The 120,450-nt window shown below is 37.2% G+C and overlaps 6 protein-coding genes across 10 annotated transcripts; 3 read left to right on the top strand and 3 right to left on the bottom strand.

Moving 5' to 3' along the window:
- Positions 1–3,272: 3,272 nt before the first annotated feature.
- Positions 3,273–8,176, bottom strand: si:dkey-283b1.6 (uncharacterized). Its single transcript, XM_055039538.1, has 4 exons — positions 7,994–8,176; positions 6,182–6,274; positions 5,578–5,836; positions 3,273–5,446 (listed from the first exon to the last, which is right to left on the bottom strand). The coding sequence occupies exons 2-4, from the start codon at positions 6,205–6,207 to the stop codon at positions 5,240–5,242; spliced, it is 492 nt and encodes a 163-aa protein (XP_054895513.1). The 5' UTR covers positions 6,208–6,274; positions 7,994–8,176; the 3' UTR covers positions 3,273–5,239.
- Positions 8,177–10,317: 2,141 nt separating this feature from the next.
- Positions 10,318–19,857, bottom strand: erap1b (endoplasmic reticulum aminopeptidase 1b). The gene is made up of 19 exons (XM_055039868.1): positions 19,657–19,857; positions 18,855–19,363; positions 18,591–18,729; positions 17,970–18,104; positions 17,752–17,872; positions 17,401–17,555; positions 17,201–17,314; positions 16,969–17,100; positions 16,107–16,238; positions 15,780–15,863; positions 15,214–15,371; positions 15,007–15,086; positions 14,738–14,921; positions 14,378–14,534; positions 12,632–12,816; positions 12,382–12,543; positions 12,157–12,297; positions 11,789–11,870; positions 10,318–11,634 (listed from the first exon to the last, which is right to left on the bottom strand). The coding sequence occupies exons 2-19, from the start codon at positions 19,331–19,333 to the stop codon at positions 11,464–11,466; spliced, it is 2,811 nt and encodes a 936-aa protein (XP_054895843.1). The 5' UTR covers positions 19,334–19,363; positions 19,657–19,857; the 3' UTR covers positions 10,318–11,463.
- Positions 19,858–20,648: 791 nt separating this feature from the next.
- On the top strand, positions 20,649–26,514 carry cenatac (centrosomal AT-AC splicing factor). Of its 2 annotated transcripts, XM_055040016.1 has the most exons (12): positions 20,649–20,680; positions 20,767–20,893; positions 21,884–22,050; positions 22,367–22,465; positions 22,544–22,610; positions 22,854–22,916; positions 23,818–23,885; positions 23,986–24,097; positions 24,204–24,234; positions 24,840–24,941; positions 25,136–25,268; positions 26,252–26,514. In XM_055040016.1, exons 2-12 carry the CDS (start codon positions 20,774–20,776, stop codon positions 26,367–26,369), a joined length of 1,080 nt encoding a protein of 359 aa, XP_054895991.1. In that variant the 5' UTR covers positions 20,649–20,680; positions 20,767–20,773; the 3' UTR covers positions 26,370–26,514. The 2 variants fall into 2 exon arrangements, with proteins under 2 accessions (XP_054895991.1, XP_054895990.1); XM_055040015.1 differs by having other exon boundaries at positions 20,654–20,893.
- A 2,709-nt stretch (positions 26,515–29,223) lies between these two features.
- Positions 29,224–56,624, top strand: LOC129365727 (atos homolog protein B). 4 transcript variants are annotated; one of them, XM_055039140.1, is made up of 11 exons: positions 29,224–29,389; positions 29,477–29,604; positions 49,078–49,266; positions 49,427–49,600; positions 50,357–51,693; positions 53,091–53,149; positions 53,516–53,609; positions 53,732–53,890; positions 54,449–54,517; positions 54,607–54,812; positions 54,997–56,624. In XM_055039140.1, the coding sequence occupies exons 5-11, from the start codon at positions 50,515–50,517 to the stop codon at positions 55,148–55,150; spliced, it is 1,920 nt and encodes a 639-aa protein (XP_054895115.1). In that variant the 5' UTR covers positions 29,224–29,389; positions 29,477–29,604; positions 49,078–49,266; positions 49,427–49,600; positions 50,357–50,514; the 3' UTR covers positions 55,151–56,624. The 4 variants fall into 4 exon arrangements, with proteins under 4 accessions (XP_054895115.1, XP_054895116.1, XP_054895113.1 ...); XM_055039141.1 differs by having other exon boundaries at positions 29,224–29,604; positions 49,078–49,262; XM_055039138.1 differs by having other exon boundaries at positions 29,224–29,604.
- A 931-nt stretch (positions 56,625–57,555) lies between these two features.
- naaladl1 (N-acetylated alpha-linked acidic dipeptidase like 1) lies at positions 57,556–66,130 on the bottom strand. Its single transcript, XM_055039137.1, has 19 exons — positions 65,851–66,130; positions 65,435–65,607; positions 65,197–65,318; positions 63,815–63,934; positions 62,791–62,983; positions 62,534–62,627; positions 62,340–62,444; positions 61,750–61,835; positions 61,540–61,659; positions 61,368–61,453; positions 61,045–61,108; positions 60,785–60,852; positions 60,577–60,668; positions 60,274–60,367; positions 59,653–59,734; positions 59,315–59,488; positions 59,019–59,106; positions 58,843–58,935; positions 57,556–58,581 (listed from the first exon to the last, which is right to left on the bottom strand). The coding sequence occupies exons 1-19, from the start codon at positions 66,042–66,044 to the stop codon at positions 58,404–58,406; spliced, it is 2,226 nt and encodes a 741-aa protein (XP_054895112.1). The 5' UTR covers positions 66,045–66,130; the 3' UTR covers positions 57,556–58,403.
- A 1,195-nt stretch (positions 66,131–67,325) lies between these two features.
- LOC129366023 (uncharacterized) lies at positions 67,326–80,472 on the top strand. The gene is made up of 5 exons (XM_055039614.1): positions 67,326–67,569; positions 68,387–69,181; positions 69,859–70,696; positions 73,700–73,893; positions 75,469–80,472. Exons 1-5 carry the CDS (start codon positions 67,398–67,400, stop codon positions 78,951–78,953), a joined length of 5,484 nt encoding a protein of 1,827 aa, XP_054895589.1. The 5' UTR covers positions 67,326–67,397; the 3' UTR covers positions 78,954–80,472.
- The last annotated feature ends 39,978 nt before the right edge of the window (positions 80,473–120,450 follow it).

Here is a 120,450-nt window from a genome sequence, read left to right as displayed (position 1 = left end):
AGAAAAGGAATCAGTTCAGCAGGTTTGACAGGTTACATGGCCAAAGGGTTAAATACTACAAAATCAAACAGCTAAAACAGAAGAGAAGCACAACAAAAAGCTTTAACAACGGTTAAATACAGTGCTATAGCAATAAAAGTTTAATGTACTTCTAAAACTTAACTGTTTATGATAATTTGTGATGGTAATTTACAAAATCATAATATAAACATGTCACTAGTGAGTGCTTTAGTTCAGAAATTTGCATGAATCTTGTCTTGTTCGTTAGTAGATAGATCATAAAATATATGTGCTGGCAGGGCCGATGCTGAATGATTTATCTTTTCATTTATGCATAAGTCTAGTGAAATGATATTTCAATGTATTTTATTGACATTTTACATCATGGAGTTGCATAAAGTTGTGCATACTTTAAATAATCTCCTAAATGAATATCTTTTTATTTGGGAGCAGTAACAACACAGTTTAGTCCCACTAATGAGTAGGAATATATCTCTTGATTATGCTTTTCTGTGTCATTTGTTCCTTTAATTGTAGCTTGTATTATGTTCCTCTTGGAAATATTAATTTAAAAATGATGCAAATACACTGTGTCTATGAAAAGAGCCAACTATTACTCAATATTTTATCATCTACAAGGAAGTTTAACAGCAAGATGATATGAATCAACTCCACTTCCACAGCTCATTATTTTAATGTTTATAATTTTTTTTTATTAGTGGCACAGTAGCTATCTACACATGCATGCATGTGTAAAGAGTCACAAGCCCTTTGTGATACGAGCCAGACAAATATCACAGAGCAGTGAAAGGCTTGCTGAGCACGTCATCTTCTGGAGTAAAACCAGGTATTAATATCATTAACCAAAGTTTGCTGCTCCACCAGTTGACAAAGGACAGATTAACACACTTAAACATAATACTCCCTGAATATTTTCAGAAACTCTCTTGACCTCTTCTCCTCTATAATTGCACACGCTGTATACAGACAAAAGTCAAATCCCATTCATTCCTTTTTATATTTTCCTGTCTTCTGTTTGTCAACTCGGCCTCAGGCTTATTTCTGCCTTTCAATCTGTTCCAGGATCCAACATGTGAAGGTCAGGCCATCTGAATGAGAATATGTTAGGGACTCAGCGAGACTTCTCTACCTTAAAAAAGAAATTAATTTCAAACGTTGTTTTTGATGTGTATCTTCCTAAAATGTTAATTTTACACCATTAAATAATTTTTAATGTCCTACGTGCTGAACAGTTTGATTGTTTTCAGATTTTGTGACTTAAAAGCCTAAAAACTTGGGGAAGTTTATTTATGTATAGAGTTGAGGGAAAACCATGCAAGATGTCCTGAATGTTTTACAAATAACATCTGAAGTTTGTCTTTCTTCCATGTGTTTGCAGTGCCTCCTTGAGGGTATGTGGTAAACTCCATGTAACATGGATTTCAGATTTTTTTCAACAAGTCAAAGATCTTGTCTTTGCTTGAAGACCGAATTTGGAGTAGCCCTCCCACCTGAGCTGTGGATCCCTGCAAATCCTCCAGAGTTTCCAATGGGCCTCTTTATTTTTTTTCTCTAAGGCTCTCCTGGTCTGTCAGTTTATGTAACTGAAAAATCTCTTTCTGAGGTATTTAAGGCATTGTGGTAATACTTAATAAATAACCGCTGCTTTAGACTTCTTCACAGCCTTTTCTGAACTTCCTGCTGTGTTCTTTGGTCTTCATGATTCTGTTTGTTCACTAATATTTTGTAGCGAACCTCTGAGGGGGTCAATACACACCTTAATTGTAAAACATTTTTTAACCTATGCCCCCTCTATCTATCTCATAAAATCTTATTCAAATAAAGTACTTTTACTTGAACTTTTCCGTTGTAATTTTTTTTACCATACATATAAAACCAGTCTGTTACCCAACCCACTCCAAATAGTGTTACAAGGTTTAATTGGTTAAATCAATACAGGCTGATTTACTCTAAAATTGGGTTATAAATAAAATTAACAAATTATTACAGGGTAAGGATCTTGTTTCCATGCCATGAACCTTGTAGTTATCAGGCTCCTCTCCTGTGGAGACAGTTTTGAATTTTTAAAATCAGCCTTACGGCGTTCCTTTCTAATAAAGCTCATGGTTAAAAACAGAGGAATGTTTGCCTGGTAGTTGGTGGGGGAGTAGTGGAAGGTAGAGGCCTGATCCGGTGGGAGAGGATGCAATGCTCTGCTTCTCTCATGCCTCATTGTGAGGGGTTAGATTATCCTGAGCTGTTTCTGTAGATATGCTGCAAAGCTTAGCCTGCTAGAGAAGAAAATCATTACTTTTCCTCACTCTTCTACTTTCTCCTACTACTACTCTCAAATTTGCAATATTTGTTGTTAATTCAACTGTTAAGTATATATTTTCTGTAAGTTTTTTTTTTCACTCCACAGTAGCTACATCTGCTGTGGTGTTTTGTTTGGCACTGGCTGAGATAATGCTGCCAAAAACTAAACCCTCTTCCTCTCCTGCTGTTCACTTTTTTTTGCTTTTCATTGTGGTGTTCCTACATCAATTCTTCTGCTAGATTTTTATTCATCTTTCCCAGGGATTCAAATAAATGTGGAGGGTGCTGTAGATAAAATTCTGCTCTTTAGCTCATTTGATGTACTAATGTACTATACAGATTATTGAATGTGGTTCATTTGAGTGGTTTATTTGAACTTTCAACCCCCGTTATTCAAGCAGATTACAAAATCAAAATATGTCATGCAATTTACATATTGCATGACATAGATGATCCCAGATGATCTAAGTTTAACACAATTTTCAACCAAGTTGCTGCGGCAGCCTCCATACTATCACCTTTCTGAATCACATTTTCCTCCTGATAACCTCTGGGACGTTTCAGCAATAAACGCTTAATAGTACGGAACCAAATGTCCATACAAGGCCGGGTTTAGTTTGATCACGAGTTTCTGTTAGGATCATGTTCCCTGTGCAGAGGGTGACTCACAGCAGCCATAAAAACAATTTAAATGCAAAAGCTATATTTTTGCTTATCATAGAGGTCTGTGCTTAACTATCAAGAGATAATATTGTCATATAGTGACAGATTTCAAATGAGGATTGTTGAGAAAAGCAGGTGTAAATTGTATGAAATAGAGAGCTGCCTGAAATGTGTTTTTAGAAAGCTGATGATTTTAACAAAGAGAGAATGTTAAACTTTTATTTTTGCTGTCAATGAAGTGATTCAATTAAAAAAAAGGTTTATATGTGCATGTACTGCCATCTGGTGTCCAGTTTGAACCAAACAACTTCAACCTCCACATTTTTCGTATCTAGAAATCTTGAAATGAGGAGGGAGTTCAATTACACTCACTTTTTAAACTCTTTTCTTGCCTGAACATTTTAGGCCCTGGACTACAGTTCTGGCAGCCATGTGAAGTTCCTTTTGAAGAGAACTGGCCATATTACAGTGATTTCTTTAAAATAACAAATGCATTTAAAAGTGCCTACACACAATGCTGCAGTCCAAACCACTTTAACATTTTAAAGCTTAACAAACCTCAAAAAACAAAACTACTTACCTTTTCTTGTAATTTGAATAGAAAATAAGAAGTTCCTTCAAATTTAATTCATTCAATATGTTCTGGTTTTTAGTGGAGCTCCAGGTAACATCACTCACCTTTGAAAAGATAGGGAATTTTTCTGAGTAAAACAAAAGCTACACATACAAAACATCAACATGTATTTCATTGTACAAAAGCAAAATAAAGATGTGTATGTATTTACAATACTATATTTTTAAATGCTGATGAGGAGTTTACATGGCAACATTGCAATTACAATTGATTCACACAGAAAAAAGACATCGGAAATACTGAAGGATTTGCAACTGTTATCTTATGGAAATTGTTTTTATAATAGACAAAAATCTGTCCTCTGTGCATTAGAGGATTTAAGTAGACCAGCTACAATAAATATTACTTATATTTTTATCCCATGGTGAACTTTTTGCCATACAATCCTTGAAGCAATATGTAAAGAACTTAAACACAGAAACAGCGTGTTTTACTTCAGGACTTTTTCACACTTTTTTCAGCTTAAACTAGAAAGTTTAACATTACATTGGGGTTGTACATGACAGACCAGGATAAAGTTGTTCATAAATAAGAATGATAAAGAACAACAATTCCTTTACATTTTTTTATAAGTAGCAATGGCATGCACTGCCCCCTTTGACACAAAAATGTCCTTAATTTGTAGTTAAATTTTATGTGTGGGATTTTATCACAGTAAAGAGGCAGAATGCCCTAATCTAAGTCCACAACCTGAATACAATAGAAAATATGTGGAAAAACTGATATTTGCACTCAGTCAGATTATGGGCAAAAATGTCTTCAGGTATGCCAAGCTGGAAATCAGAAAGACCAACAGCTGTAATATTAGCAAAAGATGGTTCTGCAAAGAATCATCTCAGCTTGACTGAATAGAAATACACACCAACCATTTTCAAATCTAATTTGTCACATAGTTCAAAAACCATTTCAAACCCATTTCCACGTCACTTAATCCATTCATCCAATGGACAGAAGTTGAAGATTTATCTGCAAGGCATAGTGTCTCCTTTTGAAGCTGCACTTGCATACCACCAGGATAAAATTAAATTAATGCCAAGCAATGTAGCTTAAATTATCTGTGCACATATTTGTGAATTGAACCAGATGGATGAACATTTCACTCGTGAAAAGCAAATGACATAATTTTCAGTTCATGACTTGTTACATACAAGCAAACTGAAAAAAATATTTTTGTTCAAAATCTATCATTAAAACATCACAATGCCAACAAGAAGTGTGGCAGTTTGGGAAAACAGGCTTTTGGTTGCAGGAAGAAACACTCTTTGGCCCAAACTGAAACAAAGTCTTGAAAAGATCATGAACTCCATCGATACTTATAGTTTTCCTGCAGAGCGCTGGGCTGTTACTTTATTAAATAAATTTAAAATAATAAGGTAAATGTCTCACAATGACACACACACACAAAAACAAAAACGCAAACAGCATAAGCTGTAGGAAGGCAGCACAGGATCGTCCATGATCATCGGGGTGAAGCTTCTGTCTTACTCTGTCCATGCAGAGGTGGTCTGAGCTTGTTTGACGCCCTGGGAGAAATAACCTTCCTGCACACTCCAAACCCACTTTGAGGTTGTTGACTTGGGGGCTTGGCAGCGAGTATCTATTGACATTCCGATTCTGAATGTTAATTCAAGGAGAAGAAACAAGATTACTCGGAAGTGGCGGGGCTGGTGGAGGCAGGGGATGCCCAAGCTGCTCCCCCACAAGATGCTGCCCTGGTCTGTTGCCAGTGTTATCTATGTCCACGGTTGTATGAGTTGGTGGTTGTGTGATTAAAAAGTCTGAAATATTTTGTTCTGTGTAAGGAGGTGGGAGATCATCTGGTTTAATTTCCAACTGAAACATGAAACAATAAAGAAAACCAAAGAATTACACCAAAGAATTACAAATTAAATCTTGAAACGAATCAAACAAAGTTGGCATTTGCAGTCAAAGCATGTCATTAACTAATGAATTGTTAGAATCACCTCATTATAAGATGGCGGGGGCTCATAGCGGATGGTGGTACTGTATCTTGGTGGAGTGACCTCGTCGCTCTCGTCACTGTCCCGCCGTGAGTTATTTCGAGGGAAGGGGATGAAGTATATGGAGCGCATCTGGCTCCTCTGCTCGCTGCGAAGTTGTGCTTCCCTCTCTATCTGCTCCTCTCTCATACGGGCGCACGATCTGCAGAAGCTGGTGCAGAACAGGATGGAAAGACCAAACCCCAGGAAGCCCAGGAAGACACTTAAGAAAAAGATGAAGAAACGAGCAAAAGAAACAGAAGATCATGACTGGGGAATAATTTTGATAACAGCTATTGTTCTCTTCCCTCACTCATTTGAAAACGGCTCAGATTTGTAGATATTTAGTTCACATTTACAATTGATGATGACATTCATTGCAAGGCAGTAATATAATTTTGGGGCTCTCAGTCATTCATTTGACTCTTTTTCTACAATGTTTCAACTCTTAAAAAAGAGTGGTTCAAGTCAGTCTTTATGAGCCTATGATTATTCTGACATTTATGTGCGAAATGCCTGTTTTTTGTACAAGCAACCCAAAGTAGAGATGAATGGACATGATTCTTACTCTAGATAAGGAAAGGAGTCCGTCATTCTGTGGGTGGGAGGATCTCACAGGATGGATCAGAATGGAAATGGAGCCACCGACAACAGAATGAACCTAAAGAGCAAACATGATTTCATACATTTTATTGCAAATGACACAATGAAGTGATTTCATAACACTGACAACCAGCCACAGATTTCTCTATACAGAGCAGATCTTCATCTTCCGCCGACATCAATAAAATCACACTTTGTACTCACAAACCCATAAATGTTTTGTCCTCGACACACTGATGCAAGAGGGTTTTACTGCCCATCGATACTGTAAAGATATGGCTGACGTAGAAACAGCCCGCCCTGTGGTGACCGCAAACTGGTAGCAGTTATTTAATATGGCGGCTCTGGCTGGTATTACGCAAAAATACAATGATGATAAGAGTTTGTCATCACTGTATTCCTGCAAGTTCCATGTCTGCACTGAGAAAACTGACATAATAACTTGAAAGGAGGTCAAGGTAGTGTCAAGGAGACAGAATCCAAACTATTGATGTAGTTGAAAAGTCTACGTTGTTTCTTTTTGTTTGTTTTTCAATTTTTGCATGCAGTTATTTGCACTCATTCCGTTCACACAATCAGTGAATCGAATCTATCTCAGAGTGGTTTAATCTCAGTATAAATATGGTTGTTCTGTCTCAGTTTTTCTTTTAAGAGAACAATCGAAGAAGAAAACATTATCATCATTAGTTTGGAGAACTATATCCCAAAATATCAAATATATCACAGAGAATGAAAAGGGCCATTATCTTAATCTGACAGGGGAATCAAGGAGAGCTAAAGTAACTTTGAAAGATCTGCAGAGATCCACAGCTCTGATGGGACAGTCTGCTGATAGAAACTCAAAAAATCTGGCCTTTAAGAAAGAGTGGCAAGAATAGCAATGCTTTCTTTCAGTAGAGATTCTAGCAGTTTTCATTTTCTCAATGTCTAGGTGTGCAAAGCTGGTAGAAATATACTGTAAAAGGGCTACTACAATTTTTTTTTTACTATGGGCAACTGAATACAAATTTACACCACCACAATTTTTGTTATTTTATTATTATTATTATTATTATTATTATTATTATTATTATTATTATTATTATTATTATTATTATTATTATTATTATTATTATTATTATTATTATTATTGTTCCACTTCACTAAGCACCACCTTGAATTAAAATCTCATTTATCTGTAGGAGGTGAGATGTGACAGCTGAGAAAAACCTAATGAAGAATTTTTGCTTTGCGAACTTTGCAAAGCAAAAATTCTGATTTTAGTTGTCACTCAAATGTATGATAGAGTCTTTTTTAGCCAATAAAAATACCTTGTTTTCAAATTAGATTTTATCAGCTCAGTATTGTGACAGCTTTGTGATTATGACAGATTTTGACTAAACTTTACTTTTCTTGACAACTTCAAAAAATGGCAGACAGAAAAAAACACAAAGACAAACTTTAGTTAGAGGCCAACACCAATATCACTGGTTTCTACAAGTTATTACATTTTGAGAAAAACTCAATTTTAACAAACTGAGAATGCATTGAACAAAAGTGGGCATACAAAACAGAAACAAAATCAAATAAAGGACAGGTGAGGTCAAAACTCCCAGCGCCGGATCATTGAGCACATAGAAACCGCAGCAAAGTCAGTAAATACTCACTAAACAAACAGACTTCTATGACACGGACCATTTGAAAAATTCAGATTAAATCGATCAAATTCTTCTTATGAAAGACATTTTGAGTTTTAAAAAAGCGGCAAAAAAGGTGAGGTAGAGGTACAGGATCTTACCTTTACTTGACGTGTCTTTCCCAGGTGTGGAGCTGAAAGGACAAAATTACTGGAGCAGAGTGCAGTTTTTATTGTGGGTGTGATGACCAGGGGTTAGAGAGCGTGGGTGCGGGTGTGTGCGTGCATGTGCTGCGTGTGCTCATGCATGAGAGCAAGGGCAAAGCCCACAACGTTTATCTCCCACTAAAATGCATTCAGAAATCACTCTCCTCAGCTGGTCAACCACCAAAAGCCTCACCAAAGGCCTAAATATAGATTATCATGTAAAACATGCACACATTATGTGTGACCTGTGTGAGACTGACGTTGTGTTTTATTACTCTGTGACAAATGGTTCCTCGTGAGAATTTATGGCAGTGTTACGAGATTTAAAGGAACAGCCGTGCTTTTCCGCACAAACTGATTGCTAAAGTAGTTTAGAAAGAGTTCAGGATAACAGCTTCCCTCCACACAGTTTAAGTCCTCAGCGCCAACATTTTATGTTCCCTCTGTGTTCACAAAAAGTCATTATCTGACCCACAAATACACAGTTGTTTCATTCTGTATCTCTCACAGCAAACAACTACCTTTTGAAAATGGACAAGGTTTGAGTTATTTATGGAAATCACACTGATGCTAAACTCAGTTAAAATAAACCTGAAGTACAAAGTCATAAAGAGAGTCTGAAATTTAGACTTTCTTTAAATGACAGAAACCTGAGTAAATTAAAGTTTATTAATAAAAAAACTAAATGAAATAAATTATTTTATTTATTGCAAAGAATCCAAATCCAAATTCATCTCAAGTCATTATCCTCCAACCTGAAGTGGCACTACCATTCATTAAACGGTTGCAAAGTCCTTGCAGTAGCAGACAATGAGAGTTTTATATTACTGTGGTGAAATTTTAAGGTCATGCCACAGATTTAAGTACGGACCTTCACCAATAATTCCCAAAATATTTAAGCATGTCTGAATCAACCAGAGCTGGGCTTTATAGATTTCAGAATTTTCTTCAAGTGAGAATAATTCATGGTTCCATCAGTCGGCAAGTCATGCAGTCGTTCAGGTCCTGCAACAACAAAGCAATGTGAAATTTTTTTTCCATTTCATCAGGTTATGTTTGTCTGACATTACAATTAGTTTGATTATCTGGAACAAATGGGGCAAATAATTTCTCAGAGCACCATATTACACCACTGCTAAAAGGTTGCAAAAGAAAAAAAACATCCTTGAGAGGGCATTGTTGTTAAGAATGCAAATAAAAATTCAGTCTTTTTTTTTTTTTTTACATACAAGTACAGTGTTTGCATGAGCCAAGCACACCCAGCAGTGATAGGAATCACATCTTTCCTCCCGTGTTTGTTTGTTCTTCTCTGAGCTGCAGAGGACATTAAATCATTATAATCAGAGCAGCAGTCCGAAAGAAAAGCAAATCAAAAGAGCAGTGAAGAGCGCAAATGTGCACAAGTGACCGGCATAAAAAATGTAATGACTACAGATTGATCTCACAGACCAGTAAACTGTCTCACATCTGGGAAAAGTGCAAAGATACAAAGGTTGCATCCATGTAGCTGTCTGGAAGAGAACATACAAAGTTTAAGTAATTACTAATAATAAAAGAGCTCTTTGCTCTTCGGCTGCAGGTTAATCATGGTTCATGGCTTTCAATTAGATAAAATAGTTCAGAAAAGGCTGGGCCATCTCCATAGTTACTGTGCCTTACATTCAATATACTTTTTATTGTGGTTTTATGTGGAAAACTAATTGTGGACGTCCCTGAGTGGTGGAAGGAAAAAGATGCATGGCTCTCAATTTTTTACAGAGAAATTTAAGATGAGATCAGGTTGTAAAACAATATATATACCTTACTATCTAAAGACTGTAAAGATTGTGCCACAGCTGCAAACCTCCTAAGATATGAATATCAACCAAAGTAGACAGGCCAAGTATTGAGAGGTTGGCTTGTCAAGGACATGTCGCAGATTTAAGGCTCATGGTAGCTCCGGGCTGAGAGACCCACAGTTTACATAAAAGAACATATTGGAAGAAAATCATTCTTTTTTTTCCCTAAACCTGGCTTGAAGAAATTGTTGAAAGAAGTTCAAAATAATTCCCTTTAGCAGTGAAGGATGATGGGAAGATGGATGATGCTACATTCATGGAAACATTCAGGCAAAAAGGAACTTGATGCTCAGATAGAGGCTCATCTTCCATCAGAAAGTATAGAATACAGCAATAAGACAGTTTACATCAAACCATATTTGTATTTGATTGGCATAGTCAAAGTCCAGACATAACGAATATATGTAAACTAAATTGAAATGAATGGAGGACAGCGCAAAGGACAACCAAAGATGAAACAAACTTTATTTTTTCCCCAAATTTCTTTCAATAAACATTTTTTCCACCCGACAAAACAAAATAAGAACATTATGAAGCCGAAGTGACGTGAACGTCACTGACTTTCTCATAAATGAGAGCATGTCTACAACACATTTGACAAGTACTGCCAAGAGGATCTTCACCTATTCCCACTTTCAAAACAAAAAAAGAACTCATAAACTGTCATTTATTTTCCCCATTCTGTTTACACAATAAAAAAAAAAAAAAAAAAGCATTATTTGAATCTCCCCTAAAAAATCATATACAATCTTCATCCTTTTCACTTCTCTTTTGTGTTGGGCTACTAGTGAAAAACTATCTGGTAGTAAAATACCTTACAATAAAGAATTTGTTGAACAGCATATTTCTTACAGTTCTCTGGAAAAATGCATCTTCAGTCCAGATTTATTTTACAAAATCACAACTTCACAGCAGTTAAAAACAAATTTCACCACACACCTGACATAAGCTCACACTTATACACCAAAACACACACTCAAAATCAATTCAGGCAACGCAGAGAAGAAATATTCAGGCACAGTGTTTACAGCTCTGAACAAAGTACCTTTAATTGTTAAGTTATAAACAGTTTTTTCTTAAGTATGGTGAATATTTTAAGAAACATTTTTCTTCCTCAATGTAAATAACTTTATATTTGGTGGGTCTGGAATTAAATACTACTTGTACATTTTTAGATGTACTGTAGAGAAGCTTAAAACAATAAGTAGCATGATTTGAGAAAGAAGAAAAAAACATCTTAGTAGATTTAATTACACTAATCACATTTTCAAAAATAAAGATTTTTGTCAGTGTTTTAGTGCAAAATGTTTAGAGTTTGTGACTGACATAAAGTTGATTTTATGTCAACAAACTGGTTGTGCACAACTTTCCAGTAGAAAAGCGCCTTTCGTCTGCTCCTTAATCTGGGCTGCTCTTTACAAATCCAGATAAAGAAAGAGCTCCAGTCAGGATCTGTTGGTGAAGGTTTGAAGAACCAACCGAGCTCCATAAAATCTTAATAAAAAATCTAATTTGGTTTCACCTCTGGAAAGAGAAACCAGAATCTGCTTGAACAGTGGAGTAAAAACAAAAACTACTCCCCTAGCTCTATAAGTCTTCATGAGGTGGTCTGTGTTGGTGCTTGTTCAGCCAAGCTTCTAGCAGAGGAAAGTTGGCGTCTGTCCAGCGGATGTTATCCTCAATGGTCTCGTAGGTCTGCTGGATGCACCTCATTTTTGACCCAGTTTCCTCTGTCAGCGAGTCGAAGAAGCTCCGTATCTAAGTGAAAGGAACAGGTGAAAGACTTACAGTAAAATCATGTTTCTAAAAATACAAACTTTCCTCTCATTATTTAAAAAAAAAGAAGCAAAAAACCTTGACATAAAAACTTAAATATATGTTTTTTAAAAAATAAACTGAAACAAATATTTACCTCCTGGAGCATCTCCCTGGTAGAGTATTGGTTGGTCACACCAAGCACCATGTATGATACAGAGTGAGAGCCAAGGTCAAACCTGTTTAAAAAGGTAATTACATGCAGTCATTATCAAAATTTAGAAGCTCTATTTAAATTAACCAGCAGTAAAAGCAATGTTAATAAAAATGCAGTACAATTTAATTTGTTTATACCAACATGACTGTTTAGACAAAAGGTATAAATATACAACAAGAATAAAACAAATTCAGAAAAATTTAGTCACAAATTCAATCTCATGATAAAGGCAACTACTTATTTCTGTTTTTTTTTTCATTATTATTATTATTTAAAGTCATGTGTAGTGAAGAGTAAAGTGCTCTGACTTCTTGATCATTGTGTGCCAGTTGGCTCGGAGAAAGTCCCAGGCCAGTTTGTAACCATGAGGATTCCTTCCAACAGAGACGACCACATCTGGGAGGTCCTGGGTCTTCATCACCTCTCCTATTAAACTCTGCTCCATCATCCTTCAGATGGAAAACAAGGAAAAGATTTGAAGAATAGTGGTGTAAATTCTTCTTCTGTTTTAACAAAAATTAACTGCTGCTCACCACTTGAGCTTGTCCTTCAGATAGGTGACGGTCATGGCAGACTTTATGCGGCTCTTGACGGACATCTGCAAAGAAGTGCGGTACTTCTCAAAGAGGAAGTCCCACCCCTCTGGTGTCCGTGCTCCAATCACAAACACAGCCATAGTGATGTCAACAGGGAGGCTGTGAGAAAAGGGATGGATTTTATTATTTAAAACATTGTTAATTCTTTCCCTTCAAGTGCTTAATTATTCTGAAGCTGAAACCTGACCTCATGGTGCCATCTGAATCCTTCCACTGGTTAAAGAGCTTGGTGGCTTTGGCTACACACGGAGGATGGTTCCTGACGCAAGCAAATAGCAGCAGGTAGCTCCTTAACACTCGCTCAGACACCGAACCGGAGTCACTCCATTCTTGACGATCAATCAGATCCCGGAAAAGCTCCACAATGTAACCCTGAAGCACAACAAACGAAGTGTGAAATGCCAATGTGCCATGGAGTCTGATAGGTTATGCTCACACCGGATTAAGACTATAATCTCCAGGATCACTGCAAATATGGAAAACCTAATATTTGTGTGACAGATTTGCAGAGGAAAGTTGGTGTCTGTCCAACATAATGATTTTCTGCTGCTTTTTTCATACTCCTTTCTCGCCCATCCAAAACAATGGATAGCCAAGTACATCAGTAGTTGCTTGTGTGGTTAATATATTGATACAAGTACCTTCACTGCTCTGGGATGATTTCCTCAAAATCTGCATAAATTCCAAATATAAAGCTGTGGTTTTTGCACCTCGACCATCAGTTTCAGACTTGCTTTAAGGCACAGGTGTTAAACTCCAGACCTCAAGGGCCGCTATCCTGCAGTTTTTAGATGTGCCACAGGTACAAAAAACGCTGGAATGAAATGGCTTAATTACCTCCCTCTTGAGTAGAAAAGTTCTCCAGATCCTTGCTAATGACATAATTATTCTATTCAAGTGTGGTGCAGCAGAGGCACATCTACAAGTTGCAGGGCAGTGGCCCTCCAGGCCTGGAGTTTGACACCTGTGCTTTAGGGGAACACATCATCAATATATTCACCAGTCTATCAGATGCAGTTGAAAGCATTTTCTCATTGTGCTTTTTTTAATGCTTCACACAGCTGAGCATGTCATTATGTGTAATACCTGGCCATAGCCAGGAATAACTGTGCTTATGAATCCAAAATCTGGATGTTTTTTTAAGTCTAAAGTTTATTTTTTACTATATTCAAAATATATTTATTTTAACTAGCTTGTCTACAGCAATGGCTTAATTATTTTAAGAACCCTATGTGATGTTTCTTGCGTTTTTTTCTTCGGAATACGATGCCAGAGCTTCTTTTTGATATAATGATGAATACATTTCACATTTTATAAGCAGCCAGAAACACTCAAAATCCCCCTGTCTCGCAGTGGCAGGAATGTATGCACAGTTTGGAGGTGTGTGTGCATTTCCCTTACTTGAAATTTTACTTAACAGGGTGTTATGCACATATCAATCTCCATGTATAAGGTCCCTATTGTTTAATTGTGAATTGTTTCTTCGGCTACTGGGTCGTTTTGTTGTAGATAGATTGGTGAATCATAGTACCCAAGGCATCCAAATGCCAAAGGTTACAAAAAATTAGGTTACTTAGAGTGATGTCAGTGGTGTCAAAGACCTGGCAGGAGGCCAGCGTGGCCGCTCCTTTAAATTCTCTGGTGATCAACCTGTGCATTTGCAGTGGGCCACATGTCATGGATAAGAAACCACTGCTATCACTCCTTCACATTGAGGAGCTCATTCACTGTAGGGCATGCACTGCATTCTTGGTACACCTTAGAAGACCAGATGGTTTTTGAGAGGACTAGCTGATTTTTAGTGTCATGGTGTGGTCTTAGTCTGGTGCAAAAGGGTCCTTTAATTATAACTCAACATTTTATGCAATTGTTTTTTACTCAAGGTGAACCAAAAATACGTTTGGTACCAGGCATATTATAAAAGTCGTCTTACTTTCATCTGATTTTCCAGAACTGTCATGTCTCTCTTCTCCATCAGTTTGTAAAGAGGCACAAGCTCTCCGAAGCCCTGGGTCACAGCCATGATCTGAGTCTCTTTGGAGAGATAAAGAGACAGATCCAGGGCCGTATCCAGCCTCACCTTCCCAACACTGAAACACGCACAGGAGAATGAGGTTTATACATTCCCACTGAATGGATTCACAAGTCTACAATTGTTTTGTTGTATTTCACAAATAAGTTTACGTTCTTTATCTTAATTGTATGCATGATTAAAATATAACAAATTTTTGCTTTGCATTACTAAACCCAAATATTCTAACACCACACTAAATTGTTCCAGAGTCAGACAGACCTGACCAGCTGGAAGACGTTCTGGATGAGACTGGCCCGGTCGTTCCCAGAGAGAGCCGTGTGGTTGTACTGCAGTAGTTTGATGATGGAGTTCCAACCTTCACCAGCATAGTGGACCATGTAATAGCCACTCATGTTCACATTAAACTTCACCCAGTCCACTTCCTCTGGCAGGTAGAGCACATCTATGTACATGGCATTGAGCACAACCACAATTTAACTGATATGAAGCTTTTGCACATGGATGATGTGAATAAATTTAAACCTCACCGGTCTTTGTCTTGAGAAGGAAACGATGAACTGTGTTGGAAGCACTGGTCATGTACGTTAGTGGAATCTGCCACAGGAATCTGCCACATAAAACAAGAACCATCACATAAAGAACCAGAACTCTGAGGATTTAATAAAATATAAAAGTGTCAAACCATCATTTAAAGAACTGTAATAATGTATATTTATGTGTTTTATGTGCATTACCCTTCAGTGAGCGAGGGATCATCTGTCCTCAGGAAACGCTCCTGACTGAGTCTGACCTCCCGACCTTTGACCTCTACTGTGACCAGTGGGAAGCCCTCCTGCAGTGTCCAGGTGTCCATGATAGTCTTGACATCAAGCTCATCATCAGAGTACCACTTCTAAATATGGGTGACCACAAATGAATTACTTCAATTCTTTAATACAACTCTACCAGTCACAGTATTTTTGTGAAGTGACATAAGAATGCTTAAAAAAAAAAAAAACCTTCACAACGTACTTCTTATATTTACATTAAAATCTGTACTTAAAATATTTATAATAACTGGAGTTATGAGAAATAAAGCTTGATGAGAGAGCCAAGTATTTCGATCTGATATGAATGTTATTATGAAAAACCACGTGATTTCTCAACCCGGTTCCCCAACAGAGTAAATGTTTTCCAAATTTTCTGAATGAGAATAAGCATCTGCAATTAAATATTAACCAATTTGAGGCATTCTGAACATCTTTAGCTGGAAAACCAGTAATGGTGGTTATATTCTGTAGAACCAAACAGCAAAACTCACAGAGGATCCAGACTGGAGTTTGCGTTTAGAGCAGAATTCTGTGTGTTTCAGTCGACCTTCATCCAGAGCATCTGAGCTGCAGAGCTGGTGGAAATTTAACAGAGAATAAAAACAGACATCAGAAAAGACAATGTCAAAATAACAGCAAGAAGAAAAAATTAATTAAAAAGACATTTCTCAGACTGCATGAAGAATGACAACTAATGCTAGAGTGTTCCACTCATCCACTGGTTGATGCCAAATTTTAATGTGGTATTTACATAGTAATAAAGTTCACTTAGAGATTAATTTCAGATGAGAAACAGTCAGGATCTGATGTTAACTCACATCAGTCAGACTCTCCCACAGGTGGCTGTTCACAGTGTTCTGGTAGCTGAAGCGCTTCAGGTATCGGATGATACCGATCTCAAAAGCTTCAGGACTCAGGAAGTCCCGCAGCATGTTCAGGATACATGCCCCCTGAAAACATACAAGCACAAACACAGTTAGCAAGAAAATAAACCATTCAATGTGTATAATGTCAAGTTAAGTCATTTTACATGTCCTTAAATTAGAGATGTATTGACTGAAGTTATGTGGCATATTTCTGATCTCTGGTTTTTGCAATTATTTGACCATCCAGGACATATTTAGAAGACAACATAATGGAGGATCATTGATACTTTTTAAAACAAAGACAAATAATTACAGAGATGAAATTTAAACTGGCTGTATAGCATCTTATATTTGGGTTTGACATGGTTAGCAAGCATTACAAAAACAACAGCATGTAGATTCTAGTAAATGTGAATCCTTTCCTGAATGCTGAGATTTCCGTAATACCATCAGCCTTTTCCAAGACAAACATAACAGACAAGGGTGGAAATCTCAAAAAGATAAAACAAAGTAACTCTGCAATACTACTTTCAACCTGCTTATTCTGAAAGTTTTTTTTTCTCTCACAGCCTTGTCTCAGACATGTCTTGACACATCATTGAAGATGCAGTTTCCATTTGAAAGAGTCCTCTTACCTCATTAAAGCATTCACTGATCAAGTTAAATTTGAGGCAGTTAAATCAACAAACTTAACTGTTAGGTTAAAACAATAATAATAAATAAATCTGCGGATTTGTCTAGATCTTCACTAATAAAGTTCTAGCACATTGTATAATCACAATCCACAATATTTAATGCTTAATACACCACTGACCTTGTCATAAGACACATCATCAAACATCTCCTGGATCTGTGTGGGGTTTTCCACTGGTGTAGAAACTGGATGAGACGAGCTCAGAGAATCTACCTCCATCGCCTCAAAACACTTTCCCAAGAAGAAGTCATCCTAAGATAAAGACAGCATGGAGAAAGTTCAAATTAAACTTGAAGAAACAGAAACAGAAGAAGGTAAAAGATACAATAAGTTTTCTAAGTTGGGATCTCACCACATGAAGCTCTGGGTAGGTGATGTCGAGGGAAACAAACTCCATGAACTTAGCGAAACCCTCATTTAGCCACAAGTCATTCCACCACTCCATTGTCACCAGGTTTCCAAACCACTGGATAAATCAGTGAAAAGGTTAAAATTGGATTAATTCACGAGTAACCTCTTGAGGAGCAATAAAGACTCAAAGTTAACACACACCTGATGAGCAAGCTCATGGGCAATGACCTTGGTGATGCCCAGTTTGTCAGAGGCAGAGGACCGGTCAGGATCAAAGAGAAGGCCAGTCTCTCTGTAGGTGGTCAGACCCCAGTTCTCCATTGCTCCTGACTGGAAGTCCGGGATAGCAGCAAGGTCTGCAGGGAACCACATAAAGCAGGAATCAAATGTGGAATGTTCCCCTGCTGACAAATTGATGCTTAATTCTATCTAACTTAGTTTTAACATTTATAATGCTTCCTGGCAGCATGGGCACATTCTAAAGATGGATTCATCCTAGAGTCAGCTGACATGCACCAGAGATCAAATAATGTACAATGTGTTTTCCCTAACCCTGTTTGGGAAGTGGATATGGGATATCAAAGAAATCATCATAGAAGTCTAACAACTTCACTGCAGCATCCAAAGCAAAGGCCGTCTGATCGATCTTCTCTGGTACAGCATAGACAGAGATCTGAAGGCAATCAAAGTAAAACGAATTATTAAAAAAACTGTTTATGAGTGCAATAAAATATGAAACCACTTGACCAGCACCATGAATGAAGTCTCACCTTAACTCCATGCTTAGTTGTTTTGCTCACAGACAGGAAGTCGGAGACGATGTAGGCCACCAGGTACGTGCTCATCTTTACGGTTGTGTCGAAGTGATCCTCAAGCAAACCGCCTGGCAACTCCACTGTTTTAACCTGCGAACAGAAAAAAAATCTCTGCTTTTATTTTACAGTTGGTCATGTTAGACACAAAATGTCATGGATTTTTCTTGTAACCATTCTAACTTAGCAATACATTTTTAATAAGTAAAAATCTGGAAAGTGTGACAAGCATTTGGATTTGGTCCTCCATCCCCAATGTCAAGACTCGGCGTAGACGGTTACTCAACTCCATCAATCTTCCAGTTAACTCTGAAAAACTTCACTGTTACTGCTGAAGCATGCCTACACTATGATTTTGTCACATATCTCAGTGGGGAAGGTGTGATCAGTGTGAAGTGCAGTGATAGTTTACCATTACATGTTGCACTGTGCATATAGTCAAAATTAATAAGTATATGTTGCTCTTGTCTTTGTGTCTTGCCTATGTTGCTTACGGAAAACAGAAAATTAGACTTCTTAAAGATTAAAAAAAAATAAAAAATTTTCTTGTCACTTCTTCTCTGATATGTTCATACTCACCTTGGGCATGTTGGAAATGGCAATGTGCCGTGGCTCACGGATGATTCGTATGGTGAAGTTGGCTTTGAATGCAGGCTCATCAAAACAGGGGAAGGCTCCACGAGCGAAGGTCGCCTCAAACTGCGTCGATGCTATGGCCCTGAGAGATAGACGGGTAAAATATACACAACCTTTTTATTTTAAATTTCAGAGTTTTATTCAAAGACTGTGTAGAGCCAACTGGAAGTGTCAGTAATGGTTGAAGATCATATTTTGTGACCTTACCGGACCTCCCCGCTGCTCGTACGGTAGCTGCCTTTGTAGAAACCATGAAAGCTGTCAGATAAGTTTGCAGCAAACTCCATCTGGACCTCATACTTTCTGCCCTTGGTCAGAACTGATTCAGACAGCAAAGCAAGCTGGTGGAATCGAGGGTACTCCAGCACCCGTAGAGGCCGGACGCCCTCAGGAGCCAGGAGAACCACGTTGGATATGTGCATTTGCTTGGCATGGAGGATAACGATGCTGGTGTCTTCTTTCACATCCAGACTGATGCGAACCACCCCAGTGAAGTCCAGGGAGGTGAGGTTTGGGTGTATGGTCAAGTCATAGTGCAAGGGGCTGATGGTTACAGGAAGCCTCATGCGGTCCCAAGGGAAGGGTTCACCATTGGTGGCTACAGGAAGCTCTTTGGCTTGATTTGGGATTTGAGCTCCAGATGAGGGATGACTAGAAACAAAGAGCACCAGCAGGAGGGGAAACATGGTGGCAAGGACAGCAGGAAATCCTTTCACCTGGAATATTATTAAAAAGAGCAAACATGCAGAATTTAGTTTAGATTCATAAATATTTCACAAAGTAAATTACCACAGTTGAGAAGTTTAATCAAATCATTGTAACACATTCACGGACAATAGGAGGGAAGACATGAGCCCAACAGTTTCGATTTTACAAAAACCTTCATTCATTTGTAGACGCAAAACAACTAGAAGAATACATATTTCACACAAAGCAAGAACCAGTATGATCTTACAGTTTCAATATTGATCTATATTATATTTAAAAATGTAATATTCTTCCACCTTACCGTTTGCCTTCTCCTCGCAGTTTGTCAAGAGTGAAAGTAAAACCAAAGCTGGAGGCAGGAAACGGAGGCGAGCTGTCAGCAGTTAGTTCCGTGTCACAAAATGAGAAGCATCCTCGGTTTTTAAAATGCAATGCTTTCCCACCTCTATAATTCAAACCAATAACACAGCCCACAAACTGCGGAGCATGACAACCCGCCTGGTTTTATCCCATTAAAACCTTCACAGTAAATAAATGTGGGCTAAAAGAAACACGAGCATAATTTTCACAGGGACACTCTGGGAAAGGACCAGGAAGTGCAACGTATTTATGGCTAAACTGATTCAGACCACTAGAGGGGGACATTGCTTAATTTTAAAAGGAGTCAAGAGGCGCAAATTTCTCTTGCCAGAAAAAAAAAATCTACAAAAAAGTAAAAACTAAAAAGTATCTTATAACTTAAAACAATTTAAAACCTAAACATGAGTAAAGACACTTGATATTCAGTGCAATGAGGAAACTTGAACTAATTTATAATATAATTCAGCAGGATTCCAAATCAGTCAGTCTCTTTAAATAAGAAATGCACCAAATTGAGTATATACTCCTGGTATATACAGGAGATATTTTATGAGACATGGCAGGCTGTACAATGTTCAAAAGCTTGCAGGCCACAGAGTTAATAGTTAAATAATAAAAGAAATATAATGAAACAGTATTTTATCAGAAAAATCGATACATTATAAACTAGATAAAAACAAAAAGAAACTCTTGCGAGTGGATTTGAATCAAGTATGATGTTTACAGTGTGTTACCAGAATATTAGATTTATGAGAAATGCATGGATTGTCTTATTAAAGTCCCTAAATACTCTAAAAATACCCTTTAAAAGTAAAATTTAAGATTATTGTTAGAAAATACTTCATTGCGACCTTTTCTGGGTCACCAATGAAATGTAATTTTCAAAAGTCCAGCAGGTGGCAGTAAATTTACATGTGAGGTGGTTTGCCAACCGTCAACAACGAACGAAGAAGTCAAACCGCAGGGTATTCCGAGAGTCAATATGAAATAAACAATACATTCAGGTGGTTTATGACTCTAACTTTCAATAATTGCTGGGATTATTACACAGGGACTAAATGGGTGCATATTATTGCGCTATATGTAACCAGACAACATTCTGCGGGAAGAAGAAACACATCTTTGGAAAAAATCACCAAAGCAGGCTCCGGGTCGTTCTGCTTAAGTTTACTGAAAAGGTGAGGAGCTTAAATTAGCACAGTTTGTGCAAAAATGTTGTTTTCAATGTGTTGTGTGTTTTTCTATCCTTTTGCATCACCGAATACGACAATAATAATGCTCTTGACATGCCAGACCAGTTGCTAATGATGTTACTGCTAACATCATTAGCAGCTAACCGTGGGATTGTTTATTGTCTTCCCTTTCTTCTGCACATGTTTAAGCTGTTATTTAACAGTCGTCCCCAAATGTGTCATGACATTCAACACAGTAAACTATAATTACAATGGAGCTACATCCACTCCTATCTTTAACACTGGGGTTATTTCAATAATTCATAGTCTTTTGGATGATTGTAGTTTACAGCTGTTGCAGAACCTCAGATCTCTAAACAGAAATAAATGTCCAATAGACTCTTTGTTTAAACTATAAGTTTCACTCTTTATTTGAAAAATACCATGCTTTCTTTACCAGTAGCATTTACTCTGATATTAACAGTGTAATAATGGCATGTGATTTATTTGTGTTGTCAATGGATAACATATACTCTTCATAATGAGATAATTATTTGCTATATAATGGATTGTTTCTTGGTTTTAAGTTCCTAATTGGTCTAAAGTCCTAATATTATTTTGGACTTAAGTTTAGAGCTTAAAAAATCTAAATCATTATATTTTCATAATAAATATTTTTGCTGCACTACATTTCCAATCAAATCAAATATGTTGAGTTTTGAAAAATAAAACTCTCAAAGTAATCAAAATATGATTTTTTTTTTCTTTTTCATAATTCAACCCATTACAAACGTAACTTTGACCACCTATTTACCGTTTTGTGTTCTGATTTAAGCCGTCAGTGAAAAAGGCATTTTGGCTTTAATCAGTGCTCTGTACCAATTAAACACTTTTAAAATTCCTCAGTTTTCAATAAATGAATTAGCTTGTTGTTTTTTTGACAGTAATCTTAATTTCTTTCTGTTCCATGACTGTCTCATGATGGCTGTCTGTCAGGTCAAAGAAGCTCGACGAACCCTTAAAAGACCCCAAGTGGAAAAGTTTGATTGCACTCAGCACAAGCAGAAGTTCTGGTGCTACTGCTGTGGCCTTGAAGTTGAGCGGAACGTCACAGATGACAACATGACTGTGATGTATGGAGGCTTATTGGAGCACATGGCCACGTATGTCTTTTATGGTTAACTTTTGTATTTAAATTCATTTGTTCTTTTCCTCTGTCTTTTCTACAGATTTTCTATTTTGTAAAAGATCAAATAGAATTTTAGTCTGCCCAAATATTTAAACATTTTTAGCATTTTGAAGTTTATATTGGAGAAAATTAACATTTAAAATGCATGTAGAGGACTTAATTAACTTTTTTCAAATGTAGAAATCAGGATACATGTCATTTTAAACTGTAACTTGGTCTGTTATCTGGGGATAACAAATTGTTAAGTCGAAACACTGGGTATTAAAAATCTCAAATACTTTTCATTCCAGACGAGAACACAGAAACAGTACTTATAAGTTTTGGTGGGACAACAAGGCTGACCCCAAGCTTAGAGATAGAGTCTTAATCACAGAGGAAGAAACTGAAAGGTAAGACGACAAGGTTGTGTGAAAGAAATATGGATTTAAAATCAGTTAAAATCAATTACATTGTTTGGTTCCTTCTAGGTTTAAGTCTGAAGTGGCAAAAGTTTTGGAGACCTTTGTGGAAAAGGAAGACGAGTATATTAAGCAGGTAATGAAAAAACATTTTGAGCTGTACTTTTGTTTTCTTTCTTGAGATTAAACCAAAAAACATCAGCAGTGTGCTCACATAATTTCATTTGCACAGTTTCTTTTTAAATTTGTCTTTCTTGAGTTAACTTATGCGCTAAAGTTATTTCAGTCTGGACTATGTTGATAGGCAATGAGGCGTGAGAGTGTGCAGTGAATGCTAACGAACAGTATTGTTTTCCTGCTTATCTTCCCATGAGTGCAGCAAGCTGATGTTATCCGGGCCCAGGAAAAGCACCGCCAGGAGGTTTTCCAGTGTCTTTTAGAGGTTTGTTTTCCAAAGATGCAGTGGCAGTATCCATCACTGTGGGATTGGGTGATTTTTTTTCTATGTAAAAAGGAAAATCCCCTTATTTTCCAGCTAAATGTTTAGTCATCATAAGAGATAAACAACATTCACCCAGAGATTATTTATGAGATTGGGTGACACAGATTTAACTATTTAGGATTTTAACTAATGCAAGTTGTAATAAACTAAAAGCTATTTGGAAAGTCAAGTTGAGAGGTGTAATGATGTTGCAGAGTAATTTACCAACTGATCAACATGATATGGAATGAAATGTTGAGTGGAACTTGCAGGACAGAAAAAAAAAGATTAAAAAGCAAAAACGGTTATGAAGTTGAACAGTTTCAAGAAAAAATTGAAAGAAATTCAAATAAATGGGTCAAGTATTTTATTTAATAACTTGACTATATACTTTAATTCATCTGAACAAATCATGAAATAATTGTAATAAATAATAATTAGTTTAAATATTTAAAGCAGCTTCAAAGATATTCCCTCTAAAAATTACTTATCATTTCTCATAAATCTTTGCACAAATATTTTCAATAACTATTAAACTTTCTTCACTGTACCTTCTACCACTTTCCTATCACCACGCGTGCAAAATTCTATGCTTTAATTATTTTTTCCTCTTTTTTTTAATTCAACCTTTTCACCTTGTTGCATATTTTATGTTTGGGTTGAATTTTATTTTTGTTTTAGATTTTTTCACCCTTTGACAGTTAACTATACACTGTAGATATAAAAAAGGTATTAGTCGATGGTTTATTCAAATATATGTGGCTCAAAATTGTTTAATGATCACAGAAAACTGAAGTGAAGCATTATTAGCTGTAAGATATCCCCTGTGAACCCATGTTGGCTTTTCCTGAATCAAAATCAGCCCAATGAAGAGTGGGAGTTCTCAAATGGACCCAGCAGCACCGATCCATCGGTGGAGGTTTCTGTCAGGTAAAGCTTTGTTGACATGAAACAATAAAGCATTTTATGTTATTAATTTCATAATGAGTGATGTTTCTGTTTGGGGCTCATCGTCTTGTCTGGGAACCAGTTCTCAGTTTCAGTCTCAAGTGTCGGAGCAGCAGGTTGGGAGCAAGTTTGACCCGATTATTGAGGCGCCCTGGACACTTGCAGGACAAAGCCTGACTTTTATTGGTTATCAGGTAAACTCACAGCTTTTTTATAAAACTTTGAACGCAAATATGTTTGTATTACTTTTTTCACTTATTTGGTGCAATTCAAAAGTCAGTCTTTTTTGCTCTTTTGCAGGATTCATCAAGCAGTGGAAATGTGCATACAGGTAACTACTAGTTAATTATTTTGTTACTCATATTCTTTTGCTGACTTCACAGTGACTGACTCCAGAGATCTGTCTCTACACATTGCAGTCAAGCACAATTCTGGAAGAATAGAGATATAGACCTTATATTTGACCACAATTTCCTCTATTTTCCCTTTAAATTCTATTCTAGTGTATGATGGCTGTAGCTTGGCTAAAATCGGGCCATCAACAGAATAATTATCCCAAACAAAGCAGGAGAACTTTAGCAACAAATAGTTGGTGTTGAAATGTCTCAACATGAATGAAATTCTGCAACAGAGTTGTTTATCTACAAATTTCTGTGAACCTCATTAATCTGAAGCAATGCCATAAAGAAAAGTTTACATTCCTGCACAGAGGCTGATTAACCCATACAAAAATGGCAGCTTTAAATTGGGCATACAAGCTTTTGAATCTTTAATTTTTATCTTTTTGACAGTGAGAACAATATTTCTTTTGTCTTGACTGTATGTTCTGACTTATCTATTTTTAATTTTAATTTTTTGCTCTTCTCACATGGTGTGTTGTTTCTCTAATAGGTTTTAGTTTAGCTCAACAGCTCAGCATTGCATTGTGTGTTGCAGGAGCCGTTCCACCTTGGCTCCAAGATGATCCACTAGAGGGGTCGTCTGGAGCAGCGTCACAGGCTGAGATCGGCCCGTCACTCCAGGAGTTCCTCAAGCAAAGTATTAGCCGCGTTATGTTTTAGCACCTGCATCGTTTGCTGTACAAAGACCAACTAGTCATTAATTCAGATTTATGAGTTACTTTTGTTCTCTAGAAAGTCCTGAAGTTTGAATTATCTAAACAGTTTAACTGCGTACTCCAGACACATCAAACTACTGTGTAACAACAGGTTCATTATTTGTCGTTTTCCCAGAGGAGCAAGAGAAACTAAGGAAGCTTCCTCCGAATAGAGTGGGAGCCAACTTTGATCACAGCTCTCATACAGACGCCAACTGGCTTCCATCTTTTGGTAGAGTGTGGAACAGTGGCCGGCGCTGGCAGTCCAGGTAAGAGCCGCAATGGGAAAAGAATTGCCACTTCTGAAGAACATTGGAGATATTTGGGGGAAAATAAGAAACTATTTGTCGAAGCTGCATTCTTTATAAGTAAGAAAATTTAGTTCCTTCAATTTGGAGGTCCAGACAATTGTCAGAACGGACAACTGAAAGCAATATAGTTATGTTCATAATAATAGCAGTGTGTTTAAAAAGCTGAGTGAACTTCTAAATTCTTCAAATAAATTGTATTTTAATGAACACAAATGCATTTGGGACACTGCACACTGTATTTCAAATTAAAAAAGTGGAAAAAGTAATTATATTTTACAAAAAGTCAAGAAATACAATGTCAGAAAAATAGCAGTTTTGACATCTTTCTTTACAAACTCAAAAATAAACAATGTAAACTAAGAAATACTGGAAGATTCATCTTTCCTGAGAATCATAAACTAATATTTAGTTGCACACATATTTAGTATTTAGTATTTATTTAATATTTAGTAGCCACAGTTTCTGATAATTGCTTCACATTTGTGGTACATGGAGTCAGCCATGTTTTTACAAGTGGATACTGTGTAGCTGGTGAGTCCTTTGCTGTCAGTGGTTATATGGCCCTGTAGTTGTAATGGTTCATTTGTTAGTTTTCACGTTTAAGCATTGAAGATGTCATATTTCTAATTTACAATCCACCCTTGATGTTTGATGTGTGACTTAGTACAAGCCACCTCAAAGCTCTGGGAGATGGACACATAAGCAAATAGAAATAGATAATGAGGAACCCTACAGTAAGTTTTTCTGCAACAGCTTATTGTTTTACTCAGAATCTTCTGGTCTTACCAAAATTAGCTGACAAGATACCGAAAAACTACTTTCTTCAGTTTAAGGAAGAGTTCAAATTTACATTGTCTAATCCAGTCACTCTTTATCTCAGTTTAAGGAACCTTAAACTGAGATAAAGTGTTATGAATTTATTGTTTTTTTGTCCCCAACAGACACCAATTCAGACAAGAGGAGGGGCAGAAGAATAAACAGAAGAGGAAGCGGGAACACGCCACAGGCGGATCAAAAAAAACTAAATCGGCCAAGCAGCCGCCCAGTTCTGACATTTAAAACTTGATTTTATGTGTTAGTACAGAACTAAGGTTTGGAATGATGTTGTCTTTATGTCTTAAATTGTTTTTTATGCAGAATTTTTGTGAAGCTTTCTTGTAGTGTTGAAACCAATAAATCACCCCACCTTTAATGAGGACATGTACCCTCTTGTGCTGTATAGTTATATTTTACATAATAAAAAGCCTAAGGAAGGTAGATTTTGTTAGTGATAAAATTCCATTTGAAATTGCATTTTATGTTAACAGAAGTTGTGCCTCATGCTTTGTTAGGCTCTTGCTTTGCCCGACAGTTAATAGAAAACATTGTCTTAAGGTATTTTTATTCCAGTGAACAACAGGTGGCATGAACAATCCAAATGAGACTGCATGTTAAAAAGTTAACAAGATATGAGTCCTGTTTTTTATTATGAATGCAGCTTTACCTTTTTTTAGCATATGTTTTCTATTTGGCCAGACTGCAGTCATATAAATGATGAGCTTTCTTCCCGGTTTTCAGATCATATTGCGGAAAGATTTACAAGAAAAGTGGAGCAAAGGCAAATGGGGTCACTTGTAGATGAATGACTGCTTTTGATGCAGTGTGTGGCGTTCCACTTCCCTATGCCAAAAAATATAGCATGCAGCCTTTTAAAGTCACCTTGTCAAGAAGGAAGTAGGTTTTGTGTCATATTTTCAGTAAAGTAAAAACACATTTCCAGATGTAAAAAAGACAAAAAAAAAATCATATTGGGCTTTCTTAGAATTTTTGTAAGCTTGGGGTTTATATATGTAGTCTGATTTTCTGTCTAAAAATAAAAGTAATCTTATCACAGTGACATTTCAAATGTGGTTCCACCTCAACCTTGAGTATTCAACCTTGAGTATTCTACTGGGAGCAGGCGGGCTCTGTTCAGAATTTCTTGAACTACGCTCTTCTGGTCAGAGTTCTCAGAAGGTATTCATATTTTCAGGCTATGTCTTTTTATAACTTCTCTTTGAGCTTCTCTTGACCTTCTCATGTTCCTTTGTTATGTTTGCTGCAGCGATACGTCTCTCACAACTGCCCTCTTTTCTACTTTGTCCTCAACCACAATGTCCAATGGGTGAGCCATTACCTGTCGGTGTAGATTTAAACTTCAGGGATCTGTCAGATGTACATCCTAGTTTGACTGCATTTGACATAGGTACACCTGTTCAATTCTGTTACCAAGAATAGCAACTCAATACATTTAAGCATGCAAATGTAACTTACTGAATTTACAACCAACCATCATTAAATTTTATGACCATAGAAACTTTGAATATGTCATGGTTAGTGTTTGATGGGCTGGTCTAAGTGTTTCAGAAACTGCAGATTTCCTAAGATTGCTCCATCCTACGTTGTATCATCAACTCAGACTAGCAGTGGTGTGGTAATAGCCACTGCCAGTGGAGAAATGTTTTCTTGACACACTTTGAAGCCTTTTAATATCAATCAAATATAGTCTCAACATTACAGTCGACCCAGGTTTGTTGGAAACCATACCAAAACCTTTTATAAAGACAGTGTACCTATCTTTAATTGGTACCTCCACGCAGCTAATCTGACATGTTAAAGAGATAACATCTTGAACTAATTTGTTAAGAACAGTGAGTTCACCAAAATCCAGTGGCTTACACAGTTACCAGACCGGATGTGCTCAGATGATTCTGCAGTCTTTGGGTGTTTCAGTGATGAATATAAGTACATATGTGTTCCTGAAAAACAGTCTGGACTGGAGATGCAACAGTCAAGCTGTCTGCAAGAAGGAACAGAGCAGAGTTTAATTCTTGAAGAAGCTTAGGAATTTTAGTATTTGCAGTAAAATGCAGCATATTGTCTCATGAGTATCTTCAGAAGCTGCTTTAGACTCACTGTGTTACAGACAGCTACAGGAGTTCCTTGCTGCCCACAGCTACTATTGTTTGAAGAAAGTTGTATGAGAAATTACAACATTTAAATTCCCTCTGTGCATAAAGAAGTACTTTCTTATAGAGCACCTTTAAGGTTTGGCGACTGTGCAAGTGAAAAATGTGCGATTAATATTTGGGACACCTTGTTGAATCTATGTTATTAATAGCTGATGGAGTCTAACATGATGCCAGGAAGATATACCTAATAAAGTGGTCACGTCTGTTTGAGCTGCTTGGCAGCTGTATCTAGGCATTTGACAGCAGGTTGTTTGTAAATCATGATAATAAAAAACTAGGAATTAAAAAAAAGAGCTTGTCAAGAGTTTAAAGAGACAGATGAATGAATGGATTCAGAGCAGAAAACGTAGAGGCGTCTGTGTCATTTCGTGCTCACAGGCCTTTCTCTTTTATCTTTTGGTTTACATGGCAGAAGAAAATAAAGCCCCAGTGTGCTAACATGGGCGTGGAATCACTGCAGCTGCAAGGCACTATAGGGATACATGTAGCTGATCTATTCTTAGCTCTGAAAACATGGCTCTCCCTAATTCAGTACAAATGGGAGGAAAAGAAGGGGATTACCACTCAGTTTCATACAGTAAACGGTCACTGTCAGCCTGGCTGTAAGATAGTTTTACGTTTTAGCCACGTATCGTTGCCGATGAACTGTCTCGTCCTTTCTTAAAGGCAGTAGGTAAATGTTAAATATCAAAGGATTTAGTGTGTATCGAGGGTTCAGCACAAAAGCTTTAAAGACTGGGAGGGGAGAAAAGCACGTGTAGTAGGTGGAGGTTTTACTAATCCACAGGCCAATCAAAGAGCAGTATTTTTGAATAAATCTGCATGTTTTAAAAAAATTGGTAGTGGCTGAACGTTGATTGGGTAAAAGGACCACAAGCAGCCAATCGAATAAATGTCAAAAGCCCAGCTGGCCGATAAGTCCCGCCTTCTGCGAAGTTGTCAGCGAACCCCGGAAATGTACCTTAAAGAGACAGGAGAAATTTCAGGCTAAGGTTACAACAAGAAAAACAGCTGCGAATACGCACACAAAACAAGAAGACAGAGATATAGAGGAATGGACGTAGCTTCGTGAAGCAGCAAGCGACTTGTGTGAGAGGACGAGACTGAATGTAACCGAGTATTTTGAGCCGTCACCTCCGCTGCTCAGACGGCTAACTTCTGGCTTCGATTTTTAAGTGGCAACGTTGACGCTGCAGCCAGCAGGGCAGAGATAACAAAAAGGCCAAACTCCGAGACGACAGGAATGCGTCAGTCTTGACTGTCTGGGCTGTGTTTCGTTTCCTGCGTCCACCTTAATTTGGGAGGTTTGTAACCCCAGAATCATCATTATGTTCTTTTTTTTTTTTGGTAGTCGTTTATAACTGCATTATCTGAAGCTTTTAGAGTGTCTGTTGGGAAATAAGACAAAAGCTTTTTGTTTTTAACTTGTGATATAGCTCGTTTCGGCTGAAATTCCTCCCCGGTTTATCATCCAGGTTGTGACAGACATCATTCTTCAGAATCAGGTGAAAGAATGACTGGCATCTAACCACAGACAGCTGATAACCTAAGAGTAGTTTGCAGGATTAAGAAAGGGGGCGTTCCCCTGCTTTGTCTGTTTTCTCTGCACTTTTTTATTTGTCTGCATGCACGCTGTGCTGCTATTGATGAAGAGGTGTTAGTCAAAATGTCATCATCATTCTCTTGGGTTGTGCATTTGTTTGCATATGATGCATATGCTTTATTTTAATCTTCATACATTCTTGGGTTGTGCATCTGGAGACTAAGCAAATAGGAAAATATCAAAAAGCCATGCAAAATAACTGTAAGACAGTGCCTCAAGCTAAGTAAGGGAGTTGTTGATGATGATGATGAATTTAAAGCGTGCAGGTGACTAGCACAGCAGTGGGTGTATTGTTCCCTGTGATTGCACTTGGAAGCTGTGTTGCATCATGCACTGCACAGGCTATTGATGCTGGCCTTATAGTTTCTAAAAAAAAAAAAAAACTATCATTTGCTAGGCTTTTATTGCATTATTGGAGGTCTTATCTTTCATGCACTACCTCTATTTAAACTGATAAGCATGGGTGGAGGCACTTACTTACACATTATGCACACGTGCTTGCAGACTCACACTGCCTCACCTTTATTGCACACATGCATGTGGGAATCCTGCAGCTGCCTCACATTCATGCAACGGTAGAGCTACTCATATTTCACACGCATATTAACATAGTGTACACATTCACATTGCAGCAGCAAAGTCCACGCTTTGCACTAGGAGCCCACCCCCACCTTATTCTCCCTCTCTCTGTCTGGGAGAAAGCAGTGGGCTTTGTCCTCAGCTGAGCGTGACGTCATGCAGATATTTGCTGTAACCAACCCTGAAGGCATTGTACATGTTGTTCAGCCGGCCTGGGCCTGGGCTTGTCCTGTGTGAAAACACATACCCAGGAAATAAACCATAATTGATTCTTGGACGATGTTGCAGGTGAAAATAATGGAATTTAAAAAATGCAGTCATTTTGAAGTGGTAGAAAGAACAGCAAGATCAGACACTAAAAGAGTGATTGTGGAACTCTGTTGGATGAAAAGAAAGCAAAAACTGCTGTGTTTGTGTACATTAATGTTCAGCCTTAAGGAGCTGAATTGCATGCTTTTATACAAACAAAGCAATTAAAAACACTGGGTTATGCAAGATACTGTTCACGAGGGACCTACAGTGTGCCTTTTCATCTTCATATACGGAACCACCAGTGTCCAGTTAGGCTGTTTGGAGGATTAATGTAATATGATTAGCATGGAACGTATTTGAGGCTAGTAGCAATAAAACCTGAGATTTTTGCTTGATTCTACCTAAACACAACAACAGCCTGGTGATGCATTATGTACCTTGCCTGCAGCTCAGTTACAGTTTCCAGTTTTATTCATGGGCTTAGATTATCAACTGATAATCTAAGACACTTAAGGGACACCATTCAGCCTGTCATTTATGTGTTCAGCCTGTCTTTCAGAAAACAGAGTTCATCTCATGTGTAATGGTGTTCTGTTTGCATGGTTACAGTTCATGGCTGTAGCATTCTTTTTCCTAGCTGGTGGTGCTTTGTGAAGTGGCAGATACTAAACGTTTTGAGCTGATGAGTGCTTGTCATCAGCTCTCCAATGGATGTCTACAGGATTTCATGTCAGAGATTACAGATGATTATGTAGGCTAGATCCAATATTCGGCACGGCTCTGGGGCTATATTGATCTCTAATCCTGTATGTGTGGCTGCATCTGAATGCTGCTATTATAGAATCAAAATTACTTTTGACAGATTTGACTAATTAAAAAAAATATTTTAAAGGTACAAGAAACGGAACAAGAATAAATATGATTGTTTAAGTAATAACATTACTGTTTTTCAGAACTAATTACCTTGGATAGACAAATTTAGAGGAGTAAATGGCATCCTGACCTGTTTTTTGACATCCAAGTTAACATATGAATGAGCAGGCATTTATCCATGAAAATACATAAACTACAAAAATAAAGCCAATTCTTTTCTCTCTTTGTTTTTAAAACGGTAAACTGTACTTACATTTATGATATGTACAAAGGCAGTATTAAAATAGCAACCATAAAATGGCACTATTCTTTGCTCTGGCATCTAAGAGATATAACAAGTTTAGATTGAATAGTTCTCTAAAAATGCACACTATAGTTTAGTTTCCTTAACTCAACTTATCTTTTTTAACATTTTAAATAAACTGGTACATGTGAAGCCTTAATTATTGCAAACTGTGTATGGTTAGCTTAATTTTTTCTCTGTCTTACTATTAAGACAAAGAAAAAAACTGTTGGTTTTTATGTCTGCAAAAACTGACAGTTTTCCTAAATCTGTAACTCAATTCTATGTAGTGTTTATTAATTTTATATATATATATATATATATATATATATATATATATATATATATATATATATATATTTATATATATATATATATATATATTTATATATATATTTATAAATAAAACAAGGAGCTGGAAATACAGTTTATTCTTGAAGATTTGATTTATTTGATCAAATCTTACAAATGTTGTGCCATGTTAAGTTAATAGCCTTTCCTTTTTTGCCCTTCAGCCACTTAATAAAACTGAATGATGGTATCTTGTTAAGAAATGTTAAACATCAATCTAATTGTGAGATAATCAGGTTCTTTCAGAACCTCTGTCTGGTTGTTATTCAGAGCTTTACTCAAAAGTGACCAGCAGTGTAACTGCAGTTGCTTAGAAAATATAACTAGAAAGTGTTTATTTACTTTGCTGGCTAATTATTTGTCATGAAATATTAAGATTCACAGTTTTAGCAAAATTTGAAATTGACTGCAGTTTTCAGTTTTTGGTGAATTATAATAATGTTTTCAGGTCTTCAGTTTATTATGATGGGATAGGACGATCTGTGGTTCACTGTTTAGTGCGGTTCCAAGCATTTTGTGAAGGTTTTCTCACACTATTCCTAACTGCCCATTTGCATGTTTGAGCCACCACTTAGAAGATCCTGTGGTCAGTTGTTTTGGTAATCTTTTCTCTTTTTGTTTGAGATAATTCATTACTGCACAGTCTGTGTTCACTCTTTATTACAAGATAAGTTTAGTCTTTCAACTTGTTTCCTTTTGTTTGCGTCTCTAAAGTTAAATTACTTTTGACCAATCTTTTGTCATTGTATTTTACATTATGCTCACAGTTTTAGTGGATATAAACTTATAGGTTGGATTTTTCTAGGTCCTATTGAAGAACACATGTGAATGTGGTGCGTTACTGTTATATTTTTAAATAGGTTCTCTATGTGTGCCAGAATTAATGAATTGTTTTTGGAATGTACAAATCTCTGTATTATGTAGCTCAGCTCATCATACTAAGACTTGTTCACTTTCAGCCTCTTTCCTGTCACCGTTTTGCTCTCTATACATGTTGACTTGTTTCTTTTATGTTGTCACATGCTCCATTTTTTAGTGTTGTATGTTTCTGCTTCTCACTGTGGCAAAGATTAGCTTAATAGAAAAGCTTGGCTCTTTGCATAAATAGCTTGTTACTCCATGCATTTTGAATCAAAAACACATTTGTGACCTTAAAGTAAGAGAACTGAAACTGTGTGTACAAATGTTTGCAGTATAACTGAAGCTTGACTGCAGTTTGATCTGGCAGTGTTTGCTGCCAGATCAAACACTGATATTTTCAACCAAAACACACAGTAAGAACTGGAAGAAGCACTTATGGTGGCTGACATAGTGTTCCATTTCTGTACCTCTGAGAATGATATCCGATTTTCAATTGGATTTTCACATTAACAAGGTGAGGTCAACTACTGTTACAAAAACAATCTATTATCAAAACATTTCTCAGAAGTTTTGTATTAAGAACTTTTGCAGCAACATGTTCACTAAATGAGATTGTACAGGGAACCACCCACCTATTCATGGTTCAGTAATTGAAGATTCACTTACTCAATATTTCATAGAGCACATCCAAAATATTCAAAGAAAAACGCAGATGGAAATGGAGATACCTAGGCGCAATGCCATTGACTGTCATTTGGAAAGCAGTCAAGGAACACCATTCCTTTTCCTTGCTGCTGATTGCTTTGCTCCCCAAGAGAAGAATTAAGGAAGATAGTTGATATGCTCAAAAGTCTTACTTTTATGGCCCTCTCAGTTAATTTTTCCAACTTTGAAAATTTCTTGTTAAAAATGAAATGCTTTGTTAACCCATCAAGCTGTACTGAAGGATAAGAACTTTCTTTTTTTAATTCCTCTTTCACGTTTTTAACATGTCTTCTATTATGACTACTTGGAAGTATAGGTATTTGAGCCAATACCAATTTGAGAAACTGGCTTTAAGCTTTGGCATAGGACTGATTTCCCTGATTCACTTTAACTGACTACTGACAGTTAAAGTGAATAAGACTGATTATCTGTTCTTTGTATCATTTATGCTTGTGTTGGATATATTGGCAAGTGGAAAATTTGATATTGATGGGGAAAAATGTGCAAACCAATTGTGATTGCTGGATGATTTTGCATCTACCTTTCAGAATGCATGAATGTTGTGTTTTTTTTTTTTTATGTACGAGTCTCAACAGCCTGAGATTAGTCAAGATGGCAATACTGATCAGAATGAAGTAGTCAGATCAACCTTTGATGAATTTATGTCTGTTAAGCATGCCTATGGAAGCATGGGAAGTCCTGAAAGATCTTCAGAGTATTTCTCTCTCTTCATTTGCATACTAATTACTGCAGTACATCAATTTGTTGCGTTCTAAAGGCTGTTGTGTGTATGTGACTTCTTTACTTACTGCGTGCCATCAGAGACAAGAAACTGCTCTGTTGTTCTGCTGTTGTTTAATATGTGATGTAAGGTGTAGGGGTTATGTGGACAACTATTTAGGGGTAAAAAAGGAAGGAATGTGTGGAAACTGTGTGAGGGAATTATAGGCATCACAGGTGCAGACAGGTGTGAGTCAAACAAATTTGGTTCAGTTTTGGTTTCCACAATCCTATCTTGTTGTCTCTACAGTATATATGGCTATTTAGACTCGTATGACGTTGCATTGTTTATGACCAAAGTGAACAATATCATTGAGTAATGGCTCAATACCAGCTTCACTTTTATAACTGTTGGTTTCTTGTGAGGCTTCTTCCATTAAAGTCTCTAGCTCTTTATTCACAGTAGCTCTATATCTATTTTGAGTTTGGTATTTGTCACCTTTATGATTCACTCTGATATTGATCTCACTATGGCTTTTTATGATGCCTTTCTTTGCAATATTATTCTATGAAATATACAGACATTCATATGACTGCAGCTGCTATTTGACCTATTAACTCACACCCTAAAAGATAAACATAGGAACAACTGGAACAACTGGAACTTGCACTGCTCATTAGCAAAGTAAGTCTTTTTTTCTCCAACAGGCATAAAACAAGAAAAAGGTAAACATCTGAAAGTTAAAATACCTGAAAGTATGTAATCACTAACAAGCTGTAAGTAACATAATAAGCCGCTAGTGGGTTTATTTCATGTACTGAAGACATATGGTCACAAATTAGTTTATGCAAATTAACTCTCTAGCATTGAAGACTAATAACTGATCGTTGTCTCAATTTCCAGGCTCAAATTAGGGCCAAATTAAGCAAAAAATCCTGATCTGTTTTTCTGGATGTAGTCCAAAGTAGGTGTAGGTTCAATATTGATTGGTTTTGGTGAAGATTAGAAGTTGGTGTTTGGGTTAGGCAGTTGAGAGTGAATGGACTTCTCCTTCAGTGACCTAATGGGATTGCTGAGTAACCTTCTCATTGTAAGTTAAACTGACCTCAGGATTAACCCCTCTCAGACCTTCAGTTGACCTTTATTTTTAAATACCCAGACCAAAATGGATCAGAGGCCATGCATGTTGGAGTCTGCAGACATGCATATATTATTTAACTATCATGAAATATTAGAAACAACTACAATACACAGTGGCATTGTAAAATCTTACATTTAATTCACTCTTCTGCATCTGTCAGTACAATAATCAGGACACTTTCAATGTGACTCATTTATCTGCACACTTGGGTGTAGAAAACTAATCTGGAGAAAAGGGAAACAACATAACACGTTTCTCCAACTAGTTGGAGAAACATGTTATGTTATGCAGTTTGAATCCATTAATCTATGTTATCGTCCAGCTTCACTGTAGACCTTCGCAACATTTCACTCTATAGCCCTCCCAGAAATGTAGTTCTTACAAAGGTTTAACTCTTCTTGTAATATTTTTGATCATTCACTTTAGTTGGTAATCGTCTCTACTGTTCACTTCTGTTGGTAACCATCAGTTGGTTTGCTTGGTGAAACAGTGACTATGTGTTGGCAAGACATTGGGCAAGTGCTTATGATTTAGTTATTTTTTTCCCTTTCTCTGTTCATATATGTATTTGGAACACAAGCAAAAGCAATGTGGCACAATCACACAATGGAAGAGTTCCCCTAGCATGAAATTAAAGCGCATGAGAGATAGGTGAAAAGAGAAGCAGCTGAATGTAAAGTGAAGGATTGAGGACTGAGAGGGAAAAGAGATGAGGTGGAGGGAGAGAGAGAGCGCTTTATTTCCTGTCCTCCATGAATAGGCAGGATATTTTTCTGGAACATTCCTCTGAGCTGGCCGGGCCTGTCACCAAGAATCGGGCTGCCACACTTTTCCCCCGTCTCCATATTTCCTCTAATTGCAATTTTTGTGTTACTGGATATTGTACATAAGTCACTTCTTGATTATTTTTCTTCTACACTGTTTGGTTCCTTTAATTGTTTTAAAGAGCTTTTATCAGAGAGGAGAGGGGAAAAAAGTCTTGCAATTCGTATTAAATGTAGGCTGTGAAAGTCACGTAATTCTTGTGGTAAATAGTTACGAGTCATAAATTAGATGCAAGTAAAACAAGATCAAGTGGATTGCATAAAACTTTTAAAATGCTGGTTAGGGAATTTGTTCATAGCAACACATTGCATGACACTACAGAATATACAGAAGACAAGTTTCACATAAGTGGAAGCAGTGTTATCAGGTTTATCTGTGGTGATTTTAGCTAATTTTTACACAAAAATGTCTAATTTGGGCAAACTGTTTATTTCGCATCCAGAGGAGTGCTGAAATATAACAGAGGTCAAGAGCACATTAAACAAGATATGAGACTTTGCATATTTATCACTTGTACCTTCAACCTGCTCTTACCTTTCCAGGCAGTCATCACTAGATTTCATTAAGGTTTTCTTTCTGTTCAGTTTAGGCTTATAGAACTCAATGGGTCTTACCTTAATGTGTTTACAATTTCAATCAGAATTTGGAAACAGTCATCATGGTTATATGTTTAATTGTCATTATATTATGTGTTCTTAATCATTTAATTTATTAGTTTAATTTAAAAATAGCATCTTCAATTATGCTGCTTTAATCAGCACAGTAAAGCAAATTAGCATATTAAAGCTAGCAAAGCTAAGCTTAATTAGCTCTCTGAATGGAAGGTGGTAGCAAAATGCTTCCAGTAGGGTTCTTGGTATGTGTGGAATATGCACAAACCAACATTTATGGGATACTTGTCATTCCTTGGCTGCTTTAAAACTTAATGCATGACAACAGTTGAGGGGTTAGGCATAGTCCACAAATTTTTGTTTGGATTGATATATAGACTGTGGGAAGCCAGTACAGCAACTTTTCTTTATAAAATATCATACGGATATTTTATAATTTGGTTTGAGTTACTTGTATTAAATACAATCCTGAGCTTTGATGGTTCTTGGGTTGTTTAATTTTCTGTGAAGCAGATTTTTGGCTCTTTTTCTAGAACAGGATTTGAATGGATATTCAAATACAGGCTTTATGCCCTACAACGTTTAGATGTCTCTGGTCCAATACACCAGAATCCAATGGCTGGAGTATGAAGTCAAGCCATCATATCTTCAACACAGATGCGTCTTTGTGTTGATGCCACACATCCAAAGGTTGTAGGACATCGGCCCTCAAGGGCTGGATTTGAAGACTCATGTTTGAGACCAAACTTGTCTCAAACAGACATCTGTTTTCATGCAAGTGTTTAAGGTGATCTTCAAACTTACAGTTGTTTCAAAAGACTTTCTAAACTTGTATAAATCTAAAATCGCCTCCTTAGATTTTTACTGATTACCTCAGACCTATACAAATGTTGTTAGAAGAGATTACAATGGGTGGGGAACAGCATGCAGGAACTTGCTACCCGACAACAGTAAAATTTGATTATGATATGATGATGGTTTATAGATCTTATTCTGTTCTTAACACAGCCGCCTCACAACAGTAAATTGAATATATACGACTTCAAGGCCCAGAAAAAAATTATTAGATATGAAATGGATATTCATTAATGCATAAGATCAGTGGATGTTACTAGCTTACAATCTCCTGACATATTGGAATAATCAAAGCATCCAAGCACATTTAATCAAACAATTAATTAAATTTTTTTCAAAGGTAAATCATAATTGTTTTGACATAGACCAAATATTTTGTGTCAAATTTATACTTTAGTGCAGAGCACCATGTAGAGCTCAATCCACGCAGGAGTACACACACATCTTCAAATATGCTCACATGGGCGTTCACCTCCTCCACCCTCATACACATATGAACATTATTATACTGTCATTCCACCCGTCTCGCTCATCACCTCACTCTCTTCTTTTTGTTCTTCCCTTCCTCCTGACGTGGAGCATGACCTCTTCTCCTTTCAGTAAAAAGTGTGACTAACTGATTTTCTCAGAGTTATCGCATGGGTTAAATTTCTATTTCTATTTTCCTTTTTGTTTTTAAGGATGTAACTGGAGAAGAAGATAACATTTCTTAAACACTGACGGTGTCACTTTGAAGTCTGAAATATGCAAGACATGGCAAAAAAAAAAAAAAAAATTTCTAAAACTTTTACAAAACTTTACTCTCCTTCAGCAGGATTGTTTAAGACTCAAAACACAACACCTACCAAATTCTCATGTTCCAGACAGCATTACAGGAATGTGAGTGTTTGATAGAATGTGAGTCTGTACTTTCAGCCTGTCTTTCTCTTCTGGTGGACTGGATGTGCCCTCGTACAGGGGGAGGGTCTCCACAGAGAAAACACACCCTTTTCCCCCAGATATAGAAACAGCCTCGACTCTAAAGTCAACAGAAGATTGAAGGTGTTCGTTTACATTTGTGCATACTGTAGCATGGGATTTTTCAGATCTGGTTTGGAACAAAAAAAATAAATTTTATTAAACATTTCTATGTGAAGTTTCAGTTGAGCTTATTTGAAAACAGAAACCTTGTCTCAGCTCAACCTTTGGTCGTTCGGTTTATCTTGCTGTCTCTTAAAGTTCCTCCTCCATCTTCTGTCTCCTCCCTTTCCTCTCTTTCCTATCCCCAGATCTCTATATTTGGAGGTTCAGAGTTAAACACGTGTCTTGTTTTTTTGTTTTTTTTAAACCGCTTGTCTGTGCACATATATGTTTGCACACACTTAAAAAAAGCATGCTCAGTGCATCAAGCTGCAGCAAGGGGGGCCTGCATTCTTCCTCTATGAAAGAGAGCATTTAGTCTGCGAACATTTACTGTTGCATGTTAAAGAAGTCTATTCCAGTAACTTCAGAGAATGGGTGCATGCAATCTGTTTAATAACATTTCAAATTGGATTGCCAATAGTTAGTCATGCAACTTTCCTTCCTGCCATCTTGACATATACAGTAGTTAATTTGCCTTTTTGAACTTACTGTTGGTACTTTGCAGCATTATTCTTGATCATATTTCATCGTGTCTGTTTTCTGGTGGAATTGTTGATTGTCTGTTTTGTAGATTTCTGTATGTCTGATATTTTGTCATGTTGTGTTTTCTATGTTTTCTATCCAGGATTCTATATAAAAGACAACTGTCCATTAATGATGCTTCTCTTTTTTCCCTACTGTTTTTTTATGAGATTCCTACAAGCTGATGTTAGCTGCTTAATTTGTCAGACTATTTGCCCTTTTAGTGACATATCTTTATTTCTGAAAGCTTGTTCACTATAGTTTTAAAACAGCAAAGTGTTAATAAGAATAATGGGTGAAATTCCTTTAGTTTCCACAGCATGACTTGCTGTTTTTTCACAACCATAAATATTTCCAAGCACTTTTCTCTTGGTTGTTTCTCTGTGAACAAGAAAAGTGTACCAGGCCTTTGTGAGGCAGCTTCTAGCAGTGCACAGCAACCTGTGTAAGCAGTTCAGTGCTACTGTTCTCTATGCTGCATATAGACTCAGAAAACTGGTCATTTTGACACCTTTTCAGAAGATGTTTGTGATTGGAAACTGGGACTTTTCAAAAGCTTGTTATACCTTGACTGTTAATTGTCTCTTGCTTTATTTGGCGGTTTGAAAATTTCTCAAGATGAAGTCTGAAACCTTTGCACAAAAACTACTAAGTGTTTGATAACAATTTTAATGCCGTGTGTGTATATAAACAATCAAGAAATTATGTTTCTGTGCACTAAGAGATTCTGGCAAGATGTTAGACCCCACATTTATGTAGACAGTAGTAGGAAATTGCCAAGAGAGTTCAGGTTAGTGTGATTTTTATTGTTTTAAGCCTAAAAGGTTTAATATGGAGAAGTTGCCTTTTGTCTAACATCTTTATATAATTTTTTTATTTTTATTTTTTACTTTTTCCTGCTCTCTGTGTACCAGAAATAACATGACAACTAAGCAGCACAGGCAGAAATATATTTTCCATCTGTGTAGAAGCAGATGCAGTGTGTCACAGTTGGAAGTTGACCAGGAGGCAGATGTAAATCAGCAGTCATAGCAGGATGGTGACAGTTACTAACTGAAACATGAAGAAACACAGAGCTGCCTTTAGACTTGTCTTGTGTGTCCCAACCAACAGACCTATATTAATGAGCAAACCACAGCTTCCTTCTAAAGATAAAGCAGCACACTGCAGGGAGGTGTGTTTGTGTCTGCAGCAAGCATGCAGAACTTTAGAAGTGTGCTAAATACGCAAGCCTAATATTCTTTGACGTTTAGTTTCGCCTCCCGTTTTTGAGCGAGAGGTGACAGTGGGCTCTCCAATGTGTGATGCATTTTTTTTCATGCAGTTCATACTTTAACTCCACTCCTCTCCTCTGTGACATTCATTGCATAATCAAAGTGCTGTTCCTTATTAGCTCACAGATGTTAGAATTAGTCACACACGTGCACAGCTGATTGCTTCTTCTGGTTCTCTGCTGATAAACTTTTTCTTGTGTGTGCTCCACTCCCTATCTGTCCTCTCGCTGGTGTTATTCTGCCTTTCCTGCCTGAAGCTGTCGCGCTGCACAGCCTGCAGCTTGTGTATGAGAAAGACTCCACAGAAAAGGGGGAGGGTGAATTGCGTAGATGTGTGGATCTTTAATCTCTCTTATTATTTTAAGTTGTTCTTTTGAAAGTTACATTCAGCTAAATATGTATTGCTTTGTGCGAAAAGATCAAAAGTAATCACAGAAGTAAAAATATGTTTAAAGTTTATGAACTTTGAATGCATGGTTTCAGTAAAGTGGTTTTTAATTTTGCAGAACAGGCTCAGTAGGAGCAGGTGGGCAGGCTTCTGGCTCCCTGCACTTCCTGTCCTCTGTCACTCTTTTCCTTTCAACCAATCAGAACTTTGCTCATTACAGCTGACCCCCCTCTTAGCTCACCAATCGGCTTGCAGCATCCAATCCCCCCTCCTTTATTTCCTCTGTATGCCTTCACTGCTGAGTGAGCAAAGCATGCCTCACTCTATCAGCTGAGAGGAAAGCAAGAGAAAGAAAACAGAGAGAGAGAGGACAGTGAGAAAGTGTTGAAAAGAATGGCAGAGGAATAGGAAAGAGCGTGAGAAAATACAGAAAAAAGAATGAGACAAGCAGAAACTTCTTCAGATACTTTACAGGAGTACATAAACAGGAGAAAGAAGGAAAAAAGTGGGGGTGGCTTAAAACAGAAAAGGAGAAGGAGGGCACAGGCGAGGCAAATGGGGGCTGGGAGTTGTTGATAGGTTTTTGATTTGTGCATTTGTGTGTGTGAAATGAGGGTGGAGAGAAGTAGACAGGAAGAAAACAGAGAGAAAACAGCATTATTGCAAGCTGTTGAACAAAACAAGACGAGGAAGGCAGAACTCTCTTTCACACTGCAAACTGTTCAGGACGGAGGAAACGAAGAAGAGACCAGTGAGTCAAGAGAGGGAGGGAGAAGGCAGCCTGAGCAGTAGAGGAGAACAGTGTCACCTACTCTGACCTGAAATAAAGGGAGGAAGGAGACTAACCTCATCTTTGTGACAGGGTGAGTGTGACAACTTCTCCTGCTCTCATGTCAAGTGCTTGACTGTTGCTCCTGTTGTTCTCTGTCATATTATCAGCTGAGCTGAGATGACTCAACGTCTCCTAAAATGGCCACATGAAAGGCAGACAGACTGAGGGAGGGGAGAACAGGAGGGACAGAGGGGGGACCCTGAGTCAAACAGCATTTTCAGCAAAAATGTCACTTCGCCTGCCCAGTTCAGAATATCATGACACCACAGCCGAGCTGCTGTTTACTGCAATTATGTGACTTATCTGCCCTGTTCATCTTACATCCAACCTGGTCACCTTCGTCTTTTCTTTGCTACTTCCTGTCTTATGTTTGTGTTAAACACAGATACATTTAGTTGTTTTTCAAAACATTTATGTTTACGGTTCATGTACTCTACTCAATCAGCTGATTTTTTTTAAATTTTTTTAATTTTTTTTGCAGGCAGAAACTTTTTTTATGTTTAGGAATGTTCTCAAGCAAGTGTGTGTGTGTGTGTGTGTGTGTGTATGTATATGTATTTTTATCAGCCTCCAGGCAAAGAACAGACCTGTGAGTAGTCCAGGTGCTAATCTGCAAAAGGTTGATGAGACAATTTGTTATGGAATAGACTCAAAATGCAAGCAGTGCAAAGTGTCGGTAAGAAGCCAGAGATGAAACTTTATTTTCCCTAAAGGCTCATTCAGGCTAACGACCTTGGCCACAGACTTATAAATACATCATTTCACATTTATACAGGGTAGGGAATTGTCAAAAAGTCAAACCAATGTGGCTGATATTTGTTTTCTGAAGAGGTAGTTGGAGAGAAATTGAGATACTTTTCCAGCAAAGGTCATTTCATCCCGTACTGTATTCTCTGTACTATATTTCACAGATTTTCATAGTTTGGCTAGTACTCTGACTTACAGTCGGGTAAAATTTATGTATGATTTTGTTTCCTCTTTGTGATAGTTTTTGACAGATGCATTAAATAATGATGAACTTGAATCAAGGACTGAACATTACTGTGTACTGCCATGAGGAAAGCAACTTGTGGTCTGAAAGTTAGTGAGCCAGAGCTGGCGGAACGACTACACAGTTGGGTACATAAATAATGTTTTGCCTGTATTTCAATGTTCTGTGCTACTTTGTCAGATTTTCCACCATAGTGCATCTAGATAGCACCATGCAATGAAAGATGGTTCTAGAAAGTAGAACATATATGCATGCTGTTATTTAATGTTAATACCCCTGTGACATTTTCCCCACACTTTCTAATTCTGTATTTATCGATGTTGGCCTATCACATAAATTTTTTGTAAATTACGCTCCAAGTTGTGGCTGTAAAGTAATCAAATTAGAAAAGAAATCTAATGGGTACAAATACTTTTGCAAGGCATTGAACTTTAGCAACAAATTTCTTTTCAATCATGTTGGAACCTCTTTCGGTTAAATAAGATTTCTAAGGAAATACCATAAAATGTTTTATTTTTTTTTAACTCAAATGTTTCTGGGAGCTACAATGTATGAATGGAAGTTAAGACGTTAAAAGATATGGCTCCATCATTCACGCCTTTGAAATGTAAGATAAACAAAGAGAAAAGCAACCTTCAGTCAGTGAGCTGTCCAATCTAAATACAGAATCCTGCCAGTGCAGCAGCTGTGTTTCTTTCAAATAGAGCATCTTTAAAGTGGGGCACAGTGAATGTTAAACAGAAGGTGGTATAGAAGAATCTTTATGAAGACATGTTTTTCCTATGCTGCCAAAAGACAGAAAGTGATGGTTCTTTGAATGCTTGGCTTTGTCCGTGTGTGTGCTTAGGTATGTGGCGTTTGTGTGTTGTGATTAATATATACACAGGCCAAATGTCAGGCTATTTTTTTCGACGAGCTCTGTCAGAGACAGAGCTTTTAACTCTGTCTCTGACACCTTCCTAGGTTTACTGGGAGGTGGTTTCTAGGTCAGCCCCATCAATATATGATGTGTTTCTGTGTGTTGTCAGAGTGCCTTCAAAAAAAAGTATTTATACCCCATTTAAGTTTTTCACATCTTACAAGCTTCCGTCTATTTTATTGGGATTTTGAACTCCCACAAATCAGTTTTGTTTATGCTGAGATTACATCACAAATTACCAGACTGCATCTGATTAGTTGACTTCTAAAGGCAATTGGATTGAACTTTACTTAGGGGTGTCAGAGTAATGGGGTTGTATAAGAATACATGTCATACTCAAAGGATCTTATATTTAATAATAAAAAAACAAAAACAAATATGCACTTAAAATACCATTAATATACAGTGATGTTTGTGGTGTTAATGAGACAAAATGTGAAAAAGTTCAAGATCTGTTTATATTTCAATCTTGTTCAAGTTTCCAAAGCTTATCACTGATGCATATTTCTAAGTGTGCATCTGTGAAACGAATGGTTTTACTGACTATTCAGACACTAGTTGCTGCTCAAACTACCGATGGCTTTAGGTGTTTGATTTAATGGTTAACTAGAGGCATAGCACTGATCGGATAAGATTATTCTGCAACATTTGTCAAGTAAGTCTGACACTCCCTTCCTCGTGATGATGAAGTGAAACACCTTTCAGCCCTCCTGATCTGTCAGCTGGCTCAGGACATCTGACCTTTGACCTCATGACCACTTTCTCCCTTGGCCTCAATACAGAATGGTGCAGAATGTCTCAGAGAATATGTTAAGTTATTAATGATGAACAATGACCCAGTAGTGAAAGATGTAGTGCAATATAAGACCTTATGGCTGTGGAGGTTTAAATCCAAAAAGGCCTTCAGGTGATTTCAGAAGAAACAAAACTTAACTTGCCTCCAGCATCTCATTCTATTGCTAATAAGCTAGCATTGTTATGACGATGTTACTGATTCTTCAAAATAAAAACACTTCCTGTTAAATTCAATAAAAAGAATTTAACAGGAACCTTTTCATTTTTGTGCTACATTACTCTTCCCCCATGATGATTCAATTTGGAATATGTTTACCATTTAGACTTGACAACAAAGGTTTAAATTTCTCAAAATATTACTCTCTTATTCAGGAGGAAAAATAGGCTCCGTGCTACACAAACAGCACTTTATAGGAAATGACTGATGGATGAGCAAAAAATCTAGCATGCACATCATGAGGACATTGATCACAGTCATTAAAGGCCTAACTAGTAGCCTTGTCAATGCTGGTGTTGTCTTTGATAAACAAACTTGTGAACACCTTCACATGAAAGATCCTCTCGAGGCATATTATGTTACTTACCTGCTTGTCAATGATTACACACTTTCAGGTCTTTAACTTTGCATCTCCTTTTGTTGAGTCATTTCTGTCTGTTGTAAAAACTTGCTTGCTTTTCTAATTGTCAGTGGAAGGCTCAGGACATATTTTGTAGTATGTGAGCTAACATGTCGCATAGAAGCTGTAGCCATGATCACCAAAGGTTGGCCCTGATGTTGGCGAGAGAGCCCCTCATGGTCCTGGTCTATTTATATATTTCTCAAGGTTTTTAGCCAGAGTGAAGTTTCATTGCATGTCCATCATCTTGTGTCCTCTTATTCTATTTTGAATGGCAGTTGCTTTTAGGTTCTTGTCCCATTCCTCTTTATCATCAGTTTCAAAAAGGACATTTAAGAAAATTTTCCAACTGAAGAAACAATGCTCTTAAGTGTTTTAATAATTGTATTTTTTTTTTGCCTACTTGTGTTACCTTGTTTATGTTTTAGTATTAATATTTGCTGGGGATTATGGAGCACAACTGCAGTCAAATAGGAGATATCAGCAAATACGAGACCCTCTCTAAAAATAACAGCCAATTTTAATAGGATACCAAATATCTATTAATATGCATTTATAGACTCAGTGGAAAGCATCTTGGCACTTCTGCAGAAGCTAACATTTACAAAAGAAGGGGATCCACTTTAATTTATACCCCATATTGTATGCATGAACTTAGTAGATTGTGGTCTTTAATCAAACCAAATTAAGCAAAGCTGAAAAGAAATTCTCTTTCTTATTATATGTACAGAACCACACTTACTTATATAGTAGGCAATTTGTAGGTTGAATAAAACTACTTTATGTAGTGAGTGGTCAAAGCTGGAACAAAATGTACAAGGTATGGACAAATTGATAAATGGCCAGCATAAACTATTCCATGGAGGAAAGAACAGGAACATAATGAACAAAGTGCAAAAGCATGAAACGGCAAAAGGGACCAGAGGAAAAGTACCTAGAGAAAACAATGCAATCTGCTGGCAGGTTGTCATTTTGTTCATTTTCCCCTGTCTTTGAGTGCAGAAGATAAATCATTCTCAGCTAGAGGCAAGGACACATTGATGTGCATTTTTTCCCCCCAACTTCCTTGTGTGCTTTTGATCCTGGTCTATAGAAAAAACTAATATAGGAGCTCCAATGTCTTTAATTAGACATTGGAGCAACGTGAACCATAAAGTTTTGGGGGGGGGTTTATATGACAATGAGCTGAACAGCTGATCTGACATATGCTTTGGACTTACAATTTAAGTGAAAATAAAAGTTTTGTACTATTTGTAAATTACAGTTTTCAGATGATTAATAACTTGCATTGTTTCCAACTGTTTGGAACCCCAACCCTAATACCTGTTAACTTATCAGGTAGTTTCTGAAATGAGTGACTGAAACTTGAGATTGTAGATCAAATATGTAGGACATTTAAAGAACTGAACACTCCCTCTGGCAGTTTTTAAATATGCAAACTATTACTAGTAGCAGTAATACTTCCTCTCTTTTTTAATGCACTGATTCAAGTTAACCTTTTGTTTGTCTGTTTACTCTGTAATGACATGAACCAGAGATCCCTAGCTTTGGGAACTGCTCCACCTGAGTATATCAGATGTCATTACTAATGATATTTTAAATGTGAATACTCTAATTTTACCAGAACTTCTGTTAAAGTCCTAAACATTTTGCATTCATTTTGGCCCATCATATGAAACGATGATGATATTGCTTTGCAGTAGAGTTAGAATATTTAGCTGTAAGCATAAACATGTTTTTCAGGGTTTTTTGGGAAATGTTTTAGTAGCTGTTGAGAGTCTTATACTCGTGCTTTGGAATGGTTTTTGTCACATTTGTGAAAAAGGCATTTATGTGTAGTCTAAGATCTCTCCATGGTGGTGTGCGACTGCAAAGAAACCATATGTTGGGTAGCTAATTATAGGTGATGGAGACTTCACTCCTAACTATGTGATTCTTTGTGTGCAGCAGAGAGAACACAAATACCTTATGGTAAGCCATTGTGTACACATTGATATAACTCTACCAGGGCTGAGAGTAAAACTAAATAATACTGATTATCTCTTCATCATGGCACCTGTTAGTTTATGTGTTATATTTGGCAGCAAGTAAAAATCTTGTCCTCAAAGTTGATGTTTGTCTGCAACACAGCACCTCCTAACCTGCATTTCTTGTGGGGTGTTCCTGGTCTGCGGTGATCAGATTGCTAGTCTGAGAGAAAGGTACCACAATACATACAAAGTGCAGTGTAATTTGTTGTGTTTTCGACCTATGTAGTCGTAGTCTGGGTGACCTGTCCACTGCCAAAAGCAGAAGTGGACAAAGTGTAATTAAGCAATGGGTAATAGAGCATCAGAACTAGACTATGGAGCAATGGAAGGAAGTAACTTGGTCTGACATGGGAGCATGTGACACCACGATGCACAATGGAAAGAAGGCAAGATACTGGAGGATTGTGTCACTTTTGGTAATGTCCTGCTGTGAAACAGAGTGACCTCCTAGCTATGTGGATGTTATTTTGACACAAAATTCCTACCTCAGCTCTTCTGGAGACAATGTACACCTTTTAATGGAAACCGAAGATCCTGATAGTTGTGTCTTTCAGCAGAATAGTGAGTTTGCCAAAACTCAGCCTTCCCTTAATTTTCTCAAGATCTTAGTCCATTTAAGGATCTGGGGTTGAGCTGGACTAACACGTTTTATCCAATGAAACCACACCACACAATTTACAAGACTTAAAGGATTTGTTGCTAGCTGATTGGTGCTAGATCCCATAGGGGAACAAATAGAGTATCTGGAAGTCAGTCATAATGTTCTGCATGATTGGTATAAGCAGTGTTTTGTATGAAAAAACAAAACACTGCTTATAAGAACGACTTAGACACGTGGATGAATTGTGATTCAATCTTTGAAGAATTTATGCATATCTAGAAATTGCATCTCTGAGTTTTGTCATCATTCTTCAAATTACAAAAAGCAGTTATTTTTTGTAAAGGGGAGAAAAGGGACCAACTCTAAGTGAAAGTGAGCACTTAAAAGCTTGTTGAAATTTTTCTTTTTGAGTGTACACCTCTCAGGGAGACCACCAAATTGCTATGTATATTTATTTATGTACTTATATTCTAAAGAAGCTTTTTCATCGCCTCCCCAAACATGATCCATACCACCATCAACCTCCTCAAACACTCTGTAGCTCTGCCTCTCTTTCTCCCTCTTTGTGGCCAAGTACAAAGGAGTCGTTATCCTTGGGCTACGTGTTGGCATGGTGATGGCTCATTGCGACCCTCTCCGTCTCCCTCCCTTCACCCAACATTCCCAAATTCAGGTCCAAGTAGGATGGGACACAACCCACTTCTTTTGGTTTAGCACCGTGTGGTGCCAAGTTAACTCCATGAAGTGACTCCTTCATGTGTGATTATCAGCTCAAAGAGTTTGGGGCCTTTGTGTTTAAAATGGGGGATTTTTTTTCATGAAGAGGATGGAAACAAAAAAAAAAGCTCTGCATGAGTTGTTTTTAGGATGTTTATAGCTTGTTTCAATTAATTTATTTAGGAGGGGTCTATTGCTTCTCCACACACAAGCCATCCTTTTACCTAGGGAATTGTTACATTTTCAGGGAGTTCCTTTGTCGATCTTTTTGCTATTCCTAATGGTTTTGATGTATACTTTCTTCTTCAGGGACACTGGGTGGAATGACCCAGCCATGATGCCACAGCCGTGTCCCACCTCACACCCAGGTAACCAAGGACGGTTCACCTGGCTGTCAGCCAATCACAGAGGGAGTGGCAACAGAATTACTGCCAACTTGGATTCAGAGACCTTTCCTCTGAAGAGCCCTCTGGCGTACTGACACTGCGACACTTGTTGGTAATTTTTTTAGCATCTGAATTTGATGACTCAAATTTTGTGCAGATAATTTAGACATTGTATGGTTTTTTTTATCTTTGCTTTTACCAATTTAGTTATTTTTTTCTTATGATATGTGACATTTATTGGTAGTAGTTGACATAACATCTGATTTTTGTAGGTGTGAGTGCTTGTGCCATTCACCTTTGATCCTGTTTCCTGATTATCTGCTCTGTGATGTTGGCATAAATTCATGCCAGCTTCCAGAAACATGGATGAATTCCTCAAATCGCTCATTTAGACACATCGTTCTGATGTTGTGCAAGAGACGACCCATCAAAACAGTTGCACAAAGGTGAGGTGTTGATCTTCGCATTGTTCTCAAAATCTTTTAGATAAACGTTGAAGGAAATAATACTGCTTAGAATGTTCTTTTATTGGTTGAATCTGTACTTGCCTTGTGTTGTTTCTGTTTCTTGTTGTAATTGTTCAGATCACACATTAACATTGTAAAGACAGGAGATATCAAACTAGGTCAATGGTTGGAATCTCGTATGTTTAGTTCATTTACACAGCTAAACTCACACAAGTTTACAAGACAACCAGGTCCAATTCTTATCTTATAATATGGAGTCAGAATTTATCCAAATTCAGGTCAGTCCGGTTCATTCCAATTTAATCACATAGACAGATGAAGACTCATCTTTGTCTTAATCCATTTCAATCCAAATGATCACGTAATACAAATGTTTTCTTTTACATCTCTGTACTCTGATTTAATTTTAAAGACCTTACTGATTCAATCTAGGCAACATTGAGTTCTCTTACCTTAGAAGTAGATTTCACACTGAAGAGTTTTGTTGATGATAAATAACAGCATGTAACATAATGTGCTTGTTGATTGTTTACATAAAACTGCTTTTAAAATTTTCCACTTTTTATCAAACTATAGAATTACAGCCAACAGCCAATTTGTTGGTGCATTTCTATAGAATACCTTCTTGGTTTTCATCTTTATGGGACTTGCATTTAGGTTTTGTCCCACTTTCACTGTTTGCTAGTGTTGCTTTCAATAAACTACATACTAATGCAGCATTTTGTTCCTCTACAGGTTGTGTATGGCTCATCGTCTTGTTCACACACTTTGATGTCCTCCTAGTCATACCTGTAGGCCATCGCCTTTCCTGTGGGACATCTGGGTCTGCCTCCTGGTATTTGTGAGGATCTATTTGATCTTGTTGTTGAGTCAAGACTCACAGTAGCAGTACTATGCGGCACATTCACGTAGAGTTGGCCCAGAAAAAGGCTCAACTAGAGCTTCCAGCACAGGAGGGGGACCTGCCTCCATCTGCATCCCCAATGGTGGGACTAGATCCTGGCGTAAGAGCCGAGGGACCCAGGCGCTTTGACCAAGAAGAGTTGCGACTCCAAAAGGTTTACCAGCTCTCTATTTTCTCTCAGATGGGAGGATTTTCAGCCTCCACTGGATCACATGCTGATGGTCAACAAAGACCGTGTCGAGCGGGTTATAAAAGAGTGTTAGAAGAGCCTCAGCTGACTCATAAGCGCTCCCACCTGGAGGACACATCAGACAATGAGATGATTGAGGGGGGAGTGTTATGCGGGTCCACCCCAGCTCAAGCTAATGGGAATGGATCTATAACTGGGCCTGGCGGGCCTGTTTCCCCATACTCTTGCATGCATTTGGAGCATAGAGACTCTGAAGGTGGATTGTCACCGAGGTCACCACCGCTCTCCCCAAGCCAAACTCCCTCCCGGCGACCGGCTCAGCACAATCATGATAGACCCATCCCTGATGCATTTGCGCCACTATCCCCCAAGTCGCCCCCAATGTGCGACCCACATGGGCATATCTGTGACCAGGGACACTCCAACGGAAGCTTAGCAAGGACAGAAACTGCTAATGGCATCCGCACATCAACCCATTTGTTAGGTAGCCCTGGACATGATGGTTGTAGTAATGGCTCATCTGGAGGACAGCTTAGCCCCCTCTTATATGAGCTATCCACATATGAAACTCCTAATCCTGCCAGCCCAACAAGCCCTCCTGGCCCTTTCTCCCCTCCACACCACACAGAAATGCAGGAACCAGGGGAAGCTACTGAATGGGACATTGGCCTTGAATCCTCTCCACCTGAGAGAAGTGCCACCCAACAGGCCACTTCATCAAATGGTCTGGCGACCTGGGAGAAAACTCCTAGCAGTAATGGTCACCGTCTATTCTCTGGAGGCCACTGGCCGGCCAAAAAGAGACTGCTTTCCCCAAGTGATACAGCAGACTCGTGCTCTGAAGATGAAGGGCCCTCTACATCTAAAAGAAGCAGACTGCCTTTGCTAACTTCTGGAGTAACTTCATGTCGTAGCACTGATGCTAAAGCTGCTCCATACTGGAACCACCTGCTGCCCTCTACACGAGACCATCCTAAGGTTAGCACCCACATACACACTATGTCCTCATATTATGTTTCTATTCAACGAATAGAAGAGTAAACAGAGGAAAGGACATTTCTACAATGACTCTTCCTGTTTATAACTGTGCCTATTGCTTGGCTTCTCATATAACTAGCCACACCTAAAGTCCAGTTTAACATTTTTGTTTTATTCATCTTTGAATACTTCACCATAATCCCTCCCTTAGCTGTTGAAAGCGCCAAATAGGGTATAATACAGTTTTTAGAAAACAATTTATGCAATTAAATCATAGACAAAACATGACAAATTTTATGATTTCTCATTTTATTAGCACACTTAGCTAACAAGAGAAATAATGTTCTATGGTTAGGGGCAACAGCGGTTTGTTTAGAAGAAATTACAACAACTTGGTAGTTGGAAGACATTACTCGTCTTCCATCTGTAGGCCCCATTAATTCAGAAAAAACTAATGGAGCATCAATAAAAACAAAACAGAAACTATGAGAACAACTAAAACCTTTAAAGCATAAAGTAACGCTCATTATCACTGCATGCTGGAACAGAGCAGAGCAGCTCCAGAATAAAACCCATTGAGGGAAGGGCTATTGTTCCCTAGCATCAGTGTGGGGCGTCCCTCATGCTGATGCATGAGGGAGCATACACACACACACATACACATATAGGTGCATTTTGCTTAAAATTTTTCTGGAAGTGAACTCGACATTTTTTAACTCAGGAAGGCTAGAAAGAGCTAATGCAGTCAGTTCTCATGGGGAGAGTGCTAACAGGATTCTCTGGCCAATTTTTAGCAGCTGTAGAGCATATGAGGAAGGAAGGACTAGATATCTAACTAAAACAAATTTAAAAAGGGAGGAAAATAAATGCTACATATTGTAGTTAAGCACAATCAGTTAATAACATGGATTGAAAATTTAAAAAGCTGATGTTTCCCTAAATAAAAGTTACAGACAGGATACTTAAATAATGTCTAATGTACATTTAGTTGTATGTGAAGATGAGCCAAAAAGCTGACAAAGGCTTTAAAGGTGGCTAAATTAGGAAGAACTTAACTATGAGTGAAACATTAGCTGGAAGTTGCATGAGTTTTGCTGGTGATGAGTCATCTGACCAATGGGTGGCCCTTACTGTGTACGCAGACCTGGAAATGGAAAATGTCATTTCGTCTAATAGTCGGAGCTCAGTAAGTAAAAAAAAAAATCTGAAACACACAACCGCATATATCTATAAAAGGAAAACAGGAAGTGTTTGTTTATTGGTACTGATTGGAGCATCTGATGCAATTCTGAATTTTATTTCAACTACACAGCGTACTAGTGAAGTGACAAATTAAGATATAATCATATTTAAAGCAAACAATTTTGACATTCTTATGGGTTGTTTTTTTTTTCCAGACTACCATAGGCTGCACCAGATCAGGGAGACGACTAAAGACTGAGTTGCGTTTGAAAAGGTGAGTCATCTATCATTTCTGTAGACCTCTAATTAAATTTTTCATCTAAAAAGCACACAGGGTACAGAAACAGGATGAGGCCATTAAAATTAATATTTTGCTAAGGATGGTAGATAATAGTTTCCATGTCATAGTGGAAGTAAATGTATGTTTTTGTGATGGTTCTCTGATTTTAGTCAAATCAACACAAGGGACAGGTGTGGGTGTTTCAAGTATGCTTCCTCTTTTTCAAAATTAAAGGGTTTGTTGTCTGGACTTTAGTTTGCAGACACACTCGCAGCCGTGTGACATATTGGCTAAGGAAATTTATTGTGATCTCAGCCACTAATCACTGGTGTTTTTGGGTGTGTTTGTGGCCTTATCCAGCCGGCAGCTGCGCAGCGGCAGGCAGACTGACACCGGCCGGGCCACACGTTGGTCCTCGTCTTCCATCAGTAGATCGCTGCTGGGCAACTTTGAGGTACTCAAGTTTAACACTTATTTTTATGAATTTAATATTTATTTATTTATTTTTACCAGTGAAATGACTCTTTTAAAGAGTTTAATGACCTAAACAATTTTCTCCTTTTGCTTGTGGGGCAGGAGTCCATATTGAAGGACAGGTTCTCCCCTTCTGGGCAGATTGAAGGATTCACAGCAGAGATCGGAGCCAGCGGCTCCTACTGCCCGCAGCATGTCACGCTGCCTGTGCAGGTTACGTACTACGACATCTCGGAGCACAGTGCTCCCTCACCCTTCCTGGTCAGTCTGTGTTCATCTGTGGTTGTTTACCTTTTCTAACTGTATCCTCTCTAAAGCCAGAGATTTGAACAGCTACCTAAACCACTGTAGGTTGGTATTGTGGTTGCTGAGTTGTTTTTTTTTTTTTTACTGGTTTAAATATATTCTGTTTATGCTTTCATATGCCTATTTTTAGCTAAAAATTAGCTAAATCAGATTTTATGACTAATATCTGATCCCTGGTTTTTGTAAAACCTTTTCTTGCTGGTGCCAATTGTGGTGGATTCTGATTTCTCTATAAATAAAATATTGAATATAAAATAATTATGCAACCCACATTATAACATCTTTTAAACACTTTGCATTACTTATTAGCACAGTTAGACATTTGGGGTGTATAATTTATTTAACAAAATTGCCATTAAATGAGGAAGTGAAATCTGACCTTTGAACTCTGATTATTCTGACATGATTATGGAAGTCTGAAGCCACTAAAATGAAAAAGGAGTTTTTAATCATCGCTTGTTGTTGTTGTTTTTTTCTATACTTGAGTTGTAAATATTTGCTTCTCTCCATCAGGGTGTGATATCACTCGAGCCTCTTGGAAAGAAAGGATACAACATACCTAAAGCAGGGACCATTCAAGTGGTGAGCTTATCCTCAAAGAAAAGAAAATAGGCTCATTCTGCATAGCTTTTGCATTTACCTTCTAAACATTTGTCTGTGCATCTCCTCAGACCTTATTTAATCCCAATAAAACTGTGGTGAAGATGTTCCTGGTGACATACAACTTTGGAGACATGCCAGTCAATCACATGACCTTCCTGCGTCACCGTATCTTCCTGGTGCCAGTGGAGGAAGGCACAGAGGGGAAAGATGAGGTGTCTCCAGGTGGCGGAGCGCTCGACAGGAAGAGAATTCTTTGCTACTTGATACATCTCAGGCATGATTGAACTTATTTTTGTTTTTGTTATTATTAACCTTCATATTCTGCTCACTGACCTCCAATTTATTCTAGAGATGCATTGTACAATCAAGAGTTAAAAACAAATATTGGCAGCCTTTTGCTATACTTTTTTTTTTTTTTTTAATATTTGACTTACCTGCTATTGTTCTTTCTTTTTTAGATTCCAGAGCTCCAAATCTGGAAAAATTTACTTGCACAATGATATCAGGCTGCTATTTTCCCGTAAATCCATTGAAGTGGATACAGGAATCCCGTATGAGCTGAAATCTTTCACCGAGGTGCCAAGAAACCCCAAATACTCTCCCCGTATGTGACCCCTGTCCTGACATTTTGAGGCTTCCCTGAAGCCTTCCTTAAAAATGACTGACTGCAAGAATGATGGACACAAAACTTGATGAGGTCTGGATTAAATGCACCGCAGGCACACTGGCACACAGTGTTACTCTTTTGAAAAATCACCCATTTTTTTATTTTTTATTTTTCACTGTAGATTGAGAGACAGTTTGAAAGTCTCACCCAAATCGACATGGCAGTTCTCCATGTAGTCTGGTCACTTGAAAATGTTTAAAATATTTGAGTTCAGCATAGGGACTGATGAGCAAAGCATACAAACAAAAGCAGGATTTTTTTCAATGCCTTCGTCTGTTGAACAGAAATGCACAGATTCTGAGACACACACCAAAACAGACTGATGCATATCACAGACTACACACTTTTGGTGGCAACTCTCTGAGTTAAGTGTTAACATGCATGCCTTGTGACTTAAAAACCTGAATTTTCCTTTAGTGCTGTTTCACTCTGTCCTTCACTCTGCCTGCAACGTCGGCTGCCTCATCGGACCAGCAATCGTAGCTCTGCAACTTTAGATTGGAATAAAATTTTAAATTTTAATGATTAACACGTGTGTATCTGTTTGATTTGAAGCACTTTTACACCTCTTTGATGAGGTCAGATGGTAGAGAGACGAACACTACTAAAGGCATGAGCTCTAATCGAAATGGCTCACTTTGATCAAGGCTTAAATTGATTAAAAAAACATTAGCTTAATTTGTTCAAACTCAGGATTTCTTTTGGGAAAAAAAACACATTCTGCTGTTTAACCTGTCAAGGTACAGACACTGTGTACTCACTGTCATTTAAAAAAGTGGAATCAATTTCTCATGTAGCCAGACTGAGGGACATTGTGTTGTTTTCTTTTACTTTCTAGATTGTGTTGAGAACATCTGGATGTTAGCGCAGATAATGTGGGGAAGTGGTCTTGGGATGTTTTGATAACTGGATCTTTTCATCAGAACTCGGTGAATGAAAAAACAAACAAAAAGCTGAAATTGTGACTTCTGGGCAAAGATGTTATGCCTTCATATTTCAAATGGGAAAAGGAAATCAAATCCAAATTAAAATTTGCTCTCTTCCACAAAAGAAGAAATAAGTACTAGTATTTCAATTTAAAATGCTGTATTTTTAAACTAATCAAATTCTTTCAATTTTTCATTTCTGATTTCTGAAGAAAAACATGTTACATGAACATTCTCAAACTGAAAAAAAAAACAAGCTGTAGTATTTATAATTTATGTTTTCAAATATGTCTTAACGAGCAATATGCTGCACAAAGTAGAGCGTGTTTCTCAGCCTGGCGAAGCTTTTTGTTGGAGGGGTAAAAGATGACAAAGAATTGAGAGAGCAGGAGAAGGAAGGGAGAGTGAGGATGAAGAGCGGGGTATGTAACATGGAGGGGAAAGTCTATGTATATTTAAAATAATAAACTCTGAGACTGGTGTGTAAAACCCACATTTCAGTTTTTGTGTTTTTCTTTTCTCCATGATTGAGAGTCGTCAAAATTTGACTCTGGCGATGCTACATTAACATTGTGAAGTAATTCGGAGATTTATTTTTATAAATCCATCCAGTCTTTTACATTCTACTCCCAAATATACATTTAACTTTTGCAGTCCAACTAAGGTTTTATGATTAAGCATCGAAATGTATGAAATTTGATTTCACAATTTTACAACTTGATTGTTTGGTCAGTTTGAAATGTTTTCACAAATAGTTTTTTTTTTTTACCTTGATCTCCATAAATTATTAATATGTTAATTTTTAAAACAGAAACTGATCATGTAATGGCTTGAGCTCTATTTAAATGTTATTTCAGGATTTTATTTGATATCACCATTTTGCTTAAGTAGAGTATTACTGGTGCAAACCCCAGAGTTTCAGATTCTCCATACTGTCCATATATAAGCAATCGTATGAATCAATAGACATAATGTCCAGTCAAATACAGGAGATTTCTTGGCAGCATTTGCAACTCTGAAAGGAGCTACAGTGGGCTTTCCCTCTTGTGTGGATCCCACACATTGGCTGAAAAAGATTCATGGACTATACAAATTATTTAATCAGAGTTGCTGAGGGAAAGGAACATGGTGGTTTGTGTCTATGCCCAAATAGAAATACAGCGGTATATCACCCACTAAAAATCATCCTTTACTCAAATACTCTCAACCAGGATGAAAGAACAGGCTCAGATCCTGAACCTGTGAAAAAGGGTTTCTATCTTTGGCAAATGAGATTATGATTTGTAACGTTCTAAAAATAACATGATGTTGGACATGTGGCTTTACTTCTGACACCATATCTCTATTTTTAATCTAAAAAGTTCTTATTGATGTAATGTGGCTCTTAAGAGTTTACATACCAGGTATTATTGATTATAAAATAGTCCACAGTATATGGCTTTTTTATATACAGTATAGATGTTTTCATCACTTTGCAGTGGAATAAATTTAAACTAAAAAGTTCATTTCCAAATTGTAACACAGATGTTTTCAAACCAGTGTTTCTACTGCAGCTCTGAGGATTCACTTGAGTTTTGTTCAGCAGAGTAAACTTTGACCAGGATACAAGAGGCCACAGTTTTACCTTACTTTCTGTTGTTACTCTGCTGTTACATAGTCTTAAAGCATTTTCTGCCCCCTGTTGGCATGTAGTAGTATTACAGCCTCTCGTGTTGGCCTAGTTTTTTGCAGCTGGCTGAAGCAAATCCCATTAATACAAATATTTAGTGAGATACATTCATTTCATAAATGCACTATCCACAGAACATTGGCCATTGATAAAACATTAAGAATCACAACTATCAACTCAAACTGATTAAAAAGCAGAAGAAAACTTTACCACTTTGAAAAATCAAATACAACAAATGTAGGAAGTTTAATTGGATCTTTATCAAAAACAAAGCAATTCTTGAATTTGTCTTATGAATATGTTATGTTTATGTTTCACATCGCTTTAATCATTTGAAGAATTTTAGGAAGGCTGACGGCCTTCCTTTGTCTAAAACACAACAGCACTGATTAAGGCACAACATGCTGACAGAGGATACTCTTGAAACACACACCATTGAAAAAAGAGCACTTAAAAGGGAAAAACGACATGTTCATTTGCATAATTTTGAATAGCTACATCACATGTGTCTCTATATAACCCTTCTATTTTAAAATTTCTGAATGCAGTATTATTCATAAATAGATAGCCACAGAGCATTGCAGTTAATAAAGGAGTTTTTGCCTATATAACTTCATTCAGCATGTCAGCAGCCCCTTCAATGGCTTGGGCCACTACTGACAGGTGGTAGTGCACTTTATTCCAGTCGCTGGTCAAACCCGATGAATTAGCTTGAGCAAAGGCGTCTGCTATCCCTGGGAAGGTTGGCTTGCCAGAACTGCTTGAAGCCCAGATTACATGCCTGTGGAATATTGAAATGAAATCCCAAAGAAGTGGAACGTTAATGAAACCTTGCATCTCCTGAAAACAATGTTTGATGAAAACTGAGAGATAAAAAGATATCAGAACCACCCTTCTGAACCACCCTTCTGAACCACCTTTACTACCTACCATTATGCAGCATTTATGAAACATACTTGTTAGAGAAACAGATGTTTACTTTGCATCACCCAAATGCTAGTTTGATGCAAAGCACAATGCAAATGAAACATATTTGCCTTACCTGAATCCATATTCATTTGGGAAGGCCAGAGGATTCAAGAAGGCTCGGTCCATCAACATGAGCTGATCATTGATCTTTCTGACCTTTAGCGGGCTGAAAAAAAAAGAGAGACAGAGAGTGATGCAGACTAAAATGGATTTGGCGTCATACTGACATGCATGTGAGCATGGCCCTACGTTTCATTTGCCAGGTCTGAGCTCTGAATGACTTTGTCCAGCTGTTCTGCTTGTTTGCGGAAGTTGGCCACAGCTTGACTGAGAGGTCCTGAAATGAAGCACAAATCACTTCAGAGATTTGCAGACGTGCTTTCTGGCTTTATTATGAACTGAATGTGGAATTTGGGATGTGATTTCCTACGCAGCACAAAATGAATGACGTGGTGTTGATACCATTGTGGAAATTTGACAGATGAGGAGAAAACTAATAAATAATCCTGCAGGTTATTTCACTGTTTATTGTATTACTGATTTACCCATTGAGATATTCTTAGCGTCAAGGTCGTTTTTGTATAAGGTCTCTGCTGTTTTCAGGTAATCCTCCAGACTCTCAGCATAGTCCTTGCAGTTAAAAGGCAACAACAGACTGTCAGCCAATCGGATGAGGATGTTTCCTGCAGTCCTGCCAACAGCCTGGTGAGCGACAAATCCTACAAGAGGAGCAGGTTGGGATTTGAAAAAGATAAGAAATGTAACAGCTTTTCTCATTTCTTTAACCTCACAGTAGAATTAAAGGAATGACCATCTTTACCATCATAAAGAAAGTACAAACACAATGATTTTGCATTAAAGTGAAAGACTTTGCAAGACTCACCAGGATCAATGAATCTTGATGCATAGTCGAAAGTGTCGTATGCTGTGTGGTAGGCAGGGTAAATCCGAGCGTTTGTTTTACTCTGTACAAGGAAGAACAAATGCTGAAATATGCAGGTGACAGACAAATATGAGGCTGTAATATTTTGTAAATATTACATTTTATTGGAATCAAAAACTCATCCCTGCCATTGACCATTTCAGATTTATTATTGCTGCTGTTGTGTTTTCTCTTTCTGTTCTTATGTTCCAAAGTGTTGCTTGTTCAGGGATTTTGTTTTTGGTACATGTATTTTTGTGTTTTATGTAAATGTCATGAACAGTTATTCTTGTCACTAGTACATGGTTTAGAGGCGTTTTACGTTTATCTCTAATGATCAGTTTCACAAATGTTACTTATGAACATACTTTTTTCATTACGTGTTGTTTTCACATTTTTGTTTTAAATTGGTAATTTATTTAAATTTGGATTCTTCTTGCAGTTTTGTTCTAACATTTATCCATCTATCTGCTGCCTTTCTGCATTCAGCAGAGGCATTTATCATTGAAAAACTAAAAAAAAACAACCAAACAAAAAAAAATCCTCCTTGAAATAATATATAAAGAAAATAATTGTTCTTACCCTGTCATATGTGTAGGACATATCTATCGAAGTAATTCCCAGGTAATGGACAAAGGCAGCATAATCACTCCCTGCTCCATTCAAATATCCCACCCTGTGGAAAGAAGAAGCACAAATCGGCTTTCACTTGTGACCAAATGTTATTAAAATTTTGGAAAATAATTTCTTACTTTGCCTCTTCCATTTGCAAACAGATTTTTATGAGACCAATTGTATTTTTACCCCACTGGAACTTATGGAGGGTTTAGAAGAAAAAAAAAAAGTGGGTATATTTATATATTTTAATACAATTCAAGTCTGTACCTTGGAATGATTCCATGGGTCGGGCTGGTTCTGTTTGTGTAACGAATCCAGTTGTCATACACAGACGTGGAATCAAATCCAGGAGCATTGACCTGAAAAGAAGATACACTTCAAAATCAAACATTCTTAAATCTGAGTACAAATTAGTTTAATCCAAATCTGACTACTTTTAATAAACACCTGAAAAAATATGATTTGAAAAGCTAACCTGTTTTGCAGCTCTGAAGATGACACTTTGCAGTGATGGCATTGCTGAAGCTCTTAGTGTGGCATTTGCTGCAGAAACAAATGTACATGAATGAACAAGACTGGAAAGAGTAAAATTTTAAAATCCTTCATGTGTTGATGCATTAAATGAGAATGGTGTATGTGAGGGTGTAATGATAAAAGACTGCATGCTAGCAATTATGCCACTAATTTTGTTCTAATATTTTCAAACAGTTTAATCTAAAAAGTACAACTTCTTACCGAAAACAGAAATGTCCACATTTATGTAACCAACAGTACGCTCACTGAGTTTGGTGAAGTATTCCTGCACAAAGAATAAATAAGATTTATCTTTATCTCATTGAACATATATGCAATTAGTAATGCAAAATTAACACCTGAAAAATGATAAAAGACTGCATGCTAGCAATTATGCCACTTGTGGTATACTTACTTTAAAATATACCACAAGACAAAATTACTTATTTGTCTCATTCAAGTAGTTCTTGTTACTCCGTTGAGTAAAGTCAAAACCATATCAATTTGTTTTTTCTTGCTTTAGTTATTTTTGGGACAGACTTTACCTCTGTGTACTCAGCAGACCCAATAAGACCAAACTCTTCAGCTCCCCAACTGCCAAAGATAATGGATCTTCTTGGTCTCCATTTTCCTGTCACAAAGAGGCTCAGAAATTGTAGTTATCAATCAAAACCATTAGACGGTCATTTCTCTTCTCTGCTAAATAATTCTTCTCACCCTGTTTGACCATTCTGCCCAGCACTCTGGTAATTTCCAGCATGACCGCTGTTCCGCTGCTTGGATCGATGGCGCCATGTACCCAGCTGTCCCTGTGATTCCCATAGATCACATACCTGTCTGTGGACATACGTGTAAAGTGGTTACAAAGAAAATATGCAATGAAAACATCAGACAGAAGTCTGATTTGTGTTAAATTGCTGGTCTCACCCGGCTCAACACTTCCTCTGATAACTCCCATCACATTGGAGGAGTTCACAATCTTTTCTTCATTATAGATGTCCAGTTTTACATCACTGTACAATAGATACAGATTAATGTTAAAAGTTTACCCATCTTAAAATTGCTACTTCCAACAAGATTGACTCAAAGCTCAAATCATTACCGGGTTTCTTGAGTGTAAATTAAGCTTTCACAGCACTTTACGCTTGATTGATAGATTAGGATAATTTTGTCATTAAATTTAAGTGTATGTGCTGTTCACATTCAGTCCAATCATCCAAGAGACACTTTAGTTGCAATTGGAACCAGTGATAAACTTTTCTTTCCACTCCAATCATTTCCAAATAGCTTTATTTGTTTTTTCTGATTCATACTTTGGTTGTAATCTCCTAATCTTAATGCGGCTACTTATAGGAGTGAGTAAGCATCACATTATTAAACTGCAATAATACTCATTATTATGTGTTATGCACAAGATGAATTAATTTATTATTTATTTGATCAAAAAGTAATTATAATAATATTTATTTTTGTAGTGAGTTGCTAATCATTTCAGTATCTTGTGAAATGCTGACAACCTGTTGTTGAAGGAAGATGTGGATAGAAACCCTGGACCACCTAAGTTGTAGATACAGTTGAATCCTCCCTGCCAGTTCTTTGGAGCTGGTTCTCCTGCCAAAGCACTGAAACAACCAAAATAATAATAAAAAATAGATATATCACTAGGGCTCTATTTGAGCCCTAACTATTCCACAAGCGAATTTCCGCAGACCAAATCAGTGTGCTTGCATCCTCAAATCCAATTGGCTGTGTTGGAATGGGAGGGATCCCAGTAATGTCTTCACGTGAGATTCTGTAGGTGTCCTCTGGAGATTAAAATAAAAATTTAAAATTATTATTGAGAGCGCATATGAGAATTACACATTTTTATATTGTGGCAGAGAATTTGCTTGACGCTACGGCAAAACCAAATCTTGCTTTTAACAAAGCCACTTAAAATAAATAAATAAATAATATAAATTGTTTTACCTTTGGCAGCCAAATATGGTGTGAGTAAATCTCCAAAGTCTCTGCTATAAGCACCTCTTTCCACACCAGTGGGTGGCAGATACCAGGAGTGTGGGTACGTTTCATTGGTGTCTGACTTCAGGCCATCATTCATGTCCAGAGGGTCTGTGTACACCAGCAACCCAACAACACCATAGGCTGCTGCATTGATAGCCTGCATCCAACACACCACAACATCTGGTGAGCAACTAAATTTTGTTCAAATTATTTGCATACTTAAATGCAGAGAAGTCACTGTTTGGCAAAAAGTACTTACACCCGTGGAACATTTACCAACTTTTTTCCACAAAACAACAAACTTCAGCATAATTTATTGGGTGGCCTTAATTAGAGAAACAGTGAAGAATGGTAACTTTAGAGCAGCTGAAAAGATCCACAGCATCAAATGAAAAATCCTTCCATGTGTAACATTAAGTAGTCACGCAGTCAATAAATCTGCCTTCTACTGAAGCAGCCATTTTTGAAAGAAAACAATATAAAGTCAAATTTTAACTCTGCAGTATTCAGAAGAAGGTCTGGCCAGGTGAGACTGAAACTAAACTTTGATCTGCAAGAAATGTTAGATTTGGAAAACAACTAACACTGCACATAATTCAGAACACAAAAAAAAAAAAAGTTCTGACATGTTTTATGTTACCCTACATTGTGTATTACAGATTGTCAAGTATTTTTAGATAACGCACCAGAAACAATGGAAATAAGAACATCTGGAACGCAAAACTAACATTAGCCTGAACAGTGAAACATGGCAGTGGCAGCATCACGCTGTGGGGAAACTTTTTTCACCATGCTTCGAGGAAAGTTCAGTTTATTGCATAGATAAACTGAGGATTAAGTGAGTTTCTTAAGAACCTTTCCATGTGTTTTGTTAATGGACTGATGAGGGGACATTAAGTTTCTGCTAACATTTATAGGGACATTGTTGCTCTGTAGTGTGAAAAAACCCCCACAAAAAAACCAAATTCCACAAACAAGTAAAACTGACCTTTTGCCCTCTCCCCTCTCCACCATATCTTGTGATTGCGATGGTTCCTCTTAGGTCAATGGTCTTGTTCAGGTGTTCAAAGTCACTTGGTTTTCCCTGATTGGCAAAAACCAGTTTTCCCTAAAGCCATAAAAAAATAAATCAGCCAAATGTTCCAATCAATCATACAAGTTGGACCTAAATAGTTTTGCAGAAATGTTCTAAATGCTGTGAGTCATTACAGATAATCTCTTGGCTCAATCTCCCTATCTTTATAATGAATTATAACTAGAGATTTAAAAGATCTTTATGGCCTTGAAGATGCTTATCTGCTGAAAAATGAAGGTCTGTGGTTCCAATAAAACAATAATTGTAACACAATATGAGGAGCAAACTGTAAATAATTAAGCAATGTCTGCCTTTTTCCCCCATTGCTCTCTCCTCATATTGTGCGGAGTTAGTTCATGTCCACAACAATTATGTGTTTTGATTTTGGTACATAACCAGCTATGTACATTTGCAGATTTTTGTCTGGGAATATGGAAATTATTCATTTTATAATTAAACAATCACATCAGTGAATGTGCTTTAGAGAATCTTCTGCCTAAATAGTCCAAAACACAAAGGAATAAAAAATTACATACCATCACTAATTTGAGCGGGAAAAGAACTTTTTAGGCATTAATCTTATTTAATTATTTTTATTTAAAGGAGAATCTAAATAACCAGCAGTTGTCAGCGATCTTATGATTCAGTGACAGATGCCGCTTTTATCCACAGTCGCTTTTATCTAGTTTATGATGAGGACAGTGGTAAAAGAAGTTAAAGGATGAACTTGAAACCTTATAAACTAACAAAACGAAATCAGATGTTGAGTAATTAAAAAAATATTTATATTTTACAACATTTAGCTGATAACTGCAGTATGTTGAGCATATAAAGACATGCTTTGTTCTGATAATATTCTTAAAAAGGTATACAGATATGAAGTCAGTATATCAATATCTTTCTACAATATGCTGATATACAGCATAATATACAGCATATCGTAGAAAGATATGCTGTATCTTTCTATGATAGATACAGCATATCTATCTTAGATTTTAATCTGTCAGATTTTAATCTGTTTCCAGTCAAAGTTATAAACATCATGTAAGTTTAACTATTTTGGTAAGTTACTTTTACAGTGATTGTTTTACTATAAATGTGAATATGTGGCTACTTATTAAATTTGTGTATGGTCATTTTGTCCAGAGAAGCCTTAATCAGCATTGCTTACTTGGAATTGTTTAATTTTTACTTGCAGGGATCATTCTTAATTCTATTGGTGATGAAAATAATAAATAAAGACTTTTCATTTGTAGCAAATATTACACATTGCACTAATCATCGGGTCTTTTTACCTCTGCATGTCCTGCCGGAGAGTATGCAGCAAATGGCTGAACCACCTCAGGATCATTCTGATCAGCAGTGTAGCTCACTTCCCTTTCTCTCACGGTAAATAGCACGGAATTTGATGAGTTTACTGAAATAAACACATTACAATAATCTGTATTGTGAAACACATTGCAAAGTAGCAAATAAAATCACAAGCCAGACAAGGGAAATGTTCACATACGGTGGGCACCGTGTTTCACTCACCAACAGTGACTTTGTTGGGGGTTTTGGGATTGGGAAATGAAAGGTAAATCTTATATTCCTGTCTCCAGGCTTCATCCAGACCAGTTTCTGGATCTTGCCATCTTTTTAGCACATACTTCACCGTTTCCTCATCGCCAGGTGATGTGGCCATATGAGGCACTTTTGTCAATTCCCTGCACAGAAACATGTGGATAAGGAAAGTCTGAGTTGATCAAATTTGTCTTAAAAAGCCAGGCACATGTGATAATATCTTGACAGACCCCCAAACATATCAAACTTTTTTTTTTTTTCCCAATTTGGACTGCAGTGCTTCTTTCACCTTTAATGTTTATTGTTTGCTGTTTAATGCCTTTTGTAATGGCATATAAAATAAATGGCACCAAAAAGTAATTCAAAGAATTAAAGAATCGTATTACCTAAGATTCTCCTGAAGTTGAAACGTTTCCACCTCAGACAAGAACTTCTGGATGACGGCCTCGTCCACATCCTTCGCCACATCATTCACCCAGGATGGTGCAGAGTTCTTTTGTATACCAAAGTGACCGATTAGGATACCAATAGTCAGTACGACAGCCCCACACAGAGTCCCAATCAGTGCCTCCTTTAACATCTTCCACAGTTTAAGTCCCCTTTGGATCTACTAGAAAAGTTCCCAAAGTGATGTTTCTTTGGCTCTGAGCGCAGCTGATGAATCCAGTTTTGTCACCCTTTATGGCGTGTTGCTGCTCATAAAGCGCAGTCATTGTAAAGTTTACTTATTAATGATTGCCAATTGGATGGACTTTATCCCTTCTCTTGTGAAGGGATAAAGTCAACATGGACATCCTTTTCATCTGTGTTATAATTGACCTTTTTTTGTGTAATAATTGTATTCCTATTCTATTTGGTTTGTTCCTATTACACCAGTTTTCTGCAAAAATCTTCTGAACTTCATTTATCTTTTGTTTACACAACAAGAGTTATACTTCTTGCTATTTATTCATAATAAACATTACGGGGGAAAATTAGCCCAATCCCAAAATAGCTGGCCTTAAAATGTGTGCAAAATTGTCTGCAAGATAAATGGACATCACTGTACAAGAAGAGCTCCACATCCAAAAATCGCCATCAGCACCAAAACCAAAAGGATTTTGAGAATAATAATAATAAAAAAACACATTATTTTAACCAGTACGTATAGAACAGTTTACCTTGAAGCACCAGAGAGAATGTCAAATCTTTCTGGTAAACCCATGGACTGATGTCCAGCCATCAATTCACATCTATTGAATTGATATCTATAGATAGATTTCAATAGATATCTATCTTCCACAGAAAGACTTTTCCATACATATGTTGATGAGTGCCTAAACTTCATGTTTAAGAGAGATTTTACCCTCCTGTAGTGAGCAGTAGCTTTACAGTGTACAGAGACTGCTGATGGTTTTCTGTTTTTATAATACGTATTCTTTTTTTTTTGAAGGTACTTTTTCAATTGATATGTTTCTTAATTTTGTAGTTAATAATTTATTATTTAATTGCTTACATTTTATATTATTAGCTTGTGTTAATCTTCAGGTTGGTGACCATGTTCAGTTGTTCTGAACGACTTACAGCAGTTTCCATTTGCCCTGTAAAAATCAACTTGAGTTCACCCATTCAATCATAGTTCAGTTTATACGAGCTCTTATTTTTATGACTCAACTTTTAGCATAACTTAGACTTTGGAATTACACATGAAGTCAGTCATTTCGAGTTAAATGCGGGCAGGACAAAAAAAGCAAAAATAATTCGATGTTTTTGAGGAAAAATCATGGAAACTATAGTTCATAAAGCCTGGTGAAGAGAATCCGATAAACACGTGGAACTGTTCTGCTGCCAAAGCCCGGACCGTTAAAGTGTGACACACGACGGAAGTAAACAAAAAATAGCATTCTCGTTAACGGATCACATAAAAATATGTGGCATTTTTAATTAAGCAACAATGTCTTCAGTTGAGTGTTTGAGGCAGTTCGTCAATGAGCGACTGACGGCCGCGGCTCAGGAAATCTTCAGCGTGTTTGAAAAAACTATCTCTGACTACGAAGAAGAGATCAACCGTCAGCGCAGGCTGCTCACCATCGCATGGAAACCTGAAGTTAAGTTGCACAAAACAGGTTTGTATTGAAATGAAATAGCGCGTGGTTACAACAAATGAAAGATTGTAACGTATAGATTACGATTAATTTCATTTCGGGGTTCACGTCGGTCTGCAGCACCTTATAGAACTCCTTTGCCATCTAGTCTTCATCTATAGTCCTTATGTAGAATTAGGTCTACTAACGCGTTATAAATGTGCTCAGGGAAAAACATCCTAAACGATGGTGTTTGACAAAGATTGGTGGAATCAAATTTGGTGAAAAATGAATGCGCTGAATGAAAATCAATAGAATAGAAATAAATATTGTGTATATCAGAAGATTATATATGTTCAGCAAATACATGCTAAGCTAAAGACTACTGAAATATATTAGTGTGTGACAGTATTTGGTGATTTAAATTTTTTTTACATAAGGTCAGATAAAATTTAAAAATTGATGAGCTGTCAGTTCAGTCTAATTGAGCTATTTTTCAAAAAAGAATCAGCAGAAATCTAATTTACAACCTTCTAGCTCAACAAAGTATTAATTCAGAGAGAAATAACATACCTGCCACTCTAAAACATGAAATGAAAAGGTTTTCTGTAAATAAACTTAGCTGTAGTCACAAAAGAAATGCACTAGATTTTTATTTAGGGGTGTCAACATAAAAATGTATCCTGTATAATTTAGATTTCTATTTTTCAACCTTTTGATAGCTCTTTTTCTTATTATGTAAAAAATATGGTTTTGTAATTGTTTCAAATATTAATAGATCATCAAATTAGTGTTTTTGGGATAAGCATGTTTCTATTTTTTTTTTGGATCATCTGTTTTGTATTCGTTTTCAATCCAGAGCTCCCACAAGATTTTATTAACGTGGAGGACATTCCAACGGAGCTGCAGCCTGGACAGGACAGGAAGTCTATTTTGGAAAAAAAAGACAGAGAGCAAATTCCAGAGAGCCATGAAGAAATCCTCACCCTTCCAGAGGAAGGAGAAGTTGAGCTGAAAGAGGAAGTTGAAACTCTTTTCCAAAGTATTACTTGTGATGAGGATTACAATGTTATCTTGTCAAATCCCGTGAATGAAGAGTCCACAGATACAGTTTCTGTTAAAAGTGTAACAGAATGCAATACTGATGATCAGCTTGTCTCTAGATATTCTCAAGAAGTGAGAAAAGGCCAAAATGAAGGAAATCATAGCGGTTCTGTAATAACCAGACGCATGGAAACAAGACTGCAGAGGAGGCATCACAGAATCAGTGAACATAGTTCCATCAAGTTCAACACTCCTATTTACACTCACAAGGGGAAAATATGCGAGTTTGTGTGTGAATACTGTGGCAAAGCGTTTCCATATAGATCCAGGCTGATTCGACACCAGATCATCCACACGGGCGTGAAGCCGTATTGTTGCCACACCTGTGGTAAACGATTTAACCAGACATCAATCCTGAAGGTCCACCAGCGGATTCACACGGGTGAGAGGCCGTTCTCCTGTGACATCTGCGGGAAGCGCTTCAACCAGAAGTCCATACTGAACGTTCATAAGAAAATCCACTCAATTGAGAGGCCGTTTTCCTGCGATTTCTGCGGCCGAAGGTTCAAGCAGAAATCAAAACTGGAATCTCATGTCATATGGCACTCAGGTAAGATTCCTTGTCCTAAAGTTTAAATGGAGACTGTAAAGTCACGTGGTATTCTTGTTTTAAATTTTTTATATTTTATACACTTAAAAATAGCTATGGGTCACCCTGCTATATGGATCATATCCAAGATTTTTGTCTTGGATCGACTGCTCCTTTTTTTTTTTTTTTTTTTGCAAGTCATTCATAAAATTATTGTTTCTATTAGTGCACTGTTATAGATTGACTTTTGACTATAGCTAATTGATAAATTGTGACCTGATGCAACATTTTTGGCTTAAATTTGGACCATTTTAAGAGTTAAGCTCAAGGATTCAGAAATGAACATCAATCAAAGAAACTTCATTTGAAGTGCACTTTTGTACAAATGCGTAAAAACTAAAAGCAAACATGCATTAAATCACAGCAATTATACAGCAATTATAAGAGAATTATAAGAAATAAAATCACTAAAGATATCAAACTGTTACAGAGGGTAATGAGCTGAAGAACTAAGACATAAGACAGTGAAATCCTAAAACTTTAAACAGAGTGCAAAAAAAATACATGAAAGAATGAAATATGCTTGGTACAATTAAAATAATAAAATAATACAGTATAGTCAAGTCTATAAAGTTTGTTACCATTTTTAAATCCAAATTATATTTTAATTACCTTCATTTTTTTGCGTTCTCTTTCAGACATACCGCAGCCACTTTTACTTAAGGAGGAAAGTTTTCTCTCCGAACAGCAGCTCTTTAACCATGACCATCACTCTGCGTTGGAGTTGGGGTTTACAAAAGTCAAAGAGGAACAAGAAGACAACTGCTTGGCCCAGAAGGAGCAGCTTGTGTTTAAGCAGGAGACAGACATGTTCATGATCACTGTTCCTCATGATGAAGGTCACGATCACAGTGTGGCCCAAACACTCAACAGGAACTCAGAAGAGGAAGAGACGGTTGAGATCATATCAGATGACAAAAGTGGGAAACAACTGGAGAAGACGCATCCCAGAATCTGTAACGTCTACAATCCTATCCTGTTCAAAACTTCATGCAACTCTTTTGTCGATAGAAAGTGTGAATATAAATGCAATACGTGTGGGAAAGTGTTTCAGTTTAAGTCCAGACTGATAAGACACTTCCGAATCCACACGGGCGTGAGGCCGTTCTCCTGTCACATCTGTGGCAAGAGGTTCAACCAGAAATCCATCCTGCAGGTCCATCAGCGGATCCACACTGGCGAGAGGCCTTTTTCCTGTGACATCTGCGGGAAACGCTTCAACCAGAAATCCATACTGAACGTTCACAAGAGGATCCACACGGGCGAGAGGCCATATTCCTGCCAAGTGTGCGGCAAGAGGTTCAACCAGAAGTCCATACTGGACGGCCACGTCAGGACGCACACAGGCGAGAGGCCGTACTCCTGCAAGACATGCGGCAAAAGCTTCAAAAGTCAGTCCAGCCTGCTGGTTCACATGAAGATGCATGCGGACAAGAAGACCTACTCCTGTGAAATGTGGGAGAGACTTCAGTCTTAAACACACACAGGTTAGCATGTACAGCTTTAGCAAACCTGATGGGAGCATTTTGATATAAAGTAAATAGTAAAAAAAAAACATATATATAAATGTATAAAACTTTGCATGTAGCAGAAATCTTCCATGTTGGTAGTAGAGCAGAAGTTGCATGGTCAGGGCCTTTGCTGCTTTCTCTGAATTTTATTTACGGTATATTTTTGCTTGATAATCTGTGTAATTTCTTAAATATTGCAAAAAATATTGTGTTGCCACATTAGCATTGCTTGCAATTTTCATTCTGCTGCAAAGAAAGAATTGCTACTTCTGCGAAGTAGATACATAATTGCTTCCCTGATGACATAAAATACTCATTCTTAACTAGCGTGTTGTATGCTTAAGACAGAAATAGACTGAGTTGTGGCTGCCGTGGTTATTGTTATCAGGTAAGTGCGCTTATCGTCTTGCTACTTGTGTGTGCATTTTATTGTGTATAAGCTATATTTATACAGCATATAAGCATATTATTCTTGTTTCAAGGTCAAACACAAGGTCAATATTAAGCATTTTCTTAATTTGCACCCAAACACTTGTTAGTATCGGCAAGAAGACTAATTGAAAAAGGTGGTCACAGTAACAAATAATTGGGACACAGACTATTTAGTTAAAAGATAATTATTTCTGAATGTCATTTTCTTTCCCTCTCCACTTTGTACTCCAGGTAATGATTAGACTTTCCGAATATTTTCTTTGACATTTTTACATTGCAGCAGAAACTAAGTATTTTCTTTTTTTTTAGGCTTTTTGCACATGTGTACCAGAAGTGGAATTAATTACTGTTTTGGATAATCAGCGTGGGTTCGTAACTATGTATTAGAATGCATCAGAGGTTTTTGAAAGTGCTACTAACAAAACAGAAATAACACCACTGAAACTTTTATTTTTGAGAGCCAGGTAACACTGCCACTTTGCCCTCACACTGCATTAAAAAAAGATTGGGGAAACTGGTAAAAGTACAATTGTGAGGCTGCAGAGTAGGGCAAAGGTGTGGAATAGAATTTGGGATTAGTTTTATTCTACTTCATTTTACTTTCATTGTCACCACTTGAACTGTAAAAACTGGCCTTTCTGCAGATCCGTCTTCAAATATAGATGTGTCCTATAACAATAAGATAAAAAATGTGTCCAACGCTTTCCCCATTTGATTTTTTTTCCAACAGAAATGAATTCAGACCAAGTGCTTGTCTAACAAAAGAGTAGGTTTAGTGTAAATATCTTTCAAGATTTTCCTGCTTGGATGAATGGATGTTTTCCTTGATCTTAATGTTAATTCATTTTGAACCTTTTTCAGCATCTTGTTTCAAATCCTTTTTTTATTTAGAAGGCACAAAATACACAAACTGACATTAAGTCTTGTCTGTAATACAATTTTGTAGTCAAAATGTCAATATGATGTTTTTTGAGGACTTTTTTATTGTTTTATAAGCCAAACAGTTTTGTTTGTAACATTCTATTCATGAGGGAAAGTGGAATTACTAATGTGGGATTCCTGAGTTAATGAAGCTTACATACAGCTTTGTGTGTCTCCTATAAGGGTGTATGGACCTTGTATCAAACAGCGTTCAGGACTAATGTGTCAAACAGCCGTGTGTTTGTTGAACCAATGAAGGAGGTGGGACTTTTGTAACGTGCCAAAATAAAGAGAATGTAGGACATTTGAGGAACAAGGAAGATGAAATATTTACAGTTCTCATATAAACTTCATGTTTTTTCAATTGTGGAAGTCCTGATGAGTTGTTATATTTTTAAATCTGTACTTTTAGTATTTGTTTGCACCAACAAATGTTTATTTTAATTATTTTGTTCGCAGCTTGTGATCTGATTTGCATTTGAGTGCTATGTGTGATGCATTTCTGATTTATATCATAATTTCTGAAATGATAGCTTACTATCATTAGATGTTACTACAAACCAAATGGACTAAAGTGTTAAAAGAATATACCCGGGCGAGTGCCTGAATAAAACTTGAGGATGATTCAATTTTTTTCTTTTCTTTTATTTCATGTACCTTATAACTTATAATTATTGAATTTACTGATTTACTCTCATCCTTGTCTTATTTTACTTAGGCACAATGCCCAGCAACAATTGGCTAAAATTTCTTGCTACTTTGGGGCAACTCATGTTGTTTTAAACACATTTTTATAAAGGGAATCACACACTAGATCCAAGTTCTAGTTTGTCAAATAACTTGACACAATAATAATGTTTTCTATATGACCATGTGGTTCCCTGATTTAACATATGACATATAGACAAATTCCTCCCACCTCTGGCTACTAAAATGTTTTTTCACCACACAGTGAGCTGGGGGGGCAAGTGGAAAAATCCAACTCTTATTGTGAAAGAACCGCAACAAAGAGCTACAGCTTGGGGTGACCAGTTCTCCACACCAATCATTAGATACGATTTTACTGTTCAACTTATTATTTCAACTTATTATTTCAACTCTTCAACTTATGCCAAAACATGCCTTTCCTATTCTACCTAAAAGTGTGAAATATGGAGGTTGAGCTAAAATTATGTTTCATATGAATATATTTTAATTAATGTTTCTGGGTCCTATTTATGGGAATAAGTGAAGAAAAAATCTTATTCCAAAGGCAATAAAGACAAAAATATATTACTGAAGAGCTACTTAAAATTATTAAAATTGTTATTCAATTAATCAATTAGTGCTGAGAGACACTTCAGCGATTACTCAGATATCAATTAAGCTGTCTTTTTATTATAAAATAATCGTTTTCGGAATAAAATTACAGTTAAAAAACGAAGGTTTTCGGAGTGAACAAGAAAAGTGCAGCGAACCATTGAATTGTAACTTCCATTCCTTAACGGCAGGTGGCGCTCCGAGCTCAAACATGTTTTTTTTTCCTGTCACCTAAAGTCCAACGCGGAAGTAAACAGTAGACTCCAACCAAGTTGGATCAACCGTTCGGGTTGCTGATTAATTTTCTTATGTAAAGTGTATTTATGTCCGTTTTGACCATGTATCCAGTTCAAAGTATGCGCAAGTTTGTCTGCGATCGCCTGACTGCGGCAGCTCAGGAGATCCTGGGAGCTTTTGAGAAGCGAGTAGAAGATTATGAAGCGGAGCTCGCTCGGCAGCGCAGGATGTTGGACATGGCTTTTTCCCCAGAGATGAAGTTACAGAGGGCAGGTTAGTCACCGGGTTCTTAACTAACGAGAGGAAGTTAGTGGACATGAACGTGATGAGTGCTCGGTCTGTTTTCTGAAGTTAAATTTGTTGCGTGTTCGTTAACACCAGTTGCTCGTTGGACCCGTTTGACAGGTCTGGCACGACATGTGGGTTGGTAACAGTTTCAAGGACAATTCTCACTCATTCTAAACATATTTAGTGTGGTGCTTCCTGATAAAGTAAGAAATTTCGAGATTAACATAAAAATGACGCAATAACTAATTGTATATTAAATGCGGAAGTGAAGTGATGGATGATGAATTCTCCTGCAATTATAATGTTGCAGAGAATTTTCTGCGCACCTTATGTCCCCAAACTCTATTTTCTAATGAAACTGGAATGTTAATATTTTGTAGATATGTCGAACAAATAGTCAGTATTTATTTTTATTGTATTATTTTATCAATGACAATTAAATTTACCTTCAGGCATGCATGTGGATTCAGCTCATCTAAGTCGATACTTTGCGCAACCACTTTTTTTTTTTTTAACCACAGTTAGAAATGCATACAGTTTTGGATATTTCTCTTGTGTCAATGTTGTCCATTGTTCTTTTCTAAATATCTTTAACTCAGATTGGATGGAGAACATCTGGAAAAAGCAAGTCCATTATATATGAGTTGGATCTTTGACTGAGCCATTCAAACCCACTAATAGCTGCAAATGGCTCTGGTTATATGTTGAATGCTTACATTTCCAGGATGATGAACGTTTACCCTAATCTAAAGTTTAGCCTCATAGAAGTTTTCTTTCAGGATGAGACAGTATTTTAGCCAGTTTCCCCTGTACCTGCTAAAGAAATTAATCCTAAAGCAAGATGTGAAAATATTTTATCTTTTCTCATTTCACATAAACAATTAATCTTTTTCGACATACAGCAGAACTTTAAAACAATACAATTATTAAATTAAAACTTTCCATTATAGAAAGTACTAGTGATATTTTTCAACATGTTTTCTTTATTTTAGATCTCTGTGTATTGATCTTTTCTTGATATATAGTAACGCATCAGCCTTTGTAATTTTCTAGGTTAATTTTCAGTAATTAAAAACAACTTTGTGATTATGACAGCAGTAAGTCAATATTACAATACACAATAATAATTCATTCTGAGTTTGACCCATGACATTCTTCTTTCTTCACTGATTTCCAGTTGGTAAATATACACATTTAAAGGTCATAGCCTCTTTAAAAAAAACTGTATATTTATACAAAAAAGTAAATGTTTTTTTTGAGAGCTGGAGACATCATGCAGCCCTTAGAATATTCATTTCACAAAGTGCTAGTTTGCTTTCCTATAGTTTTGGTTAGCGAGGAATTCTACTAAGTATTAACAGCTTAAAGAAACAAAACATTTTCCAACATAATTTTGTAAAAGGTTATATGAAGTTGTATCTGGCCAACTGATTTTTATTCTTTGCTTGAAGGAAATTGATGTTGTAATTAGCCTTCAGTATTGTACTGTATATTTTTCAGTGTTGAACATTTACAGTTTTTCTTCATTTTTAAGTTTGTTTTTTTTATATATCTTTTCAGAGATGAAGGCTCTCCTAAATCAGCAGCAACACGGCAATAATTATGACGTGTCCAGATTTTTACCAGATACTGTGCAGATTAAAGATGAGCATGAGGAAATAAGCATCAGCCAAGAAAGACCGCAACCTTTGCAGCATCGACAACGGCAGCAGCCTTTGCAGGATCAAGAACGGCAGCAGCCTTTGCAGCATCCACAACGGCAGCAGCCTTTGCAGGATCAAGAACAACAGCAGCCTTTGCAGCATCAAGAACAGCTGCAGCACCAAGGAAGACTGCAGCCTTTGCAGCATCCACAACGGCCGCAGCCATTGCAGCATCAAGAACAGCTGCAGCCGTTCTTGATGCGGGTTTTGCATCAAGAAAGGCCGCAGCTTTTTCAGCAACAAGAACGTCCGCAGCTTTTTCAGCAACAAGAACGTCCGCAGCCTTTGCAGCAACAAGAACGACTGCAGCCTTTACAGCAACAAGAACGACCGCAGCCTTTACAGCAACAAGAACGACTGCAGCCTTTACAGCAACAAGAACGTCCGCAGCCTTTGCAGCAACAAGAACGTCTGCAGCCTTTGCAGCAACAAGAACATCCGCAGCCTTTGCAGCAACAAGCACGGCCACAGCCTTTCCAGCAACAAGAACGGCCACAACCTTTCCAGCAACAAGCACGGCCGCAGCCTTTCCAGCAACAAGAACGGCCACAACCTTTCCAGCAACAAGCACGGCCGCAGCCTTTCCAGCAACAAGAACGGTCGCATCCTTTGCAGCAACAAGAACGGCCGCATCCTTTGCAGCAACAAGAACGGTCGCAGCCTTTGCAGCAACAAGAACGGTCGCAGCCTTTGCAGCAACAAGAACGGCCGCATCCTTTCCAGCAACAAGCACGGTCGCATCCTTTGCAGCAACAAGCACGGCCGCATCCTTTGCAGCAACAAGAACGCCCGCATCCTTTGCAGCAACAAGAACGCCCGCATCCTTTGCAGCAACAAGCACGGCCGCATCCTTTGCAGCAACAAGAACGCCCGCATCCTTTGCAGCAACAAGAACGCCCGCATCCTTTGCAGCAACAAGAACACCCGCATCCTTCGCAGCAACTAGAACAATCGCAGCTTTCACAACTGCAAGAAGTCCCAGTCTCCACACTGACTCCAACTCCTTGTCCGAATACCACCAGTGGTCAGTCACAGCCATCAGGTCCTGAAAAAGAGAGCGGAGCAAATACAAATCTTACGTCTAAGAGCTTAAACAGCGTCATAGAGTCTGGATGGAAGGAGGGGACACCGTCAGTGAGTGAGCAACATCTCTCTCAAACTTCAGGTGGAGCCGGAATCCAACATGACAATACAGGGGCATTACCAACTGATCCTGCAGCGCCAACTTCAGCTGAGAGGACCCCAGTTATAGCCACAAACTCAGAGGAAGCATTTGATGATGCATTTTATGAAGACATCTTGAATGAAATTGATGACAATACCTTTGCACTCTCCAGTATGAGTCCTGAGCAGTCATTAAATATGAGCTTTGATGATTTAAATGAAACGTCAACCAGCATTACAGAACAGACACAGTTGGGGAAAGATCATGTTGGAAGCTCAGTGTTAATAGGCAGCACTGATCTAACACAAAACTGTAATACTGAATTCACAACGCTAGCTTTAAGCAATGGTGCCACACCAACAAGGATGTGTACAGGTTACAATAACAGCTCAACACCTGGAAGAAACTGTGAAGCAAGTAATAGTCAAGATAAAGATAAAATTTTAACTAGAAGTATTGAGCCAACTCAACCTGAGGTGAATCAAGGTTGGAGACCAGAGTCTTCCATCCTGACTGTGCTGACACCAATTAATGAATATCATAAGGAGACACGAGCCACAACTGAGATGGCAAAAGATCAAGGCAGGAGAGCATTTAGTACTAGCAACCAAGATAAGAGCACAACATTAGCCAATTCTGCTGAGCTGACTCCAAGCGAGAAAATTCGAGAAGGAGTAACAGCAATGGAAAATGTTGATCAAACATCACAGCATGAAAACCGTGATATGAGTGCACTGGCAGCCAAAAGTACAGAGCAAACATCAAGTCAGGGTGATATCAAAGAGTCTGTGACATCGACTGATAGAGCAGAATCCACCTCAAAGAAAAAACATAAAGAAGATCATGGAAGTACACACCCGGCATCAAAAACAAAGTCAAAAAATGGGAGAACACCGACTTCAAAAAGATTGCTCAAAAAACCCAGACAAGAAAGCGCAAAATCAACTACAGATAAAACTCTCAGTGAGAAGACTGCCGCCGATCAACACACAGATTGTAATATAAAACCTCAAGAGGAGGAAGAAACCTCCAACCTAATTTCAAATTATGGACAAAACGATGAACATGGTGGCAGCAAAGCATCTTCTACTGGAGATGTTGAGATGATTCAGAGTGACCATGGACAGAAAACAGACATAGTGCCAAGTAAAACATTAAGTGATAGGAAAAAGGCAGCCCAACATTCTAAGTCCAAAGATAAATCAATAAATCAAAACAAGGAAGTAACTAAAGTTGGAAAACCTCACAATGAAGACACACAAAGCATGGAAGCAACATCAACCAAGAGAGTAAGGGATGGTCAGGGTTCTGAGTCGCCGCAAAAAAGGATGGCTAGAGATGAAGGTTCCTCATCAACTAGAAGCAAAGAAGTCAAAAAGTATGACACACGCAGCAAAGAAAGCACAACATCAAATCAAGATCCTGACCCACCTCTGTCCAATACCGATGACAGCGAATCAAGCGAAGGAGAGGAGAAGGTGGAAAATCCCTACAAGTGTGACAGATGTGGCAAAGTAATGTCCAACTTCAAGAACTACAAATTCCACATGAAGACTCACACAGTGGCAAAGACCTACAAGTGTGATACTTGTGGGAAAATGTTTAGAGAGAGCTGGGACCTGAACAAGCATTTGGTCATCCACTCCGCTGAGAAGCCTTACAAATGTGACGTCTGTGGAAACGGTTTCAACCGCCGCTACAACCTGGACCTGCACCTCCGGGTACACACGGGGGAAAAGCCGTACATTTGCAACACGTGCGGAAAGACATTCAGCTCGTGCGTCAATATGAAGAAGCACATGAGGATTCACACGGGCGAAAAGCCCTACACGTGCAAAGAATGTGGCAAAGAGTTCGCGGACTCTTCCGCCTTCAAAAACCACCTGCGGGTGCACACGGGAGAGAAGCCCTTCAAGTGTTCCTACTGCAAGAAGAAGTTCGCCACCAGGACGACTTTGAAAAGACATATCAGGACGCACACGGGTGAGAAGCCGTACAAGTGCACAGTTTGTGATCGAAACTTTGGCCACAGAACTGACCTGAAGGGCCACATGAGGATGCACACAGGCGAGAAGCCTTATAAATGTACTACTTGTGGAGAGGACTTCTCCACCTGGTCAAAACTTAACAAACACAAGCGGATCCACTCAGGTGAAGCACAAGACTCCACTGAATAACATGTTACGTTTATTGTAAGGTATCTGAATAGCAAGTGAGGAAACTTGAGACAAGTCACAAGATCTCAAGTGGCTGTAGCTTAGTTTTTAATTAAATTTATTCAACAGTTCAGGTATAACATAAGTTTTCTGCACAATCTTGAAAAAACTGTCTTCCTCCTTTCTTTTCCTTTCTCTATTTTTTTCTTTTCTTGTTCCTCTATTGTTTGTTTTTTTCATTTCCTTCTTGCCTTCCTTCCTTAATTCCTTTATTCTATGTCTATGTCCTTCATTCTATCCTTAATTTATTTGCCTCCCTCATTGTTTGAACTTTAATGTATTTTTACTTTCTTTTGTGTGCCTCTTGTTTTTCTCCCTTCATTTCTTCCTGTCTTCCTCTCTTGTTTTACTCCTTATTTCCTTCCTTTCTTTCTATTTCCTATTTTTCCAGGCTCCGTATTTAAATATTTAAAGCCTGCTGCCTGCCTGTAGAAAAATCTGCTGTTTGTTCATAATGAACTTTTAGAATTTGAAATTTTGAAGTAAACATAAGATATTTAGAATTCTGAGAATTTAAGTTTAGAAATTTTTACATTTTTATGTGGAAAATATTTAGAAATCTTGTAAAAATGGCAAACATCATCAGCTATGGTTTTTCTGAAAAATGTCACAGAATTCTGTGCCACTGAAAACGCTGTTAGCTGAAAATGACAACAAAATGGAAGAAAAAAAGATTGTAATGGACTGTTATCATCTCAGGTGGTGGTGTGATAATGGTTGTATTTTTTATTTTTTTTTAAAAAGATGTTTCCTTTCATTTTTGCCAGCTTCCTAAGGACTTAAGAACTATTCTGCCAAAGCATGGACCATTATAATATCCTGACTGTAAAAAACATATAATGATTAAAGGTGCTGAGGTACTAGGTATTTCTTAAGACATAAATTCAAATTCAAATATACTTTATTGATTCCAAAGAGAAATTAAATGTTGTTGTAGCTCATTAGTTCAGACTTACTGTATGGTATAAGGACTTATATGTAAAAGGATCAAATAATAATTCACATCATCATTTTGCATTTAAGCAGCATTTATTCCTTTTGCTGTTTAAATATTTTAACATATTGAGGTACAGTAATTATCTCATTTTAAATCTCAATTTTGAACTGCATACTCCAGACAATATTATTGTTTTTTGCTGTTCTACTCTTTGTTTTATTATCCCAAAGGATTTTAATTTCGTGTGCTGCCTTTACTTGATTTCTGTTTTTCTTTGCTGGTTTATTCATAATGTTTTATTATTTAACAGCAGTTGAGATACAGCTTCATCACTGGCTGGTGACATGTTGCTATCTCAAAACCAATTCAGTTTCAATCATGTGAACATATTTAGCATTGAATATTTTTTGTTTTATTTTCTTGTGTGTGATTTACCAGAGATCTTGGTTCTCTCTTTATCATTTATTGCTGTGTGAAAAAGAATGCTTGAATAAACAACTGGAAACTAAGAGACACTTAATACGAGAGAAATAAGATTACAAATTGTTGTATTCAGTTTTATTTTGTGTGCTTTTGAATTCCTGTGTGATGTGTGCGAATACACAAATATTATTGTCTTAGAAAAATGTCTGTTTTCAGATGTTGCTTTTTTCAAATTAGAATACATATATATATATATATATATATATATATATATATATATATATATATAATATATATATATATATATATATATAAATTGATAGTCTATCTTCTAGTTATTCTTTTGTAAGCAAACAGTTCTTTAATCCTGCCCTGTACTGTCCAGTATGGCTTTATGTTAAAGCAACCTAAGTTCTCATGATGTTATAAAGTAATACTACTATTTATCCAGTAACATGATCAAACTGCCCTTTGTGGTTAGCTCTTTCTGTAGCATATTTCTTTATATAGCCAAAATAGACCTAATGTTTCACTGAGGTGCATAATGCTAAGATCTGAGTTTGTAAATAGTACTTCAACAGGTAAGTGTTAACATGTAGGTACAAACCGCTTTTTGCACCAAGTCTGAACAATCTTTCTCATTTGGAAATTTTTTTTCACACCTTTGGTAGAGTGAAAAAATAAATTAGTCAGTGTTCTTTTTTTAATGTGTTGCTGAAGTTTGAGGAAGTTGATGAGAGAGAGAGAAGCTTGCATATCAGTACAGGAAGTTGAGAGCAAACTGGCTCTCAACTTCACCGATAAGTTTGAGACCCTAAAGTTAAAAAAAAGAAAAAAAACATTTCAACTTACCTCACCTTATCAAAAATTGTCCTTTTTACATAATTTTGTGCTTGCAAAATGATGTAAGAATTCAATTAAATCCAATTGAACATAAATAAGAATATCTTTAAATTAGTTCTAATATAAAATTAAATTAATGAAATATTTAATAAAATGATAAAGTGCAACAAAGCACAGATCTGGAAACATGTGTTCATTAAATGTGTTCTCTGCAACAACAGGAACCAACTGTAAAGCAGGATTTATCAGTCATGGGCCCCTTCTGCCCTCGTGTGGTTCAATATTAATTTGCACCCTTTCTTTTTTGTACAATTAAAAAAAAAAATTAAAAAATTAGTAAGAGCAAACTTGATTTTGACAGTGAACAACTTCTGATAATCGGATTAAACCAATAAGCAGAGGAAAGTTGAAACCTCTAAAAATCTTAAACACAAGTTGCTGGGGTGTTCTATTCAGTTAAAAAAAATACTATTAATCCAAAAGCAAAATTAAACATCGCTATGATGTATTTCACCTAAGCTTCTCTAAACATTTGAAAGCTGTGGGATCAGAAGGTTCTAATGTAGCAGTCAGTATTACAGCATATTTGAAGATGGATCTGATTAAAACAGCGCTTGCATGGCATTCTGAAGAAGAGAATCTCAGGATTGTCAGTGATAAAATCAATTTTATAAAGAATCAACTTTCTTTATCAAATTGCTGAATCTTCCTAAGTGACTTCCTGTGATGCAGCTTTAAGATCTTGCGACAAACACTGAAGGATTGAAGCTAAGTACGTCCTCATATTCCAGTCTGCTCTCCCCTTCATCACTGTTGCGTCTCCAGTTCAGGCTGTTATCCAGGTAAACAGTCATGTATTTACTCTCCTTGTTTTTTTCGTGGTGAAAATAGTGCTGGATAAATTGCTGCTTCTCTTCAAACCTACAACCTCATATGATTTGTTCACATCCATGAAAACCTGTTTTCCTTGTCCGTATCTGATAGAACAGACAACTGCAGAGCCATCCAGGTATTTCAGTAGATGACAGAACTCAATCTTGTTCTTGATGTTTGGTGTGTCGAGAAATGTTTGAATGTTGAGAGTGCAGTTTCCTGTGATGCAATGTGGTAAAAAAAATCATTTTTGATACTTGTGGTCAAACTTTTCCAGCGCATGTGGGAGTGACACATATTGTGGCATTAGAACAAGATTCTGAATGCATGTTGTACAACACTACAGTATATTTGTGTTTTGGCTGTTGAGAACACTTCCAAGTAAGTTTAGAGATTGTAAATGAATCTCTGTCACAAAGTGTTTCACTGTATATACAGTATTTAGGGTACTTTGTATACAAAGTGATACAAACTGATAACGGGGAATAGCTATCTGTGTGTGAGACCACCCACCTTTCTCTGCCTTTATATTTATCAGGCTGTGCTGCAGTGCCTCCAGAGCAGCAGTGAGTTCTTTGTCAGATTGGACTACAAGCAGCACACAGGTGGGTTCATGAATCACCTACATTGCGTTTGTGCAGCTGGCTGCAGACTTTCACTCTGAGTACAACCATCACCTTGAATACCCATACCCCTGTAGATTAAAGATGAGGCTGATGAAGGAGTTGTGTGAGTGGCTTAGAGATGATCGAAGAGCTTGTCTAAAAACAACAAAACAAAAAACAGCGCCTTTCAAAATTCTTCATACCTCTTGGACTTGTTCAGATTTTTTAAGATGAAAACCAAAAGGGGTACGAGGCAAAGAATGATATTGTGATTTAGAAGACAAATCAAACATATTTATTATTTTTTAATAATACAAAGAGAGAACTGTGGCAAGCATTTGCATTCAGTCACCCTAAATGAACATTTTGTTGAACTGCTTTTCTCTGCAGTCTGAGCTGACCTTGTGCATATGTGTCCAGCATGTGAAAACAGCTATTATCAAGCTAAGGTCAAACTACATCAATTTCCCTATTTTCTCAGAACAAATTTCCTGTCTCTGCTGAAGAAAAGCCGCCCCACAATATGATGCTAACACCACCAGATTTCACAGAGAGGTTGATTTTTTTCAGAAAGATAAGGGGTCATGCTAACCAAATATTTTCCATATTTGACTTCAGATAAATCTGAATATCATTTGTTATTTTTGACAGATTACACTTGGTGCAGACGTGCAAAAATTGTCAATATGCATGTAGTACAATGTGGGGTTAACTTAATCAATCAAAAACCCATAAATTTCCATCAGCACCATCTCTGACCTTCTCACTGTACTCAATTCGTCTCGCTATTCAGAAGCTACCATGATGTCGAAGAGTTGTGGAAGCCTTTGAGTGTGTCTGTGACCACTGTAGGTCAAAGACTGGTGCAGCTGAACCACTGGGGCAGAAGGAGCATATCCTGCGGGATTTCCTCCCACTGAAGTGAGTGTTTGCAGGATCAGGAAACCTCTCATTCAGAGAATCTTGTCTAAACTTTGTCTGAAGTGGTGCTTATAATTCCAGTATCCAAGAGTCAGTGCTCTGGAGACTGAGCGCTGACTCAGTCTCCAGATCAGCAACAAACCCCACAGACATCAGTCACCTTTATGAGCTAAAAGTCCAAAATTAGTTGAAAATAGCCTCTGCAGAAAGCTAACATTTGATTATGCACAAGTGAATGCACAATTGATGTCCATGTGGAACAGGAAGAAATTGTGAGCAGGTGAACTGCTTACGATTTAAGTGCAGTCATTTAATATCATTGTTTATATGTACATGAGGCCACAGTAAGAGATTTTTGACACTGCTGAGAAAAATGTGCATTCATCTGCTTGCTGTGAGAATGTAGATTCTCTGTTTAGCTTGTTCAAACTGAATATTAACTGAGCTGAATAAAAATTAAATGCAGTCAAATATGTCATTATTGTCATGAAATGAAAATTACGGGTAAAAGTAGATAGTGGCTAGATTCTTTTTATTACCCTGTCAGTCAACAAAGAAGTCTAGCACAGTCTATGCTTCTAACTGAATGATCCTTCTACTTCTACTTATAATGAATCTTGCAAACGATGGCAACATCTTACAATTTGTGGCAAGGTTTTATTTTAAAAATCCTGAAAAATGAAACCCTAAAGCAAGAATCCGTTGTAACATTCAAAGAAAACGATGGCAATAGATACTGAGTTCTGGAACTCTCTCATTTCTCACATAATTCTTTGTTGTTTCTATATGAATGTTGCATATGTAAGCCGCTGCCCACACGGCCTTTTTACAACAGGATTCTCAGTAAAGATTTTATTTTTTCTTTAACACCATGGAAATGGGATTATATTGTGGTGAGCATTGCAAGCTAAGCTGCTCCTTCATTCTGATGTCTGCAGCCACCCCCCACCCCCTTTTTAACAATATACCACACACATCCTGTCCCTAAAACACACACACACACACACGCACACACACACGCACCCCCCCCCCCCACACACACACACTTATTGTGGGATTGGAAGTTCATATAAAGGAGAGCACTTTAATAGAAATTTCCCCTCATATATGTATATATTATACTTTCCCACAAGTTTATTCATCCAAACTGGAGAAATAAAAAGATAAAAAGCAATATATTTAACCAAATTACATAAAAAGCTTAAGTGGATTTGTGATGTAACCCCAAGCTCAAAAGCTTGGTCTGTGAAACCCATCATGGTTTTCACAAGCTTTTCCCAATGATTAGCATTGGCTGGAACGTTGGCACATTCTCCAAATCAAAACCACATTCCTTCTGGCTCGACGTGCTTGTTCTCTCTCATGGAGTGTCTCTGTTACCAACCCAGCCATTTATAAACGTTTATGCCACCACAGTGGCTTAATCAAAGGCTTTCAAAAGAGGAACAAATTAACAGAAAGGTATTGAGCTTTTCTTAGGGACCTAATTTTGAAAACCACAGTATTCATGAAGCAGTGGTGTACAGTTTTGTTTTTATAGCTGTATAAACTATGAAGTTACCTTGTAATTTCATGGCTACGAACATACCAATTTTGGTGCACCAGTGTTGTTTGGGCTTTGTTTGTTTGCGTTTTTGTCAGAGAAATTATCCATGTTTTCTAAAACTGAGCTTCAGCTTTCACAGATGTGGGATATATATTTTTTTGTAAATGTTACAGATGTGTGGCAGGTGCATCACGTCCGCCGACGTTGGGAACTCATGCGCCTCAAACCTTTGGTCAGAATTTGTTGGCTGCAGCTGAAGTTAATGTACTGTACCAATGCATCTGGAACAGTATAAGTGCAAGTTGTGATGGTTTTAATGGGGCATTTAATTGTCTTTTTCTCTTTTTGCTAGATTTTATTTCTGTCAAAATGTTGGACAGTATACAACAGAAATGTTTCAGTGTTCACCTATTCTGAGTGTTTATAATAATGAAACACATGCAAACAAACAGAATAACCAAATAACTAACAGACTAAAACAAAGACCAAAAAAGGAAAAAAAAACCCATTATTATTACTGTTTAAATATTAACACAATTTTGTGGCATCTCATCAAAAGTTATTAATCTGACATCAAAAATTTAATAAATTAAATTAATTACTGAAGATAATTGCTCATTATTATTGTTGTTATTATTATTATTATTGTTGTTGTTGTTGAAAGTAAAAATGTCTCAAATGTGTGAAGTATGAAACTCCTGATCAAATTCTATTCATCTGGGTCAAATGGATGATTCCAACACAGAGGGTTGTTCTAAGGATCTCAAACAGAACTGTTTTTGATTTGATGTCTAAAACAAAAACATTTGTCATTTTATGTCAGTTTTGTCTGAAATTGACTGACAGAAAGCTCCTGAATTACTCACTCAAAGAACAAACCTAAGCCTGAATATCTGAGAACCCAATGCTGAAAAGCCATAGCCAGAAAGCAACGCGACTAAAATAACTAATTCTGATGAGGAGAATTATTGTTTGTTAGTGGCTACAAACAGAATGTGCAACTCGCTATGGAACATTTGACCAAATTTTACTGTATGCTGCATTTGATTCCCACAAACACTCTTTTGATCCCTATGAAGACTTGCAAAATACCACAACCAAATTAAACTTGTGCACTTACTGTTACAATGGAATTCAAGATCTAATTAAAACACCAAACAAACAAACAAAAAAAAGAAACCCTTTAGAAAACTCTTTCAACAGTGTTAATATTATATTTATCTTAACTTCTTATATGTACTATTCATGCCCAATATAGAACTACATTTTAAAATCCATATTACTGTCAGATTGATGACTACAGAGAGCTGAGTTTACCAGCAGGGGGCACCAATACACTAGTTGATTAGTGTATTGGCTCAGGTTTCAGAGGGAGTTCCTGAAAACAAAATCTAACAATATCAGTAGATACACAGATTAAGTTCAGATGTTTTGTTTAAATTAGATAAATAACTGGAAAACAAACAAAATACTATTATGTGAAATGCTTCTGCAAATGCTATAATTAAATTAATTTCTATATTTATTCAAAAAAGTGTTATATTAGGCGTTTCTTTGAGTCATCCCTGCCTCTCTGGTTGATATTTTCTCTGTTAGATTGTGTCCATGCAGCTGTGGAGAAGAAAGGTGAATTAAAGAGCTCGTAAATATTTCTGAGCTCGCTAAAGTGTTGCCTTGCTGACCAAGTGACTCAACATCAAAGACCATCCCTGTCTTTAAATGAGCTTGTTGCCATCACTTTACACAAGATTAGTTTGGCCAGCTGTTTTAAGTGAGGGTATTTGAGTGTATGTGTGTTTCAGAGAGGGCAAGTTGGTTTATTTTTATTAATTAGTGGGCCACCAACCAGGAGAAATGACTCTTGGTGGAAGTTTTATGTGTGAGTGTTTGGGGGGTTGAAAAATAAATGAAGTTCATGTCACTTTATGCTTCTGCTTTTATAGAAACTATGCTTCCTATAAGAGCATATTTCTTACAGCATTAATTCATCCTACATTTGGGAATTGGTTATTATGAAAATAATTTTTTTGTAGAATTATTTTTGATTCCCAAGGTGTTTTGTAATATTTTCCACTTAAAAGCAAGCAACTTAATTCATCGAACAAAAATTACATTTTATTTGCAGTTAATAGTAACAGAGAAATGCTGTGGTTTGAGTTTTCCATTTCTCTTACAGAAATGGAAATTTTGCAGGAAATAAAATGAGGTGCCAGGTACAAGGCTAGAAATAGATGGCGTCTTGTTTACTGCTCCGTTCTCGACTGTATACTGCTGCAGCCCATGTGTCTTAGAAGTTAGAGTTCAGATCTAGGAATGATGTCACGCATGAGTTGAGCTTGCGCTCATAGCAAATCAGAAAAACAGTAGAATATGCTTATTACTCTTGTGCTAAAACCTTGTTGTAACACAAGTCGGTAACAGTACATTTCTCTCACACAGGTAGAAGCTATCTACCATCACCTGTCCCACTTCTTCAATGAGGTAGTTTTTCTTATTGAGAAATTATTCATTCCTAAAACTTTTTATACATTTTTCTGAGCAGAAGCCATGTTGGTTGTTGAAAGGTGTATGCTCTTTGTTCTCAGAACTCAGAATTTCTTGTATTCCAGCACGGCCTACAAGAACACCTTCCCCACTACCTCCCACCTGAAGGTGGAATACAGTCTGACGGAATCATCCAGTATTCCTCCCACATGCAGAGAACATAGTGCATTTTCCAGGTAACTGTTCATTAGCTTTTTGATATGTAACTAATCAAATTAATTAGACAAATTGTACTATGCAAACATTAAAATAAGTAGTTTTCCAATTGAATTGCTAATAGTTGAAATCTAAACAAATGGCAGAGGCCACTAGTTTGATGATGAGGCCTTACAGATAAAATTAAATAAAAAAATATATTAACAAATATATTAGATATCACATGAAAGTCTTATTGAATTCTGAACAATAATTTTTTAAAAAAACCACATTTTCTAGTTTATTTTTATGAGCATTTCTTTGGAAAATGTAATACGTCTTGAAAATTGTAAAAACCTGAAAAGGACAAAATGAGAAAAAAAAAAATTGATAATAAGACCTCTCCAACTGAATACATTTTCAGTAGAGTCTGGAAAGAAAATCTTATTTATGAAGCTCAAATAATTCTTTGTCCCCAGATGACTTATGCAGAAAATCTGTTCTTTGAAAGTAATGACAAGAATCCAGTCATGGATGAGTAACTGGTAACATAATACACCAAGGTTTTGAGAACTCTTGGAAGCTTGAAAAGCACTATATAAGTCTGATGTCATTTCATTTAAAAACTTAAAGGTTTTTAGGTTAAAGACCCTTAAATGAAATGCCAGACATAATACTACAATCATCACAGTAAAGTCTGCATTAAGCATTGAGTAACACAGTCAGTGATGGTTCTCGCATTAATAGTGTCCAGGGTGAGCCCCTCCTGCTGCTCTCTTCAACCAGTTAAAATAGAAAGATTCAATTCTGGGTCCAGATACAGTGTATTGCTGTCCTGCACAAATCACACAACCACTTTTTATTTTCACCAAACAGTTGCTCCACACAAAGGGTGTCAAATCTTTAGTGGGTGTTCATGAAGAAAAGCAATAAAAAAAAAACTTGCACAGGGCACAATTCTGGCCTGGAGAGCAAAAAATGCCACTTAACGCAGCACTTCCCTTCCTCCTAACTGTTGCTGGATACTAGTGCTCTGCAGGCTGAAAGAAGATTTCTGCACTCTACCCTTGCTTACAAAAAGAAGAAATTTTGGTGTTAGTAATTATCTTTGCTAAAACACCCCCCAAAAAAGCAGACATTGTGTGGAAACTGAATAATTAGGTAATATTTTGAAACTGAAGTTGCCAAGAGAAAATACTAATTGGTAAAACTAATTAACCTATTTACTCGAGCTGAATGGAAAAATAGTGTAATAACCCTAACCATGGGGAACTACTTGATTCAGCATAATTTTTATTTAATGAAATAATATTTTTTTCATTTAATGAATGAAAGCATTTAAATAATGTTATGGTCATTACTGCATGACACAGATTTGTTTTTACTTTAGGTTAAAATACTGTGAAACTCTCTGCATGTGAAGTTGTTGTTGTGAGAGTAGTTAATGCTCATAATGTGTTCTGCAACCTGCCTGTGTGTATGTTTCCCATTCTGTAAGGAATCTGTCTAACAGACAAATAAAACTAAGGTTTAACATAAATCTTTTACCCTCCAACTCTTTTTTTCCACTCTCTCTGCGTCCTCTTCCCCCCTCTTCCCATCTCATGTGTTAGTTGTCTTTCCGTATCAGAGACTAAGCAAACACAGGCGTGTGTGAGCGGCCTTGTAACTTCCCGTTCCTGAGAGAGCAGGGAGCTCTGGGACGAGCCCAGCTGTCCCTTCATTTGTCGGCCATGTTCAGCATTCTCCAGATATCTTTAAGAGGGCTCTTGGGCTTTTTCTGTGTTCTGATTTGACCTTTTGCCTTTCCAAAACCCTTCATGGAAGTTACACAACAGAAATGCATGCATATAAGATGCATGTGGTTTAAAATCTTTATCTTTTCAAGTAAGTTGTCGTTTTGATGTTGGAAAGCAGGAGAGCTGCAGGTAAGCCCTGCATGATGAGAGAAAGTTAAGGAACCTGTTCAGGCCAGTCTCATTGCTAAAACAGATATCACCATGACGCCAGCATGTGTTTTCTTCAGCTGGGAAAGAAAAGACGCTTCGACTCCCCCGTCCTCCTCTTCTCCTGCTAGCAGTTCCCTTGACCTCCCGATTCCACTCCTTCACCTTCCAGGCATTAATCATCAGACACGCACACATCTCTATCCACTCCTTCGTCTCCCTTTCTTGGTTTCCTGCTCTCACTTTATCGTTCACTACCTCATCAAGCTGAAATCAGGGGCTATCTACTTTCTCTTTTTCTGCCTTTGACAATCTCATCCGTTTCTGAATGCATCTGGAAAACATGATCCATGGAAGCAACAGAAGAGTAATGGGAGAAATGTGTAGGCGATTGTGTGTGCCTGTTGTGCGGGGGCGGCCTCACACATCTGCTCATGTGCACATGCGACTGGATGACAAAGGCAACTGTATGTCATTGTCAACGTAATCCCTCCTGAGAATGTTTTCCTTTCGGCTTTTAGTTCTGTATCCGCTGTTCTCCGGCACTCACTAAAACCACTGACGCTTCAGTTGCTCAATTATCAAACGACTGCTGCAATCTGTAAGTGCATCAATCCATCAAAAATATTAAGAACAAATGTCTTCTTTTAATAGCTGGCAGATACCCCTGACTGTTTCAGATATAGATCAGTAATGGTCACATATCTGATCTCCAGACGGCCTTAGTGAGACATTCATAGACAGACCTCTTTTTTGCAGCAGTGTTGACTTAATGGCACATTTTTGCTTGATTATGATTGCCTTTTTTACTTGAGTAGAACCATTAATGTGTTCTGTTGTGTTTCCAACATCACTCATGAAGGATCTATTGTTGTGAGACTGAATGATTTATGTGAAGAAATTGGTGTTTAGGGAAGGCAATAATCATCCTTTGTCTGCTTCAGATCTAGTTTTAATGTCTTTGGAATCCTTGTCCTGTTGAAGAATCAACCATTAGTTGAAGACATGAAATTCAGTTTCTTATAAAAAAGTACATATTGAATAAGACCAATAATTGATTTCTAGGATGATGCATGCTTAGCCCACTAAAAAATTGTCTGGGCTACTTTTGCATGGATCACATCAATGTGTCATAGCATGGAGACAATGAGCCTTTCATCTTCCTTTTGACTATGCCATGTACGTTTTCTGTGGGACTTAGGTCAGGTGAGTTTGATGTTCAGTTGAGGACAGTGGTAATATGGTCATTAAAACAGGTACTGGTACTTTTGGTAATTGTGCAAATGTTAACTCCTGCTGGAAACTAAAATGGTGACAGCGGTCCTCAAGAACTGTGAAGAACTAGGTTAATGTGCTTCTTCACTCTTGTGCCAAAGTCTTCTCCATGGCACTATAGACCATAATGTCTATACCATTATAGACATTAGGAAGAACAAATATTTTATTGATCTTATTTAATACTCTACAATTTAATCCCAACCTACAACCAACAACACTATAGGATATTAAGTGTGGATTATTACTAAACTCATGTGAGTAAACCACTAGCCTGCTCAATTGTTCTTCTCTTGTGATACCAAATCAGACTTTGACAAGCTGCTACAAGCCCAGACAGCCATGATGTGACCAGTAAATCTCAGAAGACGGTTTACCAATATTTCATCAGAACACAGTTGATTTCTGTTTGAGACTGCTGACAAATGACATGTAAGTTTGTGATGTGATTCAAGAAATATCTTTTTTTTGAGCTTCATAAACCTCCCCCAGGCATGCTTGGTAATGAATAGTAGGTTTGTGGCTCAGACCACACAAATGCCAAGTTCTGGATGTGAAGAGCCTGCCAGTGATCATTAGGTTTACAGTTTAGCTAAACTGACAGTGATATAAATAACCTGCTAAACAAATTTGCTTAGAAACCAATGTGTCCATCTTGAAAAAAACCAAATCAGCTAAGTTTGCAGTGTAAACAGATGAATGTTGCATTGGTTTCTCTCGGAGGCAGTCTGTGCGGTTTTGTACTTTCAGCACACCTACAAAGCAATGCAAACCATCGACCACATTTCCTTCATCTCTGGCCTCGTTTGCCTGAGGTTTTATTTCTGAAGCGCTTCTGCTACCACCTTGCAAGCCACAAAACACACTGACTCAGTAAGTGACAAATTAAGGGGTTTTGGCAGTCTCCAGGTGGGAGGACATATTCACACGGGCGGATCCCAGAGAACCACAGACATGTCCCAGCCAACCAATGAGTGAAGAGAATGAAGGACGAGCTCCTGGAAGAATGAAGAGGTGGAGGCCTGATAGAGGAAATTGTTATGTACAGTATTTATACTGATATGCTGCATGTTTTGGTTCATTAACCTTGACCTTTTTTGTGACCACTCTCTATGCTCTAACTTAAAAATAATTCATGAGCTATTAATAAACCTATTTACAAATATTTATTTCAAAGAAAGTTAGCACTTATAACTGTCTTCTGTATGGAGCTGTTTAAACTGGGCATGTCAATGTGAATAGGTGACGATATGGAAGGTAAATGTTGACGGTTAAATTAACCAAACCAAATGTATGAAAATCTGAACCTGGAGGACAAGCATAGCAAAGAGGGGTGAGGGTAAGATGAAGCAGATTCCCACCAGCTGTACGACACCCAGACATTAACGATCCGGCTCAGGTGTTCTCAATCAGTTTACCTGCTTCTCTTCAGCAAATAGACTCTTTCCTGCAACAGCCCAAACAATTAATTATCTAGAAAGAGATCAGAGTGGTAAAATAAATTATACAGAAACGTGTTGAAGGACTTCATGTTCTTCATTTATCAGTTTAGGTTCTATTTTGGTTGTAGTTCCTGTTTAACATCAATAATATGACTGCCGTTGACACCGTGTTGCATTTAGTAGCTTTATGCTACATTTAGCCATACACACATTCAGGCACTGATGGTGACGTGCTACACTGTAGCCACAGCTGCCCTGGGGCAGTCTGAAAGAAGCAAAGCGGCCACATCATATCCACCAAGCCCTCTGACCACCACCTGCAGGCAAGGTAGGTGAAGTGTCACACAATGACTGAGACGGATGGTGCAGAGGTTTGAGCTGGAAACACACCAGACTGGAAACTGGGTGGAGGAATGACAAAGCACCCATAAACTAAATTCTTGTTGTTTTTTACTCGGTTCCCTCCATAAATGCTCCTCTGCAGCTGTTCCCTATCCAGTTAATTAGTCCCACCTGTTTCCACTCCAGCAAACATGTCCCCTGCAAAGTTCTTTCAATGTGTATGTAGACATTTTTAGAAAACAGCTGTTGCAATATCCTTTTCTCTCCACAGGACTGGCTGGATTGGTCCTTACCGAGACACCAACCTCAACTCCACTTGTGTCTCCGGCACTTTTGTAAGTTTATTCCATACTCATTTCATGAAAACTCAACTTCATCAACTATCACTCCTTCGCCGCCCTACACTTGGTTCTTATTCAACATCAAAACATAATGCAGGGGGAACTACCATATATATATATATATATATATTTGTCTTTTTAGAACAAATCTTCTCCTATAGGGTTTAGGGGAATGCATCAAGACAAGATGCATTAGGAAAAGATGAACGAATCCCCATCATTTCAATAACTCAACAAAAGAAACCAACTCAAAATGTGATCCGATTAAATTTTTACTTTTGCTCTGATTTCTTCTCCACTAACTTTTTCAATGAATCCTTCTAAATCTCTCCTCATAAAACTGTTAAACTGAAAACAAATTAATAGGACAAATTGGTCAAATCTTGAGCCAAAGAGGCTCAAAAATCATAAAAAACAATTCTCAAATCTTTTGACTGTATATCTCTGTCACCTCACTGCATGAAAACACTGAAAGGGTTTTGTACTTGAAAGCTTTACCAAATTTCTTTACTGTTTATTCAAGTGTCTGCAAATACCTTCATAAAGATAACGCCTGCATTTTAGACTTCTCTTGCATCATATTCTTAATATTTGTAGCCAAGTTGGAAACTCATCACTCGAAGAGCTCTCTGTGCATCAGCCTTTGTTGTGGAGCTTCTGGAAAAGCCTAAAAGAATAACAGGACCATAAATATTTCTTTCAAGACATCCTGTTCTGCTTGCCATTCATTATGTGACTACAGACACATTTTAAACAGCCATCAATACATAAATCAAAACAGTAAATTCAGCAGATGAGCTCAAAACTGGTAAAATAACTTGCCGTCTTTTCATATTTTTGATCAAACATCATTTGGACAGAATATGGGAACCAGTTTCATAAATTGTGTTCCTTATATTTTTCATTTGTCAAATATAGAATACTAGCAGAGATTTTCCATTGATCAATAAGAATCAGCCATATTTCTATTTGGAAAGAGTTCGTTGGCGATAAAAATCACATCAGCATCCCAAGGAAACAAAATGTGGTTTATTTTTACTCTTTTCTGGGATGATGGGCGGGGGAGGAAGAAATGCTAACAAGGTTTTCTTTGTCAAAGAACAAACCTCCTTTGTGTGCCCCATCTCTCAGGTCCGTGTTTCCACAGTCGTCTTCTTTCAACTCTTTAAATCAAACAATATTCCCAAATTACAATGACATGTGCAGGATAGGGTTTCTCCTCTTCGAGATGTTTCTGTCAGTGTGTCTTAAAAGTTTTCTCTTGGCCGAGAAATCTGAGCTCTGCTTCGCATTCAATTCAAAAGTATTGTGAGGACAATGGCTTTCACTAATTTGTTGGCTTCAGGAATTTTTGTGCTGCATCTGAAGCCAAATGAACAGTTGGATTTGATTTTTAAATGTTGCACATCATTTCCAGTGTTTCTTCAATGTGACCTGTCAGCACTATGATCAAGATTTAATGATACAACAGGTAGGTCAAATGACTTATAAATAGAGAGTGCATTAATCACAGCTAAATGCAATCATAATTCAAATTACTGCTAGTTAAAAGTTAAGTTACAGCCATACTTGAACATAGTTTATTCTGCTTCTATGCAAGTAACTCTTACTGCAATTTTCTCTTTAGACAGTAGAGATTGCTAAAGAAAATTTCCCTCTTTTTATAATAGCCATGCTAGGGTTAAATGAACATAACAAGATTTTAGCTAAGTTACCAAAAAACATTAGCAGTATCAGTTAAGGAAAAACAATAATAGAAAACTCAATTAGATTTAACACCTTGGAATCAACTTGGTCTGCAGGAAATTTTATGACAACCCAAATCCATTGTGTTATTTATCATCATTAGAGGACTTCAGAAGTAGGAAGACAGCCACACTCTCCACACATACGTTCAACAGCTGCACACGCTTAACAGTTTCTGTTTGAAGGGGTGTCGCTAAGAAAACTTCATGAGATAACGGAAATTTATGACTTATCCTGCTCGTTTTTTTTTTTTCTCTCAGTTTCCTTTGTTCACACTGCTGGTGACATGATGGCAGGAAAAGGAGAATCCTTGATCTTGTCAAAGCTGTAGCACAGGTTGCTTCATGCACCAAAGAAGCAGTTTGATCATTGCCTATTATGGGAAACTGCAAAGTTGGTTCATGAGTATGTAACATTAAAAATCAAATCCATGGAAGGTTTTATTACATGATGCATAATAAAAGTTTGTCAATGAAGGTTTTAGTGTTTTTTTTGTTTCATATTTTTGCATAAAAATGATAAAAAATAAAGCGTTTACTCCTAAAAGTAACCAAAACATGTGTATAAATACTCATATCTCAGTTTTTCTTTCAAGTTTTTTAAAATTATCTAATCATTTGCTTTAACGGGAAGGGGAGGCACTTTAAAACAACTGTAGTCAAAGCATAATCAATTTGCTTCCACCTAGATTAGTCAGTGATACAATCTGTCCTCCAATTAGCATGGCATGGAATAAAACTTCCTTTTTAACTTCCAATCTGCTTTCTGTCCAGCTTATCAGTCTGGCCTGCTCACCATTTGTGGAGGTTCATTCAAGTTCCTGTGATTACCTTCGGCGTCATCTGAGCCGCTATCTCGTCTTCTCTGTAGTGAAGCCAAAAATGTGCAGGCACTGAAGGAGGACTAATGGCCCAAATCGTGAATGGCCCAGATGTCTGACGACAAAATTGGTGTAAGCTGACAGTTTATTCGGGCATTCAACAATTACAGCCTCCAACTGAAATAAAAGGTAACATTTGGAAACTGCATCTAGATCTTGACAATGTAGAGAAAATGCCTCCTGTAATCTCCTCCAATCCTTCCCATATGAAATCTTGCCTGACTTTGGGCAGAAACTGTTCCACTAGAGGGTATGGGTAAAAGAAACTTTAATAAACTTTTATGGATTTTTGCATTGGCAGTGTGTGCACACGTTGGCTGTTTGTCTTATGTGAGAAATTAGCACTTACTATGGTCTTACTTAATCTTCTGGGCTCACATTGAACTTGAGCCAACTAGTGTGTAATCCATATAAGTATAGTAAGTTTGAAAAGTGTGGTCACTGCTGAATAATTTTAGTGAAAATTAAGGTGGGGCAGTCGATTAACTTTACCAATATGGAGCTGAAACTATGACAATCCTATTTCTGATGATCATCTTCTGAAAAAAAATGCCTACTTTATTACGTTTTCACGCTACTAGGAGTCGGTTTCAGAAAGAGCCTTAAAACTCATCAAACATCTCTTTGTGATAAACATTTCTAATTCCAATTGAAGCACAGCCACAATGTCTGTTTTTGGGGCATTACCTGTGAATACTGCATTCAGGTATTGGTTTTTATCTTTGTACCTTTCAGCTAGTTTAAAACACTAGCTGAAACACGCGTCTTTAAGGTGATATGATAAAATCTATGTTGGAAGATTAGGTTCACAAATCATTTTAAGGCTTTCAAGAAAACTGCTTTGTTTTATAGCTTGGAAGAATATGAATCTAAAATACTATATAATAAAACTGCAGTTCACATCAACATTTTGTCTTAAATTCCTGAGAAACAAAAAAGAAAACTATTTTGGCAGGCGTCTATTCTCTTTGTGTTTTTCTGCAAAAACGAGTCGCGGATCAATGAGATATATAATTCCTTTCTTGCTGGCTCAACACTGGGTTTGTCTTTCTAGTTTTGCATATGGCTACAGATATGCACACACATGCTGTGAATATCTATGCGGGCTGCAAAAACATGTGGCTTAGGGCCCTAGAGCTACAAAACATAAAGCTAAGCACAAAGCTTACACTCCCCTCATTACTTTGGTCAACTGGCAAGTGATAAAAGATTCTACACATTAATTTCAACTCATAGAAAACAAAACAAAGAATGGGCAAATTAATACCAGATGGTTTTGGTGTGCAACACAGAATCAACTCCCAAACATCTGCAGCAAATAAGCCAGGGAAAATAATAATGGTGCACGTAACTCAGCTATGGACGGGATGATCAAAGCTTTGCTTTCTTTCTACAATATACTGAAATCTGAATGCAGCATAAATGGTTTAAAAGTAAAATAATGGCAGGTTATTATTAGAACTTTTGTGTCTTCAAGATAAAATATAATCATATTCTTGTATGTTTTCTAAACAGTTAGAATCTGATAAATTTTATAGGTATAATGTCCACAAAATGTGAAATGTAATGTCTGGATTCTATTTTGTAGAAATATGCACCTGGATGCAACATGTGTTAGGCAATAGTCTGTCTTTTCATGCATCAGCGGAAAGCAAAAGCCCTTATCATGGGCCAAAAACACTCTTGGAACCCAATGTATGTGTCTAAATAATTACAATCATTGACAATTTAATTCCCAGTACATGCTTATCCTCTGCGAGAAGAGATTTTCACGGATGAGGAGCGCAACTGCGTGAGATAATCTCCATCCCAAAGTGATCCCTCTATCTGCACCGAAGCTCCTCAAATCCTGGTGATCGGGACTCGGCGTGAGATGAATCCAAAGATAGAATGACAGATTTATCGCACCCCAGATGTGCCTGATTTACAACCATTGTTTAATCTCCCAATTCCAACCACATGAAGGTCTTCTATTCGGGGCCATAATTTATAGGACACAGAGAAGGCTGGCTTAATGTTTTCTCTCGCTGCAGAGGATGAGCCAGCACTGTGACTTACGCTGATAAACAGATGCTTGGATTAGCATTTATGTCACAAACACATGTGGGGAAAGGTTATCTCTTAAACATTCGTTCTCATCAGATCTTAATGGCTATAAACCCCCAAAAACCTCTTTTGAAACAATTTCTTGCTCCATATTCAAATGTCTTCTTTGTGAAAAAATAATGTTAGAATGTGCCTTAAGCAGCCCATATTCTTTCAAACTGATGCTGCTTGACCAGTTTACAGAAGATCTTTATAAGTTTTTATTTGTATTTTGTATCAAATTTGTTGCCTTTGACTTGCTGGGGTGGGTATACTGTACACTATTGGCCTCAAACATATGATGGGACAAATGGTGTGTGTGTATATATATATATATATATATATATATAATATATATATATATAAAAATTCCCTTCTCACCCACCGCGGGTGGTTCTTATCCTCTGAGCTCGGGTCTACCAGAGGCCTGGGAGCTTGAGGGTCCTGCGCAGTATCTTGGCTGTGCCAAGGACTGCACATTTCTGGACTGAGATGTCTGATGTTGTTCCTGGGATCTGTTGTAGCCACTGCTCCAGTTTGGGGGTTACTGCCCCGAGGGCCCCGATGACCACAGGCACCACTGTGGTCTTCACCTTCCAGGCCCTCTCCAGTTCTTCCCTGAGGCCCTGGTATTTCTCCAGTTTCTCGTGCTCCTTTTTCCTGATGTTGCAATCACTTGGTATTGCTACATCTACCACAACGGCTTTCCTCTGTTGTTTATCCACTACGACAATGTCTGGTTGGTTCGCCATTACCATTTTGTCTGTCTGGATCTGGAAGTCCCACAGGATCTTAGCTCTGGCGTTCTCCACCACCTTTGGGGTGTTTCCCACTTTGATCTATATATATATATATATATATATATATATATATATATGCCAAGGACTGCACATTTATATATATATATATATATATATATATATATATATATATATATATATATATATATATATATACTATCTACAGCTAATTATTTGCCATCATAACTCAAGACCTGAAAGAAGAGCTTAAAGACATATTTTTTTATTTGTTCCTTGACAAATGACTTTTTTTAGTGATTGGCAAGGTACACTGAATTTAACTGCAGTGACTGAATAAGCTTAGTTGAACTGATTTGAGTCTGTCTGTATATGAGTGAATAGATTTCAATATTTTTTTGGAGAATGTTGGTATTAAGTGCATTCATGAGATATTTACTATGAATTGGTGCCATATAAATAGACAGAATTAATACATGCAAAAGTATTAATTTCCTTGGAGCTACACTCTGTGTGCAGGACTTTGAGATCAAATTGCTTGCTGTTAAATGTCCCTCTGACATGACTTAAGAGCAAAGGAGATTGTGCTCCAATTTTCTGAAATAAGCTGACCTTCCAGACTGGATCTGCCCACAGTCAGGATAGTTTTAAATCACTTCTTAAAGCTTGTTTATTTTTCGTTGTTATCTACGTCCAATACTGTAACTTTCTTTTTCTCCTGTAATTTTATAGTTTTTATGTGTCTTTTTACAACCCACTGGTGCAGTTTTTAAAAGTGCTTTATGAATGAAGTTGACATTGACATCTTCACATTTTGTCAAGAACATCTTTTAGTGGATGCTTTATGTAGTACAGTGACACAAAACGATGCATCACACTGAAATGAAAGTTTATAGGTGTTTTTGGGGTCATCTCATAAATTGTCAATGGCCTCTAAACTGTGTCTGAGTCCCAGGTGCTTCATGTATCAGACAACAAAGAACTATTCCTACAACTTTTATAATTCCTATAAAGTCATAGAAAAGTCCTGCTCCTTTGAAGGACATTTTAAATTTTTTTTTGAAAGGGCTCAATGCCCAGGGCACTACAGTCTTGGGGCGAGCCATGAGAAATCAATAAGTAAATACATACAGTACATTTATGTTTTAAGCTACCCAGGAAATGTGGAATAGTTGACCAATGTTATTTGTGGGGAAAAAAAAGACAAAGTATTCTTCAGAATATAATTTATTTTAGTTTTTTTCAAACTAGGGCTCCCTTGAATCTAGACCATCTATGTTACCATTTATTTATGGGCTACCGTTTAAGCAAAAACCACTACTTTTGGACAGTATGCTTTTGGTTTGACTTCATCTTCAGAGGTCATTTGTATTGCTCAAAAAAATCCCCAAAGCTTTCAGAATGATTTAAGAGAGGCAGGACTGTTGGAGAAGTAATCACTGTATGCATCTTAAAATGTCTTCCATGTTCACATTCCCACCCTTCAGCGTCACAGGCAAGTTCTCATTACCAGATCAGCTGAGCTGGGAGACGCAGGCTTCTGGTTTTTCCTGCGAGCCGGAGTTCCTGTGTTGTGGTGGGAGGGTCGGCAAGAGGCGACACGAGCAAATGCTGCTGTTTATTTCTATTCTGTCATGTGTGCGAATCTGATTACAGGTCGCTAAGTCAATATTTAGCTTCTGCCGACGGCATCATCGACAGCCGGTTTATTTTTTCTGGGCCCCACCACATCTGCTGCCAATGTCATGAGCAGTAGCCAAAGCACTGCACTACCAAGAAGGAAAGCAAACAATGAGTCTGCAGTCCTGATCGAGTGAGTCAGGCAAAAACTGTAGCTCTTCCGAAGCCATGACTCGCAGCTAAATTTCAGAGTTATTTGTGGACAGTGGTTCTTGGCGTGGTTTGTGGGACACCTCAATGGATTTGATGAGGGGGTCAGAAGTTCATGGTGAAATTCTCTTGTCTCTGATTGACTTTCATATTTGTGAGGAACAACAAACCTCAAGGAGTTTAAAAAAAGCCGAAGCATGCTTTTTGAGGATTTAGCAAGTTCTTACAGTTCAATTGTTTGCACTAGTAGAAACATCCCATCAGCATGGTTCCAGCTGCAGAAGCTGCAGGGACAATATTTGCATTTCATGCATTTTTCATTTCATTCCCCTTGTCTGGGAAACTTTCATGGAGGCTGCCACTTTATTAGAAGCCAAAAGGAACACAGCATCAAGGCTTCTTTTCATCTGGCCCACAGGCAAGAAGGATTTGATATTTAATAAAAATGGTGAGCAGCAAATTTCTTCCACTCATGACTTCATTACCTCGGGTTATTCCACTGAGCAGGACCACACACAGTCAGGAGATCAGAAACACCTCCTCTCCTTGTTTTCCTGACCTATTTGAATTTGAAAGTTTGCAGAATTGTTGCCTTTCGGTGCCAAAATGAGCAAGTCAGGACTTCATTAGGCTTGGAACAATCTCTCAGCTTGGTGTTTGTTGGGTTGTGTTGGAAATCTCTGTTTGGGTGGACCCGTTTTTGCTCTAGAACTCTTTTTGGCTCTATGAGGTGTAAAATGTGCATTTGCACATATTGTAACTTCAAACCACTCATCTGGTTTCACAGCTATAAGTGGAGTTGCACTGCTTATTTACTGCATTAGAGACAAAACGTCTTGGTGCAGCTTTGGAGACCTGCCATATGTAACCTTTCCACCAGCTTCTTTTATGTAGACAACATGCATGCATTATGCATTCAGTTCAAAAAGAACAGTCCCCCCAACAACCACCAGTGCCCCCTCAACCCTAAATTCACTTTCGTCTGCTAAACATCTGGAATTCATTGGGAGGAGGAGGTTGCAGGGAAATGAACTCCGACAAGAGTCTGTAGCTTTAGGTTCAGCCCCCTGGTTTAAGTCCCCTAAGATGTTGACGATAGGCCCACAGACAAAAACCCACTGAACTGTCTCATATAGAGTCATATAGGCCTGTCTCGACCTGATAATAAAAGATTACCAAAACACGACCAGTTATCAAGGTTCTTGCATTGTCACAGAATTGTAATGTTTTGGAATTCTGTAATGAAATCAAAATCTTTTACTTTTTTTGAAACTTTAAACAAAATAAGTATGCAGCTCTTAAAGATACAGAGTCATTTTTTCCGCATCAAGTCTTCAGTCAACATACGACCTCAAAGAAAATGATTGTTAATTGATGACTCGGTTCTTCACAGAAACAGACCCCTGTTAAAAATAATAATAGTGAAGCTTGAAGTAGCTGAGTCAGTCCTGCTACTCACAGCTACCACAAACAAACAGCTGGAAAGCTGGCTCAGGTTTGCGATTGCAGATTTTCTTTGTCCTAACTTTTCTGTTAGGACAAAGCAAAAAGCCTTTGAAAATTTTTGTTTATGGTTAAATAAACAAACATAAACTTGAACTTGTAATATATTTTGCATTTAGCTCTTTGGGAGCAGGGGAAGGAAAATCATAACTCAAGAAGAGGAATGTTTGGCTTCATCAGGTGTGCTTTCACAAAGAGCTCTTTTTACTGCTTTTCAAATGAAAGACTTAGCTGTCTGGGATCTGAATGACCTTACACATATGTCACAAGTTTGTGTTTCCCATTACTTCTCCTCCCACTTCTCTCACTTTTTGCACATGTTCATTACTTTTTCATAAGAATTTGGAAAGTGTAAAACTCTGCAGAAATTTTGTGATTTCGATCCAAGTCTTCTAGGTTTTGTGCTTCATAAAAATAGGAGAAATATGCCCCCTTTTTTGAATCGCGATTCCTTTCTTGCCTTGTGTTGATTCAAAAATCAGAACATAGCCTAAGCTTGGAAATTCTTGTTAAAGAAAATATGCATGTAAGAACGCCTGAAGCAAATAGTTTCGCAGTAATACATGAGTACAGGCTGCATGGTGGCCTCTTTATGAACAAAATTACATCTGCTTTTTGTTGGCTTCAGACATTAATTATATCCTTCTGGAGTTGTCTGCTCGACTCTTTGGTGTAAATGACAGAGACAAAACATTGCAAGCAATAGTCACTGTTACTTCTATGTTCTGTTTGTGTCAAAATCTGTTTTGTTCTCAGTTATTGTTTGTGAAGAATGTTATCTCACCACTGAAACTTGCCCCCATCTAATGTTCTCCATATCTGGATGAAGATGAGAAAATCAGTTCGAGGACAAAATCTTTGAAGAACAATTTGAAACAAAACAAGTTATAGCATACATTTTCAGTGACTACAAGTTAAAAGTTCTTCATTGTGCCTTAGTAAGGCTTTCCTTGACCTGACAAATTCAAACTGAGCACAGCTAATTCTGGTGGAATTAAAGCAAAATATTTTAATAATTGCCAGGTGTTGCAAACTCAGTTTCTTCATGGAAAAAAGAGCATACTGCACATTAATACACTCTATTTTCTTTCAAACATAATCTTTTTAGTTAAAAGTAACTACCGGTAAGTGTAGTCATTTAGTTACATTTGCACAATGTAATGTCCAGTCTTTGTGGGGACCAATTTTTAAAATCCTCTATCACATATATTAACAAAAGATAATTTAAAAATACATAAAACCAGAGCGTTGTTTTATCAACTGTTTTTAAAACTGTCTACCAATATAAACTAGTTATTATGGAACCACATAAGAACTAACAGTATGTTAGTTCTTCCTAGAAAGCAGCAGACACTATGCTCAATAGGTGAAAAATATTTATTCAGAAAATAAATTTAAAAAAATGCCTTTATGTGGGAAGTAACAGGTCTTTAAAAATGTTGGCAGAAACTTGGATCAGGTATAGTTTTTACAAATTAAATGTCATTGTTTGAAGTCATCACTTTGAGAATAAAACACAATGAGCTAAAGTTATAGCTAAAAAATATATTAAATAACTCATCTGCATACAATAATACAAATACATTTCATAAATGAGTTTACAGTAAGGAGAGAAATTTGAAAAAACCTTGAAGTAATATTTTCTGTCAGTAAAGTGAACTGATTTCAAGGTTGCACTATGTTTCAGGGAAAGCTCAACAGCAAGCAAATGGTGCAACATTGTCTTATTTTTTTTTATGTAAGGAATGTCCTGTCAGCAAAACAATGTTTGCAGAGCACAGATGAAATCCTTGGGGCTATGGCATTCATACTTCAGTATTCATGATCCTGATGTACAAATACCATGCCAAAAATTCCTTCACATCCTTCCATCCTTTCATGTACCCAAACCCTCCCTCAAGACATTTTCTGTTTCAATACGCTATCTCTAGCTCAAAATGTCCTAAAATAACAGAAACAACTTCTCCAGGGTGAACAAAAACATCACTGGTCTTCAGTTCCATTTCAGCCAGATTCTAACTTTTAAACACTTTTTAGTCTTCTGTTCTGTTTCAGAAAAATAGCAGATGTAGTTGGATGCTACGAAGCATTTAAGAAGTCACTGGTGTTCAGTAGCTCAGAGGATGGAAATCTTTGGATTATCATCTGAGCCCTCAAACAAAGCTGATAGCTGTGTAAACAAGCTGGTCTTTTTCACACTTGTTCTGTGTATTTGTTTTACTTTCTGGCCATGACACTGAAAATAAATAACCGCAGGACTGTAGATGCTCCGCTGAAGATTTGTGCTTTGTATGACCATGCTCTTTTGGCCCCAACACAAATAGTAAACAAGGAATAATTTTATTCTGGTCGGCAGCCAAGGCAAATGGTTATACTGTGATAAAAGGCTTATTTCCTGTAGTTAAGACTTTTGTTTAACATTGGACTCAACTATCAGTCCACAACCGGCAAGATAGGGTGGCCTAGTTTCAGATCTTTTAACCTCTGCCACAGTCCTGCGTCCAGATGTGGGTTCCCTTAAGCAAATTATTTGCAGTTCATAGTACACACAGGTTCCCTACTAAGTGTTTCCAGCTTAGATTTGGCAGCACACAGAAGAGACATTCCAATGGAGCAACATCATATTTTCCCTTCTGCATAGCATAGCAACTAATTATTTTGTGTGTGGAAAAAAAAGACATGTACAGAGTAGAATAATATGTTTTGATTGCTCCCTATATTTGGATTTGAATGAAAACAAACCCCCAGTGATGTGCTGATGTTGGAATATAAATAGTGCCAAGTTTAAAAACGTGTGCTGCAAGTGAGAAAGTGCTTAGAGTTGAGTTTGTGAGTTTGCCTTGCGAGACACAGATGAATCAAACTCTCACCTAATCTCAACAATGATCAAAGCGATTGGACAACATTTTTTAAGATGTTTCCATAGTAATCTTCTCTATAGTCATATATATTTTTTTCCTCATATTTTCCCTGAAATTGCAACTGAATTTTAAAAAAAACTGTTGGTACAATAAGTTGTTTTTCATTAATCCGCTTTGACATTTGTCTTTCACTTTTTTGTGTTAATACTGTGAAACTGTGAGATGATGCCTTACAAAAATATTTGCACCCCTAGAACTTAGTAATAGGGGATTTTTAAAAATTTCTATTTGTTTCACATTGTTAGAAAATTTGGAATCTAGACTTTCAATATCTGTAAATGACTAAAACGTCACTGGAGACACTTTTTCCCAGTTTTTCCATGGCTAATGACATAACCTACTTTATTTAATTATAAATATCTAGCTTGCCAAACCTTTTATTGCATTGGAAAAATAACACCACCCCGAATTTTGGTCCTTCTAAACAACAAGACCTCTTTCCACAAACCACAACAAAAAATTTTTTAGCAGTGACGGTATTTTAGTTTTCTCAATGATGTTAAATACTCTAAAGGTAAAAGTGTTCTGGAAATAATCATTTGATGACTTGCAGATTTTACTCTGCTGCTCACGTTCAAACATCTCTCTTCATCTTTAAACTTTTAAATTTGGCATGACATAAAATAAAGACATTAATGCTGTTTTTCCAAAGCAGAATTTGTGGTCTCCTCTCTGTAATTGCACTACTGATGATTACCTCCTGTGGGAACTCCATGAAGGATGTTTGGTCCTATTGCTTGAGATGACCCCAAACCAGAAAACACTCAGCTCATGATATGTGTTTTAGATTCAAACCACTTCCCACTGGATACTTACAGGAAAGCACTCCAAACTTGAACAAACCATAACTCCTAACATTTTTCACTTGGTGCAGGAAGACTCCCGGTGCAGTCAATCATCCGACTCTAGCGAGTTGCCCTCCTTTGCTCTGAGAACCCAGAGGAGCCCTGAAGCTCTAAGAAACATTTTCATAGTCAGATGGTATTTACATTTGAAATTGTTCAGAGGGCAGCTTGTCTCTAAGGCAGCCAGGAGTGAACGCTGTTTAATCTGCAGACACCAGATAAATCACAAGCAGTCTGGGCAACAACACTGAGTATTTTATACCTGGATGAAAATTACATCTATCATGTAACTGCCTCATGACTGGGTGATAAAAGCTTCTTTATCCTCCTGTAAAAAAAAACAAAACAAAAAGCAAGTCCCTGATCCATAATTACTGGCCAGCAAAAGACACCACAATTTTCCTCACAAATGTTTGGAAAGTTGTTCATTTCTCTCTATTCTTGTTTTAAATCTGGGTTGGAGCCATCTTTTCCTCAGTTCAAATATCAGTTTGCCATGGCAGTTTTTTAATATGGAAATTGTAGCGCTTTACTCAGGCCACACAATTCAGATGAACTGTGTTGCGCAATAAAGAATCTGTTGTGTTTTGTATTTTTCAAGAACAGAGAAATTATATTACTGCACACTGAGGGCAGCTGATGAGGCTGAAGTTAGTGTCTAATTAAGAACTTAAGATTTGCTGCTAAATCAGTGTGATTTAGTTCTTCTTTTCTTAAAAAAATAAAGTTTTCTGGAGTGCATCCATCCATCTTTATTCCAAAACAAGAGATATTTAACCACTAATAAACTTTAAATTTTGACAAGTCTGAAAAACACCCATGTTGAATAAAACTGGGCTGAATTATCCTGAACTAAATCTGTCAATCTGACAGTCAGTCTGGGAGCTAAACACTACATAAAGTTTGAATTAAATTTGTATGTGGACTTTTGTCTGATCTGCTACAGTACAGACTTTTAGATTTGAATAGAACTCAACGATTCTTTAGTTGGTTTAATAAAGCAGCAAAAATTGTCCTCTGATTCAAAACATTATTTTCCTCAAATATGATTTGGGCAACAGACCCCAGTGTAGATCTTCAAGGCAGTGGAAAGAAACCACCATCCTCCCACCACCCATGTCGAAGTTGAAGACAAATCCCCAAACATTTATTCCTTTTTAATCAAAGAACAGCAAGAGTTATTCCAGGCTTTGGCATGGAAAGCAGTGATAATATATAATGGTTTTGATAAACACAGCAGACCACCCCCTAAGTATTCAGTGGAACTGGGAGAACAAAGCATAACTTTGCATTCCAGCTGTGTGTCCGGCTGATGAACACAGCTTTATTTAGAGTCACAGGTGAATTTAATGATAAGGACTCTAAATCCAGCGTGTTGTTTGAGTTACCACAGAGATAAGTTGTCTTCAGGGAGTTTCAGAGGTTCTGCTGTATTTGCTCTGTTATCTAAAGACATTGTACTTCTGAAGTGTTAGTAAATTCCTTTCTTCATTCCTTTTGCACGACCAGCAAGAAATGAGATCACCTCTATTGAAAAGGTTTCTTCAGTTTTAAGAACTTTTTATACATGTGTTCCTGTACTTAAAACTCGCATATCTAACACACTTAATATATAGTTTAAACAAACCTATTTAGAATAATTTTTATGAATATAAAGATAATATTTGCAATAAAAATTAAGTCAGAATTATGTCTTAAAGGTTGATGAATAAACAAGATGGGCCAGTTCTCAACGCTTGTGACTTGTGCACTTAATTTCTCATAAAAGATTTTAGCCTGGAATTTATGTCTGGTTCAATTGATGGGATTGCTGTCATCTTATTAAAGCCATATCATCACGAAAATGAATCAGCAGTTTAACATTTAGAAAATAGGAATGAGTGTTTGTGAACAAGCAATTCAAATAAATAAATGATTTGTAGTGATGAGTGAATGAGGCATCATGAAGCGTTTCGACCCATAGCAAAACTTTACTGAATCAATGAATCCTGCTAGATATTAAAAATCCTTCCATAAGGAGCTGTAACTAGTTAACATTATTCCAATATGGCTTGATATTTCTGCCAGTTTATCTCCCACCCAAATTATTGTAAGTTTTTCTGTATATCTTTATTTCTTTGTTTATGTATTTTAGGGTGGGATTATGTAACATAGTGGTCAGTATATTGTAAGCTAGAAGCTTCGTTTGAGACAGCTACTGCTGAAAAGGAGAACTATTTAGCTTCTCAGAGTTCACAGCATTCTGACAAAATGCTTTATTGCAAGTTTGTGGAGCAAATGTCACATTTGTTTTAGACTGTCAGATAGTGATGGTGTCTGTTTTGCAACACAGTGAAAGTCAAGACACTTAGAACTCATAAATACTTCACACAACCCACCATAAAATGAACATCTTCCAGGTCTGTCCACTGAAAAAATACCTTCTCACATTTGCTTGATTACATTGAACCACGGGAAACAAATTGACTGTTCTTTATTCCTTTAACTCCAATCAGCTCGGTCTCCTAAAATATTAGAAAAACTTGCATGTATTATTGATGTAGATTATATGTCGTTCTTGACTTAATTTGTTTCTTTGATATCAAAATTATACTGGAGAACCTCTGACCACCAGGGTCCTGGCTTTCACTTTCAGGTGGTATTCTTGAGTTTCAGCTAAAGTTGAAGTGATTATTGTGTCTCGAAACAACCCTGTCCGCACACTAGCATGTCAAATAAAGATCCGAAGAGGGTGATAATAGCCAGCATTGGAGCAATGCAGCAGATCCTGCGGCCACAGCCGCCTGGCTGCCTGCCTGCTGCTTGATGTTTAACAAGCCAGTCATTTAAACAGTGCTAATAAAACATCTCCTGCTGGGAGGATAGCCTCTTCATAAACCCTCACTTCACCGTATCGGGTGTTTGTTTCGCTGCATTCAGCCCGTCTTCTCTACTTTCTCTGTAATTATCAATCAGATCCCATGCAAGAGTCATGATCTTAACTATAATTGGAGTGACAGAAACCAAACAGCCATCACCTTATATAGCTGCTGAATCTCATGTCCAGACAGGAGAAACATAAATATGCGGTTTACCAAACAAAGATTCTGGAAAGCAAAATGAACACAAATCTAGGTTCAGACTATTGTATTCATCTTTGATGAAACATTGTAAACAACTTAGCATTGATTTTAGTTTACAGTCACTGATGGTTGAATCGTAGTTGAAAGATACAACTGTTATTTCAACAATTGTTGAAACATGCAACATACACTGAATAAAAAGGCATCTTTTTTTAAAAAACATTTTCTTTTCTGCATAAAATCATTCTACAACTCAAAGGTATAATGCTGCTCTGGAACAAGGCGTTTCAAAATGCTTTACATCCTGAAAGCGCAAAATTACAATGTCATAGAACCCCCTGTTAACAATTGAAACATTGCATTTAGCCATGTTCTCATCATATACTAAATAACTGGACAGTGGCCAGGCTAACACTTATTTTTTTGTGAGCAATTATGCATCTCATTCTATTTTATGAACAGAAACAGCAGGAACATGCTGCAAACAATGCAAAAATTAAAAAAAACAACCTAACCGATTTTGGTACAAGGTAGCCATTAAAGATTTGTGAGAAATCTTCAGCTTCACAAGTTAAGGGATATGGGCAGAAACAATATTCAGATGGGCTGTAACATTTATATGATAGTCAAGTTAGCCCAAAGTAACTATTTGTGACCCATAGAACTAACTAATAGAAGGTTAAATGGACATGCATTCCAATGTCATGTGTTAGCATTTGGTGCTAACACACTGGTCATAAAAATATAAAGAAAAAGAAATTGCACCATATAAATCCCATAAAAAAATAACACTTTGAATAATACAAACTGAAACTCCACATCTCCATGTTTCCAACAACGGTAGATTAAATACGTTCTGTTGATGAATTTTAATTATTGTTTGAGATAGGATCCATTTCTTAAGCAGTTTGTCATTGCGCTGATTGCGCTGTGAATATTCAGAAAGTTGTAAAACTTTGCTGTTTTGTTTAGATAATTTTTTTTTATCTTTTATTTTTCCGAATATGTCCCATAAGACGAACATGAGAAAAGTCAATGCAATCAAACAGATTTGGCAGAAAAGCGATAACATTCTGATGAGTTCCTGAGGCCCAGGACTCCTGGGGTCGATCTCTCCCCCCCCCAAGAGACAGCAAGTCTGGGTCACATCCAGAGCAAACGCAGCTCAGCTCCTCACATGGCTCAGGAGATGAATGTACTTCTGGACTTCATCATGTAACTCCATAATAAAATGGAACAAATGGAGTCAATTCTCATTGATGTCAATATTTTCTTTATAAAACAGATTTTTGATGTATTTAAACTTTAAATGAAGCATAATGATATTCTTAATGACCAAACTAATTCTAGCATCTAAATATTCCCACCCTATAAAGTTATTAAAAAATGAAGAAACTCTTTCAACTAATTGAAAGATGTGATCAAATAAAAAAAAAAAAAGTCTTACTTGTTATCAGTTTAATACTTTTTTTGGAGAGAAACTGGAACTGTGATGAATTAAGCGGCATAACAGTTCCATATTTTTCCATAATTGTTGTTGTGATTAAAGCAAGACCTTGGAACATTGCTGGCTGAAAGCCCCCAGGGCAGAAAGGGTGGGGGCTGGGCAGTACTAAGAGGAGATATTCCTGATACCAAGTTTCCTGCAATCAGATGCCAAGTGTCCTTGGTTGTTGTAAAATAGAATGTTTCAAGATAAAACTGAATATCATCAAACAAGCTCCACATTCAAGAATGTTTTATGAGCTTTTCTGTTTTACGGTTCCTTTTTAAGTTTGAAATCGTTTGACTATTAACTTTTAAACAATTAACACATTTTTTTTTCACCAAAATATCTAATATAAATTATGTTCTTTTTATTTTAAATATGTGTGGCTACTTTAAAAGGTTATTGTGTCACAGTTTATTAGCTTATGAACCCCTACCATCACAGGACTACGCTGCAGCTGCATCCTTTTCCAGCTATCTGTCACTCAATCACTCTCTCTTGCACACTGACCCCCCTCTCCCTCATTCCAACCATCTGTCCTCAGCAGAAGTTAAGGTATTCCGTTTCTGCCTTCAGAGTATAGCGAGATGGTCAATGACTTCAATAACAAATGCAACTATTTTTCTGGAGAAAACATATTTGCGTTGATTCTTGTTCAGATCCCCTTTGGCCAATCATCATATAATCCAATGACTTCCCGCTGGTGGATATGATTCATGGAGTTACATATAATTATGTTTCAATAAAGAAAATTAAATCAGTTATAGAAAATAAAAAAAAATGTCACTTGTTTTCAAAACAGGTCCTCTGACAAATCATATCAGAATTTGGCCATGAATCTTTTTAGGTTTCAATCATTTAAATAAAACATGTTTTCTCTAACAGTCTCTGTGGCCTCTAATTATTCAGCTTTCCACCCTTTTAAATTGGTGTTTTTTATTCAGACAGTCCTCACACTTTTTATAACAAGCACCACTTCTTCAGATGCTAGTTTTTACAATGGTGGAGTCATTTTTAAAACATTATATTTTCGTTTGTATCATAGAAAATAAATAAATAAATAAAGCATTCTTATACACCATCACTAAATCATTGCAGAAGGATGCAGTTTGATGATGCTTTAAATCATTTTCACTCACAAGTTGAAACTTCCATGTCAGTTGTTAAAAATGTTCACATAAGTCACAGAAGGCCATAAATCAAATTGGGAGTCAGTCAAATTATTCTCACAATCATTGACCCCAAAATCCAACATGGCTGCTTTGTAAGCTAAAATTTTATGATGTTGATGTAAAAAAAAATGGTTATTTACTCACTACATCAGCACTTGAAAATACAAAATGCAGACAGAATCATTACCATTAGTTTCTAATACAACTAGTGTTTCATCTGGTCACTGAACATTTTATTTAATCAAGTTACAATGACACATGTAAATTAAATGAAGCATAAGTATTACATTTATTGGTATTTATGAAATAAATACTAATGTTTCGTCTTGATTTATTATTTATTCTTTAGACAGATTTTTCACAGGTTAAGAGAGAGTGATTTAAGAGTATTACATTTCATCTATTTCAATATTGCTACAGCAGAGACATTTTCCCCAAGCTTAGAATAATTTCTGGAGTAGTGTTGTCTGGGTCAGGGCAACTTTGCTCTCAGTGACATGTTTCTTCATGTCCTGCAACATGGATGCTGAAGTACGATTTTCTTCAGTCTTAAAGATATATACGGTAGATGCACCCTTAAGATAACATCCCTCCATTTTTTTATTTTTTATTCCTGGTTACAGAAACCCTAGTGTCAGGCAGGGAAAGCAGTATACTTGGAAGTGGATGTCTTAATTTATCTAAAGGATCACGTAAATCTGCCCTGATTAATAAGTTAATGTGAAATCTAACCTCTGGTGCATGCCAGCAACCTGCACTGCATCAATCTTTCTGTCTCTCTAATGGATGCAGGCAGCAGGGAACTCATGGAGGCAGTTCCATACGGGTGTGCAGCTGTCTGGTGACTGAAGTTGCAGCTTGAAAGAGACCTGTGGAGCTGGAGCAGCAGCTACAACAAGCTTCTTCACTGTTCAAAGAAGACGCCTCCTTTAAGGTCCTCTAAACAATGAAAGCTGGAGCTTCTGCGCTGATGCTTTTATTTCGGTCCTTGAAGTTTCTCAAAGGTGATGAAATGTTTGCAGACTTTGTCACTGCCTTTCAGTGTCCAGTCGTTTGAAAGCAGTGTCAAATTTCTTACTGCAAAGCCAACTTTTTATAACATAGAACTATTGCTGGGGAGAACTGTCCAAATTTTGTCGGTTTTCTTTGCTATAATAAACTCTCTGTTAATATGACCATTTAACTGTCCTTTGAGGAAAAGCTAAATCCGCCTATTTCTTGAAAAGCCACAAGATTAAAGTGCTTGCTAAGTTTGGAGGAGTATTTTTCAATCTGCCAGGAAGCCACTTAAGCTTAAGGGTAGATTTGAGCCACAGAGAATTCACAAACGACTCCAGCCTCTGCTGTTTCATGTCGACTTTAGAAAGAGCAAGAACTTTTGTCTGTGGAACTCTGACACAACCTTTAATTTCTGGTGCCTTATGTCAGTAATGTCCATGCACAGTTTAATGCTGGAATACTGGAGGTGTTCTCACAAAGCAGCAACTATATGTAACGGTGCCAAAGTGTCTGCATGTTGCTATATGGGTGTGTGCGCTTTGTTTTCCTTGTAATTTACCAACCATCTGAAGTAAATGGTGTTCTCATAAGGGCTCAGATTGTAATCTTAGCGCAGCAAACCTGCTGAGGGTATTGCTGTAAATAATCCATGTTTTAAAGGCAGACTCTGAGATCGCAGATATGTTTTACTTGTCAGAGCACAGTATTATTTTAATCATTGCCCCTCATCATAATCAGGCGCAATTTCCCATTGTTTGTGGAAAAGTATTTTCTCTGTGTGTCGTATGTATGAAAGTTGAATTTGGCAAAATCTGCATAACAAGGCTCTTTGGACATATTAATGATGTTGCATATTTGATTGCAATGAGACAAACATGGTGCCAATGCACACTTGAAATAACAACAACAGCACAAAAACAAATCCCTGTAATTTCATCAGATGCTATTTTTTCCTTTTACTTCTTAGGTCTTGGACTGCTATCTCTCATTTAATATTTATAAATCTTTTTGAAGAAAGACCACTCATGGGGCTCCTCAAAGTGCTTATCTTGAGTCAGTTTATTCAACAAATCAATAATTCTCCCTCGCTCCAACTATGGAGTATTAAAACATCTCTAAATGTACATATGCCTGTCAAAGTGATTTCTGTTTCAGCACATATACCAGTTGCTTATTGTAAGGAAGTCCATGATATCAATTAGTAGATGGCTTAATATTTTTGTCCAACTTCATTCTTCCCTATGGCACCCAAAGTGCAAGGTTAGAGATCAACACTTAATTAGATTGAATGAGCCTGAAGATCACAAGCAAGAAAATGAATTGTCATACAAACGTATCCGTAAATTTAAACATCCACATGAAGTTTATCAAATGAACCTACTACCTTATTCAAACACTGAAAATTTCACCATATCCTTTGAACAGAACAGCAAGAAAGTAGTACATGCTTTCGTTTTCAGTTGTTATAATGTATCTGTGTCTTTATCTCTACCTTTAACAACAGCAAACATCCAGACGAAGCTCATCCAAAATACTTTTTTTTTTTTTTTAAAACATGGTAACTTGCAGTATTCAGATGTTTTTGGAGTGTGAGGTGAAGCTCACAGTCCTCTCATAGAAGACAGACGGAGAAAACACACATACAAGTGGACATCATGCAGACTATGCAGAAAGACCTCAGGCTGGGATTCAAACCCAGAACCGTCTTGATGCAGGGCAAAAATACTACCAACTACCACACCAGAATGAAGATAACTACGGTACTAAAATTTCAGTTTGCTCACCTTGGTCATTAGTTTATGAGCAGACGGGAAGCTTTTTAAAAACATTAACTTTTTTGTGATAGTTGAGCCTTGTGTTATTTCCTCATAGTATTTCTCCCTAAAAAGGCCCCTAAACTAATTTGATCCAAAACGGAGGGGAAGCCAAGCACTAAAGCTCGCTGTTTGTGGGAAAAGTTTACTGTCGTAATGTGGCACAGTTGGTTTGCATTTGCTTGTTTTTAAGTAACTGAAATGCTTTTCCATTAAAACAGTTTTTTGATTTTGTAGATGTATATTTTTGACCATTCTGCCTCCTTTTTGTTTGGATCTAAAATTAAATGATTGGAAAATATGGAACAACTCAATCCTTCATATCTTATGTCGACGTATGGAAAAATGCTATAAAAGTAATTTTACTGTGTTTAGGTCGACATTTTTCCTCACAATTACAAAGACAGCGTCGCATTCATCTTGGTATATTTTCACATTGACCAAACTGTGTACAATGCCTATCTGCACATCAAGAACAGGCCCCATTGGAATCAATGCCAGAAGTTCCCATGCAAATGACTCCCAGATGGTTTCAACCAGAACAACTCCTTGCTCTCGTCTGAATTTATACAACACTGCTGCGTCTTTGTGGACTACACAGTAGTTTGGCCACATGCTTGTTTAAATGTTTCTGCCTGAGAGTTAGCACTTCTAGCAAAGCCATATTTCACTAACTGATGTTCTTTTATGCTCAATGGTTTATTCTGCAACTGCTTGGCTTTCTCCATTAAATCTATCTGATGGAGCTCAATCCGTTTCTATCAATGTTGCTTCTTGCTCATAGAATACCAGTGTGTAGCATTTGCTAAAACAGAACCATTTCAGCAAATGCATTTGTGACTTTTGCATTTGTATTTGTGAATCAAGGTTTATATTTGCTGCTGATGCAATTTTTTTCCAACCTTCTCAAAAACTTATAATTGACTTTGCTGCAGAAACTTTCTCAAGCTCATGTTTTATGCATCAGTGCTTGTTGCCTGTTTGTTTTTGTCATTGATACTGAGCGTGGCCTGCTGCGCTCTGCCCGGAATGGCAAGAGGGCTTGAGTTTCCCTCCAGCACATCCCCGGCCCATTACCCAGAGGGCTGTGCAGTTCATTCCATGGCCTTAACAAGACCTTGGAGGGTTGTTGGTGGTTTGTGCATGGCTGGTAGATTGGAAGTTAAAAGTTACTTGCTCCAAGTTACATTGAAAAGCTGACACAGCAATAGTATAATAACCCTTTCAAACTATGAGACATTTTTGGTCAGCAGATGCTGATGGCGAAGGCGGCAGTTCTTTTTTTTTTCACCTTTCATTATTGTTTACATTACTTTTCATTTGAATGAGGGAAATATGGAAAGTAATATATTACAAGGGATTAAAATTTTTCATGTCTCATAATATATATAAAGTATGTATATATATATTTTTTTTTACTAAAATTAAATCAATGTAATAGAAACTAGATTTCATGAATCTCTGAGGATTTCAAGTTCTATTTATGTCAAGCTACCAGATTGTATCAGTAAAATCTTTTATTTGAAAAGTTAACTAGTTATAGACCCAAGACATATGTTGAGATGAACTTTCCACCCTTTCAAAAAAAGAAATGCAAAACACACCATTATGCCCTAAAATATGCAGAAAGCAGACAAAAGGTTAAATCAAACTGCAGTAAAAGTCAGTTTACACTATATATAGATATATGCATCTACATGGGGTGGACACGAGTGTCCCATCGATGGTAAAATTAGGCCATCATATTGAGTGCTGACAAAAGCTGAGAGCAGAGCAGCACTGCAGGAATTTTGAAAATGACATGGCCTGTATGTCATGAGGTCCAGCTGCTCCTGTCAGGTACAGCGGAAATGGAAGATGTGTAAATCAGGCCTTGCTAGTCGCCAAATTCTGTCCAGGCACTTGAGAGAAGCTTGATGGGGAAATCAGACCATCCAGAAAGACTCATGGACTTTCCTCAGCAAAGTTTGTTCTTTGCATGCTCATTAAAGAAAGAATTTCAGGCAGAGAGGTTAACATCATAAGTTATTAGTTATGTGTTTATTAAGGGCGAAACAGAACATAAAACTCAGCATTTGTACATACAATAGATTTGATGTGCATAGTTTTTACTTTAGCAAGAAACAAAGAAACCTTATAAAAAGCACAAATTAAAGTGCACAAGTTGAATATGAATTGGATTAGTCTTACCATTAGTAAACAGGGAACAGCAAAACTTTGGAAGAATCATTTCAATATTAACTTGCATTTGATCACATAAAGATCATAAAAATGGGGATCACTGGATTTTCTACAGTGACCCCTGTGTTCTAACTTTTCTTTTTTTCTGATCTAATTTAAACATGTAGAGAAGATCTTAAACTTTAAGTTTAGTCTGTGTGTCTTTTGTCCAGTATGACAAGATTTTCTAACATCTGGGAAAAATTCAACCTGAGTGTGTCTTAGGCAGTTCATTTATCAACTCAACTCCAGAGTCAGAACTGTCATTCTGCCCTGCAGAGCAACAAAAATAGTTACATTTTCCCATGTGACGCCATTTTAAGGTTCAGTCTGAATCATCAAGATTAAACTGATTGTCCTGTTATCAGGGTCTGCATACTTTTATAAAACAAAACAATAATGAACGCCACATGCCAGATTTGTCAAAACATGTTTAAGGTTGAAGGAGTTTCAGATGTTACATTACAACACCTCTGGAAAGCACATTTGATGCCAGTTAGAGATAATATCAAATATCGCTTTTGTTGTTTCTTGTTTTGTTTTTTTTCCTTGGCTTATGCTTCACTTACAGAACTTAAAAGCATTTTTGGCCTGATGTGACCAGACTTAAACTGACATTTAAATGGAAGAGTAGAAGACAATTAGAAGCAGAAGTACAACAAGCTGTGTTGGAAACTTTAATTCGCTTCCTCTTATAGCTTATAGTGTCAAAAGTTAAAGTCTGATTTCCAAATAAACTTACTGTAATTTCCAGTTAAATTTAATTGAATTTGGACCGAATTTGATTCGTCATAGCTGCATATATGGGTCTGTTTTTAAAGTGCCTTCAAATTACATTTGTTGTATTTTGGCACTACATAAATAAACTGACTTGAATATGATTTCGTTATTTATTTTATTGAAAGCTTTTAAAGAATCTTAACCAAAGGACCTCCTCTCACATTCTTTCCAAATGAGTCAATCGACTTGCATTAGGTGTTTTCACACAGCATTTCTTACAGTCCCTTGTATGACCTGCTGTTGTGGAATCACTGGAACATAAAAAGCCCACTTCATTATCAGTGTGCTCTAACTTTGAAGCTTCATGCTTATCATTAATGCTCTTGAATGTTCTCAGGAATGTATCTGGAGGATAAGGATAAAAGAAATCATCCGGCGGGGGGAGAACGAGGTCCTCAAGTTGACATTATTCAGCCATCTGAGCAGGAGACTTTCAGATATTTCAGTGTTGACTGATAAAGGAGAAGACCACAGCCCGATTTATCTTCATTCGTAGCAGACAGATTGCAGCAGCGAGTGCGTCTGGACAGGAAAGGCCAAAAGAAGGAGTAGATTGTTCAGCTGCAAATGAATCCAATTTCTTCTGTGTGCAGGATGGATGAAGGAGTGTTCCCTGTGTGTTAAAGCGCTCTGAATGCCAGACTGCCAGACTCCATGTATAGAGATAGATAGGCTCAGCAATGACCATCATTATGTCAAATGTCCCCTTTTGCTTCACTCTCCCTTGTGGTGATGGATATGGTATTCAACTCAGAAGGGTGCCATGACCTCTCAGTAAGGCATGCTGCATCTTTGGGGATTTTGACTTTCTTCCAACAGCCAAAAACATTCATTTGACATTTTTGTTAAGAAGACACTTTGTTGTATTTAAGTGTTAGAGTGTGCATACATTTCATTTTTTTTCCTGTTTGTTCACGCTGGACTGGAGATTTATACTTTGCCTTGTCTGTTATGAAAAGAGAAATGAACATATGGAATGCAGAGTTTCATATAGTATGACATATTTTTTTTATTAGATTTTGTTTTTCTTCCTCATGACGCACTAAACCTATACTGACCTTGACATGCTAAATGCTTACCCTGGATGACATGAGGGGAGTTGGATCTATTTGCTGATTAATTCAGCTAATAATCAGAACATTAAATTTTCTGCACAAGTTCATCAGACAACAATTAACTGTGGGAAATAATGCAAATATTTTAGGGGACTGGAATATCACATGTGTGCCATTTCTTCAGACATCAAACATGTTTTCAGACATATTAAGAAAACCATGGCAGTAATTTCATAAATACAATGAGAAACTCTGAGCAGCCTGGAAAGAAAATGCAATATAAATTCTCAAATGGATATGTACTTATATTTGGCTTTCTTCTTCTGAATTTTCAGAGAAAGAGAGAGAGAGTAAAATCACATAATAGGACAAAAAGCTTTCCAGTTTTATAAAAGGAAGGTGAATGTTCAACAAGCATCCAAAGGTCATAAAAAGCATTTGGAGCAAGCCAGTGCACATCCACAATAACATTCCTACCAGCTGAACAACAACCTAATGGTGAGAGGTAACACAAAATGATGGAGCAGAAGGTCATAAACCTTTGGCCACTCACCAGGCCACACCTGGCCTTTTAAATGTGTAGAGGCAGGGAGAAACTGAGTGCACACCTGGATGAAACATGTGTGTCTCGTTTCAAGCCAAAAGTTACATTTAGCTGATAAGAAAGAATTACTTATGATGCAGATTTTCACTGAAATCTTATGTTTTATTAAAGCTACACTTTGTCAACTTTTTTTGTTTGTTTTTTGTTTTTACCAGCTCGTCTTTTAATGTCTCCAATTTCTATAATTATGTGGTAAGTTGTTGGTCAAGCGTTGATGGTTAATAATGAATGAAACTGCAGCAACATTTTGAAAGTCTGATATCACACAGGGATCATATATTTAAGGACAAAGCATCACATGTTGTAAGTGTTGGCAGTGCATTCATCTCTGAAAAACTGAGTATAAATTCACATGCAAACATGTTGTCCAAAGTCATGATGTGTTAATGCACTGAATTTGAAAATTAACTTGGTGTGAAATCACTATTACTATTGTAAGGTACACACACACCCCCACACACACACACACACACACACCCACACAAAGACTCTCACTATGGCTGGTTTGTTGGGATAAAACATACAAAACAACACAAACGGCTTCATCAGCAATGATATGTGCAAGGTGCTTGTGAGAAGGAAGGTCAGAAAAACGTCCAGTAAAGAAGCAAAGGCGTGTTGATAAATGTTTTATAACACTCAAACTCATCCTCATTGTTTCACAAAGTAAAAGAGAGACGAGGTTTCACGGTCTGAGTAATGTTTGGATAATTTGTGACCGTGGTCTCAAGAAAAACTATAAAATAGCTGCACAATTCTCAGGAGACTGGGTGCGGTTGGGTAAAAGCAGACTCTTCCAAAATTTGCCTTTGTCAAAAACAATTGCTTGTTTAGACCCATTGAATATACTTGGAATGTATGTTACATCATGGGAGTAACACATCATTCTTTCACATCATTCCCACCAAGAAGTAAACCAGTCCCTGACTGAACGTTGGCATACCATAGGAATGGATTTTAAATACATTTTAAATGGTTATCACTTCCTGTGCCATTTCTGTAAAGGACTGTGATTTCATAATCTCCTGTTAAACGAGATGTCCATGTTTGCCACAGATATTTAACACACATGCTCTGCAAATCTTACAGTAATGACATTTCTACCCCATGGTGCTCAGCCTCAACTGATAACAATTTTCTGATCTCGGCATGCCAAATGCTCGAAGAATAACATGGGATGGAAGCCAAATAAATTTCCTGATTAATTTGATTACTAATAATCTAACTATTTGGGGGAACTAGTGTTGAACTTTATAAAAATGATCAGTAGATCATTTCATTGAAAATTTAACACAGTTCGTCATTTGTGGAATCTCTACACTGTGGAAACAAAAAACAAAAAAATATTGGGTTACCTAAAAATGCTGCTGAGATCAAATTTCCTCTTGCTGTCAATGTAATGAGCTGCCTCCTCCTCTCTTGAGCTGGATGTATTGTCACAGCCCCTATTGTGTCACTTGTTTCTTTCCTGCTGCCATGAGGAACCCACCGCAAACACGCAGCTCAAGCTTGTCTGGGGCTC

This window comes from Poeciliopsis prolifica, unplaced genomic scaffold (genome assembly GCF_027474105.1).
Source record: "Poeciliopsis prolifica strain line A6 unplaced genomic scaffold, Auburn_PproV2 SCAFFOLD014, whole genome shotgun sequence".
NCBI lineage: Eukaryota > Metazoa > Chordata > Actinopteri > Cyprinodontiformes > Poeciliidae > Poeciliopsis > Poeciliopsis prolifica.
Note: the sequence above shows the minus strand (reverse complement) of the source record. Positions and strands in the feature narration are given on the sequence as shown.

What these genes read in the sequence shown, in the direction of transcription:
- si:dkey-283b1.6 (XM_055039538.1), bottom strand. Translation starts at nt 6,207, where the DNA reads ATGACGGACTCCTTTCCTTATCTAGA. An exon ending in GACTCCTTTCCTTATCTAGA is followed by an intron (nt 5,837 to 6,181) that starts GTAAGAATCATG and finishes CTTTTTCTTAAG; the next exon opens with TGTCTTCCTGGGCTTCCTGG. An exon ending in CCCCGCCATCTTATAATGAG is followed by an intron (nt 5,447 to 5,577) that starts GTGATTCTAACA and finishes TTCATGTTTCAG; the next exon opens with TTGGAAATTAAACCAGATGA.
- erap1b (XM_055039868.1), bottom strand. Translation starts at nt 19,333, where the DNA reads ATGTTTCCCCTCCTGCTGGTGCTCTTTGTTTCTAGTCATCCCTCATCT. An exon ending in AACTCCAGTCTGGATCCTCT is followed by an intron (nt 15,372 to 15,779) that starts GTGAGTTTTGCT and finishes ACCCATATTTAG; the next exon opens with AAGTGGTACTCTGATGATGA. An exon ending in GATTCAGATGGCACCATGAG is followed by an intron (nt 12,544 to 12,631) that starts GTCAGGTTTCAG and finishes CTTTTCTCACAG; the next exon opens with CCTCCCTGTTGACATCACTA.
- cenatac (XM_055040016.1), top strand. Translation starts at nt 20,774, where the DNA reads ATGGGTGCATATTATTGCGCTATATGTAACCAGACAACATTCTGCGGG. An exon ending in TTTTCCAGTGTCTTTTAGAG is followed by an intron (nt 22,917 to 23,817) that starts GTTTGTTTTCCA and finishes AATCAAAATCAG; the next exon opens with CCCAATGAAGAGTGGGAGTT. An exon ending in CCAGGAGTTCCTCAAGCAAA is followed by an intron (nt 24,942 to 25,135) that starts GTATTAGCCGCG and finishes TCGTTTTCCCAG; the next exon opens with AGGAGCAAGAGAAACTAAGG.
- LOC129365727 (XM_055039140.1), top strand. Translation starts at nt 50,515, where the DNA reads ATGCGGCACATTCACGTAGAGTTGGCCCAGAAAAAGGCTCAACTAGAG. An exon ending in CTACACGAGACCATCCTAAG is followed by an intron (nt 51,694 to 53,090) that starts GTTAGCACCCAC and finishes TTTTTTTTCCAG; the next exon opens with ACTACCATAGGCTGCACCAG. An exon ending in GTGCTCCCTCACCCTTCCTG is followed by an intron (nt 53,891 to 54,448) that starts GTCAGTCTGTGT and finishes TCTCTCCATCAG; the next exon opens with GGTGTGATATCACTCGAGCC.
- naaladl1 (XM_055039137.1), bottom strand. Translation starts at nt 66,044, where the DNA reads ATGTTAAAGGAGGCACTGATTGGGACTCTGTGTGGGGCTGTCGTACTG. An exon ending in GAGAGGGGAGAGGGCAAAAG is followed by an intron (nt 62,984 to 63,814) that starts GTCAGTTTTACT and finishes TGTTGGATGCAG; the next exon opens with GCTATCAATGCAGCAGCCTA. An exon ending in GATGCAAGCACACTGATTTG is followed by an intron (nt 62,445 to 62,533) that starts GTCTGCGGAAAT and finishes TGGTTGTTTCAG; the next exon opens with TGCTTTGGCAGGAGAACCAG.
- LOC129366023 (XM_055039614.1), top strand. Translation starts at nt 67,398, where the DNA reads ATGTCTTCAGTTGAGTGTTTGAGGCAGTTCGTCAATGAGCGACTGACG. An exon ending in TGGGAGAGACTTCAGTCTTA is followed by an intron (nt 70,697 to 73,699) that starts AACACACACAGG and finishes TCTTATGTAAAG; the next exon opens with TGTATTTATGTCCGTTTTGA. An exon ending in GATGAAGTTACAGAGGGCAG is followed by an intron (nt 73,894 to 75,468) that starts GTTAGTCACCGG and finishes ATATCTTTTCAG; the next exon opens with AGATGAAGGCTCTCCTAAAT.